The sequence below is a fragment of the Parambassis ranga genome, chromosome 6 (genome assembly GCF_900634625.1).
Source record: "Parambassis ranga chromosome 6, fParRan2.1, whole genome shotgun sequence".
Classification (NCBI taxonomy): Eukaryota; Metazoa; Chordata; class Actinopteri; family Ambassidae; genus Parambassis; species Parambassis ranga.
The window spans coordinates 12,890,674-13,032,576 of record NC_041027.1 but is presented as its reverse complement, the minus strand read 5'-3'; the positions used below and the strand labels follow the sequence as shown (position 1 = coordinate 13,032,576).

Here is a 141,903-nt window from a genome sequence, read left to right as displayed (position 1 = left end):
TGCTTGTTAAACCACAGAGTCTTGTTTTCTGTTTCCACACATGCTGATTACAAAGTATATCAGTGTGTGTGTGTGTGTGTGTGTGTGCATAGATGATAGTTTAAAAGTACACTCGACTGAGCTGGGCTGAGTAATCAAACATTTCTTTTGCACCTTAGTAATTAGCAATGTAATTACTTTTTCAATGTGTAATGAGTGACTTGCCTTACACTGATCTTTAAACACATTTATAATTAACTCTGACTGATTTGTACAGTTTGTAACACACCGGGGATTTGTCCATGTTGCAAAATGATTCAGTCAGGTCTAATAAAAGATCATGGTTCATCTTAAAACAGATTCTTTCATAAAATAGTGAACTTTCCGGGTTAAAATAGCATTATTGGCTACAGACAAGACAGAGGGTTTGTCATAAAATAAAATTAGGCGTAAATACCCACATGCACTTTGTTCCCTGAGTGCGAACAGTATTCTTGGGTTTGGTACCATGGGGTGTGTGTCTTTCACACAGTACACCGGGGTGTAAATTGCTGTTGACTACTCTCCCAGAGTATAAATAGCATTGTTGGATACGTGTAAATAGCCAAACTGACTGTCCTCCCGGGGTGAAAGTAACATTATTGCCTGAGGAGATTGTCTTAGTCACATAACATACTCCTTCTTCCCTCATATCATATGATGCAAGTAGCATCATAGGCTTCTGATGTCCTGGGCCTTCTGTCTGTCATACAGTATACCTGGGTGCAAATAGCATCGTTAGCTTAGGACTCATTGTGGCTTATCTGCATCATATAATGCATTGGATTGTTAAAGAAGCCACTCTGACTGTCCTCCCTGGGTGAAAGTAGCATTATTGCTTGAGGAAACTTTGAGATTGCCTTAGGCCTACAACATGGTGAGGTGAGAATAGTCTACCTGACTATTGTCCATGGGTGCAAATAGCATTGTTGGCTACTGATTCCTCATGATTTTTCTCTGTCATACTATACATCTGAGTGTAAATATATAAAGTTGACTATTCTCCCCAGGTAAAAATAGCATTGTTAGCTAAGGACAGCTTGTGATTTGTCTCTGTCACACAATACATCTGGGTGTAAGTAGTCATATTGTTCATCCTCCGTGGGTGACCTCAGTTACCCTTTTGTATGTGTAAATAGCATTGGCAATAGCAACGACAGCTTGGGGCTTGTTTCTGTCATACTCCAGTTTCACCACTGTTTTTCTCTTGGCTACCATGGCGACAAGCCCTGAACAGCATAGTTTACACTCTGCTAATCCCATTTCGCTCCACCTGCATTAAAAAAACTTGACCTTTTTTTGTTTTCCAGTGAGCATATGGGTGATTAAAATACCTTTTCCCCAGCAACATTTATATTTGACTAATTAGCATTAATGTGTTCAAAGAACCATAATGCCAAACAAACAAATCAATACTGGGAATCCAGGAAACACATTGTTTGTGTATTGTTGATATAAGAAAAGCTCTCTTTTTCTCTGACCCTTGTTTTTTTTGTCAGTGCTGCATTTTGGATTCAGTTGAGCAGTCTTACAATTTGTTTATCATTAAGTAGAGAGGCAAAATTCAAAGCTGTTATAAAGCCCCAGCTTTTCTGTTGTGTAGTCAGAAGTGCAAGTTAAAACTTCACAGCGAGCAGCCGAGCAGAATAAAGGCTTTTTAACTGATTTTCTGAGTGCCTTGAATCTCTCTCTCTCTCTCTCTCATTTTTTCTATAATTTTAAGCTTGCAATTATAACTAGCCATGCAGAATAAAGGCTTGGTTTTCCAAGTGCCTTGAATTTTTCTCCTTTTTTCCACATGATCACCAAAAGACCTTTTTTTTTAAAACATGCAGAGAAGCACTGAACTTTACAATTATTTGAGGAACACTTGAAGCTCCTTGTTTGTTTATCAAGCGACCCCCCGGATCAGCACGGCGCCCTCTCGCTGTCTCTGAGGTGATACCTGAATGTGGGAAACACGGAGAACAGGCCGCAGAATACCGTTTTTTCAGCGGACACGACTTTGCTGTTACAGCACTGACAGAGCAGTGAAGCGGCTCCGTCTGAGCGGCCCCACCATTGTTCTTGACTCCTCTTGCTCTCTCTCCGGGGGCCGGTCCTTTATACATGCCATGTTCTCCTGCCATTACCATGACCCAATTCCTTTTGAAAACTGTGTTTCCCAAATTGCAGAAAAGAGCCTGAGCTGGTACAAGAGCTTTTAAGAGAAGCTGTCCCCTTGAGTTTAACTATGCGTGCTGCTGAGTCCTACTCTAGAAAGTGCTTTGTCAAGAATTTCTGATAATGCTTCATTTTTCGCCCACAGGGCTACAAGTTTGAGCCATAGGCTTTGAGCTGCTCGGGCCGGGCAGCAAATTAAAACCCAGACAGCTCCTCTAACATGGAAACAGAGCACTTCCCCAGAAAGATGAAGGGCTGTTTCTTGTGTCATGTAGGGCTGCCTATAATCCTCATACAGTGTCAATAAAACGGAATAATCCGCCCATTGTCCGCTCTGCATGGTGTCCTCACGCCAAATAAAATCAACAGAACGCATGGCGTCACTTGTGGAGTGATGCAACATTTGAACCCATCTATATTTCTCTTCTCTCAGCTTTTAGCTGTTTGCCAGCTGCCTCATGAAGATGAATAGTATGTCAGGCCTGGAGTAATGATACTTGCCAGCGTGCTGTCATCACTTCCCATAACTGTCTTGTTAGTTGAAAATCCTGCCCCGGCTCCTGTCCCTGGCACCGGCACTGGCACGCTATAATGTCTGACTAATTTACAGCCAGACTTACAAGTGAATGAGCCCGTTTGATGTTCAGTGTCAGCTTTTGATCAGGGCCGTATATTCAGAACACTCAGTGGTTGGGGTTATAGATGATTATTGCTGAAGTGCTGCTTTGTAGATTATAATGAATGGGAGTGGATGGTGTAGTGGAAGTGCCTCAGGAACGGGACCCTCCTATAGGGACTGGAGGCTTTTTTCTTCCCAAAGTGTAACCAGTTACAGATTATGATAAACTGCTGCAGGGAATCTTGGGATCCATCCATCCATCCATCCATCTTCAACCGCTCATTCCGGGCCGGGTTGCAGGGGGCAACAGTCTAAGCAGGGACACCCAGACACTTCCTCCAGCTCTTCCAGGGGAATCGCGAGGCTATCCCAGACCAGCCAAGAGACATAGGCCCTGTTCACACTGGAGAAAGTCAATCCAGCTAGAGTAGGATTGAATCCAGATAGCCTTTAAGCTTGATATGTTTAGACTTATTTTCAAATCACACACGTGTGTCCACGCTCAATCCGGCTTAACCCAGCTTGTTTGTTGTGCGTCATGCATTTTTTGTGTCCCGTGTTGCTCGTTCTTTTGGTTTTTCAGTTCAAAAAGCAGTTTATTCCTTTGTAGACCTGTGGAAAATAAACTCGGGGCAAAGCTGTCGTAGTTCGACGGTTGTTTATATACAGCTTTTATACGCGACCCGGACACTGTCCCTGTGAATCGGAAGTATCACATCGGCAGATTCGTTAGCTGCATTTGCGTTCAGACCTGAGCCAGTTGTAAACCAATCCGGCTTGATTGAGATGAATCTGGATATATCCAGATTCACGTTGTTAAGACTCATAAATATTCAGATATATCCGAATGCGCCCGAGTCCCACTCTAGCCGAATTGATTTCCCAAGTTTGAACGGGGTCATAGTCTCTCCACCGCGTCCTGAGTCTCCTCCCGGTGGGACATGCCCGGAACACCTCACCAGGGAGGCGAATCCTGGGATTATTCCACATATATGCTGTAACACATTGGGAAGAATTGTTGGTGGTCATGTTTAATAAATAAAATAATGCAAGAGGACAATCTGTGCATCACAAACTAGGTGCAACATCCACACCAACAAAGACAAACTAAAAAACGATATAAGTTTTCCCATTCATTTTAACTGTTTCATGGTAACCTTCTGTGTTTACATTGGGTATGGCCACGTTGAGTGGCAGGTGGTCCCTGTTAGACATTGATCAGTTTATCATCCAATTTTAGATTCAGTTCAGTGGAATCAATAATTCATGTTTTCTGAAAAAGCATCTAGTGGTCAGAGGAGGTACTGCAGCCTGAGCCCTATAGAGCTAATAGCATACATAGCATACCTTTAATGAGAGTATTGTGGAAACTCTGGCTCCCACATGAAGGCATCAGTATTTTATATATATAATATTCCTATTACTGAATTTATCAAAAAGCGTCTTCACAGCATCTGTGATCTGTTTGCAGTGTTCAAATTATGTTGCCTTCTAAATGTAGAGCAGATTTTAACCCAATTTTGAGAAAAGCTGGCAGAAGAAGATGCAAATCAAAGCCCTGTGCTCCTCATAACTGTTATGCAAATATTAGGAGTTTGGTTTGACAAGATTGGCAGCTGCAGATTCAACACTGCAGAGGAAGAGGGAACAATGAGGCGACACACAGAGAAAGAGAATCTAGAAAAACACGCTGTTATTAATGTGGCTCTTATTATTAATGTGACACATCTGCTGCTCAGATCATCTCTGCAGTGGACACAAGTCACGTGCTTTATGGACATCATCATTTATTCACTAAGTTTTTTTCTTTTACAGCATTTTTTTGCTTCTTTTTGTCCTTTTTTTGTTTTCATTACATAAAAAGTGGATTGATTTCACAGGAAAAATCTTATATTCCCCTCCTCACAGGAGCTTTAAAGCAGAGAACAAACTACAAACTTGACTTTCTCTGTTTTTATACTTACATAAGAATAACCATAGCCTGCAGAATATGTCAGGAAATTGAAAAAAAAAAAAACAACTAAACAAGGCCATCACATCTAAGATAACGTTTGTCGATTCAGCTCCAGCTGAGCCTCGGGGACCTTAAATGCTCCCCCTCACTCCTGAGGAGACACTTAAACTACACTTAAACATTAATGTGCAATTACTTATACATTGTGTGGTCTCACATGCCTCTTTTACAGTTCGTTCCTCTGCTCCCTGCTAACGCGGATCAGCAGCTTGCTGGGACGTCACCTAGCGCATGCAGCGCCGCATGCACTCCCTGAAGTTACGGGAAGCACAGCGAGCCCCCGCAAATCATGTCGATGCCTCCCAGAGGACAACTTTTCCAGATGCCTCTGTTTTTCCTCTTCACTGATGCATGTGTGTGTGTGTGTGTGTGTATGATAGATTGTGCATGAATGGGTAAAAGTGGGTCACAGCTGCCAATATAAGACCATTTTGTCAGAGTATAGGGGCTTTCCTTGAGCAGAAGAGAAATGGAAAGGAGAGCATCGACCTCATATCGCTCCATTTCCACCCTATATGGAAGTGACAGGAACACAGAGGTAAAGCTGGAGCGTACATTCTCCAGATCGGCTGCCATGCTGATGAACATCCTTCCCTCAGCTATCCCTCTGTTTTTCTTTTTCATATCTGCTCTGTCTCCAAAACCAGAGCAAAAGCTTGTTTCCCCCAGGTTGGCCTTATCTTTGTTGTTGAAGAAAATCCATTTTAGAGTCTTGCATTTTCAATTTTTTTTGCATTAGACGGAGGATATTTTTGGAATATTCCACTTTCTTTTAACACACTTCAGCTAATAAAAAATCATCAGAAGAGGCAGACGTTCTTTAGGAGTGGATAGCAAACTGGGTAACTCCTCATTTTTGTGTGTTTTTTCACTTTATTACACAAGCGTCAAAACAGAACGCCAGTTAAATAACCCTGCTGCTTTATGTCGGTTCACTCCCTGCCCCCCTCTCTAGTTTACATAATTGAACACCCTTAGTGAGATATAGACCACTGGAAGGGTCAGAGATGGGAGTTTTGACTAAATTGAGACCACAACACACATATTATTCATCGAGCCTGACACAATCACATCAGTCTGGCACTGACGGTCAACATTATCAATGCAGTTTTCCAGCTCGTTACCCAGAGTTCCTCCTCTTCAGAGAGATGTTTTCATGAGCTGCTGCAGAGGAAGAACACGGATTTAGCAACATTGTGGACATTGATAATTGAACAAAAAGAAAACAAACAGCAGCTGATGCTGAAAGCAAAAAGCATTTACATGTTAGGATTTGTAAGGATGCTAATGAGCACTCCAGGCTCTCTATTTCTGCCTCATCCATATGTCCAGGGCGGCATACACACATGACGTAAACCACTGTATTTCCCATCAGCCCTTTCTGTCTCGCCGCTGTGGGGATTGAAAACTGCCCGAGGGCTGCCAGGAAAAAACACAAAGATGTGCTATGTGTCATCTGTTCTGAATGATACAACACAAACCACACTTTGAATTAGCTTTCTTGCTAACATTAGCTTTAATGCTGCCTGTACCTGTCCTGAGCCACCGCTGTGAGCCTTAACACACAGAGCATGTACATGCATCAAAGGCCGAACATGCAGCCAAGCAGTGTCTTCCTCTGATGTATGCTTAGGGCTTTATATATACGGTTAATTAGCTCATCGGCTAACTTGAACAGGTTTGGATTCAGCATCTTGAAGGCCACACTGACTTCATTATGGGGGGAAGAGAAGGGCAGACAGAGAGGCAGGGATCAGGGAGCACAGAGAGAGAGAGACACAGACAGAGAGATCAAAGGTTGTACCCATGAGTGCTGCTGGGAAACAGCCTCTTCTGCCTGGGTGACCATGCACACAGCAAACCAAGCCACAGCTGTGCTGAACTGGCTCTGTGTCGCTGGGACTGTGGATGTGTCTGCTGGCATGCACGAGTGTTTGTATGCAGATCATATGTGTTTGGGGAAATATGCATGTGTGTGTGTGTAGCTGCCCTGCTGAGCCCCCCCTAGGACGGAGGCCTCAGATTGACCTTCATCATGAGTCCATGTATAGAGGGTGTCAGCTGGCGGCTGCTGCCTCTTATGGGGAAACAAGGGAATGACAGAGGTCAGACAGTACAGACGCACACCAGGAGTCTCCACCCTGCACACCACACACACAACATTTAACTACATTAAATATGGTAATCTGCACATCAGCTCCAAATATCAAGTATCATAATGTTTTGTTTACCCGTGTCAGCATCAATCATCCAATCATTCCTGACAACCTAACAGACCCAGCAGACCCTCTTTAATCTCTGGTGGCCCTCTAAGCAGGACTTGGACCTCAGATTGGGAACCATAGGCTGATTGTATTGAATTGTATTGAGGAACGTCTTATTGTTATTATTACACAGCTGTATTAAATAATCAATTCTGATTGGTCAGTGGCAGCAAGCCGCTGCTATGCAGAACTGACCGTTGCTATGGACACAGCACCTGGAAGGACCACATCCATTTTCCCGAAGACATCCAGTAAATGTAAGTTTGTGTGAAATTATTGATTATGTTTAATAATTACACTTGTAATAAGCAGTGATTCAGCGAGGAATAAAACACACGTCATTTAATTAATAATCACTATTACATGTATTACTGTGAGGTCACCATGTCACACATTTATAATGGTTTTATTAAGCCTTGAGAGTAGCACAGCAGTTTTAAGTGCCTCTCTCTGATTGATCCCCACACTCATAACATGCATAAATGTTACCACGGTTAACAAAGGGTTTACAAACACCCAAACATCACTTGTTAGGTCGCATCCTGAACAGCTCTCAGTCAGCAGGTGGATTTCTGAGACGCCTGCTGAAAGCGCTGCTGTTGAAGAATGCAGTGCTCGGGCCATTTGCATGCATGCTGCAGAGGAACCCCACCGGAGCCTCTGGTTTTTAAAGAGATCTCAGTCTGGTGGCTTAGTTTGAAGCGGACGGGTGTCGCCCCAGAATAATCAATACTACAATTACAGCACCTATAAACTTAAGTGAAAAGCAGGTATACGAAAACACTTAAATAAATCAATTACATGTCATGTCAACGTGTGAAACATTAGAGAGAAGGCATTTATTTATTATTCTGGTGTTTTGTTGGACTTCCTGTTTTATTTTGAAAGTGTGTTTTACTTTCCCTCCATTGTGATTACCTACCCCGCCCTGATTGTTTGCACCTGTGTCTTGTTTCAGCACCTGGATCTACCTAATCCCAAGTATCCTCACCACGGCACATGTCTTGTCTGTGTTTGAAAACATCACATATATGAAGCTTTAAGGTGCGTATTCAATGACTTCCATTGATTTTTTTTATCAGACGGAGGGCCTTGAGGGCCCCTAATTATGCATAACTTTGATATATTGTTATATATATATGAAGAGTTTGGTTCCAAAACGCTATGAATCCAGAATTGTTAAATTGAGAAAAAAAGTGTTTTCTTTCCCAAAAAAGGGTTTTTATGAAAACTTCTAGTTTATGTTTCAAACTGTAATATATCATCATGAGTTTGTAATAACATATTTTGATTTTAAACATTTAAACAATCAAATATTTTTTCCACCCAAAATGCTATAAATCCATTTTATCAACAAAACTAATTTTATGTATTTATAATATTATTTCACCGGCTGTCATTTGATGACAAAAGTTTTTGTCTTTAGTATGCGAACAGGAAATCGCCGGTATTTTCCCTCATTGAAATTATCGGCAGAGATCAAAACAGTTTTTAATCCAGGCTGTAAACATCTTTATTTGGACTTTTTAACATAAATGTCTATGAGGACTGACTCCCTGACTCACCAGCCCTCAAGTGGTCACTTAATGAACTGCAGTTTTCTGCATACTTCTTAATTAGAGCTCACTCGTTCATGTGTGCGTGGTTGTTGCTGCAGTTTTTAAATTCTTAAAAATATTCATGGAGCAGTAGAACAGGCCTGCTGGTGATGCAGAGTGCGTGCATTGAATATTGCATCAGGTGGATACAGTAGTGTAAGTGATGAAATATTAACATCTGCTCATACACATGTGAACGGTGCGAGCAGATATTAGAATAAAGATTGTGCTATTCGCAGCCCCTGGGAAGACGATACAGCATCGCGCCCAGGGGTCCCTGCGGGAGTGCAGAGGGGTCCTGAGAGCAGAGGAGAAGGCTCCTTTTTTTTTTTTTGGATTAACACAATAAAGGGTCTTTTTTTTCCTCCCTCTGGTTCTCAGCCTGCTCTGCTGCTGTTTCAAAACTGAAGGACACAGAAATGGCTCACTCATCCCAAATACCGCCCAGCTCATCAAAAGCAGCCGGGAGACATCTTGATGTTGGAACATAGAGCACTTTTTGTACCGGAATTTAAAAGAAAAAAAAAATGTGCATGTGGCAGCATTCTTACAGGCCCTGCTCAGGGATCAATGTCATTGGTATGTATGGGCTGCAGTGACACCCCCCCCACCCCACCCACCCATCCCTGTGCTGTAAGCCTCCAGGCTCCATCTTCAGCAACTTTCAATGTCTGCGTCTTTTTATTTAATCATTGTGTTTCTGCATAATGACATCAGGGTGAAGACATTCTTAGCCCATCAGTGTCTTTTTTACTTCATGATTATTTTAAACAGCTTGGATTAATGCTGTTTGTGGAAATAATCACAGGCTTCCGTTTGTATTTATGATGGATAAGGCCCATGCACTCCTCCGAGCGGAGGACACCTTCAGCAGAGCCCTTGTCCTCAGATAAACTGTAGCTTCCTTCCAAAATTATCCTGCTAAAAGCTCCGGCGCAGGGCTTGAAGGAGGATGTTTGTGTGTGTGTGTTTGTGTGTAATTGCCTCGGCACAAGACACAAAATTGCCCGAGGTCTCTTGGCTACACATAAGCAGAATGAATGAGCTAAACTGGAAAGCAAATTCTTTGCAGGAAAGGATGTTTTTCTCAGTTTTTTTTTAAAGCAGACACACTTTCTCACATTTAAAGCATTTAAAGTGGTTGATGTTATTACATCTAAATGTGGCTACATGGACAGGAAGAAGTGATGGATCAAAGATTTATAAAGATCTAGTCGCTGCAGTTCCTCAAATGGCCACTTGAGGGCGGTGTATTGCTGTGCTGCCCCCTAGAGTCAGCTAGAATTCTAAGTTTGAGTTTTGAGATTGTCCTACAAGGCTTACCGTAGTAGCATAATGAGTGAAAGTCTCTGCACTTTAAGACATCCTGTTACATGCTTTTCAGTCGTCTGAGAATATCTGTCTGTAAGTATTACGTTAATAAGACGTTACCTTACGTCATGCACTCATAGGAGGCACTTTAAGTTGTTTTAAGTTTAAGAAAACGGGTTAAAAGTAAGACGCTAATAGCGCTAGCTATGGGTTTTTCAATGTAAATTAGCATTGTGCTAATCGATTCATCGTTTCCAGCCATTTGTGACAATTTTCTCTGGGTTACACACATAAAAACAATCCACTGAATTAGGCTATTTGCTAGCACGCTAAGCATAGCAACATGCTAGTCCTTGGATGTTTGATACAACCACTAGAGGGAGTTAAGATTCCCCACGTAGCAGCTTTAATTCTGTGTCATTGAAAATGTTTACAAAGTGACAAACAGTGTTTATGCACGGATTATTAGAAATACAAATTATTCTATTAATTCAGTCTCATTAACAACAAAGGCTTATAAATGAACACATTTGTTGTTGTTACTCTTTCAGTTGGTAATTCCTACGTCATTCATAATAAATCAAAATTACTTTAATTAGACTTATTAAATTAAACCGGCTCCATGAAACAATCCCTTCCTCTTGAATCCAATTATTTCATTTGTGGGAACAGCAGGACATTTATCCAGACAAACATTTTGCAGATTAATAGTTCCTCCAGTGATTTTATTTCACATCCATCCACACTTTACTGTCGATCGGTCCTCAGAGGTTCTGCCCCGTCCTTTTACCGCCACGGGAGGTGTTTGTGTGCCCCCCCTCTCCTCTTTCCGACTCTGGCACGTCGTAGCCGGGTTTGCTCAGAGGGCCACTCCAACATGAGTGATCTCACACTCAGGATGGGATGCAATCTGTCTTCTCCCAGGGCTCTTTGTCTAATACAGCTAATTAGAGAAAGAGAGAAAAGGGTCAATCCTCTCTGTGTGTTCTCTGCACACACCCTCTCTCTCCCCCTCTCTCACTCATTCTCTCTACCAATTACTGGATTAGAAGACACACTACCGGGAGCCACTTAGAAACCCGGGCGTAACATGCGCTGCCACTACCAATATAAAGGTAATGGTGACTGTAACACACTGCCTTGAGGCGTCCTGTGGTTTGTGTCCAAAGTTAGCCATTAGCTGATTACTGGAGTTAATGCACAGCAGCAGGCAAATAAAGATTTGTATTCTTCTGTACAGATTCACTCCAACAACTAAGACATCACCGCAGAGAAACACACTGCGGACTCTAAACTCAACACATAGACTGTATATATAAAGATGGATGACACAAGTCCACCTCTGCTGGTCACACAGAAGTGAGGCCAATACCTCGTAGTCTGGAGTCTGTGCAGTAGCGATTGTTAGGTGAAGACGCATCATCGGCAGTGGTGGAAAGTAACCTAAGTATTTGTACTTAAGTAAAAAAAATAATAGTGCATACTTTATACTTTTACTCCATTACATGTTGCAGCTGTTACCTGTACTTTCTCCTCCACTACATTTCTACAGTGTCTGTAGTTCCTTGTTCCATGTGATGAACACAGTGCTGGACTGATGTGAGGTCAGACTCTGCATGGAGGTGGTGTCACGCTGCCAGCTGTGTTTCTATAATGAGCCTCAGTCATGATGCCGGTGCTCTGGCTCAGTGAGCTAACTAGTTAGCTGCTGTCTGCTAACACAGGTCCATCCATGAATGTCTGATGAACATGAATCATAACATGAATCTACAGCAGGAACACTGACACAGTAAACATGCTGAATGCCTGTTTGTTATCAGCAGCCTCTCTGTTCACTTGATGCCCACAGCCTGCCTCATGACACACAGACCTGTCCACAGCTGCTTCTGGACTGAACATGGACATTAACTACACATGCTCCATTTTCATTTAAGATGATTTCTTTGATTATTTGAACCTGTTCAGATCCTTTGCAATGGAAATCAATAATATCAAATCGGTGTGTGAGTACTTTTACTTTTAATACTTTAAGTACATTTAAAAGTACTTAAGACTTTTACTTAAGTAGGATTGTTGTTGTAGCACTTCTACTTTTACTTGAGTAACAAGCTTTAGTACTTTCTCCACCACTGATCATCGCTAGTCCACCCAAACAAACACCCACTTCTACACTGAGTACACACTTCTCTCAGCGTTTTATTTAGCTGTACTGCTACGTTGAACATTGAATGATAAGTAATTACATACGTGACCCCACCAGGGTGCACTCCAGGTGTTTTGGCTTCACTTTTAGGAAGCTGTCCCATCATTCGTCTTTATACACAGTCTATGGACTGAACATTAAAACCTGATTGCACTCAGTCTGACTCTGAGCTTTCTTGGAAAAGCAGTGAAACCTGAGCAGCCAAATGAACCGTCCAGATGGTCTATAAGACATTGCATACATAGCAGGATATAATTTGGCTCTACTTCCCAGTGTTTGCTCTCTACACATAATTTTTTTAGACATGTAAGAGAATGGGCATCTCAATCAAAAAGGGGGGTGTTTTCCAGCCAACGAAATGCTGCCAAAACTCACCATCTGTTCCTACATCATGGGGGCGGAGGTAGCTGAACAGTGTGTTAAAGCTGCTCCAGCAACCTTTGTTTGGCTTGTGTCAGGAGAAGTTCAAATGTCCTTGAGACCTTAAAGTTTGCTATGTTTTTTTCTACAGGAAATGAGTGTTTGCTTAAGATTAGCACATTTTCTGCTACACCTACAGGCAACAGATGGATGAGAAACGTCATGGAGTACAGATGCATAAGTGCGAAATGCAAGCTGACTCTTCTTGTAGAGGGAGATTCTGCTTGATCTAATCATCTGCTGTTGAGATAATCAATCCTGAACCCTGCACTGTATCAAGATGATGGCGGCGTCTCCCTCTGCGACCGTCGGAACCACTGAGGAACCAGACTGGACAGAAGTTTTTGCTCAGAGATGCAGACGTTCCCCCCGGTGGCTGCAAGTGTAGTTATGCAAATTGGACACTCGTGGGTAAAGACATGATGAGATGAGTCATGAATGGGACAATTTCCACAAAGATGGCTCTATGCTCTGCACTTCTTTGGAGAGATGTGTCGATTTTCTGCCTCCCAGCTTTTCTTTTTTTTTTTAAGTTGTTTTCATTCTTGCTTTTTTTTTGTTGTTTTTCTTAAAAACACAACAAACCTCAGAATTTCCCACAGATCTGACAAAATGCAGCCTAACTTTAGCCTGAATAAGTTGTGAGCTTAAATCACAGCAAATCAAGCCTCTTTTGAAGAGGAAAGCCTTCCCTCCACCTCGCAGCCCTCCACCATCCGTTCCCCACCCTTTCTGCTTGTTATCCAGCCAGCGACTTGACAGTGTTTAATTGATTAAACTATGAATGCCTTCAGAGTCTCGGAGGCAGTGCACTGACACCGTATGGATGGCAGGCAACAGCAGAGAGCCCCAAACTCTCCAAAATGACTCATGAGTGCAAGAGAATATGCTGTTGATTATATAATTGTCTGCATGCCTTCTCCAGTCGGTCTTATTGACTCCGGCTTTTATGCAGCACTCCTGTCGTCAGAAGCACTTTTACGTTCCCACGACGAGTGTGTGTGAGTGTGTGTGCATGATTCCCATGTCTTACTAACAACCTCCTTCACATCAAACTTTTCTGTTTGTCTGCTTTCATTTGATCTGCCAACACACTGTTGTGTTTATTTGCGCTCCACGCTGCCAGAGGAGGCTTGTTAGCCGGGATTGTTTATTGCCCTTAGAGGCCCAGTTTTGTCGTTGCGTTTCTCGACAGCTCATCAGCCGCGGAGTGGCTTCACAATAAATTGAGCTAAATTATGCATGGCTTTCTTGAGCCGGTGCGAAGGGTCACGAACATCAAGAGGGTTCCCCTTTGAAAGCTCCAGTCCAGTTCTGAGCCTGCAAAAAAAAAAAAAAAAGGCATTTATCCTCAACTGAAGGATGTATGGCTTTACAGCATCGAATTAATGAAGGGAAATACATTTAATGTAACAGAAAACACATTCTGAGTTCATAAATGAACACGGGTATTCACCTTGAGTTGGGAACAGGGTGTTGGATGATGCCTCAGATTCCCCCTGTGACTGTGTTTGAGAGGTGTTGTAGAGCACAGGTCCAAGTTCAATATTTGGAACGTGTGTGTTTCCAATCACATCTGTATGTATGGTGAGTTCAGTGTAGGGCACCATACAGCGAACTCATTGTGAAAGCATTTTCGGACTCTACCTCCATCATTTTCTTTCACCGTTAATGACGTCTTTGCTGTCGCAAATTAAACGAGCCGATCTCTGCCGGCTAAACAAACTACGTTGTTAGGAATTATAGTTTGTAAAACACAACCGGTCAGGCTACATTCTTTAAACCATTATTATATTTATACGACAGGTGACGTAACTTCTTTTCACCGGTCTGCGCAATGCATGATGGGACATATCGCTAAAAGTAGTCACCATCGGATGGACACTACTTTTCATGATGCATTGTGGGATACACTGAGGGCCCTATATGGGGTCTATAATTTCTCACTAAGAATTCAGACAGCACTACAAAATGGCGGAGGCCCTATATAGGGCCATATACAATGATTAGGGAGTGATTTCGAACACAGCCCTTGTCTCTGAAGGAGAGTTTGACTTCCATCCACCTGTGCAAGTATGTTTCATGTCTGTCGAACTGTTTAAATGTGTTTGTTTAAAGGATTCCTGAGAGAGAATGCTGTTGCAAACATCAGCCAATCATGCTGGGGTCCACCCCTTACATACACATAAAACAGGATAAACATTAATTGCATCATGTAGTTGACTTTGATTCAATGTTGGAACAAAGAAAACTCTCCGAGGGGAGTTGTTTTTCACAGGTTGTGTAGCTGGTGTGTGTTTCTCTCTGTGGGGATCCTGTAGCTGGACTAAACTGGTACAGACATACGTACAGTAGAAGTGGAGTAAGACGAGCAGGATTTGATGAGGTGTACTGTACACGGAGAACATTTGCTTCCCTCCGGTGACAGGCTGACTGCAGGGGCGAGTGTTGGAGAGATGCCACTGCGGAGAATCTTTAGAGGGATTACAAAACAGAGCTTAATAAAGAATGTGGATAATTAGTTTCAACCGCGGCAGTTGCCAATTGTTATTTATATAAATTCCGACGAGCTTGATTAACAGATGCAAATTCCCCTATAATCCATATGTACGCATGCCAGACTGTTAGCGGGCTCATGTTGGCAGGTTGACTCCTGGTTTACGTTTCTAATCATAACAGCGGAGCTCATTTCTCAAATCGTAGAGGAGTCGAGCGGCTGACAAAGCTGTCATATGATTTTTCATAGCAGACGGGTAGCTGGCATGCATTCTGCCACCAATTAAACTGCCCATTTGATAATGAATAACCAGTGTTTACGCTGATCCGAAGGCACACATTCATCCACCGTGTGTTTATACCTCATTTATTTTCATTTTTTTTCCCTCCACAGTTTCAGCCTTCAAAGTTTATGATGCATGACTGAGAGATTTTCTATTACTCCACAATACGCCTGTAGATGTGTCCCGCTTGGGGTGGAGCAGTCTGTGTTTGTGTGAAAGAGAGACGAGCTATTTCCTGTCACAACAAGGTGCAAAGGAAAAGTGGACTGAGTGCAGGTTGGGGACCCGAAAGTGTATTCACACCTGCAATTTGTTCTGCCACACACAGAAGATGCTTCAGTTTCACTACCAACACAACAACATTCACACTCTCACTGCTACATTTACTGCTCATTAAATCTAATTAATGCTCCTGCAGCGTCCTCATGCATTATCCTTCTCGGGTTATGCAGAAAATATGAAGCTTTTTTTCCTCCTGCTGCATGAGCCTTGATTCTTTATGCTGGATATATTACACTGCTATCCTACTGAAGTGCCTGGAGGCCAAAACAAATAGGGGGTAGGCATCAAACTTCATAACACGTGCCCACTGTGTCTGTGGACATGCATAATGGATGGTCTGATGAAGGTATCAAGCCAAGAACTAGAGTTCATATTTAAGCACAAACATATTGTGAGGTATAATGTTTACGTGGCTCTAAAGTAACAGGCAGACTTTATATAAAGATGGATGACGTCCCTGCACCACCTCATTAATGGGTGCAGAATCTGTGAGCAGTAAAAGTCGAGAGGCGACGCCACACAGCCTCAGCTGTTTGTGTGGCCTGGCTGCTCCATTCCCTCCATTCGGATGGACTTCCTGTTTTATTTTGTTAAGTGTGTTCAGTTTCCTGTTTGGTTTGTGATCCCCTGTGCTCTATTGATCGCCCCTGTTCCCTTGACCTGTTCAACCTGTGCGTACATATAGGCCTTCCTCAGCCATGTGTCTTTGCCAGTCCTTTTGGAGTGTAATAAGCACACAGAAGAGCATAAGTGTTTAACCGCAGTCCTGAGCAGAGAGAAGAAAGCGCTTATATTAAGTAATCTGTTAGGAGAGGTATCTAAAAATGTAAGGAAAGGGTTAATGATATACTTAAAAAGCGCGGGATTATTTAATCGTATTTAATATATGTAAAGGATTCCCTTTAACTATTCTCGACGTCCACACTCCAGTCCCGTAGGTGGCGGTAAATGAACCTTAAATTGGATGCCAACCGCCAGCTAAATTCCTAAAAGAAGAAGAAGAAGAAGTGTCTTTGCCTGATTGACTGTGCTGCTTCGGCGGGCCGTACTATCCTGCGCTTCTTCTGGTGAGTTTTTTAGTGAACTGATCCTGTGTGTACTTTACTACTGATTCTTTGCTTTACCCGACTCGTATCATTGCCCTATCAAGTTAACCCTGTTATGTGTTACTATGAGTTGGAAGCCAGTGGGACATGGATGTGATGATCAGAGTGCTGATCTTGTTGTTTTGACTTAGCTTTTGTTTGTTTGTTTGTTCTTTATCTTGCCTAATGAATTCCAGTTATAGTCACCGTTTCCACCTCCTGACTCTTCCTCGGGCCTGGGAAACATTATTGGACTAACTAGGGAATGTAACTAACCCTGCCTGCTGTACTTGGATTTTGATTGTTGCCTGGTCCCTGCCTGGTTTTTAGACACCATCATGTCATTCATCCTAATTTACAGTCTATAAAACATTGTTTCTAGCTCGTCTGTGAAGGTGGAAGTAGTGTTAGACGTGTTTAAAGCAGTAAAAAACAAGCGGTTATGAGGATTTCATCATCGTTAAGGTAGTCTGGTGAACTGGTCCAAGGAAAGACCAACTGGTGAACCAGCATTCGTGCTTTTGCTGCTTCTGCACAAACTACAGACCTTTTGGGAGGTTCAGTTCTTGAGTTGATGTTGTTGAAGCATCATTTGCCATTTTAAAGTTTAACTGGTTTACCTTATTGATGTTGACGGCAATTATTTAAGAAGATGTCATTGAACTCGGTAAGCCTGAGCCGACGCTCATGATTTCTAATCTGCACTTCCAGGTTCCCCTGATAGGTGGTCAGGACCTCGCTCAGGTTTCCAGGCATCTTTAAGTGTTTGGTGGCATCTGAAATTGTCCAAAGGGCCGTCTGAAGTAAAGGAGGAACACACTTTGTGGTAAGCGACGTTGATTTCAGAGTGATGAAATGCAATCATAACAGTCCTGCCACGCTGAAAATGATCCACAGATAAATACAGCTGCTGTTCGATGATACACCGAAGACAGCGAGTCATTTCTTCTTTTTTTGTCTCTGTGTTTTTTTTTCCTGAGAGCAAGGCTGATTCAGTGGAGCAGATGAGAGTTGAGCTGGTAGAAAGAGGAGTTAGATTCCACTCAGAGCAAGGTAGCCCTGGAGATTTAGGGGCGAGAATTTGCTGCACGCATCGTTTGCTTCTTTAATTTAAGGATCCTAACAGGAAGAGTGGTGCTGTATGGCTGAGCGGTTCCATCCCTCATTATAAAATGGCTGCTTGTCTCAGTCCATAGGCTCGGTCCTATTACTTCCACTGTTCCAGCACAGGTTATTATAAAGCCCTGCAACTTATTCACAACAGGGGTGTTGTTGGGGGAGTGGCTCCTACTTTTATCATCAGAAAAGTTTGACAAAGACGAAGATTCTTTGTGTGTTTAAAAGTGTGTGTTGGTAAGAAATGTAGTTGATTAGAGATTCCAGTTATTCTGTAATGAACACATGATCAATGAGATGGACATCAGTCCTAGAATAGCTCCAAACTTTCACCCTGCGGTTGCTTTTTTGTCTTTTTCATTGCTCATGCAAGAGTTTGCAAGAAGCTTCTCTGCCATTTTCTTAGCTATCCAGCTTTGTATTTCCCAAAGGTATTAGAATGCATCATATGAATATTTCTTAGGTTCGTTCCCATGGTATCGCTGTGATTTTTAGTGCTTAATTGCTAATTAGGTTCCCACTGATTTGCAGCGTCACACCATTGTGCCCGTCGAAGTGCATGATTTCCATTAAAATGTGTTTTTTGTGATGAATGCATGTGTTTTTAGACAAACCTCAACCGTCACCTCTCCCTTTGTTTTATGTCGAACCCAAACCAGACCTCCCAGACCTTAGGGAGAAAGTCTGCGGTGCCTCCAGCCTGCCTTCTTATTGCAATCTTTGGATGTTTGAGGGACACATATTGTGGGTGCTGCTCCCTTCTTTAGAAACATCCACCTGTTAGCCCTCCCCTCTCTGCTACAGAACTCCAAGGACCTTTCTTTTCAACATGTTTCACCTGTTGTTTTGGTGCCTCAGTGTTCCCTGATGAGGACAGGCTGAGCAAAATATACAGCATGCAAACCAAATGAATGAAATCTAAGTAATGGATTTCAATAACAATCATTATTATTACATCTAATTACATAACACCACCAGCATCGCTGCTTGATGTTAGCATGACAGTGTAAAGCCTGATGTGCGAGGCACCACTGACTGTCAACTCCCCCCCCCCCAACACACAACTCCATCCATCCTCCTAAATCATTTCATGCTTGTCCTCTCAGTCCGTATGTCTGCACGCACTTATGAGGACTCTCTGCTAAGTGCAATGAAACTCTTGTATTTTATCATACATTACCGGTCGGGCTCGCTCGCCTCCTGCGTGATTCCTCTAGCTTTTCAATCACTTTGCCCCGGGATCCGATCCAAGCTGCGGCCTCGGCCAGAAGCAGATAATGCAACCAGATAATGCATCCAGACAGTCTATTACTGTGATGGCCGACACAATGATGCCTCTGAGATTTCGGACCAATTTCAGGCTTTTATAACTCTCCATTTGTACTGTAGGCTGCAAGAAACAGCCTGTAAGTGTGCAAAAAAAAAAGAGCGGGAGTGGGAACTACCTGTGTTTTGTTACCAGCTGTTTCTTACTGCTTATTTTCATCAGCCTCTGAACACAGTGATGAAACCAGCATCCAGCTCCTGTCCAGCTGACAGGCCATCCACACACACACACGCATGGCTTCCTGTCGCTCGCTGGATTCAGCCTCCCCTGACCTCCTTTTGTCCTCATTTTCATTCTTCTTGCTGTCACTCTCCATCAGCGCTCTGCGCTCCCCCTCCTGCGACATATTTAAGTCATAAGAAGAAAGTGCTTTTGACTGCAGGTGCTCCCACAGCAGGTCCCAGCGCTGCTAAAAGCTGTGTGATGGATCACCATCCTAATCGGTTAGCGTGATGATCGGAGTGAAATGGCTTTTTGTTTCACTTTATAATTCAGGCAGATGTAATGATGACATGCTGCTTGTTTTTATTTGGTTTTATTAATGAGCAATAAATTGCATGCATGTGTATTTGTCAGAAGAAGCTGCAGTAATACAAAGCAGAAAATACATTTTTGTGTCAGTGCCAGAGGAACGTAGCTGCCTATATATTTGTATTTATCTTTTGAATTTGAATTAAAATTTTATTTTTATTATTCTCTATAATATTTTTGTTTAATTGTATAATTTTTTTTTATTTACATGTAGAAGCCTATAGTTATATTTTGTGCTGTTATAGCTTTATGGCAAAACATGAAACACAGCCGGTCAGGCTACATTCTTTAAACCATCATTATATTTATAAGACAGGTGACGTAACTTCCGTTCCGTTCTTTTCGCCGTGTCCGCGCAATGCATGATGGGACATATCCCTAAAAGTAGTGACCATCGGATGGACACTACTTTTCATGATGCATTGTGGGATACATTGAGGACCCTATATGGGGTCTATAATTTCTCACTAAGAGTTAGGGCCATATATTTTTTAATTTAATTTATAATCCTTTATTAGTCCCACAGAAGGGAAATTTCTTGATGCTGCTGCCAAGTGATGTCATACAATGACCGCAAGGTGCACCATATAGTGTGGGTAATGTGGGTAAAGTGCCTTGCCCAAGGACACACAACAGTGACTAGGGAGGAGTTGGGATTGAACCACCAACCTTCCGGTTATTGGACAACCCTGCTCTACCCCTGAGCCACTGCTGCCCCTATATATATTGAGGACCTGGATGTCCTCAGGTAATAATGGTCATGAGTGAGAAAGTGAGTTTTATGATTTAGAGTGTATATATATATGTTGGTACACCTATTCAATTCGGTCTAACCTGTCAATTAAGCAGTTATAATAAGGGTTTCTACCTTAAAGACAACACAACACAGTGCTATCATGGTGCTTCAGGTGTGTGTGTGTGCAGTGCGATTGCTGATAGGATAAAGTCCTTCTTCTGTCGCTCCCGGCAGGATGGATGTCAGCTCATTGAAGGAGGGTCGCTGTGGGTGGAGTGGCACGTTTCTAATATCTGAGAGGGCGCCGCTTCTGTAAATGTCACCGTGAGCATCTTGCTGTGCACCACTTGTTTTTTGTTTATTTGGGGGTTTTTTGTCTATAATCACAGTTTTGAGCAAATTCTCTTTTTTTTGCCAAACATTGGTATCGCCATGACAACGGAGCATGCAGAATGTCATGACGAAGGCTAAGAATAAAGCATCAGGCTGCCAGTTGGAAAACTAAGTGATGTTTATATTATTGTAATTGTTGTTTACTTTTTTAAACAACTAAAAAATAACAACATATACGCTAAATAATGCAGAACTACACCTCGATGGCATTATTCAAACATTGTTGCCATTTTCTGAGCATGTTTAACCCTTTTTCAGTGGGATATTTTTAACGTTTCTGTCTTTCCGGTTGCCACCAGCAACCTGAGACATCTCCTCTTCTTTTCTCACATTCCTTCTAATAGACAGAGACCAGAGCAAGACTGACCTCTCTGAAATGTGGCTGCTGTTCTCCAGTCTGTTCTCTTGTCACTTCGTCTTCACTCTTGCTGCTTTTAACCTTTCTTTTCTTGTCATGAGGACTTAAGAGCAGCAGCGGCGGAGGGCAGGCAGAGTGTTGTGGCTGCTCTGAGAGTAAGCGGCTGGACATCAGCCGTCGTGCTGGGCAGTAATGCATGCGCACTGACAGTGATGAGAAGGTACCGTCACATAAAGCACACATTTCTACGCCTCGCCTTTTTTTCTTTTATCTCTGAAATCTTTCCTCTTCATGAGCACGTTTCCTTTAGACCCTGTTCACACTGGGGAAATCAATCCGGCCAGAGCAGGATTCGGGCCGTATCCGGATACATCTCGAGCCACCTCTCAGATTGGCTCAAATCTGGCTCGGGTCTGAACGCAAATCTGGCTAGCGAATCCTGCTAGTGACATGATACTTCCAGTTAACGGGGACAGTGTCCAGGTCATTTGCAAAAGCCGTATGTAAACAACCGACGAACTACGACAGCTTTGCCCCAAGTTTTATTTTTTGACAGGGCTACAAAGTATTAAACGGCTTTTTGAACCAAAAAAATAAATAAAGCGACACAGGACAAAAAAAAACACGATGCATGCGCACAGGCGCCATCTAGCAGTTTGGAGGACAACAAACAAGCCAGGTTAAGCCAAATTGAGTGCGAACACGTGTGTGTGAGCCAGATTTGAAAATAGGTCTGAATCTGGATTCAATCCTATTCTAGCTGGATTGACTTTCTCCAGTGTGAACGGGGCCTTAGTTACTTGTACACATGTGCATGTTCTGATGCAGACTTGGTCATTATTTTTGGACTAATTAAGTTTACTTGTGAATGGGCCAAAACAGACTTTCTAAATTGGGACCTTTTGACTTTGGACCTAAACCAGAGTTAACACAGCTACTTAAGAGTCAGGCGAGGATGACTCGGTCACATTGCTGGTGTCAGCACTCTGCCCACATAAGTGTTTTAAGGCATTTATGCAGTCCTTACTAATTGATATGTGTTAGAGAGCGGGATATGCTGATGTGCCAAAGTCATTAGCTGAAATGTGAGGAATAATCATTTTGTTTCAGGGCCATAGGCCAAAGTGAGAGAACGCAAAGAGAGAGCGGCCTCATTCAGATTCTCTGCAGCCCGAGCCACGGAGTGAAGTATAAGCTCATCTGGAGAAGAGCCAAAAAGCTGCTCTTGGAAGTAGAGCTCTCCTGAGTTTATCAGAGACAGGCATCAATATCCTGCAGGCTGATTTCAGTAGGTACACAGATCATTAAGCGAGGTCCCAGAAGGCAGTTCAAATGCATCTACAATCACTGTGATGAAATGCTTGAACACACATTGCTATCTGCCCATCTGTTTTCCTCTTTGCACGCTGCATTTGGATCGGTATGATATGGTATGGCTTCATATGGCTCCTCTGAGTTTGTGTCCAAATGGCGTTGCGTTTGTGGAGACGTTTTTTTTTGTTTTTTTTGACTTTGTAAACTTTGTCGTCTTCGCCGCCGGCTGGTATTTGCGCCTCACTTTTCTCGTTCAGCCTGAGTTAACGTGGCTGCACGTACAGTAGGCAACAATATACCTGAGAAATCCAGCCACCGTGGATTACTATAATCAGCTCTTACACGATTGTGTGATACAACCGAGCTTAATTCACATGGCACTGGTGATTACATTACAGCAATTTTGTGACCCTTTTCCATTTGCACAATTTGTCTCCTATGAAAAAAAGCTTTAAGCCCTGTGAAAAATTGCCTTTGTGCCTCATCTTTTTATGCTGCCTAAACCAGGGAAAATTGGGTCAGGGAAAAAAATATGAATGAAACAGAGAGTGGGAGCTGATTTGGTTGCCAAGGAGTCCCTGTGACGTGACGGCTCGGAGAAGAGAAAGCCAGTATGAAGAAGAGAGAGAGAGGAGGGGAAGAGGTTTTTAAAAGCACGATCTGAGCTTCATTATTGCAGACTGAACCCTCACTTGGATGTCAGGATGGGTCTCCTCTCTGGTTCAAGAACCCAGAATGATCTGATCCAAACTGCAAACTAATATTTTTATATGAATTAAAGTGATTTGGGGAAAACAAATGTGACGATGATGCTGCCAGATCATTCATCAGGGGTCATGCAGACGGCTGATCGTCCTCCTCATCCGCAGGCAGTGTCACAAGTGTCAATTACATGCAGGGATGCCGACATGGCGAGGCGCATTAACTCTGGTATAAATTTAATTTTGGAGAAGGCAAGCTAAATATCAGCTTTAGTGTGCAGCAGCTGGGGATCATCGTCTAAGCCTGAGTTGTGCATCAAGTTGCTGAGCCCTGCTAATTGTCAGTGTTGTTGCAAAGGAGATTTGTTTATTTAAACATCCTGCTGGTCGTCGTCATTACTAATTAACACGTCCTTTGATGGACGCATTCAAAAGCCTGATAAAGGCAGTCGCCACCTCAACGTCTCCTTCCAAAAGCATCCTTCGTTTCCATGGTAACGAAGGATGCAACAGGTGGAAGAATTCTTTACAGGCCAGCGGTGGGTGGACACAACAGATTGTGGAAACTGAATTAGAATAAACTTTGTTGTTGCTTTTTGTTAATGCTAATATCAACTAGGGGTTGCTAGGCAACAGGAGCAGCTCCATCATGTCAACAGGAAGTCTTCCACAGACCTGTTGGTCCAATCTGAAAACTAAAGGACACTTTACAGGTTACAACTCGTATCGGTGCATGTTATATCATATATTTTTATTCCTACAGCCTTTAGCATTCACTAATATTACTAGCTATACTTTTGGTTCCTACCTGTCGTTTCTGGTGGGACAGGTTTGAGTGACGGGCAGGGGAAGGTGTGTTGCTCATTTAAAATCTTGACTAGAAAAACTAACTTTACTTTGCTGTACAGTGGAAAAAGTAAAGGATGATGTGTGACTTCCACTGATGTTCCGTGAAGAGTTATCAGACCACTGCAACCTTTCCTGCATTGATGCATAAAATAAATCCCACATTTCCATCATGTTTACTCTTCCTGTCGCAGTGTGAAAGTCTGAATTGAAAGCTATCACAGTTTTCAGGGAGCCCAAAGTGAAGCAGAGTCTGCTTACACATGTGGACACCACTAAACTCCAGTATTTCATCAGTAATCCTCTTCCCACTTTAATTAAATCTATAGTTACGGTTGTAGAGCCCCAATACAGCTCACACACACACACACACACACACACACTCTGAGGTAGTGGACAGCAGACTGGTGGGAGGGTGTAGTCGTCCTCTTTGAATGGGCTTGCTATCACTTAGCAGAGATTGTCTGCAGTGGCTTGATAACTGGATGAATCCCTTTAATCTATTTTCACGTCCCCCTGATCCTCTCACTGTGCGTTTCCAGTTTGCTGCCAGCCGCACTCACACACACACAGACACACACAAACACACTTTCATTCACCGGTATAAGTCGCAAAACTAGGTGTAATTCTGGGATTGTAATGTAGCTGTCCAGGAGTTAAGCCTCTGGGGATAAATTCTCTTTACTACATGTTGTCTTTGATCCATTTTTTTTTTAAAGATAAGGACCAGAGTGTTACTGACAAAAGAGAACACACAGCTGGCTGCGCATCTGAAAGAATGCAGCTCTCTGTAACACAGTGTGGCGCTAACAAGCTCACGGTGTGCTAACCGTTCCCCGTGTGATCCTCAGAGACCGGCAACACCTTGAAGCACTCCATCCATCCTCAGTCTGGAATGAGTGACGCACAAAAAAAACACTGATTGATCTCAAAATTGTAGCGATGACAACGTCCAAAACATGGCTGCCAAAATGTTCCAAAATGTGATGGTAAAATCACCAAAGAGCTCCCACTCCTCCTGGGAATGTTTACACTACTTTTCCCAGACCTGGATAAAAATGTGGGGGGAAAAAAGAAAAATATTTTTGACAGTCTTCAAAATATCAGTTTCCATTTAAATAATGTACATCACTGCATGTGATGGGAGATTCACAGCAATCTGCTAGTCATGTGACCTCCATCTGTGACCTTATCTCACTGAAAAAACTTCTGGAAAGTGAATGAGAGGAACGTTCAGATTTTCATTGCCGGTGTCTGGTGGTCCGGATTCTTTCGTTTGTTTTTGTTTGTTTAGGTCCAGCTGATTCCTTCGTTAGCCATGTGGAATAAATAAAATAATAAACTCCCGGCAGAACTTTCGTAGTTTGAAGGATGCTTACACGCAGATTTTTTTTTTTTTTCCCTCCTGTGAACCCGGAAGAATGATGTCGTTAGCCGGATCCGCTAGCCGCATGTGCAGATTTCAGTCATTCAAATAAATCGGGCTTTAACCAGATTTGCAGTGTTCAGATTGAGGAAAAAAAATCAATCCTGGATTGATTACACAGGTCTGAATACGGTCGTTTTGTCTCTTGTCCTGGAGGTTGGTGCTAATTTAATCTTGGATCCAAAATGTGAATAAATTTCAAGAAGTTTTTTTTAAAAAACAGTCCAGATGTGAGCTCACGGTGACCTTTGACATCAGAATCTAAGGTAATCAGGTCATTTTTGACCCGGTGTGTATGTGGTGTCAGCTCTTCACCCAGGATTTAAGCACAAAGGCAAGAGCTTCACTTACTGATATAATTATGAATCGTCCCCGACAAGGACTGATCAGGATTTAACGGCAGGTGAGCTGTCACACACACACACACAGACACAGTTTACTGGCTTCATCACAGCTGTCAGTCCTTTATTATTTTCCTGTTGTTTGATCTCTTTTCTACAAAGAGATTATTCAGGTGTTCAGCGGGATGCTGTGCAGTAGTAACATTAATGATGTCCCAGATGATGCAGCCCACGGCTGTGTTTGCATATAAAGTGGGTGAACTGAGATCCGATCACAAGCGGCCACTCGGGACGCGGGTGTGGAGACGCATTCTAATGCCAGGTGTGAATTCACCATGTATGTGAGCGCCGTCAGATCCCGTCCATCTGACGGATGGATGTACGTCACCTCTGGGGAGACATTTTATCGTTTTCTGACATTTTGTCCTGATTTTTTTTTTTTGCACATGCCTGTTTTTCTCAATGCAAGAATGAGGCACAGGTTACATCATGTGAGGAGCTAAAGGGCCACAGCTTGACCTGCTGTGCTGCTCGGGGTCCACTCGGAGACAAAATAAGGTTAGACAGCAGCCTACTGCTTTCCTCCAGCAGAACAAAACATACACACAAAAAAAAATATTTCTCACATATCCTCCTCCTGTCCGGGCTGAGGAACGACTCGGCTGCAGCAGCAAGACAGTGATAAATAGAAGTGTTCAGGTGACTCATAGGGAAGCCTCTAACAGCTCAGAGCAGGGTGGAAGTGCAGCACAACCCCTTTAAAGAGCCTCTCTTTGTTGGTCTGAGTGTGCGCTGGTGTCTCTGGGGCCTTTCTGAGTCATTCCAAGCTGGAACAAAGCTTACAGATAAGTGCCTCCGTTAAAGTCCTGGTCTCAAAGAAATATACTTTTGTTCTGAGACAATGTCTTGTGAAGAAGGATAAGTACAAAACTCGGTTTGTTGAACAGTTTCCTGTCAGAAGAAGAAGCAGAAATTCCAAGAAGCTGCACCACAAACTTCATAAAGTTTTCAGAAGTTTACATTTTTAATTGGGTTGGTGTAAATTCTTGTAAATCGGAGCTTAACGGTGAACAGCCAGAGGAATGTAAAGTAGGTGCGTCTCATTAGAGGCTGTTTGGTGAACCTGGGGTGAGGTTTGTGAATGAGTAATCGTACAAATCTGATTCCAACAATGATGAGCCTGTCTGGGCTCTTTGCCTAAAACACCTTCAGCGGTGTTCAGATGGGCTCCTTCATGGCCAAAACCGACTAAACGCTCGCTGCAGAGGTTGAATCATCTGCTCCGGAGGTATCGCAGGCTTCACTTCACAAACATGCAACTCGCTCAACTTTGGTCTGTGTTTACATCAGCGCTATGAATGATTCCACAGTGGAGGGGGTTCTGAGAAGAAGCAGATTTAAGAGACAAATCTGCAGCTTTGATGCTAATATGCTGATATTCAGCACTTGGTTAAAACGCACTCCCTCAGACAGTTAGCTAGTATGTTTGCAAAATATCACAATAATGCGCTGCTGTTAATGTAAATTATTTAATTGATTGCGTGGCTTGTGTGAAATAGAGCCAGTGTTTAGTGGTTATTGGTGATTATGAGGTGACGTAATTACTTAAAATCCTTGAAACCAATAGGATCAGGACCCACTGCTAAACTGCTAAAGGGGCGGGGCTTTAAAAAGCTCATAAGGAAGCGACTGCTCAGAGCAGCCATCTATGGCCGTTTCCCAAATCAGGGTCTGCATCCTTTGGAGTGCGCATTTTAAGGCCGCTTACACAATGCTGCGCGAAGGCTGTCCCAATTCGCCAAAATTCAAAGGGTCCTCCAAATGCGTCCTCCTTTTGCCTGAATTCGGAGGGATGCATCACTACCATCCTTCATGGCCTCACATATCCCAAAATGCTTTGCGGGCTTATTTTTTTCAACAGTAAAATGACACAATCAGGAAGTGCTTTGAAGGCTAGACCGTCCCATTTACCAACGGTTGAGGATGCGGCCTCCCGAGACCGTGTAGGCTGCGTCCTCCGAAGGATGCAGACCCTGAATTGGAAAACAACCTATATCTACCATATAGTTAATGAATAAAGATGGATGTCATTTCAGACCCCCCCCCAAAAAAACAAAACAAAACAAAAACAAAAACAAACAAACAATTGGATCGCCCCCTGGTGGCTGGCTACAGTATAGGGTATAAACTCCATCTCCATGTGCGAATACAATGCTAAAAACTACAAAAAACAGACTTTTTAGTTATCATGCTGCTCTGAATTCAGTTTGTAGAAGTGGACGAGTGTTTGCGTGGAAAAGTGATGAATCGGGTTTAGTTACTGCATCTGGTTCCAAGATGGTGTCTTTCGCCGACATGGCAGCGCCTGTCATGTTTTGGCCTCACTTTAATACAATGGATAGAGGTGCAACACTATTGTCCATCCGTATATACAGTGAATTAATCACAACATCACCTCTGTCTATCCAATGAAGGCAGATCGACAGCTGCTTTACTTGTATACATCTTCTCCAGCTGCTCCTCCTCCTCCGTCTTCACTTTCTAAAGTTCAGCCTCTGCTCGTCTGTGGTTTAGTGATGATTCTCAGCGAGCAGTCTCCCTCCTTTGTGAGGAAAGGTCCTCTGGGAGGAGGTTCAGAAAACATTGTTTTAAATCCAAGTGGATTAGAGGAAGGACGTTCCCTGAGGCTGCTAAACAGCAACCTCTGACACTAGTACACAATTTAATGGGTTGTCCTTGAAACTGAGGTGGTTCCTGTATGTTCGGATAATTACTCCTGGAGACATCATTTTATTTTTAGGGTACCTTGCATTTTTAAAATGTTTTAATGATAGCGGGTTCATCATGATGTTGAATGGCTGCACCGTTACGACTCACTGGGGTCGGTTCACTTGCAGTCTGACCTTCGGTGGGTATCCCCTTTAGGATGCATGTGTATATTGTATGATGTGCAGCAGGACGTTTGGAAAAGAATTAAAGGCCCCACTTGCTGTGGACCTTCTGTATGAACGGAGACAGGTTGCTATAAGTTCACTCAAAGGACGCTCATACTGTACATGGTCGTGGGATGAATTATGCTCAGCTGACAGCAGACAGGCTGTCAGTGTGGATAAAACGTATAGAGCACATTACTCGCTGAACCCCTACAAGGCAAATGCATGCTCACTGAATGACCTGTCCCATATTTCACCACTTACCAGGTGGACACAAAGCAGCAACCTCCAGGGCTCAGAAATGAAGCCCATGTGTAGGAAAACTGCAGTTCCCCCCCATAACCTTTAGGGGGCTGGCTCCATCCCTACAGCTGGAGTCAGCCAGAGTCAGCTTCATCCAACATCCCAAGGACTGCATGTTAGATGATGTGGGGACTCTAAGTTGGCTGTAGGTGTGAGTCCTGGTTTTGCTAACAGTGATGCCACCCTCAGTGTGGTAGGACGAGCTACCATAGCAGTAGTCCGACGCCCCCCTCCCCCTTCCTAAGTGTGTCAGTATGTTGTTGTTCGTGTGTGTGTTCACTGTAAAAGCTGCAGGCTACAAAATCCACTAATGGATCCCAACAAAACCCTTTTTTTCCCGAGCAGACTGTTAAACAACAACGTCTGAGGAGGGAAAAGTGCTTTGTGGCCTTTTTTTTTTGCAGCACAAAAATGGACAGCAACTTTTCATTTCCTTATATCATGCAGGCAAACATATATAAAAAGGGCCCTCGGAACACAGAACAATTTATCAATTATTAAGGTAAACTACGACGGACAGGAGGAACAAAAGTCTGTATGATATGTGCTCGTCTGTCTGTGACTGTACGGGATGTAAAGGACGCCCACGCAGTTTGGCGCTGAGAGAACGTCTCATCACTGAAGGCTTGTCTTTCACAGCTCTTATGCACAACATGGGATAACATACGGTGAAACTGAGCATAGAATTGATAGATTTTCTACTTTGATTTCCGTTAAAGGAGCTCCTGAGGTGCTGCGTGGGCCTGTGTGCTTTCTTTGATTTTTTTTTTTTTGTTTCACTGCAGGGCCGTTTGCAGAAGCCAGGGCACACACACACACTCGAGTCTTCATTTGCATGGAACTCATCACGTATATATTTATTTACTTATTTTATATGAGGATCGGTGACGGCTGATGAATTATTTAGTCAGCTCTTTCCTCCCTTGCCTCCAGGGTCACGCTGAAGGTCCACTTCCCAAAAAAAAAAACAAAAAAAAAAAACTCCCCATTATCTCCAGCTGACTGCATAAGCACTGCCACAGTGGAGCCCTCACGCTGAGAACCACTGACCTTGCTGATGAAGGAGTTCTAATATGAAGAAGGAGGTGACATCATCTGATGAGGACAGAACTATGAGACCCACTGAAAACCCTCATCTCAGCAGCTTATCTCTATATATATATATATATATATATATTATAATATAATATAATATAATATATATATTTATATATATATATATATATATATATATACCCTCATATACACACACACAGTGTATCCTGCTGATGTACAGTCTATTGACATATTCATGCTCCATCGTTATCTCTGGGCAGGGATTACAGGGTTAAGTAGGATTGACAGATTGATCCACCAGTGATGGACATGCACAAAATATGGAAAACAGGAAGAAGTTAATTAACTCAAAACATGTGCAAGAAATATATATAGTTCTAAATATTTTTAACTATTTTACTGGTGTACATCAACCAGATGGAAAACTATTTATCCCATTGTTTTAAGCATTACCAGTTCATGTAGTTTTATAGAAAATCACCCATATTTGTTATATTTACTAGGTGCTAGCGCCTTTGGCTAAGGTGCTATTAAAGCTAACGTCCACTCTATGTGTCATATTGCAGATGCCTGATGTAGTTATTGGTAAAAAATATATCTGAATTTGTTAGAGACATTCAGTATTTGTCTGTTTATCTGATTGATTGAAGTTTGGTTATTTGGGTTAACAGCAGCATTTCTTTACAAAGTGAAGTTGAAAGATCACAAAAATCAACATCTGTGCTCCAAAAAAATGCAGCAGTTTATTTCTGAAAACCAACCAAAAATCCATCTGTATACTTTATCATGCCCTGATTCACACACACACACACACACAGAGCGGGGGGGGTGGGGTGTACTACTGCTTTTTGGCAACCTGTGTAGCTTTGTTGTAAAGTCAGCCTTGCTCTCAGCTGTGTGTTACGTCCCTTGCATGCTGCCATCAGAGCTGCTGCTCAGCCCTCAGCTCGTAGAAGGAGCTGGTCACAGGCCCAGCTCTGCATTAGAGCTGTGATTAATGGACTAAATGAAACACAGTTCGGACGTGAGGCTAAATGATTTCTCACACAGCCTGTCCTAAACACACCGCTGTCTCTCTCTCTCACTCTGTTAGCCTTATGTCTCTCTCTGTCTCTCTCTCTCTCTCTCCCTGTGTCTTTCTCTTTCTCTCTCTCACTCTCTCTCTCTCTCTCTCTCTCTCTCTGTAAGCCTCATGTCTCTCTCCCTCTCTCCCTGTGTCTTTCTCTGTCTCTCTGTCTCTCTCGCTCTCTCTCTCTCTCTCTGTGTCTTTCTCTGTCTCTCTCGCTCTCTCTTTCCCTCTGTAACCCTCATGTCTCTCTCTCTCCCTCTCTCCCTGTGTCTTTCTCTCTCTCTCTCTCTCTCTCCCTCTCTCCCTGGGTCTCGCTCTCTCTCTCCCTCTGTAACCCTCATGTCTCTCTCTCTCTCTCTCTCTCTCTGTCTCTCCCTGTGTCTCTCTCTCTCTCTCTCTCCCTGTGTCTTTCTCCATCTCTCTCTCTCCCTCTGTAACCCTCATGTCTCTCTCTCTCTCTCTCTCTGTGTCTCTCCCTGTGTCTTTCTCCATCTCTCTCTCTCTCTCTCTGTCTCTCCCTGTGTCTTTCTCCATCTCTCTCTCTCTCTCTCTGTCTCTCCCTGTGTCTTTCTCCGTCTCTCCCACTCTTTCATCATTCTCCTTTTTTCAGTCGGTTATGAACTCTCCTCTCAGCCTTGTTGTTCTTTTGATTTTCCTTTCAGCCATCAGTCCATATTTCACTGGCTGTCTGTTGTTTTTCTGTCTCAGTCTATATCAGTGTGTAGTCTCCATTTTCACCCTGTCTAAATCTATTTACTCCTCCTTATTCTTCACTCATCGCTCACCTCTGTCACTTTATTCCCCACTGCGGTAATACTGCCGTCATTTACATACTGTTATCCCCAGTGTTTAAACCTTGTCGTTTTCATTCAGCGTTTCTTCTGAAACTCTTCAGCCCCCTGGAATTTGCTGTTTCACCGCGCACGAATAAATAAATATGATAAAGTTTAAACCACCAGCCCTGCCAAATGCATGATGCAGCATTATCTGTAGTCAAAGACAACAGGACGTTCTACGGAGCTACAAGAACACTCAAAGTCTTTGTTTGACGAATCCAGCTCTGGCGTTGAGCAGACGACAGACATGTTATGTTCCTCCGTTATTACAGAGTCACACATTTTGTATCTGCATATTTTCGCACAGCAAATGAGCCCAGCACAACAGAATTCTCTTCATTAGGAAAGAGATTAACAGTATTTGGAGAAGAGAAGACTCTCAGGAGAGTCTGCAGCCTCAGCTGGCAGCAGCGGTGCACCTGAAGAAAAAAAACTGCAGAGTCTCATCACAAAGTTTCAACTGGCTGAGAACTTTTTTAAGATGATGCAACGTTTTAATGTGATAGAATGATGCTGTTGTCTTGGTTACACTTAAAAGCAAGTGAAAATCAGATATTGGTCAGAAGCATCACAAATCTTTCTTGGACACCTTAACATGTTTACTGTTGCCACATCTGTCACCATGGCTACGGTTGCTAATGATAAAATGGGGATATTTGGGCTAAAAGGTGCTAATATCTTTTTTGAGGTCAAGAGGAAGTGACATAACTCCACTTATATTTTAGTCGTTGATCATATCAGAACATTGCAAAGAGTTAAATTTAAAAAATGAATGAAGAATATCACAAAAACTAGCACTCAGTGAAGAGTGTTAACTGGTCTAAGATGAATACAGGGACGTGGTTTACACCTTAGTAAACATCTTGCTGCAGAAACGAGCCCTCTGTGGTCTCAGTGGACTCGGTGAAGCCCGTCCCCATCCCACAACCCCCCTGTACTCTCCTCGATGGACCACAACGACTTCTGTGGGAGTGTGGAGCAGAGCATGAAGGCAATGCATCAAAACGCCTTTGCTGTGCTGCTGATAACACTGCGCTGCCTCAGGAATAATAGACTTGATTGAATTAGGCGTCCATTTTTTTTCTTTTTTCTTTTTTTCTCTCTCAGCACTCGTACATCTCGCTGTGGCTTGATCCCACTGGCTTGTGATTGAAGAGTCAGTGGAGGGGATGGTGGTGGATGGTGAAAGAGAGAGGAAAGTCAAGAGGTGAGAGAACGAGGATGGAGGATGGAGGCGGAAAAAATGGGAGAAATGGAAGATGTGCTGGTGTGGAGTGGGGGGGGGGGGTCAGGATGGACACCTAAGCCTCTCTTTTGTCTCTCTCGTCCTTCAGATCTTGTCCTTCAGCCTCTGAAACGGCTGCATAATAGCACTTTTCCAGCTCAGCTATCGAACGGAGAGGGAAATGAGGTTCTCCCTGCTCTTGACAATTAAAGACCCAACAAGAAAAAAGTCCTTCACATGAATGATTAGAGCGTGCACCACATTAATCAGAAGGATTTGTGCTTCCATAAATATATCTGAGTATAAAAGAAACTTGCATGCTTTATAGTATCTTTGTGTCACACACACACACACACACACACACACACACACTGGGGGAGAATATGAAACACGAGATGGTGGCCCTGCTGCTGCACAAAGAGGGAAGGGGTGTCACTCTGGATCATGTAAGATCCTACAGGCCCAGACTTTGAACGCCACGGCTGCTTATTAATATTCCTGTCTCACTGCGTGCTTTCATGGAGGCTGAGATGGGATTGCAGCGATAACTGAAGTACATGGGGATGGATGCAATCCCCTGAATTACCTGGAACCTGACCGGCAAGCTAAGCCGCCCATAAGGCAGCACGGAAGTAAATCAATGCCTGTAATTGGTTTGTCGTCTACCCCTCCCCCCCCCTCCCTCTCTCATGCTCTCCCTCGCCCAACTTCTCACGGACGTAGCTGACAAAGTTACAATCTGTTGTCTTTATAGCTGTTTATGATGGGATGGGAAATAATAAGTGGGTGTAGAGGAGCCCATGATATTCCTTTTTTTCTCCTGATGTGTATTTCTTCTTTATTTCTCCTTTGTTGCACTTAATGTCTATAATATTAATAGCATAATATTAAGTTTGCTGCTTCACAGAAACAAGAAAAGTAAAAAAAAAATAAAAAAAAATCCCTCGATACTTCCAGGTCATTGAAATGACATGTGTGAGTGTGTGTGGCGCCCCCTTGTGGTCACATCCATAAACAATATGTCTAATGTGTTGTCTGAGGCTGGAGTCGTCACCATGGTAACCGAAAACAGTGCAAAAAAAAAATTTGAACATTTTGTCATGTAAAAATGGTCTACGACACGGTACCGTTTGTTGCGACTAATAATCACCCCACAGGTGGCTCAGTTGCCATGGAAACAACAAGAATCTTAAAGAAGAAGAATATGAAACCTTCTGCTTCATATATGTGATAAACAAGCATGTCTCTCTGATCTTATTTGTATTTTACGAAGCTACAAACTTTGAGGAAACATGGAAAAATTTCAACAACTGCAGTTCCCGTCATGGCCTCTGGGGGGCTTGCATTCAAAAGTCCAAATTTAAAGCCTAAATAAACGCGTTTACAGCCCGCAGTGTTTAGTGCTAAGGCATAAAAATGCTAAATAAATACGTCTTTAGCGTTAATCAAATGTAATAAAAGAAAAACAAGGTAAACACATGGAGTGTTCTCTTGTGAGAGCTCCTGAAAGCTGAAAATAGTCGGTCTTTAAAAAGCTGACGAGCTAAAAGCCAGCTTGACACCTTGTACGCTCATAAAATATTTATTGTTTTCAGTTTGTCACTTCTTATGTGTTTTGTGGGTAAAACCACCAAGTACAGCTGAAGGAGGGTTCCTCTCCTTTCTTAGCACTCGGAATATTTTTATCCAGTGCTTTTAATGACTGAGGGTTTCGGTCAGACGCTGCTGTCCTCTGTTCATCAGCTCTTCACTCTTAGTTTTATGATTTTCAGGGTTATGATTGGAAAAAAAAAACATGATTCAGCTACATTGTTTTCTGAAGCTTCGTGTCAGTGGATCATGTTTTCCAATCTCCCACCTCTGAACTCCGCCGCTCAGAGAGACAGCTGACCTCGGATCAGGGTTTACTGGTTTGCTCATCTGGCTCTGTGCACACATAAACGACTGGGTCTATTGTCTGCGGTCTGAGGTCCAAGAAAAGCTGCAGTCACGCTGAGATGAAGCGCAGGAGGCTGCTTCACCTCTCCACCACTTATTTCTCCGCATCACATCTGCCTCTTCTTCTTCCCTTCTTCCCCTTCTTTGCAGTGCCTCTTTGGATTTATCACTCCTGTACCCCTGTGCCTCCTGTTTAAGCTCTGGGGCCCCTGCCGTCTAGCAGAGGGGGGCAGCAATACGGCAGAGAGAGAGCGACGCCTCGTTTCTGAATGAGGTGACACCCACCTTGGCGGCGCTGACGTGAGGTCAGACGTGCTAAAATGAGAAGCCGAGCCCGTGTCGGTCTGCCAGTAACACATGGCAGAGGTGAAATGTGTGGCCACATCACTGTCTTCATAATAACCGTCCTCCCTGTGGAGGCGTGTGTCACCGCCTGTGTGTGTCTGACATACTCTATAGAGATAACACGTTTATTAGCCCATCAGTGAGGTCTTACTTTGTAGTATAGAATCTATTGTTCGTCACTCCACCTGGTAAACTACACCTTTGTCTGATGTCAGCCTGTTTCTGTGTGTTTTTGTGCACATTTCAGTCACTGTGGACTAGTTGACGGCAAAGTTCATCGACAACTAATTAAGTAGTCCACAGGTTGTTAGTGACGCCATCACATGGCATGCAAGTGTAACGCATTTGCAGCAGAATGATTCCCTAGCTCGTGGTGTAGCAGGAGGATTGGTGCTTTGGGTGCAAGAGGTCCCGGATTCGATACTCGGATGAGCTGTTTGTTAGTTCGGTGTGGAGTGGTAATGTGCTTCAGGCAGATATGGGAATGGATGGCGAACACACACACAGTTTTATAAAACCCTGAATCGAGGGGTTTGGCCCAAGATCTTTAGATCTTTAGACATCGAAGCAGTAGCAGCGATACCTGGGTGAATCTACAAGAAATTAGGGATCCAAAGTAGTCGACTAGTCAGACTAGCTTAATGACTACCTTATACCCCGTTCACACTGGGGAAAAAAATGTGGCTTAAGCAGGATTCGGTCGCATCCAGATCAATCCAGATGTGTTTTTTTCTGAGTGTGAACACCTTGAATCCTGCTGTATCCAGTTTGATTTCAATCTGGCTAGATCCACCCACGAGAGGTGGATCTAGCCGGATTGGCTCAAATGTGGCTCAGGTGTGAACGCAAATGTGGTGAGCAAATCCGGCTAGCGACATGCTACTTCCGGTTAGCGATGTGCTACTTCCGGTTTACGGGGCGCGACACGGGACAAAAAAAACGCATGACGCACACGCGGTCCTACCGCGGCGTGAACAGACTCTGTATATTACGAGGCGCCACCTAGTGGTTTGGAGGGCCGCAAACATGCTGAATGAAGCCGGATTGGTTGCGGACACAAGTGTGTGCTAGCCAGATTTGAAAATAGGTCTGAACGCATCCAGCTTAAAGGCTGTCTGGGCTCCATCCTACTCAAGCTGGAATGACTTTCTCCAGTGTGAACGGGGCCTTAGTAGACTACTTTGGACTATTGAAATGTGCCTTTTTGTGTTGTGTGTAGCATCTTTAGCATATTCAAAGCAAATCGCTCATCACCTGTAAAAACCCTGCAGATCTGATAAAACTTTACTTCCTCCTTCTGATCAGGTCAGTGTTTGTTTGCTCGCTCATTCTACATTCCACAAAAGTCTGATCTGATCTGAATGCAGTCACACATACAAATGTGATTAGAGGCAGGGCGAGGGCCTCAGACGGGGAGAGCGGCTGCTCATTCACGTCCCACAGAGGCCAGTTGAGGTGGCTCAGGCTGATTAGGATGCCTCCTGGGCGCCTTTCCTTGGAGTCTCACTGGGTACGCCCGGCTGGGACGAGACCCCGAGACACAGAATTTGCTGGAGGTTTACATATCTGATCTGACCTGGGAACACCTCAGAGGAATGTAACCAGGACGAAGGAGGGAGGTCTCTGCTTAGCCCTGCTGCTGCTGTGACTTTAGATAAGTGGATGTTGTGGTGTTGGTTTTTTTTCATTTATTCACTACTTTTGAACTGATAAAATCTACAGACTGCAAAACTTTATCCACAAGACGCAGAGCTCAATGTTACACACAATTAGTGTCAAAGGTCGAAGCTAGTTATTATTATTATTATTTTTTTTTGCATCTTTGTAGCACTGGTGTTGCACCCGGGGCTCGGCCTCACCCTCATGCAACCAATCAGGGACCCAGAGGAGAGGAGAGGCAGAAATCAGCTCTCACAGCTGGATACTGAGTGGCTGGTGCTCAGCACTGGACGTAATTATCAGCTTTGAATCCATCAGAACATCAACACTAATTCTTATTCTTTCTCATGTTGTGGTCGTTTGGTGTGTGAAGCTAATCTGCACTGTACTGTGGAAATGAAACGGATATTTACAAACGTCTCAAGAGCTTCTGCTCCACATGACACTGTTTACAGTCCAACTTGAGACACACTGAAGGTGTGTTAGCCTCCATGTTGGGAGGTAGTCTGGCTCTTGTGTTGAGCCTGGTTCATACCGGCTGCTGCCTGATCCGTCTGGTTGGTGTGCAGGTTGTTGACACAATCTGGCTGTAAGCAAAGCCGAGAATGGCCGTGCTGGACCACAACACTTCAGGTGGGACCACACACATTGACTAGAGTGGCCCAGGATCCAGACTTTGTGCTCTGGACCTGACAGCTATCATGAGGGGCTTGTGATGATACCTCTTTGGTGAATGATTGGTCAGATTAGTTGAGATTATGACTAACAGATAACAGATCGAATCAGTCGATTGCTTCCTGACTTCTGTTGTTGCAATCAAAGCCCACGCAAATGTGAACAGCCAATAATACTTGGACCTCAAACTGAACTCACTCCCAGCACCAACATCTTGTCAGTAAATAGTTTTATGTTAGCTTGTGTTTCTTGTCCCCTCCATGTTATCATAATGAATATAAATCGGGGTGAAGTTGTATTAAATAAAGCCGGAGTAGTCCTTCAGGATGTGGACGAGGCAGAGACAAATCTACCTTTTTGTCAGAAGCTGCTCTGTGCCAATTTCCAGGCTCGGGATAACATTTAGAGGTGGACAGGATGACAGATAACAGCTCCTCTCTATTGATGAGTTTATTCTCCAATCTCTCAGACGTGAACAGTCTCTCAAACTTCCTGTATATGTGTGTGTGTGTGTGCATGGACGGTATGTGACAGCACCGTCAAGGACACGGCTACCCCCCCCCCCCATCCCCTGCCTCAGAACGGTGACAGAGGTCTGGTGTAATGAGGTCTCCCCAGGCTCCACATCAACCTGCCTGTCATACACACATATCAGAATCACATTAAGTCTGGCCGCTGTGTTCCACTTGAAGTCGTTCCATTTGCTTTGATCGATACATGGAAAGTGATCCAGGACTGGTCCACTGGCTTCTACTGACAAACAAGGGGTTCAGTGGATGTCAATAGAAGGCCATGTATTGCATTTTGCCCTGCTTATCGGTTAAGAGCAGGGCTCCCTGTCTCTCTCTTTCTCTCTCTGGCCGATAATTAAACCCACACATTGCCTCTTTGACCCTTTCCATAACAGCCTCTCCCATGAGAAAACAGACACACATGGTTAAAACACACGTCCTGTCCAGGCTCCACTGCCTCCTGGGCATAAATTACAGTGCTGATAATTATCAGTGCATGCATGGCTGTATTTGTTCTGAAAGTTCCAACAAGCACAGCGATGCTGACAGCATAAACGCGCTCGGTAACACCTTAGTGATAGCAGGAACAGAGAGACTCTCATCACGAGTCCTGCAATCCAATTTTCACATTATGCCGGGCAAAGCACTGTTGCCAGGCAATAGTATATCGATGCTTCGCTTAACTTGGCAATGGCGAGCTCCGTCTGCACTCCTCCGTCGTTCTGATGGCGGCAGAAAGACTCTCCGTCTGGAAAGGCTCTGTTAGCAGTGCGTCCTCGGAGGGATAGAAACAGAGGAGTGCTGTGTGTGAGCAGAAGAGAAGCAATGCTGCTTTCATTCCATGAGAAACTCTACATGTTAGTGTTGTGTGTGTGTGTGTGTGGGCGCCTTATTGCATGTGAATGTCTGAACTGAAGACGTGTGAAAGAGAGAAACAAACATCGCCATCTAGTGTTGTTTATGGCCTGTGCTTGCAGATGAGCAATCAGTCAGCTACAGTATGTGGCAAAGGTCGGTGATAGAAACGCCTTCGGACTGCTCACTGTAAGCCGCACGCTGTCATCATCCTCATGCTCCGCTCGCTGCCTTCTTATCTGGTCCGCAGCCAGACAAACAGATGCACACATGCACTGCGGAGAATCCAGCATTCACGCCACAGAACATCGAGGATCAATAGCTTTCTGGGACTGCAGCCAGAAACACTTGTATCCTCACTGTGGTGTGGACTCGCTCCCTGTGACACATGTTCAACAGACAAGTTCCACACCAGATGAGGCGCTATGTTCTTAATAAACAAACATTTTCACCCAGCTTCCAGTGAATCCTCATCCCCATCTTCTCAACAAGATGGGGTGCATTCAGGGTAAGTCCCAGCCGGAGAGATGGCCGATAGAGCCAGCTGACAGAAGGCGGGAGGAGAAATTCCTCCAACACGGAGATTGCAGAGGCATTTTTGTTGCTTGTGAGGATAATGATATGGCCTGTGTCGCAAAGAGAGGGCAGCGAAGGTGGAGTTTGAGCTGTCTGTAGTTTATTACTGCCTGCAGGCGCAGCCAATCCGAGGGACCAGAGACAGAGCTCCACATTCTGCCTCCCGAAAAAAAGAGGAAACAACACCAGCTGATATGAGAGGATACATCTGAAGAGAGGATAGCATCTTTCCAGCCGGGATACATGAGCCATCGTATAATTAGATGGTGTTGTCCTCTACAAATGTCAAAAACAAGATGGCTCCATTTCTAAGGAAAGATAGTGATCTAAAAAATTACACCTTTAAGTAATAATTCCATGGTGTTGGTGTTCATTCCTGAGGTTTCTGCCACTGTGGTGGCCTGAAGTTTCAGGCATCCGTCCATAAAATTATACTCACACAGTTAGTTCAAAGTAGACTGGATTTCCGTACACTTAAAAGCCATGTCTAGCCCTTTGTTATTTATTTTGAAATGTGGATTTTCATGTGCCTGCTATGGACTGGTGACCTGTCCAGGGTGTACCCCGACTCTCACCCATAGTTAGCTGGGATAGGCTCCAGCCCCCCGTGACCCTGCACTGCAGGACAAAATGGGGAAATAGAAGATGGATGTGTTTGTTCCTACTTCCCGTGCACAAAAACTAGCTTACAAACAAGTTTAAGCTAAAGGGCACCTGAGCTTTTGTCCCCGATATATGGAAAAGAATGGAGCTGAATAGGTTAAATACTGGAGTGCCACAGGAATGAGTCCAAAAACCTGGAAGAATGTGTGCATATTAGCACTTCCTGTTGACGTCAATGGAATTTTTGAATGAATTGTTTGTTAAGATGTTGTTGAAATACACTGTTAAATACCCAAATTATGCTTTTTGTGTCTTGGAAGTGTTAAATTTCTGGGCTTTAGGACCTTCAGCACATCCTGACAGCTATAGATTTAGGAGGTGATCCAAGTGCCCATTGATAGACTCCAAAGTAGGCAGACGTTCTATGAGCAGTGTGACAGTGTGGCATACAGCAGCATGGTCCAGCTCCAAAAGACCTCTAAGGTGTCCCGTGTTATCTGGCAGCAAAGCTCGAACACACAATTGTGGCCTAGTCTTTCTTCCTCCTTGGAAAACTGGCTGCAGTCGGCACCGCTGGGAACACCACCTAATATGCCAAAACGCCTTCCATCCTCGCTCCAACGCTGGACATGCTCTTCCTCTTCTTCTTCTGTGCTTTCATGATAATCCAGTTCATCTGTGAGCGGTCACCACGCCGTGGCCCCTCTGTGTACGCTGTACAGATGATGCCATGTTGAAATTCAAGTTGCTCTCACACGAGAGAGAGAGGAGGCAGGAAGCTGTGCAGAGGCTCGCCTCCAAAATCCTCTGTCCATAACTGCTGTGTGCAGAGCCTGACTAATCATTTGCTCACATGTTTGAATTAGTTTTATGAATAAATCATGTGTATGCATATATCTAAATGCTGCATTCTGTACAGGCTGCTTGTTTGGAGCTCTGGCATTATTTTTATTTCAGTGCTAACAGTGATCCAGGAGCCACTGGGACACCGTTTCTGGAAGCCTGTCCTCCATTGTATATTGAGCTGTTGGATGTCTCTGGTATAAAAACAAAAATGTGTTTTTTTATTGAAGATTAGAGAAATAACGCAGCATTTATTCTGCATAATTTCTCTCTTACTGACTGTTGATGACCCTCTAATTTACAGTTAGACGGCTGTAATGATGAGCTTTTGTTCAGATATCACTTTGACCTGCTGGTGTTTGGAAAGCGTTTGTGCTGTTTTTTATGGATTCATTAGAAAAATGTCTCATTAATGAATTCTGAGAAAGGTTTTCATGAAAAAAACATGTTTTTGAATTAATGATGTGCCGCCGAAATCCTGCAAAAGCCTCAAATTTATTGTTCATGGAAAGTCTGTTTTGTTGAATCTAGTTTTATTTTGTTTGTGAGGAGGGATGTACTTTAAGCTGTTTACCGCTGTTGGAGTGTCAGGCTAATACATATTAAAAAAACAGAGAATACCCTGCATATAATAAGAAAAAAATACAATTTAAAAAGTATAAGTCTATGCAATACATAGACTTCATCACCATGGTAACGTGAGAATTTTCAGGTAGAATTTGCTGGTGATGCAGTATGTTTAAATTATGCAGAGAGAAAGAGCGTGAACCAAAGAGTTAAATTTTAAGTTTTTGTGGGCAGCAGTGGCTCAGTGGTAGAACAGGGTTGTCCAATAACCGGACGGTCGGCGGTTCGATCCCAGCTCTGCCCTAGTCATTGTTGTGTGTCCTTGGGCAAAGCACTTTACCCACATTGCCTCCAGTGCACTCACTGGGGTGTGAATGTGGTGTGAATAAATAATTCATCTATGCAATATAAGACCAATGCATTATTATTATTATTATTATTATTAAGTGTTTGTACGTTTGTTTTTTAAAGGTCACAAAGGTCAGAGGTCGAGGTCCAGCACAGGCTGATGCTTCTGTTGGTCGAGTGTCCTGCTGCCTGCAGCAGAGCTCATACCTGATGTGGGGAGTTTCATGCAGAGTGTACTATGAGCTGCAGACTGTAAGAAAAAGAGCGATTTAGACTGAGAGGGAGGGAGAGAGGGAGGGAGGGGGAGAAAAAAAATGGATGCCGGTGGCGGGTTTGTGAGAGAGAAGATGGGAAGGAGATAAGATTCCTCCTTATCTTTCACAGCAGTTACACTTGGTGGATTTTTATCTGAGCTGGCAGAGCGGCATGTGAGGCCGGCTTCATCTATCCTTTAACTGATTATCTATTTGTCAACATTTCTCACAATTCTCTCCTTCTTTTCAAAGCCCCGCGGGGAGGTCTGGGAATATTGACTTCCACTCCTACAGAATGTAAAGCTGGATTCCAAATCGAGTGCAGAAGCCTCCTCTCCTGCCGGCCCGGCGTCTGTACCTTCAAGTGCAGCCGCAGTATTTGAAAATCGACCTCGCTCACAACAATGGTGTGTCCGTTACCGGCCGTCTGATGTATAGAACACGCCTGCAATGGAGGAGAAATGCCGACAGCATTAGGCTGGAAGCTCGGGGGGCTTTCTGTTGATTATCCACTCATCAGTTATTAGCTATAGTGTCATTCCTCTGTCCTCCACGAGACCATGTTTCTGCCCGATTTGAAACAAACAATTGAACGAGATGAAAGGCTTAATATGATTAAAAAAAGATCAGCTACGTCTGTGGCGGGAGCCAGTGTGTGTAATTGGATTACTAATGGGGAACACAAATGAATAGTGGTCAGAGGGAGGGAGGAGAGTGGGGGAGAGTGGCGGAGCTATGGACAGACCTGGACGAAGTGTGATTTCTATGCAGATGTAGTGGGAAAATAAGTACTATAAATCATGTCACTATCCCAGATGTAAGGAGTCATTAAATTTCTCAAGCGACTGAATTTGAGATAACCTCACTGCATGTTCCGTCGCAACGAAGGCATGTCTCATTAATGTGATGAAAGGAATTAGCCTTCGCTGGCATGGCGACAATGTTAAAGGGTCAGTTTAACTACCGGGTTTGGTAAGGGATGTTCATTTGTCACTAAGTAACGCTATACTCAGCAGCATTTGGTCAATAATGCATCATGTGGTTTTACTGTGGTGGTATGGGTGCCATGATTGGATGACAGCAGGCAGTTGGATCCATTGACAGTAAAAACTATGGACAGAGCTTACGTGACGTCACCTGTTTGTTTCTGAAGAGCCGTTTTGAGGCTCGGTGGGAGGCTCCGGGACGCTCTGATGTCAAAGCACGAGCGGAGTTTAGGGGGGCGGGGCGATCGTGGTAGCAGGAAACTTGCGCTGTGATACATCAACCGTCTGCCGCTCAAGCGGCAACGCCCATAATTATGCGTAAATTTAAGTCCGAATATAATTAAAAGGAGTGAGTTGTGTGAGTGATTTGAGACCAGAATGGTTTTTTGTACCAGGCTGTAAACATGTTTATTTCTGCTGTGAAGTCGGCCATTTTAACATGGGAGTCTATGGGAAATGACTCGCTTTTGGAGCCAGCCCCTAGTGGTTGCGGCGTGAACTACAAGTTTTGACACTTCCGCATGTTTCTGCGTCCCTGCCTAAGCATTTCTAAAGTCTGATAAGGGGGGTGATGAGGCCTTGAGGTCAGGATAGGCACAACGTCTTTGTGCTGACAAACACACAAATTTCTCATCAAGCTTGTGAGCTTCAACAATCAGTCGGTAAATGGAAGCTGCAGATCTAAAGGTTCTAAACTACAAACAGACCAGCTAAACCTGGTGTCCACTTACTTTTGGTCACATAGCATATCATGGCTCACCTGAGTTCTTCTTCTTTTTCTCCTTCTTTCGACAACGCGATCCTCACTGGTGACCTTCTTATGAAGATCAATAGGTGCATCCATGTCTTAGATGCTGGATCACACAGGCTAATGAGAAGTGACAGCCATCTGTTACACACATATGGATGATGATGTTTCATGGAGTTCTGTCCGGCTGACGGGTTCGGCAGCTCTGAAATGCAGACAGATCAGCAAAAACTTATGCAACTCTGTGAAACTTGGTCATGTATATTTCACCAAAGGACTGTGTGGAAATATTCCTTTAATTGATAGAAGAGGGGATCCAGAATGAACAGTCTGGTCTGGAGGAAATGACACACACACACACACAGACTGAAGACTGGACGTGGTGCTTTCTCATTTCCCTGAGTCCCATCCTCCTCACGCCAACCCAATCACAGAGTCGACCTTGAAGAGGACGGTTTGGCCATCAGACCCACTTCTCTTTTTTCCATCTTCCCTCCCTCCTCGTCCCTCTTTTAATCCTCCTTGGCTCCGTGTGATTTATATGAGCGGCTGAGGACAATAGCCACTCAGAGTGGAGGGTGGGAGGAGAGATTTCATTCACGGTGACGCCGCCGTGTTTTGCGGACTGCGTTAAAGTGGGTACAGAAGACGCCAAGGCTGACGATTATAAAGAGCAGGACCGTCCTTGTGCAGCAGATTTCTCAGGACAACAACTGATGGGAGATGAACTCTGACCTCAGAGAGAGAGAGAGAGAGAGAGAGAGAGCTGCTGAGTGTTTGTGTGCATGTGAAGAAGAAGAGGATGATGATGAGGAGGCAGGGAATGCAGTTTGACTTATTTCTTCTCTGTACGTGCTGAGAAAAAAATATTCAAACAGCAGCTATTTCACACGGTAGCTGGGCTCCTACCACAGTTTTCATGCACAATTTTCAAGTATTGCATCAGAAAAGTGAGACGGCTACAACAACAATTTCTCAATTTCTCAAATAAAAGTGGGGAAAACAAGTTGATGCGAAAATGTGAGATGGATATTCACTATGAGTGAGCTCATAATGAGCAAAATATGGACCAAAGAAGAGACGAAAACATTCCTCTGTCTTGTCATCTTCATTCATTCATTCATTTTTTTGCAAACTTTCTTCAAAAGATTCGCTTCACGTGTGTGGATGCCAACGAAAGTGTTACTTCTCCACATCATCAAAAATGAGCTTCTTCTTCTTCTTCTTTTTCTTTTTTTGTCCATTATCTCATTCTATTTTAGTTTCATTTGTATTTATTTGTATTTGTTCTTTTTAATCTATTAATAATAATAACAACAACAATAATAAAGTGCCTTGCCCAAGGACACACAACAATGAGTAGGGCAGAGCTGGGATCGAACCGCCGACCTATTGGACAACCCTGCTATAAATACTGTGCACAAAACAGATTCAAAACTGTAGCGGCTTAATATTCTGGACATATTCAGCTTGTTTGACATCATTTCTGGTACTTCTGTCCCTCAAGTTTAGCGAATGTTTCGCATTTTTGTGGAGAGAACAGAGAAAATGAGACACACACCAAGGTCCTCATGTAACCAAACACGTGTGAGTATGTGTCTGTTTGTGTCTGCCCTTACTGTTTGTGTCTCTCCTTACTGATCCCTTGGGGGATAAACAGGTAGAAAAGTATCCGCTCCTCTGAAACACACGATCAGTTTTAATGCAGCCCTCCATTTTCCACCCCGGGTGGGCAGAAGATACCGTCAGATCTGAAACCCCTCACTTGTGGCCACGGCAGTGTAAACATTTAATGAAACGACTGCTGTATAATCCTTCAGCTTCCTCCAGGAGCCGACTGTGTCCCTGTTTCGCCAACAGGTGATGGAAGCTGAGACAAAGCGTGCTGCCTGATGAGGAGAAGCGTGGAGGAGGAGGAGGCTGTGATAGGGAAGATGGGTGCCGTTAGGGAGGCAGGATGAGTGGGTGGTGTAGGTTGGGAGGAAGGGGGGATTGACGCTTTAAACGCTCACAGACGCCCATGCGTGTCGAGACTGCCAATCCACTGGGAAATCAGTGCCCGGGAAGCCGTCAGCCTCCCTGGAAAGATCCCCATTTCTAAGCACAGAGATCTGACATTTTGAATGAGAATGTGAGGCGGCCAAACCACCTGCCACATCCAGAGGTTTGATATGAGGCTCCGATGAGACAGACAGGGAGAGGAAATGGGTCTCATTTGTTAAATTTTTAGATCTCATTGCTCCCTTTTCTCCTCCTCCTTCGTTTCCCTTTCTCTTTGCCTTTCCTTCCAGATTCATCATCATTGAGCTATAACTTTCGGAAGTGTCTCGGTATCTCTGTAATGAGAACAACCCCCCAGATATTATTGATCTATGTCCTCAATTACCTTCCAACTCTCAATTATTTAATACAGTTCCAGCTCCTTTACTCCCAGAAGTTGTTCAAAGGGAACAGAAGAAGGTTTGAGTCTCCAATCGGGCTTCTTTCTGGCACAGATAAAGTGTTTCTACGCTGCGTGTCTTGTCTGATGGATTCCACGCTGTAATGTAGTCTCCAGGGTGTTCGTCTGTGGAGCCTGACTTATCTGGTCAAGGTGACCACATGGCCGCAGCTCTGGCTCTGAAACTTGTGTTTTAGATCCTAATGTGTGGTTATAATGAAAGTCAAATATGAGCAGGAGTGTGTGTGTGTGTGTGTGTGTGTGTGTGTGTGTGTGTGAGGGCTGGGACAGTAATCAACCGAGATGAACGTGCCGCCATTGAAGCTCCATGCTATCTGAACTTTTGAGACGACCCCGCAGCGCCGACATCTCTTCCTCTTAGCAAGTCAATCAAAATGTTGCACAGCAAAGCAGAGTGGGCTCCTCACAGAGTGGAGAAAAACAAGTTCAGGCTGTTTTTTTACTGCATATGTCTCTTGGGCATCATTTTCTTTGGCTTATTTTTATCTCTTATGAATACTCTGATATCAAATAACGACTCAAAGCATGAAAAAAAAGCCACTGATTTTCAAAATTGTGCTGATTTTCATTGAGTTATAGCTACAAATGATTTCCTAATTAACCGCTGCCCCTGCGTTTGAGGTGGAAGACAGATGGAGCATGTGAGGAAGCGCTGCCTGCAGTCGGCGAGGCAGGCCCCGAGCTAATTTTTAAATGTTTATATTCATATTTTTAAAGCATTTTAAAAAATTCACATTTAAATTCACATTTTTTTGTTGGTGTCAGATCATTTATAGCCAGAGGTGGAGGAAGTACTGAAGCTTGGTACTCAAGTAAAAGTAGAAGTGCTACATCAACAATCCTACTTAAGTAAAAGTCTTAAGTACTTTTAAATGTACTTAAAGTATTAAAAGTAAAAGTACTCACACACTGAATATATATTGGTGATTTCAATTGCAAAGGATCTGAACAGGTTGAAATAATCAAAGAAATCATCTTAAATTAAAATGGACCATGTGTAGTTAATGTCCATGTTCAGTCCAGAAGCAGCTGTGGACAGGTCTGTGTGTCATGAGGCAGGCTGTGGGCATCAAGTGAACAGAGAGGCTGCTGATAACAAACAGGCATTCAGCATGTTTACTGTGTCAGTGTTCCTGCTGTAGATTCATGTTATGATTCATGTTCATCAGACATTAATGGATGGACCTGTGTTAGCAGACAGCAGCTAACTAGTTAGCTAACTGAGCCAGAGCACCGGCATCATGACTGAGGCTCATTATAGAAACACAGCTAGCAGCGTGACACCACCTCCATGCAGAGTCTGACCTCACATCAGTCCAGCACTGTGTTCATCACATGGAACAAGGAACTACAGACACTGTAGAAATGTAGTGGAGGAGAAAGTGGGACTAATAACGGTAATCTTAATCTTAATCTTAATAGCTGCAAAATGTAATCGAGTAAAAGTATAAAGTATGCACTATTATTTTTTACTTAAGTAAAGTATACATACATAAACTCTTACTTAAGTACAGTAACAAAGTACAAATACTTAGTTACATTCCACCACTGTTTATAGCATAATGGTGATGCACATTCATTTCAAATTTTTACCCAGAAATGTGTCTGCAAACCCTGTTGTACCAATTATATGTATCTGTCATTCACTCCACTGTGTTTTGTTGATACTGCCACATTGAAATTTAGATCATATTCAGAGACCGGCCTAATTTATTGTAGAGAAGAGAAAAGGAGTGCTGGGGCTACAAACAGGCAGATTTTAAGCCTTAATGTTATTAAAAATAAACTTGTGTGCACCTGTAATCCACTAAAAAATCCTGCCATGTTAACATGGAGGTCTATGGGGAATGACTCACTGTTGGAGCCAGCCCCCTAGAGGCCACAGCTGGGACTGCAGTTTTTGACATTTTCACATGGGCTTCATTTCTCAACCCCAGAGGTTGGCGATTGATCAAACCACCAATGGTACGATTAGTGGACCTCCATCTGAGCCTAAGCCCATACCACAGAGTACAGTGTGTGTGTGTGTGTGTGCTTGCTTCAGCTGTGAACTGCTGGCTGCTGCAGGAGGACATGAGTGGAATAAGAGAGGAGGCTGTTGGGCAGAAAATAACAAGCAACAAGAGGCTAAAATGATATTCCTCATGTAATAATTGATTACTCCAGATTAACATGCATTTGCTACAAACTTAATTAATGACAAATGGGAAAAAAATACAGGAAATAGAAATGTTACTATTCCATCACACAGGGGCTGTCCAGAAAATAACCTGTCACCATAAAAGCAGAGGTGGCTGCACTGCAGCGTGTCAATGCAGACTTACAACTTTAACCTCAGGGACACACACACACACACACACACACACACACACACACACACACACACATAGACGCAACAACAACCAAAAAGCTGCAACCACCAGCAGCTTTAATTCAGTCCTGCTTCATGCTACAAGCTGTGTGTGATGTAAATGCACGTGTGCACAAATCTGTGGCTGCAGTCTCAAATTAAACCATGTTTGCTTCTCTTTATAAGGTTAAAATATATATATATATTCTTGCAGGATAATTGATGCCCAGTGGTTCCAATGCGGCGCACCCTGCAGGTTCAGCTGTGTTCCAAAGAGGTCTGGCGCCCTCTAGCAGCCAAATTCATGCACACAGAAAATACAGTTTGCATTTTTCTCCTTCCTGTCAGTTAAACAGCTTCACCTGTTTTAGCAGGTAGCTGTTAAGATGCTCTCTCTCTCTCTCTCTCTCTGTCTCTCTCTCTCTCTGGCTGTAGGACACCATAGTCGCCCCCCTCCTCCATATTTCAGTCCTATTTTCTTGTCATCTTCTGCAGCAGATGCCTCGCATATGGCAAAGAAATCACTTTGAGCCATGAAGGACTTCACTGAAGGAAATCCATGTAATCTGCTGCGTCTTCCAGTTAATCAGGGAGCTTAATAAGTCATGAAATCATTCCTAGTGTGACGACTAGTGGTTGAGTCTGATGATCAGCTGAGGTGTTTGAGCTGAGAAAATGCTGCTACTTTCAAGTGCTGCTGGGAAAATGAGTATTATTAAACAGATTTACACAAACGGAGGTCGAATAATAATAACACAGAAACAGGAACAATAATTCTTGTGTTTGCTGGAGATGCCGACTTATTCCTGTTGTTTGAATCTGAAGGTCAGTTAACTGCATTGTTCAACTGTAAAGGATAAGACACACACAGACACACAAACAGGGTTTCTCCTCGCCTATTCAGCACAACAAATCAGGGGAATAAACCTCTTGACTAAGGTGCCTTTCAGCAAGACCCTCAACTGCACCCACCACCCCCACCCTGCTCCCGGAGTCAGTCTTTGAATGTCTTAAGCAGTTTCAGGGCGTTTCTTTAAGAGAAAAGTGAAACTACACTAATGGATTCAGCTTCACCTTTAAATGTAGGGTAGGAGATTTTGAAAACTCAGTGAGAGTCAGCCAGATTTCGAAAGCAAACACACGCCCCTTTCTCTCGGAGCTCACCCCGAAGCCACGCCTCCCAATCACATGGACGCGCATCACCTGAAGACGAGCCGCGGTCTGTCAACCAGCCAATACTCCGCGCAGGGTCCACCCGGAGGATTGGCTGATGTTTTTAGTGTTTTATAGCTTCCACAGATGATTCATATTCTTCGTTTTAATGTGAAACTGTCGAACTAATTGGTTGCTATCTGATTGTAAAGAGAAGTTACACTAATTTAACAAAAAGTGAATCAGAAGAAAATCTCCTACCCTACCTTTAAAGGTAAGGCTGAATCCATTAGTGTAGTTTCAGTTTTCTCTTAAAGAAACGCCCTGAAACTGCTTAAGCTTAATCCACCTAAACCCATACGCTAAAGGTCAGGTTTTATAGCACAGAAAGCTCATCTCTTGTGTCATCGAACGTATATTTTTATAAGATTTGTTTTTAAATGTGACTAAAAAAATCTTTTCTTTAAACTGACTTTTAGCTTGTCAAATAAATACAATGAGGTATTTCCAGTGGATGGAGATGCTGCTTGTGACGCTTTAAATCTGCCTCTTTCCTCTTGAGTGATGACATTTCCCGTCTGCACTGGAAGGCAGCATGCTCAGGCCTTTGGGAGCCCGCTTGAATAGAGTGACGTGGAGAGGGCGGGGCCTGCGCACAGGTGAACGCCGCACAGGTGTAACCTCGGAGAGAGGGGAGGAGGGGGGGGAAATGTGTGTCCTGAAAAACAAGCCGAGCTGTTCAGCGCCGTTATTCGGGCTTTCGTCCGCGCTCCGGTATGGCGCACAGCTGCGTGGGGAACTGTGCGCCGCTGTTCTTCCTCGCTCTGCTTTTTGATGCCGTCGGCCTGGTTGTGCTCCTGGTCGGGATTTTCGGCAACCTGACCCTAAACGGCTGCTTCTATGGGGATTTCCTGATCTACACGGGCGCGATTGTTATTTTCCTCAGCTTGGTGTTGTGGGTTCTGTGGTACACGGGGAACGTGCAGCTGTACGCGGATGATGAGAAGACGGGCTCTCTGGATATCAGTTTTACGCACTGGGCCAGGAAGCTGTCCGAGAGGCTCTCCATGAACAGCATGAAGCCCCTGGAAGCAGGAGAGGAGAAGAAGGAGAAGCAGCAGCAGCAGCAGAAGAAGAAGAAGAAGAAGAAGAGCATGGGGGACGAGAAGGAGATGAACGGGACTGTGCGTGCGTCTCGGATTACGTGGGAAGGCGGCGGCGGCAGCAGTGGAGGAACCCTGTCAGGTCAGGACAACAGAGGGTTTGATGGAGGGACTGAGTGCGCATCACCGGCTGACAGAAACGTGGAGCTGGGAGTGTTGAGGAGCTCAGACGTGGCTTTGCAGGCGGCGGGTGACAAAGCGGAGAGGCTTCTCTGACAGGAGATGGTGCGTATATGTTCTGGGGCCACCTCAACATCCTCTCTGCCTCTCTCTCTGTTCTCCTAATACTTTCAAAACCCACTCCCTCCTCACCTGCTTAATATGACGCTACAACCCTCGTAAAACCTCTGAAAAATGTATGATCCTGTAAAAGTTTGGGCCTGTATGTGGAACCAAAAACAATCATAATTGAAGGCCATTAATATTCAGTGCTTCTCCAGCTTTCACCCGGTCTGTCAGCCTGCTGCTGCTGCTGTTGTGCTTGTCATTATCTGCTCACCAACACAGCTGTAACACCTCTTTCATCATCAGTGCTGGCATCCTGTTGGCATGGCCGCCCTCCCTCTGCTCTCAGCCCGCTCATAATTATGAACACATTATTGTCAGACATCAGATGACACCCGGAGTGAAGCCCGGTAGGTTGAGGAATGGACCTCCTCATGCTATAAGTCTTAGCCTGACCCCCCCCCCCCTTCCTCCTCCTCCTCCTCCTCCTCCTTCTAACCCCTCCAGGACCCTTCCTGGCACTCTGCTCATGAATATCTAATCATAATTTTTTTCCTTCCCCGGCTGCTGTGAAAAGATCTTCAGTGGCCCGTGGCAGCTTTTAATTAATGAGCCTGACCGTTTCTGTTCACCTTCACAGTTCTGCATTATTTTAGCCGTCAGTTTGCTTGTAACCGAGTGCCAAGACAGACACCCGTTGGGCCAAAAGATGCAATTGCATTTTAATGGAACTCAGCAGCACTTATTGATCCAGTGGAATGTGGTATAGGTACAGCTCGGTTCCCCCCCCCTTACAAACGCTGGGATCATATATAAGCCTGCTTCATGCTCCCTCCTTCCATCCACTAGTTCCAGGTAGTTAACTGTAATGGACCCTGGCCTGATCCCCATATTATCTAAGCTGGCTAATGATCTTGAGATATGGAATTGTGTGAAATGGTGTGGTCACAAGAGCAAACACTGTGTGTACTCAACAAAGAGGTGGAGTTCTTTCCTGGAACTTTACAGACGAGACAGAGGCACTGGTCAGAGGTCAGAGCACCGGATTCAGACAAAGACGGCACTTCTTCTGACATCTCTGAATGACTAGAGACCGTATAGACCTCGAATATATACAGTTAAGCGTGAATAATATGGAAAAAATGTACCTGATATTGATCTTTATAGACGAACATACTTTTGTGCATGTAGAATTATAGCAGCGCTGCACAAAAATGACCCAGATTCAGCCCACCTTTGCTTTGCTTTGTCCCACTGCACACCACATACAGCAGCATAGATCCCTTACAGCTGGAGAATGGCTGTTGCTGTTTTCATCATATCTATTTTCACTAAGAATTCCCTTTTGTATTTATTTCTTCCTGTTTGGCCTTCACTGGGTGGCCTTGTGACTCCTCTGAAATTCAGCTATAAAAAAGTTCATGCAAAATTCATTTTTTTCCCCAATGTTGCCAAGAAAATGGCGGAGAAGCTTGTTGCAGGAGTCAGATATTGTCTTATAACGTGTGTTTTACGTCGAGATGGAGGCACGTGAGCTGAGATCTCTTTCAAAACCCCTCAGGGACTGAACAAGCCTGAACTTTACAAGCTGTGGTTTAGTAAAAACTATGGACAGAGCTTCCGTGATGTCACCCGTTTGTTTCTAAAGAACCGCTTTGAGGCTCGGTGGGAGGTTCCGGGACATGATGACCGCCGCCATGTTGGCAGCGTCATGTCCGCCAAAACTCCAAATATGGACAAAGAGGGGGAGCACGAGCGGGGTTTAGGGGGGCGGGTGATCGTGGAAGCAGGAAACTCACGCTGTGATACGGCAACTGTCTGTCACTCAAGCGGCAACGCCCATAATTAGGCGTAATTTTAAGTCCGAATGCAATTGAAACGAGTGAGTTGTAAAAAAATTCACCCCCCCCCCCCGTACAATCGACACTAGAAGAGAACCTATCATCTGAGACCAGAGTGGTTTTTTGTACCAGGCTGTAAACATGTTAATTTCTGCTGTGAAGTCGGCCATTTTAACATGGGAGTCTATGGGAAATGACTCGCTTTTGGAGCCAGCCCCCAGCAGTTGCGGCGTGAACTACAAGTTCTGACACTTCCGCATGGGCTTCAAGTCTGAGCCCCGAAGGTTGCTGCTTGTTTAATGCCTAACCCCAGCCATTAGTGGAAAATCAAATGGAATTGCCTATTAAAGCCTATATTCTGTCGGTTTAACTGTACTTTAAACACCACTGTAGAACCAGCTGGAGCTGAGACCTGGGCTAATGTTTCACAGGCTGTTTGATGTGTTGGGTTGCACGTCACAAATGAGCCCTGACTATCTCTACACTCCTGACCACAGCCCTAAAAAAAAAAAAACACAGAGCGCGTATTATATATTGCAACAGTAAACACAGGCCTCCGCCTAAAGACAACACTGCTATTGTAGCACCTGTCTGTGCATAATATCATGAGTCACAAAGTGAGATGTTTATCAGCCAGATTTGACAGTAGCTTGTGTGTTGAAACGCTAAAAAATTCTCAAGAGTGCGGCAAACAAGGGGCATTATTAAAAGCTGCTGTTTACAGTTGGGTAACATGGAGACAGGGTTAAGTGCAGGATTAGGAGATGAAGCCCTACGTCTGCAGTATGTTGTTGTGTAGCCTGGTAGCTGGATTACTTAACACTTTGGTGCCGTGCTGTGACACAATAGAGTCAGACAAGAAGCATGTTGCTAATAATTCCAGTATTTGGACCGTTCAGCTCCATATTTTTCTATGTTTGTTTTGGTTAGATCATCTAAAAATCATTGTTTTTCCATCTATTTTCTTCCTTCACAGGTGACGTCTGGCATCCTGGATGCATTGAAAGATGGACCCCCCCTCCCCTCCTTTGCTGCTTTTCCACAAAAATATCAATAGACTGAAAACATTAAGCTTGTGAACTTAAGTCACTTTTTATAAAATCGAAAGACTTTCTTAATCAGGGAAAAGCCCTGCGTCGACAGGAAGGGCTGTGCACAGAGGAAGAAAACGTCTTTTTAACATGTACATAGCAAATTTCTATTTTTATGTGCTTAAATTTGTTGTAAATTATTTTTCATTGGAATAAAGTTTAAATGCAAGAGTTTTAATCCTTGTCTGGTTGTTGTTTTTGTGCCACGCTCAGGAGGCCGAGCGTTCTCTCGTCACTTGATATTTTTTATTTTCAGTGTTTTTAAGAGTGTAAACACTACCCCAGGAGTTTCCCAAAAAAATATGTTTACGAGCCAAAATATGAAGCCAATATGTTTCCAAATCCACCTGTGGGCCTGAGATAAGGCTGCGGATCTGTCAGCGCCGGAGCTGAATATGTTCATGAAAAGAAGCCGCATACAGCAATACAGCTGGAAATCTCTCGTCATCATTAAGGAAACATTTTTCTCCACTGTCAGACGGTGTCATGAAAAAAAATGTGAGATGTAGATAGAGAGGAAAGGAATGTGACCGGAGCGTTTAAACTCTTCCTTCTCATCAGTCTCACTCAGACTCGCAGGCGGTGCAGAGAAGGGGTTTTCATATAAAGCTGGAACAAAGTTAAGTTCCACACTCCTCCTGTCATGGATTACGCTGCCTATCTCGGGCGCTGCCTGCTGTTTTTCTTCCTCGCCGTCCTCCTTGATGTTGTAGGCCTCATCCTCTTCTTCATCGGGATCGCGGCTCCCCTCAGCTACTGGGATTTCTTGATCTTCTCCGGGCCGCTCCTTATGTTCACCAGCCTGGTCTTATGGATTATCTGGTATCTGGGAAACCTAGAGGTGCCGATGGAGGAGCTGCTCCCCAGATGAGGTTCTTCATTTGCCTACAGCATGAAGCACTGTTTTACCTGTTGATGCTGGAAAATGGAAGCAAATCCACATCTTCACACATCACACTGAAGATGGATCATACAGAGAAGGATTTTCCTTTCATAAAGCTCAGGTGCTTTTTGGCTGTAGGGAGAAACTGCTCAGCTTCTAGCTGACGTGGATATTTGACTTCACATTGCAAACAACATGGGGCTTTTACTCTGAAAGGACAAACATGGACCCTTAATCTTAATACTGTATGGCTGTTGAAGGACTATAAGTCTACACTTTCTTATGTTCAGGGCCCGGGATGCAGACATGGCCCCTTTAAGCCTCTGAATCTTTATTGTTACTCTTTGTTGACTCAGGTCGAAGTTTAATCCATTTCTTTAAAGTTTTTTTTAATCTTTGACATCATTTTGCTTCCTTTTTGCAGCAGTCTTTTCTTGTTTTGGATTCCCCTTGCAGTATTCTGCATCTTTGTTTGGTTGTTCTGCTCATGTTCAAAGTTCATTTGACTCATATTTTGAGTTGTTTTGATTCTTTTCTTTTTGCTTCTCTTTCTCATTGTTTCCTGTTTCTTTGCTCAGTCGTGATGGCTTCTGTTTTTCTGATTATTTCAATAAATTATTTGAATATTTAAACATCTTTATTGTTTCCTTCCAGGAACCTACCCCTTGACCAGCAGGGTCTAAAGTTCATTACATAAATGTTTCCCTGTGGTTTCCACACTGACGCTGCTGTTCACTGGGCTTCCTTTTCACTGATTTCCTGCTAAAGTCTAAGTCTCTGTGGTGATTTCCTTGTTGTGAAATCTGAGTAATGGTGGCTGAACCTATTCACCAGAAACCAGTCAGACTGGGTCCTTTAGTTACTGGGGCAGAAGTTGATCTCATCTTAGGAAGAATGGCTTCGTGTGAGGGGAGAACATTTCACATCGTCAAAGATTTATTCTGAAATCACAGAGTTTTCACTGCGATGCGTGCTCGGCTATAATCTTTATCTGAACAATGTGGTACGACTTGTTTCTGTGTTACTGAAGCAGACACACCCTGTTTACAGTGCGGCTGATATCTGAACCCGCTGGCACAATAATCCTCAGATACAACGACGAGTTAAAGATTGAAGCGAGGACAAAAGAAACAAATCAGCTGATTCACCAGATATCAACACGCGTAACAAAATAATGGATCTCAGAATGTTTGATTCTCACTCCTCACAGCCTGCTGTCAGAAGCCGCCTCACACAAAGGGAGCAGGAGTGTTTGGAAATGTGTCAGCCGAGCATCACTAATTCATAACTGCTCAAACGGCTGCAGGAGGATTACTGTGAACTGACCAACATGTGCTTCTAAAGTGTCACAGTCCTGCTCTGTCTTGTCCGTCTGTGAGCAAGGCTTCAGGTTCCACCTCACACCTCAGGTGTCTCTCCATTACTTCCAGCCAGACAGGCAGCTGAACGGTTCACAGCCAACACGCACACCAGCCTACACCTGGCCTGGGTCAGCTGAACATGACACTGTTTGACTCAATGCAGCCGTGACAATGGGGACTAAGGGGATTAAGTTCTAAGCGGCCTGTCGTTGTAGCGTCATTGTCAGGGCTGCCAACGGTTCACACGAAGCTGTGTGCTGGTATTTGATGTAGTTTCACAGTAATCTATTACATTTGCACATGTTTAATACGATCTTTCCTCTTGATTTCTTCCTCATACTAAGAGTCCAAACATTCGGTGCTTTTCAGGCTTTAAAGGATGCATTAGGGGGGCTCCAAAGGGTAAAAAAAAGCGTTGGCAGACCTTTGGCTTTACTAGTTAAAATATTGTATAACCAGTTAATTTCACCCCGCCACATAAACAGAGGCAGACATGCCGTGGAGAGCAGTTTTCAGGCCCACTCAAACTTAATATCAGGTTCATTAATTCAGTCCATAAAACCTGATGTGGAAGTCTTACTTTCTTTGCACATTCAAACTTGTTTCCTGCAAATGAACTTCTTGCTTAAGGATCTAATTTATCCCAGACTTTTCTCTTTCTACTGAGTGGGTGTGTGGGGTTCTCAATACGCTAATGAGGTGCCACCTCACTGAAAAGCATTTCATTAAGTCTGGTTTCTGTGCAGAGTCGTTGCTGCTGGAGACGGCTCTCCCTGGTGAGAAACAGTGAATAGCAGCTGAGAGAGAGAGAGAGAGAAATGATTTGGTACAACCATTAATATATTACTTATTAAAACATTTAACTGAGATATGAACTCAGTAATATGGACTCATAAAGTAACTTTCAAGTTTGTGAGTGACAGGGTGATTTACCTTCATTTTCAATTTACACTGCATTATAAAGAATAAAATGTCTTTAGCTCAGTCTGATGAGCAGCGTTATTTAAAGTCATATTACTTTTAAAAAGCTGCTCATCAGCTTATCAACTAATTGATTTATTTAATAGTTAATGATGGAGAAAATGACCTCCTATCGGTACAATGAAAACTTAATTTTCCACAATTGAGGCAAAAAGTAATCCCTCAGTAGATGTTTTGGAGTTTAATAATAATATTTCAGTATACAGTTTATTCAGTTACATCCACACACTTATGATATGGAACTTGTATGAACGCACCTCCTCAGACACACACACATACTGTATATACAGCAGCAGCAGCAGCGATGATACACAGAGCCAGCAGGGGGCAGCACTGCAACACAGGCATCCAGTGGTGCTGTACATGAACAGAAACATATCTGTGGTCAGACAGAACACCAAACAATCATATAAAAGGCTAATCCAAGATAATCCTAAAGGTTTAAAGAGGTTTACACTGCAGTGAAGCCAGAAAACAGCCTCGCACAGTAATGATAACGGCATCAAAAATAGTAATAAATCAGAATCAGAATCAGAATCATGTTTATTGCCATGTAAGTGAAGGGGGTTCACATTACTAGGAATTTGCCTTAGTGATTGGTGCATACAAAGAACATATAACAATTAACATGCAATAAGATAAAAAGTAAGATAAAATTAAGTAAATAAACTAAAGTAAGGCTAAATTTACATGACAGACATGGCATAACAGACATACAATGAACAGAACATAAAATACTGTGCAGATGAAATGGTAAACATAGACCCTTATATGATCGAATGGAACAGTGTAATAATGTAATAATGTAACAGGTACCACATGGGTCGGTGAGGTGGTACTCGTGTGCAAGTAGTGCAAGATGGAGTAAACAGTGCAAATAGTCGTCATTGTGCAGTGACTATACTAAAGTGACCTTCTGAAGTGACAGTGCAGAGCAGTGCATTAATTACAGTTTAACAGTCCAACGGCAGAGGGGAAGAAGCTGTTCTTGTGGCGTGAGGTTCTGGTCCGAATGGACCGTAACCTCCTGCCTGAGGGGAGTGGCTCAAAGAGTCCGTGTCCAGGGTGAGAAGGGTCAGCTGTGATCCGACCTGCACGCCTCAGAGTCCTGGAGACGTACAGGTCCTCGATAGATGGCAGGCTGCAGCCGATCACCTTCTCAGCAGAGCGCACAACACGCTGCAGTCTGTGCCTGTCCCTGGCAGTGGCCCCAGCGTACCACACTGTGATGGAGGAGGTGAGGATGGACTCAATGATGGCCGTGTAGAACTGAACCATCATCCTGGCTGGCACCTTGAGTTTCCTCAGCTGCCGCAGGAAGTACATCCTCTGCTGGGCCTTTTTGATGAGGGAGCTGATGGTGAGCTCCCACTTGAGGTCCTGGGTGATGGTGGTACCCAGGAAGTGGAAAGAGTCCACTGTGGAGATGGGGGTGTCTGTCAGGGTGAGGGGGGGTGATGGAGCTGGCACTTTCCAAAAGTCTACTGTCATCTCCACTGTCTTCTGGGCATTCAGCTCCAGGTTGTTGTCAGCACACCAGGACACCAGACGGTCCACCTCCATCCTGTAGGCAGACTCATCCCCATCTGAGATGAGACCAATGAGGGTGGTGTCGTCAGCAAACTTAATCAGCTTGACAGACTGGTGGCTGGAGGTGCAGCAGTTGGTGTACAGGGAGAAGAGCAGAGGGGAAAGTACACAGCCTTGGGGGGTACCGGTGCTGATGGTCCTTGTTTCCGAGACATTCGTCCCCAGCCTCACATGCTGTCTCCTGTCTGTCAGGAAGTCAGTGATCCACCGGAGTCCAGATGCTGCAGGATGTAGTGAAGTAAAAACATAAGTAAATAAGTAAAACATTACACATGTTCTCCTAAATCAACTTTTCAAGGGCACACAAATTAAACTGGGCAATACATTTATTATTATTATGACCTTATATATTTTATTTGCCATTGTACACACATCAAAAACACCAATTAAGATCTAAAATATGGTTGAAACGTCTGTCAGTCACCATTATATAATAACACAGTATTTTTTTTAATGTATTTTGGGTATTTAATAACTATTTTGCTTTTTAAATGAAGTTTCTAAAGTGTCATTTCTTTTAGGTTTATTATTTGTTTTTCCTCTTTCGTCTCTCATCTAAACCGCAGATAGATAAATACATAAATTATAGATAAATGTACAGTTTAGGCCAAAAATAACAGAACGTTTACATGTTTCCTGAGCGTTTATGAACACGTCATCACTCCTGAACGCAGCTCAGGTTGCGCTGATTACGTCATCCCGGGAGAACACGTGTTACATGGCGCATGGGTCCTCTCGGTGGAGCACGTTTTTTGATGCCGGTGGGAGAGTGAACCCGCGCCGCGGCAGCAGAGCACTGAGGACCCGCGGCAGCTCAGCTGGGCTCCGTGGAAAAAGCAGTGAGCTTCAGTGTTAAGTGTCAACACACGGCCCGAGTGATTCTAAACACGTTATTTATTTAACACGATCCACGGACACGGCGTGGTGGCTGTTGTACTACAGTGAGTTGCATGAAAACCCTGGCGACGTGGAGGTCTGCACGGAACTGGACTCATAAATATTGTAAACAGGTTTATTTACAGCTCGCACAAGTGAACCATACGTCCAGTATTTATTATTATATACATCATGGTGGAACCTGTTTGAACTACAACTAATTATTTTAGACAGACAGTCTCTCATGGTCTTTATCAGCAGATTGAATTTCCATTGGAAGTAGCTCTGATATAAAGTGTCCTGTGTGACTAAATTACACGTGTTAGTGGAGACAGTTGGTTAAAAGTCAAATCGATAAAATAAATGTCTTTACAAAAAACTTAAAACAAACAAACAACTAACAACAATAAATGCACACTATGATTTTTTTTTAATACTCCTATGATTCCAAGGTAAATAAATAATTTAAACAATATCATCATCTGTCAAGAAAATGAAATGGTTAAAAAAAAATAAAAAGATTTTTAGGCACATTATGAAATATTTCACATAAAATAACTCATTTCAATTTAAAAAACTTTTATTTTAAGTGTTTAAATCGTGATTCTTTCAATAAGAGCCATATTTTGCATCTCTCCGTCTATCTGCGTGTCAGCCTGCGCTGCAACCGACCTTTATTCTGCACGGCTATTTTTTATTATTGTTGTCATTGGTAAACACCGCACATCTGTCTACACAGACCGGCTTCCCATTGGCTGGAGCCATTGTCTGTCACAGTGCTTCCGCCCGTTTGGCCGCTTTTGATTGGCTGACGCTTCTCTTTTTTTTTTTTTTTCCTCTTCTTCACGGCGGTGGGTCGGAGCCGCTGTGTCCCCGGTCTGGCACGTTCCTAGCTAAAGTCTCCACTGTGTAAAATTGGATCCCCCACCCCACTCAATTTCACAAAACCCAGAAAATATCCCCTCTTCAGTTTCCCGCAGCTGCTCATACGTTTGCGTTTAATACACACCTCCAAATTTCTACAAGATACCTTTGAAGATGGCGGTGGTAAGCGGGATGTCGGGGTCGGCGGCGGCGGTAGCCCGGCTGGAGGGCCGAGAATTCGAGTATCTGATGAAGAAAAGGTCGGTGACCATTGGCCGGAACTCTTCGCAGGGCTCGGTGGACGTCAGCATGGGACACTCCAGCTTCATCTCTCGGCGGCACCTCGAAATATTCACCGCGGGAGAGGACGGCACGGGCACCGGGGAATTCTACCTCCGATGCCTCGGAAAGAACGGGGTGTTTGTTGATGGGGTGTTCCAGAGAAGAGGGGCTCCACCTCTCCAGCTCCCACGAATGTAAGTTTGTTTTAACATATTTGTCTGAATTTGTAGTGGGTAAAAAAAATTTACAGATTTACGGGTCGGTGTGTTGTTATTGTTTTGTTATCCCGCTGCGGTGTTGCACGTGCTGTGTCAAGCAACAGCAGCCCCGTCACGTCACAGCAGACCTCCATGAGAGCGAGGAAACAAAACATAAAAACACTCAGGCCTTCATTCATTCATTATCTGGGTTTTATTCATTCCCTTCGCTGATTCGTTCGGCTTATATATGTATATATATATATATATATATAGATATATAGTCCACCCGGCAGACGTCAGCGTGACGTCACACTGTCATATTTGCGCACCTACAGCTAGCTAGCAGCATTAACGTGTTCTGTTTACTTTTGCACACTGTGTGTCAATAAACCACACACGCCGAATTCCAAAACGGTCACAAACAATTTAAAAATGTGTCTTAGCAAAGTATGAAACATTAAAAATTAAATATTCTTAAATTTAACCTAAATATGACTCCTTGTTTTGGTTCTGCATTATGCTAGCAATGGCTGAACTCATGTCTGCCATGTTTCTGACACTTCTTACTGCAGGGTATTTAGTTTTTAATGTGAGGTTACTACTTTTTTTTTTTTTAAAAAATATATAATTCCTGTAGTTTATTTAAAGTTGCTATGTCTTAGATTGAACTTCTGCTCAGCAGCATATTGATCAGTTCCTATAATCACCTTTAAACTGCATGAGGCAGGATGTGTCACCACGCCTAGTAGTAACTCATGTTATGTGTCAGCAAGTGATCCAAATATACTCCATTAATAATAAAATGGACATGTTAGACATGGTGTGTTACATAATGGAGAGACCATATTTAAACAGTGTGAAACTGACTCTCAGCGCTCCTCTCTGGGCTTCAGCTGGAGCCCCTTGTTGCCAGGCAGGAGTAACTCAGCTGGAAGTTTCTGGGTTTCATGTTTTTTTGTTTTTTTGTTTTTTGCCCTGCCTCCCCTCTCCTAGGTGTTGTTTCCGTTTCCCCAGCACAAGTATAAAGATCACGTTCACAGCCCTGTCCAATGACAAGAAGGAGCCAAGGAACGTGCCGGAATCACCGGTCAAGCCCGTCCAACCCCAAATATCCCCACTGACCATAAACATTCCTGACAACATCGCCCACCTCATGAGCCCGCTGCCTTCACCTACTGGCACGATCAGGTATTGTGTAGATGTGTGTTAAACAAACAAGGTGTGGTCTGTTTACATAAGTATACATTTTTTAGTGTCAAGAGTTAAAAAGATGCGTTTGAAACTTGTCTTACAGTGCGGCAAACTCCTGTCCATCAAGTCCACGGGGGGCGGGACTCTCCAGCTACAGGACTGGCCGTGTTCTGGCGTCAGACCTCATAGGAGACAACTCCCAATCAGAAAACGACAAGGAGGCGTCAGGTGAAGACAGCCCAAAGGTGAGAGCAGCTCAGTTGAGTGGGCTCATACCGCTGGCGGTGTCTGCAGCTTGATTTGTACATTTCTAACGAGACAGAGTGAGAAGAAGGCGTCAGACTTCAGAGAAGTCTTGATGGATCTGAGCGCTGGGAACATCAGTGGATTCTCACTAAAGTCTAAAAATCGCTCAGCACTCATGACAGCTTTACAGTGCAGACTTTGGAGTACAGGTCCTTGTAGACCTGTTTTTTTTTTGGTGTGTGAGTGCATGAAAAAAACTTTTTTTTTTTCTTTCATCTTCTACAGGATGACTCCAAACCGCCATATTCATATGCACAGCTAATAGTCCAAGCTATCACCATGGCTCCAGATAAACAGCTAACATTAAATGGAATCTACACCCACATTACCAAGAACTATCCCTACTACAGAACAGCAGATAAAGGCTGGCAGGTCAGTATCTCCGCTCTTTGGTACTAGCTGCTTGTGTTTGAGGCGATTCCCAATTTTTGTGCATAGTTACCATGGTTACAGATGTTATTCTTGTTCAGTTAATGTTATCATATATGGCTGTTTGAACAGAACCCCCGCTGTCTTTCCTATTGAATCAGCATTAGCTGTGTCTCTTATCAGCAGTCACATCATAAACATCTGTTTATTTGTTTCATTAGAACTCAATCCGACACAACCTGTCCCTGAACCGGTACTTCATCAAAGTGGCCCGCTCACAGGAGGAGCCGGGCAAAGGTTCCTTCTGGAGGATCGACCCCGCCTCGGAGGGCAAGCTGATAGAACAAGCTTTCAGGAAGCGCAGGCCCAGAGGAGTGCCCTGCTTCAGGACGCCTATGGGCCCACTTTCCTCCAGGTAAACCCAGCCTGGTTCTTCACGTAGACCCACCATCATGCTGTCACCAGTCTGGTTTTTGTCGGGCAACGATGAACCCTGCTTTTCTTTGACTGTAATAGGAGCGCTCCAGCTTCTCCCAACCACACAGGAGCTCTGTCTGCTCACTCCAGTGGTGTCCAGACCCCAGATAGCTTGTCTAGAGAGGGGTCCCCAGTCCCCATGGAGTCAGAGCCAACCCCACCACCAGCCCCCACCCAAACCACTACAGTCCAGCCCAAACTAGCTGTTATACAAGAGGCCCGATTTGCACAGAACTCCTCTGGTAACATAATAATTCAGACACTTGGTCACAGAAAGTAACAGTATTAGTCGTGGTAACCTTTACTTCCACCTTTCGACAGGCTCCCCCCTCAGCAACCAGCCAGTACTGATCGCTGTGCAGCGCCAAATGCCTCAAACGACCATGAAGCCTGTGACCTACCCGATGGCGACACCAGCCATCGTAACGACGACGGTTAGCCCCACCCCGGTCATGCAGACGGTGCACGTCGTCCACCAGATCCCAGCTGTCACCGTGGCGACTGTTGGCGGACAGTCCGCTGCTACAGTGAGCCCACAACCTCAGGAGAACGGAGGAGGAGAGCACCGTGAGATCAAAGGTAGTTCTCTCTTGCTAGTTCTTATAAATTCATTGTTGTGACTTGTAACTGATGATTTTTTTTTCCTCCCATCCTGTAGTAAAAGTGGAGCCGGTCCCATCCATTACAGCCTCCTCTATAGGTGGAGTCAGTCGCATCATTCAGACCGCTCAGGCTGCTCCCATGACAACTGTCACCATTGTGCAACAAGCCCCGCTTGGTCAACACCAGCTCCCAGTCAAGGCCATTACTCAGAACGGGACTCATCTGGTCCCCATCAGTACTGCTGCTAGCACAGGTGACACACACACACACAGGCATGCCATCACTTATTCCCACTTTCTGTTGAGATGCAGCTTAACCTTCAGACATTTGTTTTACTTTAAATAATTTAAACTTCTGCCATGAAGCTGTCATGTTGTCCATCTTTAAAGTCTCTTGTCTTCTTTCACCCCAGCTATTGCAAACCCCCTGCATCTCCTAGCAACTCACGCCTCGGCCTCCGCTTCCCTCCCCACCAAGAGGCAGAATGGAGAAATGAAAGATCAGCCTGAGTCAAAGAAGATCAAAACTGAGGAAGGAGAGGACGGTGAAGCAGCAGCAGACAACAATAACAATAACAACAACAACAACAACAACAATGGCACCATGGACAGAGCCGGAGAAGGAGGGGTCAGTGAGCAGGTCGGTGACAAGTAGCCCTGACCTCCCCCCCTCCCCCCCGTCCCAGTCCTGCCCCCAACCAACTCCGATCTGCATCCTGACCCCCTGCTCTGCTGTGCACATCGAGCCTCCACACCTTTCACACTCTTGCCCCCTCCATCATCTACTCCAAGGTGCCAAAAAAAAAGAGGACTACAGAATGTGCAAACCTTTCCACCCTTTCTTCCATATATTTAAGACCACGAAAAACGATGCAAAAACTAAAGACCAAACTGAAAATGTAATCAAAGAGTTGCTGATGACTGTGAATTCCCGAAGTTTGAGACCCTGGTGATGAGAAGAAGCACAGAAAGATTTTAAGATTAATAGGGGGGGGGGGAACCCTTAGTAGACGAGTGAGGAGTCAGAAACTCACCCCCCCCCCCCCAAAGATGAGAAGGGGTCTCATCCTGGTAGCATTACAGACAAGCGCTTAATTGTATGTGTCAGATAGAAAAGCGACATCACCAGTAGTGTAAAGGGAAGTGTGTGTATGTACGTGTGGACATTCCCATCTTCGGCAGCTAGCCTCCATGTTGACCTACCTAACCCCAGTTGTGAGTAGATATGCAGTATTCTGTTGTACAAGTGTATCTTTGGATCTTTTTTGAGTGTTTCCCAAGGCACAGATACTATCTAGTAATAATTAAGATAACTAAAAGCTATACGTGGGGTCTTTGAGAACATTTAAACATCACAATATGATATTTAGGGAATCCCTCTTTTTTTTGTTGTTTTTGTATGTGGACTCTTTGTTCAGTGAAATGAATGTAGTCTCCTTTTTTTTTTCTTTTAAAGAAAAACACTATATGGAGTGGATGTTCTTTTTCTGCTCATTCATGCAAAAGAAATTTCTTTATCACTGTACATGTACAGATTTTTTCATATTTTACAAATATCCTATGAGATAAAAAAAAGTATATTCCCATGTGTATTTGAGCATACGCTTCTTCGAGCTTGCATGTTACGGATCTAGAAACAATGTACCTGAGCAGATTACCTGAATATGGAACTGAAGCAACTTTAGACTGAATCTACGCTATATGATTCTGACCAGTGCTGCACTTAATTTTTTTTTTTGTCTAATTTGTTTTTTTTTTGTTTTTTTTTACTTTTCATTTGTCCAGATTTTTTCTTTCTTGTCATCATTGGCTGTGTTTGATACCATTTGTGTTGAAGTTGGCAGTCTCTTTGCTTGATTATTTTATTCTGTTCAGGCTACTAAAAAAAGTCTATTCAGATTGTATCCTATGTTACACAAGGAAAAACAAGTGATAGATGTTTGTTCTGCTTCAGTGGATAAATGCTTTTTTTATAAATTTATTTAAAACACATAACCTATTAGTTTGTATTTCTTCGAGTAAACGCCTTCTCTGCTGGGCAAATGCAAACTCAATATCTGTCTTATCATTTCTATTTTTTTTTTTTTTTTTGCTGGGACGAGCAAGCGACTAAATCCCAGATGTTTAAGAGTTGTAGGAGGGGTTTGACTGAACATTCCTCACGCTTTGGTCAGGCTGTTCCAGGAAGTCTGTGTGCTGCGAGGGCGGACATGCTTCCTTTGAACAGTGTCAGCGTCCTAATGGGACAAAAAAAAAAAACAGCCTGAGTCATTTATTTTCACATCCAAACTAAACAGAAGAATAGGTGGGCAGTTGGGTTCAAACTGTACTTGTAATTACTGTTTATAACCGATAGGTGGAGCCATAGGGACTTCATGGGCTCACCGGTCTGCGGGAACCCCCTGGACCCCCTCGGCAAATGATGCCAGGAGGGGCTTTTCTACACCGAAATAAGATGATTGATCTGTAAACAAGCATTAAAACTTTAAAGTGTGATTGAAAATTATTATTAAGAAAAAAAACATAAATTTCCTTTTACCTATTTATTTATTTTTTTAGTTTTTTTTCTTTCAGCATGTCTGTCTCATATTTTTACACTCGTTCGTTATTTCGTGTTGTGTGACGTTATAAAACTTAAATAGTTTGTAAATATGTTTTTTTTTTGTATTTAAAGAAAAAGTAACTTCCGGGGACTCATTTAGCGGTGACACAGGAAATGCAGACAACGCGGAAGTGAGTCTTTGTTGTCACAGTGGGCAGGGGCGCGCGTCTCGCTGTTCGATATAAATAAGCAGACAGTGGTTTCACAGGCCTAAGATGAAGAATAAATAACAGCTGCTTATCTTAAGTCCACCGCACCCTCCTCAGGTTTGTTTGTTTGTTTGTTGTGTTGGAACCGGAGACATGCCCCGGCGTGTTGGTTTACAATTGGTTAGCATTTCCTCCTCTATGACCATCCAATATTAACCACATCTCAGTGGCCACTCTGTCCCCTTTTACCGAAGGAGGCAGCCGCTGTCTGTCACAGCTTCCCCTGCTCAGAGTTGTGTTGTGTCCATTATGTGTCATCTACAGCTGAGGACACTGGTTTTTGTAGCGTGGGTGCTGGGCTACATCGCCTTCCTGCTCTCCGTCAGGAGGATGTGGACGGGGAAGTACGTCCGCAGTCCGCTCGTCCGTTCGCTCTTCACGAACATGGTGACCGAGAGCGAAGCGGCCGCGGCGGAGACGCAAGAGGTACGAATGCTGAGTTATCAGATGGAATCATGTCAATGCGTCTGAGAAGGCCAGACTCGAGAGGAGTGAGCTTTGTGGAAATGATGCTTGACAGACCAGACACTGACGCTTCTCTTGTCTTGTAGTGGTACCGGTGCTGCCCTGACATGCTGGGAGAATCGCTGCGCCCCCTGTTCATCCAGAGCCACTTGGACTCGGACACTAAGGCTTTTCTGAAGAGCAGCGTGGAGAAGTCTGGCTGGATGTTCACTCAGCTCTACCACTCTTTTGTATCAACCGTCCTCAGCCCTGTGGTCTCACGGACTTCCATCAATGGGTGGGTGGTACAGCCTGGCCTCTGTTTCACCTGTAGCCTGTTTTCCCTCTTAACTGTTTATCTTTCTTTCCTCTCAGGTTTTTAGGTCGGGGATCTATGTTTGTGTTTTCTGCAGACCAGTTCCAGCAGCTGCTCCAGATCGGCCCAGACTGGAGGGCCGAGAGGCTCCTGGACCTTGGAGCCGGGGACGGGGGTGTTACCGAGGTGATGGGAGCCCATTTCAGAGAGGTTTACGCAACAGAGGTGTCCGTTCCCATGAAGTGGCATCTCCAGAGGAGGAACTACAAGTGAGTAGGATTCTCTGTACAGGCCCCGTTCACACTGGGGAAATCAGTCCGGCTAGGGCTGGATTCGGGCCGTATCTGGATATATCCTTTTTTCTGAGTGTGCACACCGCGAATCCGGCTTTATCCAGATTGATTTCAATCCACCACTCAGAGGTGGATCTAGCCGGATTGGCTTACATCTGGCTGAGGTCTGAACGCAAATGCAGCTAGCGAAACTTCCGGTTCATGGGGACAGTGTCCGGGTCGCGTACAAAAGCCGTACGTAAACAACTGTCGAACTACGACAGCTTTGCCTCAAGTTTATTTTCCACAGGGCTACAAAGGAATAAACTGCTTTTTAAACCGAAAAAACGAAGGAAGAAGCAACACGGGACCAAAAAAACGACACATGTGCACACGTAGTCCTACCGCGGCCTGAGCGCACTCTGTATATTACGAGGCGCCACCTAGAGGTTTGGAGGACAACAAGCGCGCGGACACGCGTGTGTAATAGCCAGATTTGAAAATAGGTCTGAACGTATCCATCTTAAAGGCTATCCGGATTCAATCCTACTCTAGCTGGATTGACTTTCTCCAGTGTGAACGGGGCCCATGTTAGTCCACGTGTTCATCAACGTCTCTCTTCTCCTGCACGCTTAGACTGCTGGGTATAGATGAGTGGCAGCAGACAGGTTTGCAGTATGATGTGATCAGCTGTCTGAACCTGCTGGACCGTTGTGACGATCCGCTCCATCTTCTATGGGACATCAGACGCTCGCTCGTCCCCAAGACAGGAAGACTCATCCTGGCTGCGGTGCTTCCCTTTCAGCCATATGTGGAAATCGGTCAGTTGGATTTCAGTTCTTTAAATGCCAATAAAGCATTGACGTGTCATATTTGTGACCAGGTTTCTTTCTCGCAGGAGGGAAGTGGGAGCGTCCGAAAGAACACCTAATCATTAAAGGAACGACGTGGGAGGAGCAAGCGACCGCCCTGTCCAACGAGGTCTTCCGACGGGCAGGGTTTGAGGTGGAAGCTGTGACCCGATTGCCATACCTCTGTGAAGGCGACATGTACAACGACTACTACGTTCTAGACGATGCAGTTTTTGTTCTGAAGGCCTCAGAGGAGAGTGAGGAGTCTGCTCAGTGAACACTGAACGCACAGTGTGGATGTGGGAGGGCCTAATTTTACTTAATTCATCTCGGTAGGTTGAGCCTGGATGGATTTCTGTGCAATTTTCAAAAGCTTCATTCATAAAATATGCTGATTTTAAAAGAAAAAAAAACAAAAAACGGCGAGCCAGGTGTGAAGCTCAGGTACTGTAGTTCCTACGTTTACCAGCCATCTTGTGTGACAGTGTTACCTCTTACCTTTTAAACAAAACGACTGATCCTCAGTGCCAATGAGGATCAAATCTTCCAACACATATCATATCGTAGATGTTGTTGTAGTTTAAAGTCTGTTGTTTGTGTTAATCGGTCTGGGATGATTGTTGGGATTAATCCAGATTTTTCAGTGTCTGTAATGCAGATTATCATTGTATGCACACATCGACCAATGTGAGCTGGGCTCCTTGTAATTTACTAGTACTCATTTTGTCATTAGTGATGACAAAAGTTAAAAGAGGCCTTTGTTTTGAGTGAGCCTTTAAATAGCAACCACTGTGAATACAGGTTTAATGAACAATGTTTAAAGCTGCATTCATTGAGTTTAGCCACAAGGGGGCAGCACAGCAAAGCTACAAATGCAATATAATGCTCTAAACTGAGCCTGTTAGTTACACACAGTCAAAGGTGACATCAAATGCACACTGTTTTATACTTAAGTATGAAAATCTGGATAATCTTTATTATGTGTTTGTGTTATAGGATTTATGTGGCGAACAAGTCATCTGGCACACGACAAGACGTTTAATGCCAACATTATTATTCTTGGCGTCATGCCGGGTGTTTCGTGTTATTCCTTGGAGGGATAACACATGCTTAGCAAGTAAAAAATCTGGCTAAATAAAGCTTTGTAGTAATTTGACCCACTGTTAGAACAAAATAAACAAAAAGCAGCTTTAGAGCAACGATTTTGCTTTAACGTGTTTATAACTGTAGCACAAGATGAAAACTCTTAACTCAGTATCTAGTTTTCTTACTCAAGCTAAGATTAGCTGCCATAGTTTACTGATCCAAACCGGTCACATGACACTAAAGCAACAGAAATGATTAAGGGTGTTTTTTATTATGGGTTTTACTCCTTTTGTTTTTTAAAGTTACTGTAAACTAGTGTTATGAACGTGCACAGACATGTGTCACATTAAAACAACATGACAGTGTATACTGGATTCCAGAATTAAAATATATACATATACATTTGTGCATTTCTTGACTCTTTTTTTTTTAACATAAATATGGTGCGTAGTGGAGAAAAATCTTACTCCTGGTACTGATGTGATACAGATACTTGACCAGCTGTGAGTGAAATAAAGCAATGTAAGAATCCAGCACCACTAAAAATCAATAAGTGGCAGATGTGGATTAAGATTAAGAATACCTTTATTATTCCCACAGTGGGGAAATTACGTTTGTGCAACAGCAGATACAGACAGCAAAGGATAAGTTAGGAAAGATATATACATGATAAAATAAACTACCAATAAAATATAGAATCAAAAAAAACAGTTTACATATTAACAGTTATTGCACAGGTGAGTGGAGGTAGAAGTGGTCTGTAAGAAAACTACATAGTGCATCAAAAACTAAAGAAATAATTTATTGTACACTGTGGTGTGTGAATATTGCACCTATCAGAAGTGTTTATTATACAGCAGCAGGAAGGAAAGGCCTTCTGTATCTCTCCTTCACACACCGAGGGTGGAGCAGTCTGCCACTGAAGCTGCTCTGCAGGGCAGACAGGGCGTCCTGCAGGGGGTGGGACTCATTGTCCAGCATGGAGGTCAGTTTTGTCAGGACCCTCCTGTCCCCCACCTCCTGCACTGAGTCCAGAGTCATAGAAGGTCTTCAGGAGTGCATTATTGATGTGGATTTTTTTTCTGTCATTTTAAATATTAAAAATAAATTAAATTATCAAACAAATAATTAATGAAACATATATATGTCATATTGTTTTCCATGTTTAAGGTTAAATGATTAAATATAGGTTTGTATTATTTCTACAAAGCCTAGACTAGGTGAGACCTTCAGGGACCCGCCCTTGGAGACTCACAGGGAGCTTCTAGAAGTTTTTTTTATCTGGACTTCTTCTGTCTGTGTCTTAAAGAGGCGTCAAATACTTTCCTACTCTGATGAGGAACTTTATGATACATTTCCTTGTCATGGCAACTAGAAGTTTTAAAGCGAAAATCAGATTTACTATCTTTTCCGCAGAACATGAAAGCCGCGTTCAATTTGCATATATTATGCAAATCACTCCGTCCTCTCTTCTGATTGGCTGATTCCGTGGCCGCTTCCTTGTCCTGCATTGGATACCGTTGTCTTGGCCACGTCCCCAAGCCACGTCGCGCTTTACTCGCCATTTTCCCCCATCATCTGAAGCCAGAATCAGTCTGGTCTGGTGTCACGGTGTCATTCAGCACCTTCAGGTGTAAAATTATCCGTTACCTGAGGCAAACCGTGCTCCTCGTAGAGTCAGAAATAGGTTTGCGACTCCTGGCGCGCCTACAAACATGAACATTTTCAGGCTAACCGGCGATCTTTCCCACCTAGCAGCCATCATCATCCTGCTGTTAAAAATATGGAAAACCAGGTCTTGTGCAGGTGAGTAGACTAATTCATTCACTCAAGAGTTCGCACAGTCTTGTACAGAAACGTCCTGTGACATAAACAGACAACATAACATAACACTGGGCAGTTTCTTCTACACTTGGAGCTCATTAGCCGGTTTTTGCTAACGTTAGCTTTAACCAAGCATGCTAGTTGCTAGTCTCCACAGAATGAGCCCTGCCTTTACACAACGACAGTCATGTATGAAACTGTCAGTCCTATCGGTGCTATGTTAGGAACATGCCTAAATGGGACATGAAACTGGTTAAAGTGTTCTTGTGGTGAGGAAGTAGCCGGCTGTGCTAGCTAGTACTGACAGTGTTTGGGCCCCATACCAACGTCAGGCATGGCACCAGAGGGCCACAGCTGCTGTTAGTTTGAAATATACATGCTTTTAAATTGTCAGATGAGACGTTTCCTTGCTGCTCCGTGCTATTCCTACACTTTACTCCAGCTCGGGGTGTATATGACGTGTCTGACGTGGCAGGACTCCCAGCTAACAGATGCTAAGTCTGTGCATTTACTTTTGCATATATGCCTAGCATTGCTGCAAGGAAGTTGTTGCAACTTGCAAGTCGTGTTTTCCTGCTTTCCCAACGGTCAAAGGTCAGAGCACTATCACTATCACTGCAACGCAAGCAGTCACCTGACGCGTGCCAATACTGCTGTTTGTAGAAGATTAATACACACACACACACACACAGCACTGCATGCAAGTCAATGGCTACTTCAAGGCATTGCTAATCAGCAGCACTGGGCTATGCCTTCGGATCTGTGATCACAGCCTCCTAAAGGTGTAATGATGGGTGTGACTGTGCATACGTGTTTTCACTTGCCAACGTGCCAGGTAAACAGTGGCTGCAGGTGAAGTTAGAGACTGTGGAGCTCCTCTGAGGAGGCAACAGTCCCAGCTCCTAATCCAAGAGCACAGTAACAGTGCAGCTTTAAGCATCACATGTCAGTGAAACACAATAATAAGCCAAGATTCTTGTAATTTCTGCACTCTGGTTGTGGTGTTTTTACTTATACTCTTTATGCAAAGTGGCTACAGGAAGTAAGCATGCATAGAATAAAGGGGTGAGGCGTGTTACAGCCGGTGAACCTCCACATGCCAAATGTCAGACACGTCAGCCCCCCACCCTCCGCCGCTCGTTCTAATGTTTGCACATTCTCTGCTGTCTCCTCGCAGGTATTTCTGGAAAGAGTCAGGTCCTGTTTGCCTTTGTGTTTACCACTCGCTATCTGGATCTGCTCACATCCTTCATCTCCCTCTACAACACCACCATGAAGGTGAAACTCCGCCACCACACATACTCCTCCTCATCCTCACACACACTCAACGCTGAACTCATAGACACACCTGTGTTTGCTGAAAGATAAAGCTGCCCAGCCACACGATTGTGAACAATTGCAGCCAACACAGAAATTTCTTCCATGTGTTTCTCAGATTATCTACATCGGATGCGCATATGCCACTGTGTACCTGATCTACATGAAGTTCAAGGCGACCTATGACGGGAATCATGACACCTTCAGGGTGGAGTTCCTGGTCGTACCCGTTGGCGGTCTGGCTTTTCTGGTTAACCACGATTTCTCTCCCCTGGAGGTAGGAAAATTGGTTTTTATCAAGCACCCTGTTTCTAAATGAGAGACGATAAAAATGCAAATGTGTACCTACAATGTCACATTATGGCTGACACTAGTCTTTCTTTGCCTCAGATCCTGTGGACGTTCTCTATCTACTTGGAGTCTGTGGCCATTCTGCCGCAGCTCTTCATGATCAGCAAGACGGGAGAGGCCGAGACCATCACCACCCACTACCTGTTCTTCCTGGGACTCTACAGAGCCCTCTACCTCATCAACTGGATATGGAGGTACTACTTTGAGGGATTCTTCGACATGATCGCCATAGTCGCCGGAGTGGTGCAGACCATCCTCTACTGCGACTTCTTCTATTTGTATGTAACAAAAGGTGAGTACTGCTGCGTTTTTCATTTTATAATCGTGTGTGTGTGGCTCATCCGGGTTTCTGACCCAGGGCCTCTTGCACCCAAAACGCCAATCGTCCCGCTACACACACACACGAGCCAGAGAACCATTCACCGCTGCAAATGTGTTACACTTGCATGCCATGCGATGACGTCACTAACGAGTCATCGAATACTGAATTAGTTGTCGATGCATTTTGCCTCGAGTACTCGACTAATCGTTGCAGCGCTAGTCCGCTCATTTATTCCAGTCGCTGTGGGCAGGTGCACAGTTATCGCACGCTGACACTGATAAGAGGAACTAGTTTTAGTCCTTAGTCATCAGATCACACATGTTTGTGTACTGATCTCTGTCTTACCACTTTCCAGGAAGACATAAACTGTGCATGCAACTTTAAATGAAGACACAACCAAATGTGCGAACAAGCCACAACTGCTTGATTGTACTATTAGCTGTTTCTGTAATGTGCAGGTGAATTTACTGTATACATATAAGTGTACATCGTACAAGGGAAGGTTGCAGTCTTTGTGAAAACTATATGAATGTAATTTGTGCAGATTATTGCATGAATGCCGACATCGCCTCACTACGAAGACTGCGTATTCACAGTAAAGTGTGAAACACCTGCAGGTTGTCTTGCTGACTGTTTGTCCACCCGTCTCATTTCAGTGCTGAAAGGAAAGAAGCTGAGTCTGCCTGCCTAAGTGCGAACAAGGAGTGTGTTGGCAGACTCAAAGCTGGGGGGGGGATCGGAGAGGAGGAGGAGCAGCAGTAGTGGACACCTCTGATAAACCCCCCCACCACCACCACCACCACCACCACCACCACCCACTTTCAGCCTTCACCACTGCTTCCTCCTCCTCCTCCTCCCTCCAGTGTAAGATGCCTGAGACAGAGAGCGAGCAGGAGCCGCTGGCTGCACCTCCTCCTTCTGATCCTTCCGAGTCGATGGAATTGGAACACCTCGGATTTCTGTTTGACGCATCTTGCCTTAACTTTTTTATTACTCTGTAAAAACGGGGGGGGGAAGAAAAAAAAAAACAAGAAAAGTTTTATACATAAAAAATATGTACTCTGAAGATTCGACGCATTGGTGGGCTGAAGATGTAAAATTGCCTATGATTTGGCATTGTATGATATTGAAGCGGACTTCTTGTGGTGGGAAAATATTGAGCGTTTGTAATAGTATTTGCAATCGAAATATTAAATGTGCATTGTTTTTTGTTTTTTTTTCCTGAATTGATTTTGGGGAGGCATTTGTTGAATCCTCATAATCTCGGTGGACAAATTGTTTATGTTCTGCTCTTCTTTTTTTGACCAGTATGCATTCCCATGTGTAGAGACTCTCTTTCAGTTTCCCCTCCGGCCTTTAGTAGAATATTAATCCAATACAGATGCAGTAATTTCTTTTTTTTTTTTTTTAAAAAAAGCAGATTTAATGCTTAGGTTTTATTTTCCTTCGTATGCCATTAGAATGGGTTGCCTCTGTGTGTTTTACTTACTTCTAGAAATGAAGACAGGATCACTGTTAATGGTTTTCCTCTGTCACCTGTAATTACACATCACCCCACTCATCATCTCAGACGGCACCTTTTAAATGTCGGGGTGCTAACGTGCTGCAGACTACAGAACCTGTCCTGGGTACAGATGTATTTATTTACTATCTTGCTGGTCTCCGGTGAACAGAGTCTGTGGAAGTGTTTAACCAATCGTGCATACGTTTAACATTTAGTTAAGAAAAACAGCACAATCCTACAAACAACATATCGTCTTCTGTTTTCCTTTCCATGCAACTCATTTCAAGCTTTCTTTTCTTTTCATTTCTCACCAGAGCATTTGCATGATGTTGCCACCACAAATAAAAAAAATGATTTGTGTCAGTGCTGTGATGACAGTTCTTCAATACTTGCATTCTACTACTACTACTACTAATGTCACAAAAACATCAAAAAAAGAGTATAAAATTAATATTTGGTTTTGTTTTTTCTTGCCAAGGTAACTTTGCTAATGTCCCTGATTTTAACGTTTGTATTTTTCATTAATGCATTTTTTTCTTCTTTATTGAAAAAGTGTACATAACAATTTGTTATAGTAATATAGGCTATGATTAAGCCACAAGGTAGATTTCAACAATATATAAAATATCACAGTACAAAAAAAAACAATTTAACCCAAACAATAAGAGTAAAACTAAAACGATAAAAAAGGACATATATACATATAAATGAATTAAAAAAAAGCGACAACTTCCGGGGCTTCCAAAGCGGAAGTGTAATATAACCGTTGGCCGATAGGGGCTGTCACTCACCACAAATTCTGAAGTCTAAAGAGCTTTCCCGGCCACCGTACTACTCGACATAAAACCAAAGAAGAAGAAAGGAGGCGAGGAAGATTACTTTTTAGATTTAACCAATTCTCTGCTAAGATATTATAACGTGAACAATACAGCGGAAAAAAGGAATGGAAGAGGACACGGAGGGAAGTGTATCACGTAAGTCAAGCTATAAACAAGTTAAGCTAACCAACTACTAAACGCTGTTGAACAACACACCGTTACCTGACATTGTTTATAAGCTATTGATGAAACATATTTGACACTATTAAACATTTATTTCAGTCTGTGGTGTTTGGAATCACCCCGTAAAGTGCTCAGGTACCGTTTCATCCTCAATGCACAGACATTGAGTATGAATCGGCCTCTAGTATGTACATGATAACTGTGCTGTTTCATTTTGCAGGTGTCAGTGTTAATGGAGACAGAACATTAAAGTAACTGCACTGGTTTTGCATACAGGTGCATCCCTACCTCTCTCTGCATTGCGCCTTCTGGTCCCACCTGTTCGCCTGGTCTCAGCAGCAGTCTGGCAGACCATCCAGCAGAAGCTTGTGCTTGATTATGGGTTGCTTGAGGAGTTTGTGTCCCTGGTTACAGACATTGTACCAGGGCTACTCTCTGCCCGACACAGGGCCGAGCTTATCCTGGGCCTCAGAGCGAGGGTGAGGACGATCATTATCTGTGCACAGCGTCTGTTTTCTGTCTTCATTAATGTATTGATGCAAATACAGTTTGTCTGTTTTCAGCAAATCCTGGAGTTATGTCGACTTGAACATCTTGCAGACTTTGACAATGTGCAGCCACACCTGGACAGGATGCAAATGCTCATAGAAGCGTGGGTGACAGAGGTGATTTAAGCATATTTTTTTATATGCATAACTGCTGTAGTTTGCTTTAAAGTTCTGTGCTGTCGTGTGTTGCAGGCTGGTGATGCAAATACAGACGTGACACAATCAAACTTTGTGGACCTTGTTCAGAATTTGCTGAAAAGTCCCGAAGAGAGAGAACACTACTTTCAGGTTAGTCTTGTTGTTGTGCTTCTCATCAGTTTGTGCTAATAGAGAACCATGTAGAATAGAATTCTGTGTCAATGAAGTGGAATTCTTTAGTCTTCTGTGTGTAATATAATACAGTTTGTGCCTTCCAGAAAGTTTTCCCTGAAGAGTTCGGGCCTACATATGATGATGCGCTCCACACTTTGATGTGGCTTTTTTTGTCCAGACTTGAAACGTTTCTTCCTCCTTATACTTTCCAACAGGTACATTAAAGAAACTTTGTGTATTTTTGTTATTGCTTTCAGTTCGGTTTTTGTGTTTTATTTCCTCCTTTTCATTCATTTTCCCGTACTGCAGGTTGCATCCATGTTTGTTGAGGTGTCCTCTGTGCTGGAAGACTGCATGCAGTCGGTCAGTTCTCAGTTTGAGGGGCTCAGAATCCTTCTGCTGTATCAAAAAGGACTTAGCCAACTGGATGACAGCGGTGAGTCGGTTTCTGTTTTACTGTCATATGAGAAATAAATAAATAAAAATTGTGTGAACTGTTCCTTTTGTTACTTTTGCTTTGTTTTTTTTTTTACTGTTTTATTCTTTGTGTCTTTTTTCTTCTCAGAGAGTTCTTTTGATGGTGGCTGCATCATTTCAGCTCTCAAATTTCCAACTGTGGGACGAACTGAGTCATTTAAAGCACAAGACAACATCTCAAAGGCTGCAGCATCGGCCTCGGAGAAGGATTTGTTAAATTTGCCTCCTGCTGCACAGATACAAACTGACACAACCACGGAGCACCAGACGTTTAAGACAGAAACTAACTGGACCTGTGGGAGAAATGAAGATGCAACAAGACAGAAGACTAATGTAAACCTTACAAGTCAAGCAGAGGATGCGTCCAGCCGTCTAAAGGAGTGTCATGTTCAAATAAAAAGACTTGATGTGGCTGCGTCTTTGCATACTCGACCTGTGAGACAAAACAGAGGGCAGAGGATTAAAGAGTTCCTGCTGGAGGAGAAGAGAGGAATTTGTGAATCTGCATCTAGGAAATCCTTTAGGGCTCGTCCATCCAGCTGCATTGAAGACTGCTCATACATGGCACCCATCTCTGCATCCAGTGAGGATGACTCCTTGTCTGACTACTCAGATGAGGGCTCTCACCATTCACAGTCTGTCTGCTCAGGTGATGAGTCAGTTAATGGTCCCGCTGAAGGTGATTCATTTTCTAGCTGCTCAGGCAAGGACTCTTCTTTACAGGGTTCTAAAACTGTACCATCTGCTGGAACAGATGTCAAATGTCAAAAAAAGATCCGTGAAGTCCAGTGCTTTATGTGTAAAGAGTCTATAAACACAAGCCTGAGCAGTCACATGGAACTCCACTTTCCCACAGGTGATTACGCCTGCCCTCAGTGCGGCCGCAGGTTTAAACTCCTGAAATCATTTAAACAACACGTGATAAGGACCCGCTGCGACTACACTCAGCAGCACGTCATCCCAACTCTTTACAAATGTGACAAGTGTGAGGAGACGGTCGGTTCCAAAGTTTCACTGCAGAAACACAAGCTCACCCATAACGAACTCTACTGCAGCGTGTGTAGGAAGGTGCTACAGGATGCAGCGACTCTTGACAGGCACAAGGCCTCACACACCCCGTTCCAGTGCAACCGCTGTGATGAGTCCTTCACTCTTTTCAAGCCATTGCTTAGACATTGTGAAAACATCCATAAAATCAGTCCACCTTTCAAATGCAGCCACTGTCCCAGAACGCTACCTCAGCTGCGCCTTTTAGTCAAACATGAATGGCAACACACGGGGCACCTGCCCTTCCAGTGCGCTCAGTGCAGTGCGAGGTTCAGGTCGGACATCGATCTCCTCAGCCATCAACGGGTCCACACCAGAGAGAAACCCTACCCGTGTGCTGAGTGTGGCAGGACTTTCGCCCATAAGTGTAACCTGCTGCGGCACTTCAGGGTCATCCACAGCAAGGCTCGAAATGAAAGGAAGCACTCCTGCTCTCAGTGTGAGAAATCCTTTAAAGAGAAAGGAGCCCTGAAAATACATGTAAACAAGTGCCATGTTCAAATGAAAAGACACGATGTGGCAGCGTCTTTGCATACTCGTCCTGTAAGACAAAACAGAGGGAAGAGGATTAAAGAGTTCCTGCTGGAGGAGAAGAGAGGAATTTGTGAATCTGCATCTAGGAAATCCTTAAGGGCTCGTCCATCGCTGTCAGATAACAAGGATTCAGGCAGCTGCATTGAAGACTGCTCAGACACGGCACCCATCACTGCTTCCAATGAGGATGACTCCTTGTCTAACTACTCAGACGAGGACTCTTCTTTACAGGGTTCTAAAATTGTACCATCTGCTGGAACAGATGTCAAATGTCAAAAAAAGATCCGTGAAGTCCAGTGCTTTATCTGTAAGGAGCCTGTAAACACAAGCCTGAGCAGTCACATGGAACTCCACTTTCCCACAGGTGATTACGCCTGCCCTCAGTGCGGCCGCAGGTTTAAACTCCTGACATCTTTTAAGCAACACGTGATAAGGACCTGCTGTGACTACAGTCAGCAGCACGTCATCCCGGAGAAGCCTGACGAAAGGACAACTCTTTACAAATGTGACAAGTGTGAGGAGACGTTCAGGTATAAAGTTTTGGTGAAGAAACACAAGCTCACCCATAACGAACTCTACTGCAGCGTGTGTAGGAAGGTGCTACGGGATGCAGCGACTCTTGACAGGCACAAGGCCTCACACACCCCGTTCCAGTGCAACCGCTGTGATGAGTCCTTCACTCTTTTCAAGCCATTGCTTAGACATTGTGAAAACATCCATAAAATCAGTCCACCTTTCAAATGCAGCCACTGTCCCAGAACGCTACCTCAGCTGCGCCTTTTAGTCAAACATGAATGGCAACACACGGGGCACCTGCCCTTCCAGTGCGCTCAGTGCAGTGCGAGGTTCAGGTCGGACATCGATCTCCTCAGCCATCAACGGGTCCACACCAGAGAGAAACCCTACCTGTGTGCTGAGTGTGGCAAGATTTTCGCCCATAAGTGTAACCTGCTGCGACACTTCAACCTCATCCACGGCGAGGCTCGAAATGAGAAGAAGCACTCCTGCTCTCAGTGTGAGAAATCCTTTAAAGAGAAAGGAGCCCTGAAAATGCATCAGAGGAAGAACCACTTAAACGAGCTGTTCCGAAATCCGTGCCCGTACTGTGGGAAGATGGTCTCGTCGTCAACAATGGCTCGCCATAAATTAATGCACACAGGAGAAAGACCTTTCAAATGCACTGTGCCTGAGTGCGACAGGTACTTCAGATCAACCTCTGAAGTGAAGAGGCATGTCCTCTTACACCACACAACAGACAGACCGTATACATGTGATGTTTGCGGAAAGGGCTTTATTAATCTGTGGGCTCTCAATACACACGCTAAAATACACTCAGGAGAGAAACCATTTGCTTGCCATATCTGTGGCAAGGCTTTCCTCAAAGTCTACAGCATGCTGAGACACAAAAAACTGGTGCATACAAAGGTTACACAATAACTCCTGCTGCCTTTTTAAGTCATTGTGATGTTCAGACTGATACATGCATTGGGTGCAATACTGATCTATGCTTGATGAGAGGCTGCCATGTTGTAGATGTTTTGTAAAACTTCAGAGTATTCGTCAAGTTCTACAATACTTTATGTTGACTGTCTTACAATGTACAAGCTCCAACTGCTGCTGCTTGACTGGTGTTGTCATAAATGATAGTTATGTGTGTTATAATTGTATTTGTTTATTTTTTTATTTTCTGCCTTGATATTCAAAATGGGTTTCGTAAAAAACAAACGGAATAATAAAACTATAAACTATAAAAATAATAAACTGTTTGCGAATGTTTGCAAGTGTCCATGAGGAGAGAGAAAGAATCCTGTTTGATTTAATGTGCTGTCATTGAGTAGAAAGAGACTGACACTAAGCAGTTGGTAATAATCATATTGCTGAATACTGGTAAATAAATAAGGTTAATGTATGAGATGTGGGCGAGGAAGAAAATACAGGAGACAGAGGCAACAATGATGAAATAAACGCCACAGGAGGTCCTTCCTGCCAGTGGCCATCAGACTGTATAACTCCTCCCCTTTCTGTAGGGAGAAGCGCTAGATAATCATGTCAGGCATCACTGTCATTCCCTCCACTGGTTTATATTTATGTTTACTTAGCACCTTACATCTCCATATCTGTATCCATGTATCATATATTGTGCTCATACTGCGTACTGTACTCTTATTTTGGATTATAGTGACACTTATACTCTGTACTTAACTGCATTTAATGTAACTTGATACCTCTGGCACAAGAATTTCCTTCGGGATTAATAAAGTTTTATCTTATCTTATCTTATCTTAAAGTATAAGTATACTTAAGTATTATTTAAAAAAATAGAATCTGGGATCATAAGATTATAAGAAGCTCAGGCTGTGTGATTATAATGTGGAAAAGTAGTATACAGCTGAAGGATGATCAATATGACAGATATAATGCTTAAAGTCTGATAAAGACTACAAATATGGCTGCTTTGTATGCCTCTGTGTGTCAGCCTGTCACCATGGTAACAGCAGAGGAGAACCTCAAAAACCACTCACAAACTTTAAGAGCCTGGCGTGCGGAAACGATTCGAAATTAGAAAATTCTCAATACAAGATAGAGAATAGAGAGAATAGATATTTGATAGAGCAGCATCTAATTAAAGTTTTAAGACTAAATGGAGTCTGTAGCGTGAAATTTGTAGGAGGAGATACATTTGGCAGGGCTCTCTCATTTTGAACTTTTATTAATATTTTGAAACATATTTGAACAAATCCGAATACACGTTTAATAGCCCTCGAAGAGCTGACTCCCATGTTTAAAAATGATATATTATATGTATTATACGGCGCACAGACAGGAAGAGTGAAGCGGAACTATTGAAGCCCCCCCCACTGTTTGTGATCGGACTGTTATTGCGGACGGAACACGGCATAGTGGTTGACGCACAAAGATCGCTTGTGTGACTTCGGTCTCTTTGACCAAACTCCCTACTTATCTACTAATTATCTATTTTGACTTCGATCGAGTCGCGAACATTATTGTTCCTAACTGGAATGTAACTGCGGTGAACACACAGAATGGACGGAGGTAGTTCCGAGTTACCTGGTGAGTATAAACCGATGCAGGCTAATTTGTTTGGCTAGGCCGCAACGCAGCCCGCGCGCGGGAATAGCATCCTTAACTTTCTATCTTTTTTAAATTATATTCGACAAAGTATGTTTTACTTGTATGTATACAGTCACTAACATCGTTATGCTTATTATACTCTGGAAAGAAGAAGCTAGGTTATATATACTGCGTTTATCAAGCCCAAGTTTTTTCTAATGCTACGTTTAGCCTGTGCTAATTCAGCTAATGCTAGGTCGGCCATAGAATTGAGTCTGGATGTTTAGAGTGAGCCGCAACAACACGTAGACGTTGGTGTCAACAAGTGTGTGTACATTATGTGTTACGCAAGCACCTTTACGCAGCATGTGTGCTATTAACATTTTAATTTTGATGCGGGTTACTGCCTTAAACCACGGAAACAAAAGGAAGTATAGCATAAAAATAAGTCAGTGTTTTTGCTGCAAGGGTGCTTGTTGTTAGTCAATGTTTTTGTGATCTGGGCACTACAGAGATATGGACATAATTCTAGGGGATACAATGTGTTTTGGAGAAAATGTACTAGAACACTATAAATGTATGTGTTCATATAATATACAACTATTCTATTCAAAGACTGATACCACCTATTTCCTGGTATGGCTTTTAAAACCTTTTACCTCATTTGCACAACAGCTTCAGCTCAATAAGTTGTAAATATGTCAGGTTTTCAAACACTTTTTTGAAACTTGTTGTCCTTTTTGTCCTCCCTCAAGGTCCCTCTCTCCCCCTCTCCACCCTGCGCCTCCTGGTCCCACCGATTCGCCTGGTCTCAGCAGCCATCTGGCAGACTGTGGAGCAGAAAATTGTGTCTGATTATGGGCTGCTGGAAGAGTTTGTGTTTGTCGTTACGGAGATTGTCCCACAACTTCTCTCCACGAGGCAGCGGGCTGAACTCATTTTAGGCCTCAGAGCACGAGTAAGTAGAAAAATCTTTAAACACTATAAAATATATTTGAATGGTTGTGTATGACTGAAGGATACACATGTTGGAGATCTTTCCTTTTCTGGTGATAAGGCAGGTTGAGTAAACCTATTTTAGACCTCAGGGCTCTAGAGTGAGACCTAATTTCTCAATGGTGCAACCAAAAAATATGTGAGGTGGCACCGGTGCGACCAGCTGTTAGAGGGAGACACATTCTCCACGACTCTTAAAAGTCTCCCTGTGGTCCAACAACAGACACACATCAGGCTCATATCGTCGTCTACACCAATCAGAGACAGTGAAGGGCGGGTGTGTGTACATTTTCAGTCGGACCGAGACCGTGAAAATCCAGAAGAAGAAGAACACGAACATATGCTGCGTAGAGCTGATGCTGTGTGCTGAAGCTTGTCACATACTCCACGAGAACAGAGAGAATTTGCTGTTGACCTGAATGACGGATGATAACGAGCCGGTAATGTTCAGGGAGGTGCTCGTAGCATTATAACAGACTGAACAACAGGTCTGACGGACAGTGTTATTTGACCTGTGTGGTTCCATCCATGAAGGCAGATTCACTCTGACTGACAGCAGTAGATTTAAGGAGTTATAGAACATGGTTACATGATGAACGCCCATTTAAAAAGTATTGTTATTATCCTGCTATAGCGGACCATTGTCTGCCAGTATGATATCTGCATACAGCTAAATCTGTGACAGACAGAATGAAAAGGAGCTCAGCTTTAGAGAGAGAGGAGACACTGAGGTAGAGAGGTGAGGAAGATGAGAGAGGAGATACTGTAGCTACCTTAGAAACATGTTGAAGAAAACAAAATATATATCTCAATCACAACTATTAAATAAAGGTATATATGATTTTAATCTTTTTTTTAATTCACGAACAAACTGCGGTGTGATGCGGTGGTTTTGTGCCGGTGCACCTAAGAAAAAAAAGTTAGGTGCACCAGTGCAAAACGTTAGTCCAGAGCCCTGGACAGAAGGCACTTTTCCTTGAATCACTTTTTCATGATCAATTCTGTGATTGTAGCTGATCCTGGAGCTGTGTCGCTCTGATGAGACGGCTGACCTCCAAATTATCCAGCCTCACCTTGACCGGATGCAGAACCTCAGATCTCTGTGGAACATGGAGGTGGGTGGAAACATTTTTTACCGATCAAGATGTTATTGTTCGTTTTGTGCCTTTATCCTTTTTTTAAAAAGAAAAACATCCAACATTCTAAGGGAAACCTCTTTATTGCAGGCTGATGCTGATGCAGAGCAGGATGCACCTGACTCTCATTTCACGGGCCTGGTACAAAATCTGATGAGAGACCCTGAAGAGAGAAGAAACTTTTTCCAAGTGAGTTTGAATGGAATATGATTTTAAGACACACAATTTGAAAGTGCTTGTGGACCTTATTCAAGCTCGTATTTGGATTTCTTTGTGTTCCAGGATGTTTTTCCTAATGACTTCGGTCCTACATATGACAAAGCAATCCAGACTCTGATGTGGCTGTTTTTGTCCAGACTTGAAAAACTTCTTCCCTCCCGAACTCTTCAACAGGTATCCTTACAATATCACTTCATATTTAGGTATATGTTGATAGTTTTGACTGTTTGGATGTATGTCTGCTTCATCAAATAAATCCTAGAATTTTTATTAATGCTTTTGCCTCACATTGTTATTCTCTTGCCAGATTGCCTCGCTGCTCAGCGATGCTTCGTCTGTTCTTAATGAATGCATGGATACTTTTGGTCGGCCTCAAGAGCTCAAAGCTTTACTGGACTCTCAGAAGGATCCCAGCCAGTTAGAGGACATAGGTGAGCTGAATATTATATCACAGTAACACATTCAATGCCCACCGTTCTGGTGTATTTGTCTGTTCATGTTCATTGTGATCTTCTTTTTTTTTTCTAGAGTCTTGCATTGTAGACAGTGGCATTTTATCAGCCCTTTGTTTCCCTCCAATGGAAAGGGTTGTGATCGTCAATGAGCAAACTGAAACAGATAGCAGCCCTGTGTACACTGTCTGCACAGAGATGGAGGTTGAATCTGAGAACAAAGAGGTGTATGTGGCGGGAACGGCGAACTCTGAGTGTGTACAAACCCAGTGGATTGGTCTCAGCGGTGAGGTGAAAGCAGAAATGGATGCAGAGGTTGTGACAGACCCCACTGAAGGTGCAGAGGCCAGCGAGGGCGAAATGGCAGAAGACCATCATGAGGAAAAATCTGGAACGCTGATCATCGGAGAGGATGGCCAGGTGACGGTGCTGGACGGTGTGGAAAAGAAGCCGAACAGACGTGGACGGAAAAAGAAACGTCCGGCGGATGAAGACTTTGTAGTGGAAAGCAGCACAAGGAGCAAAAATGACGACCCAGAATTTGACGTTTTGTGGGAAAGGCCGGTGCGAAAGAACCGGGGACTCAAAATGAAACGCTATCTGTCACAATGGAGGAAATCTGGAAAGACACAGGGCACTAATGCCACCAACAGTGGCCCTAAAAAGTTTGCCAAGTCCAAAAGTTCTGCCACCGACTTAGATGAGAGAACGTGCAAAGTGTGTGGCAAGGTGGTGAGTCATGCCAAGTTTTTACCGCGGCACATGAGTCAGCACTCAGAGGAGCTGCCGATCTCATGTCCCGTGTGCAAAAAGTTTTATAAGAGCTTGCGATACTTACAGCAACATAAATGTACAAGTTTAGCTAAAGAAAAGTCTGATGGGAATGAACAGGAAAGTGAAGCAGACAAGGGTGAACAATCATCCAGCGGGGTTCCTGGTGAGGCACCCAGTGAAGATCAGCCCACCGACTCCAACCAGGACCCGGATTACTCCCCGTCTGCTTCTAAAGAACCGGGCCAAGAAGACAAGAGTGTGTTAGAAGGTCCGTTCTACTGTCCTCACTGCAGTGTGGAGTTCAAGTGCAAACAAACGTTTAGGTTCCATTTAAGAAACATCTGCTACAGTGAGCAGCAGGTGGATCCCGAGAGGCCCGAGGATATCAAGCATTGTTTCATGTGCAACGAATGTGACAAGGCCTTCAAATACAAGTCAACGTTGGATTCCCACAAACAGACTCACAACCCGCTCTACTGTGAGGTGTGCATGAAATTAGTGCGTGACTCAGAAGCATTGGCAATGCACAAAGAATCCCACACGCCATTTCAGTGCAACCGGTGTGAGGAGCACTTCCCTGTTTTCAAGGCCCTTCACAAGCACTACATCGATGTCCATAACCCCACAGAGCCTTACACCTGCTCTCACTGTCAGACCACGTTTGCCAGTTTGAAGCGTTTCATCAGACATGAGTGGAAACACACCGGTTACCAACCTTTTCAGTGCCCTCATTGCAGTAAAAGGTTCCGATCATACTCTGACCTGGTGGAGCACCAGAAGAAGCACACTAAAGCTTATCCGTTCCTCTGCTGGGAATGCGGAAAGAAGTTCAGACACGGCGTGACGCTGACGAGGCACGTGGAGCGCGTGCATCATTCCGGAGAACCTGTGACGGAGAAACCATCCCCAACCTTCACCTGTGCTCAGTGCGGGAAGACCTTCACGTCCAGGAGGTGCCTTCTGAAACATGACAATTTCCATCACAAGGGCCTGCGCTTTCCCTGCGAGCACTGTGGGAAGGGATTCTTCGGAAAGGACGCACTGGTGAGGCACACTCTGATTCACACAGGAGAGAGGCCTTTTAAGTGCGATGACTGCGAGAAGTCTTTCCGATCCGCAGCAGAGTTGAAGATACACAGGAGATACCACACTGGGGAAAGACCTTTTAAGTGCAACATCTGCGAAAAGGGTTTTGTCCAGTCCTGCTTCTTGACTTTACATATGAGAACCCATACTGGAGAGAGGCCATATGTTTGTACAGTGTGTAGCAAGGGCTTTTCAAGCTTACACGGGCTAAAAAGACACAGGAGACTTGTTCATGCATAGGTTAAATTAACGTGATACTAACCATTGCCTTGCCCTCTTCCAACAATCCCTAGTTAAAGGCTGGAGAACACTCAGCAGAATGGATGCTAATCAATATGTGGAAAGCTACGTTTTCCATTGGAGGGGCATTTTTCTTTCTTTAAAATCAGCGGCTTTACAACTATCTATGGCTGCCAGAAGTTGGATTGTTAGTGTAATTGTATAGCTCGTTATAAAAATGTAACTGTATTTTTTACAGGAATGTTTGCTGTAGTACTACCACCAGATTTGTATGTATAAATGATATAAACCATATTTCCATTGGGAAACAATTTCTTGAATAAAATGACATTTGAGTTCAAGGGTCACCAATTTTACTTACTTTTATTTGTTTGGAGGTAGGCTATGTTGATTTTTGGCTCACATTTTTAAGGCATAATCAAAAAATAGTGGCAGAATGCCACAAAAAAAACAAGAGGTAGATCAGTGTTGCAAATGGTGTGTACATATTCTCTTGGAAAATACCAGACGAAATATTTATGATAGGATTAGGTAAAAACAGGCGTAATTTGATATATTTTAATGCAGAATTCGTCATTGACTCAAAAAAAGAATTCACCCCAGATGGGACTCGAACCCACAATCCCTGGCTTAGGAGGCCAGTGCCTTATCCATTAGGCCACTGGGGCTAGGTAACTTGTAGTTAGAAGTAATTTGTATAAGTGATCAAGTATATCATGTATGTGTGCCTTGGGGCAACTCGACGAGAATGAAAGTACCACATGTGTATTTCATGTAGGATTGATAAATATATAATAATATAATGGATGCCTGTATGGTTACTTTTCTTTTGCATCTTCATGACTTCAAAAACTCCTCAAACTCAACTTTTCGGTAAAGACGGATATCATAATAACATGCTTGACGTCTGACTATGTGTTAATCGGTGAAACTATGATTAAGTCAAAAGTAATCAAATCATTGATTCCTGTTAGCGAAATCGGACTTCGTTATAATTCTTCTTTGATCACCACCTGACTGTTTTTTCTGGTTAAAACTATTAATGAGGATAATGGAGTTATTTCTGTGTTAAATGTGTTCCTAAGTACATTACTAAGGTCTCCTGAAAACTCCCTTTGATCTTGGCTGATGACAGCTATTCCCCAAGCAGGAACCAGGCTCGGTTGTTTTCCTACTCTTTGCCCAGCAGCAGACTCAGGAGGAATGGTAGCCGGTTAGCTCATCAAACAGGAGCTTGTGGATTAATTTAACATTCGGTTGTTCTGTAATAACAATGAATTTACTACCGTCTAACCCTCACGGGAACGGGCTTCTTTATGCTGGATTTAACCAGGATCATGGTAAGAAGCGTGATGTTTTTTTTTCTTCCCAACTGGAAATTGGCAGCGTCGAGGATGCTAAGCTATCATTGCTATGCCGACATCTTCCACGAGCATAAATTAAACATAACATTTCCTACCAACACCGAGTTTACACATTCTAACAATGGGTTTATATCGTCTACAATTACATTATCTAGTAATAACGCTGTCCAGGCGTTGCTGCTTCATAAACTTAAACTACGGAACGTTAACTTGATGTTAGCTTTAGCTAGCTTTCAAGGCTCGGCTAACCACAATACGTAGCTAGCTTTTTTGTTTAAGCCTATACGGCTAATAACCCAATAGGTCAACGAGACATAGGTTGTAGTGTTAGACTCAAAAACGTATTTTTTTTTTAAAAAAAAGATACATATATGTGTACCCAATAACGCCAGTGAACATAGGATATGTGCTAATGTTAGCTGAAATCCTGTTAGCCAACATGCTAGCTGTACCTGAGTGACCACAACGGCGTTAGCTAGCGTTAGCTAGGTAACATTTAGGTTCGTGAAGTTAATGTTACGGCTATTACCGCGTTATTGACTTAACCTTATGTTTTCAATAAAGTCGTAGACTTTTATTAAACTGTCATTTTCTTAGAAGTAACGTTCATCTGTTGTTACTGCGTTGGTTTTGTTACAGTCAGTGTAACATTGTCTTCGCTCCCCGCCCACACGCATATCCACAGGCCGTACATTTAAAGTGTATCTATCTTAAACCTAATTTTTTTTAACCTAATTATTTGTGTCACCCACATTTCTCTTAAAAGAACGTAGATCTAAAAAGTGACTTAAGGACCTCATGTGACCCCTTTGGCACCAAACGTCACTGTCATACATTCCACACACACCGTGGCAGGTTAATCATTTGTTCCACGCTCAGTATGAAAGGCTGCTGTTTTATCACGCATGTGTCTTTGTGTTGTGTGTTCTCATCCGTGCAAAAACTGAGTGGATTCCATAGTAGAGATCCATGCCAATAATTCTTGATATGTCAACAATTGAGCAACGCCATTGATCCCTGTCTGTGTGTGTCTGTGTGTCCCTCCAGGATGTTTTGCCTGTGGAATGGAGAATGGATTCCGTGTGTACAACACAGATCCCCTCAAAGAGAAGGAGAAACAAGGTAAGAAGACATTAAAGTGGCTGAGATATTCAGTGGTAGCATCATTTGTTAGTTGAGTCTGTGCTCTCAGACATGACTGTCTGCTGTAAGTAAATAAACCTAGTTTATCCAGTTGTTATGTAAATACGTGCATCACCTGTGAATCTGGTGTGCTGTGGGTTTTTCCATGGTGCTAAAGACTGAATTTACAAGGTAGTGCACATTGTACATAGTAACAACATGTGATGTGTTTCACAAGACTAGTTGAACTGTGATCATTTAATTAGGAACACTGTACTGGAATGGAGGAATATTCTGCTAAAGCTTTCCGTTTGTGACAAAAAAAAACGCTTACAGGAACCCACTGTGGCAGCACATGTGGAACTCCTTTCATTCTCCCCCCCAAAGAGCGCTAGAAAGTGTGACTTGGCACATGACCTGTGTGGCCACTTCTCTAAACTGCTCAGCGCTAACTGCTGTAGGTCAAGTATTGTTCAAAGGACAGCGTGTGGCTTTTGTTTTCTCTGTGCCGAGCTGTTCTTTCCTGCTGATGTTATGTACGCTGCAGAAGGAGAGAGGCCAGTCTCGCTGTGTGGAACTGAGCCATGAGAGATGAGAAAGCACTTAACGAGAGCTGTGCTTTCGGTTCTTGCTCGGTCAGTGGCAGTGAAATTATTCTCCATTACTTTCAGAGTTCCTGGAAGGCGGGGTTGGCCACGTGGAGATGCTGTTTAGGTGTAACTATCTAGCGCTAGTGGGAGGAGGGAAGAAACCCAAGTACCCAACTAATAAAGGTAAGTTTATCTACAGGAGGCAGCATTAGCAATACTGTGCAGGTGGACATAGAGACATAGAGACGCCCACAAGAAGGGCTGAAGCACCAATAAAATGTCTGCTGTCACACAGTTTAACATTCTTCCTGCTGCTGCACCATGTCTCCTGTCTCCCTGAAGACTCAGTGTCCGGAAACATATACAATCTACATGCATCCCTTCAGTCTGCTTCAGCTTATGTGTTTCTATATAGGATCAAACTAGCCAAGCTAAAATCAACACTAAACGCGTCATGTTTTCTATGGTTTTTGCTGCTTTTATCTTTGGTTGGATGCTCTCGGTGATGGCATCTTATCTTATTATATTAGGGCATGGAAATGGACATTAAACACACACTTTGACACACTTTCTGTGGGTGAATGTTTTCTTTCTTCTCCTGTTGTTGTAGTGATGATCTGGGATGACCTGAAGAAGAAAACAGTCATTGAGATAGAATTTTCCACAGAGGTCAAAGCAGTGAAGCTTCGGCGTGACAGGTACAAAAAAAATGTTTGTCTTCCATCATTTTCTTCCGAATTTGTTGCAACATCAGTGTTGTGTAATGTAATAATCAGTGGAAGGGGCGGGGCGGGGGGGGGTTCCTCTTTAGGCACAACCGTTGGATGATCTTGTGTCTCAGTTTTGTACATGCTGTTTAAAAAGGTTTTGACATTTTATTCTGTGCTCTCAGGATCGTGGTGGTCCTAGACTCAATGATCAAAGTCTTCACCTTTACCCACAATCCCCATCAGCTACATGTGTTCGAGACCTGCTACAACCCCAAAGGTCGGTCCGCTCTTTTTCAAACTGCTGACGTTTAATTTCCGGCTGTAAAACCACATGAGCTCCTGAACCATGCAGACCTTTTCTCTTCTTGTCCCTCCTCAGGTCTGTGTGTGCTGTGTCCCAACAGCAACAACTCCCTGTTGGCATTCCCGGGCACTCATTCAGGCCACGTACAGATAGTGGACCTTGCAAACACAGAAAAGCCCCCGGTGGACATCCCTGCCCATGAGGGGGCGCTGTGCTGCATTGCTCTCAACCTGCAGGGAACAAGAATAGCTACCGCATCAGAGAAAGTGTGTGAAGTGCTGTGGTGAAGTTTGTTGAGACTCTTGCTTCAGCTCTTGTGTCTGACTCCGCTGGTTGATCTGTGTTTCAGGGGACTCTTATTAGAATCTTTGACACATCTGCAGGCCAGCTCATACAGGAGCTAAGACGGGGCTCACAGGCCGCTAACATTTACTGGTGAGTATTCAGCATCTATACTATGGCTTAAGCTGGATCCATACTCCACGAGAACAGAGAGCTCGCTCCTCGCTGCCGACGTTACGCCCACAAAATGACGTCATTTCTCTCTCGGAGCGCCGGTTCTGCAGCTCTCTCGGACACATGGCCCGGGCAGAACTTGTTCTCTCAGTGCTGTGCGAGAACAATTCTGTGATTGGTCGGAATTTAGTGGGCGCGATGAATGTGGAGAAGCGCAAGAGCTTCTTCAGGTGCAGAACACACAGACAGAAGGAGGAAGTACAGCGACGATGGACAGTTTAGATGAGCAGCTGGCAAACAGCTCCTGGAAGGAGAAACACGGCGCACAGAGGAGAGCGTCTGTCCACAAGGTGGCGATATAAAAATTAATCCCAGTATTGATCACGGTGTTACAGTGGCTGGACGCGCACATTAAACACCAGGAGACGGGATGTATTATTGCAGACTGTCATCCACACGTTCACAGAGTTAAACTCACACAGACCAGAGGTCTGCTACAGTCAGCTACACTGATCTTCTATCTATTGTCATGCTGTACGCCCTCTTCCCTGAACATTATCAGCTTGTTAGGCCAGGTAACCACGACTGTGCTCACAATTTGGAATACAGTTGCACTGTCAACCTTGTGTGTGTGACGTGCGCTGCGTGGGAGGGCCGTATGCACACACACTTCTCGCGGAGTATGGTACTTTTTTGTTTTTTTTTTTACTCTTACCACCCGTGGAGCGAGGAGCCTGTTCTCTGTTCTCGTGGAGTATGGAACAAGCTTTAGACTGAAATGGTGCATGTGTTGCCTTATGTCTGTGTGATCATGTGTCCTTCTGAAAACTCCCATCTTCTCCAGCATTAATTTTAACCAGGATGCGTCCCTCATCTGCGTGTCCAGCGACCACGGCACAGTGCACATCTTCGCTGCAGAGGACCCCAAAAGGAACAAGCAGTCAAGGTCCGTTTATCTCTCTCAGCTGATGATGAAAAATTATAATATAAAGAGGAATAAAACAAATTTTTCCTCTCTCTGCAGTTTGGCATCTGCCAGCTTTCTTCCAAAATACTTCAGTTCCAAGTGGAGTTTCTCCAAGTTCCAGGTCCCCTCAGGCTCTCCATGTGCGTGTGCCTTTGGAACAGAGCCCAATGCCGTCATAGGTGACACCCAAACCGCACTTCGGTTCTTCTTATTAGTTCAGATATCGTTGTCATTGCAGCTGGAGGTGTGGTGTTCTGTTTTATTTGCTGACATATGTTTTGTACTCTACTTCGTAGCCATTTGTGCTGACGGCAGCTACTACAAGTTCCTGTTCAACCAGAAGGGGGAGTGTTCCAGAGACGTGTACGCCCAGTTCCTGGAGATGACCGATGAGAAAATATGACCTCCGACCCCTCTGCAGACTTCCTGTCTTTTTTTTTTTTCCCCCTTTCCTTTTTTTATTTTAAAGGAGCTACAAGCAGTCCTATGTGGCACTTGTCCTTTTCTTGACAGACTCTGCTAAAGAGCGTCAGACCAAGGGAAAATATAAAGAAAGAAAGAGAAGCGAAGGCCCTCAGTGCAAAGGTGGACATGGATGGAAGTATGAACAGTATGATGCAGATTTCATGTCTCAGGACAGAAGGGGGCAACGGATGCTGACTTTACATCCAAACCAAACACGAGAAAAAAAAGAGGGAAAGTATTTTTGTGAAAGGACAACTTGCCGCTTTTTAAGAAGTCTTCCGAGGAATTTACAGAGGACGGCTATTTTTAATCACATAGATGATTCTCGTAGTTCAGACAGATCAGAAATATTGAGATTTTTGTCAACTAACACCACCTAACCTAACTGTAGGGAGTGCCTCTGAGGACGGGAGAGAGACTCGGTATGTGTGCACATATTAATGTCGTCATATATACATACACACATGTGTTGGTGTATACAAAAAATGTACCGCGTCAGGCGTTTCCAAAGAAGGATCAGAAGGAGTCGGTCTGACAGGTCCACGCTAACATATGCAGCATCAAACCTCTCTGGTCCTGCATTGGGAAATGTCCCCCTTTTAGTATTACTAGATTTTCTTGTAGTTACTGTAAATACACACACACACAACGCGCCAGACTGAACTTCTAACCACGTAGAACTGTACAGAATAGTAGCAGAAAAATTAACATGTATTTTTGTTTAATTCCTCCTTTTTTTTCATACATTGTGCAATATGTTGTTTCTCGTTTTGTTTGTGTTTCTACCTGAAGAAAGTTTAAGGAAGTAGTTTGATATTTTGGGAAATGCAGTTGTTCACTTTCTTGACAAGGTATGAATGAATGTGGGGTTGTTGTCACTGTCTGTGTGGTAAAAATGAAGCTACAGCTAGGAAGGGCTAGTAGGTAACAAAATCTGTCTGTCTGTAGTTTGGATAGCTTCACACACACACACACAGCATGTAGATGGAAGCGAGGCTAGCTGGTTCTGATTTGAGTTTACAAGCTAGCCTTTGCTAGTACCCTAAAGAAAGCAGGATCAAACCTTAGCTGCTAGCCTTAGCGCTCCCTTAACTCCCAACAACGACCGTCGTTTCTCTGCAAAGTTTCCAAAGTGTTGAACTATTTCATGACTTCATGAAGGTCGAGCTTTTCTTTTTCTACCCGGACAGGTTAAGAGCCAAACATAACACACAGATATGTTGGATTTTCACTGAACAGCCTCGATCGGCTCTAAACGTGTTTTGAACTTCATGTTATTAGCCCAACATGATTAAATCAGATCTGAAAGATATCGGTCGCTCTATATGTCTTTGATTTGGCCGATGTGGGTCTCCACACCTTTCAGTTCAAACCCTGACCACACTTCGTACCTCCATACACTGCTTCACCCTGCTGTTTCAACTCATGCAAATCAGGGACTCAGAAGTGCTTTGTCGAACCCTCTGGCCATAAACGGGAGGCTCTGTTCACAGTGGAAGATATATATACAAAGCTGTGTGAATGGAATTTGTAAAAAAAAAAAAAAAAAAAGGAAATGTTTTGTCAATTTTACTTGACAGCTTTTCATGGATTTAATGCAAAAACACACCTCATTTGTGTCGCTTGGTTTCCCCTTTCTGTTTTCTTTTAAAGTCAAATTGTGCTTTTGCAGGCGAACACACACACACACGGCACTTACCGCTTAATGACCACAGGAGGGATGCTGCACAAACGGAGAAGCCGGCTTATTTCTGACACCCTCAAAACCTGTTTACACTTGGTTCTAAAATGGTTTATGTAGGATCGAATCAGAAGTCAAGATGCACCAGACTTCTAACCACACAGAGCGACAATAATAATAATGATAATAATGTTTGTTCCATCCTAAACAAGAAAGATTCAGTACAGTCATGTAACAGACATGGTGTTGTTTTGGCTGTCAACATGTGTTCCAGTTTTGATACCAAGTGTAAACAGGCTCTCAGAATGATTGTAAAATCTGCATTTAAATTTGTGAATAAAATTTAACATCTGCTTTTACAGTTAATCTCTACGAGCTCTCTGCATTGTTCAGTGTGTGTTTGTGTGAATTTAGCATCAGCCTTCACTTTACTAAATGGCTACTTTACTAGAATCAGCTGGTTTATCCTGTGTTCAGAGTGAAATGTTAAAAAAGGGAGGCTGTGTTTGAGTGTTATTTTAAAGCTATACCACTGATTCAGATATATCACGACGTCGGTTTCTGTTTTAATTCTTCAGCGACTTCCAGCGAAGCTTTCATCACACCCTCATTCACACGGTAACGCGATGCTTTATATTTAGTTTCAGCCTGGCTTATGTACATGCTATTTATGAGTGTAATGTGGGATTCGAGGTGTTTTATTTATACAAAGACAATGAGACAGAATGGAAAGGGTGGGAAATAGTCTCACCAGCAAATCTGGATAATCTTCATCCTGAATGTGGCATTTTATTTCATCTTCTTGATTTAATTATTGCATAACAGCAAAAAAAAAAGTAAAAGAGAAGGAGGCTGCTTTGAATGTTTGGACCTAATGTCAGTAGCTGTGTTTGGCCAGCAGATGGCGACACCATACAACCATTCCGGATTCCTCCGCCGTGTAGTTTTTTTTTTTAAGTTTTTTTTTTTTAGAAGTTTTAGAAACAATTTGACAATCATTCATTTTTTTGTACTATCATTCTGTGTGAAACTTCATTTCAGTCAAGCATAGCAAAACCTGTAGAACATGTTTGCACGAGTTAGATTTAAATAATAAAGTTTCTCACTGCAGGTTTATTAAAGTGTGTTTGATCATGACGTCAATTTTTGTATTGTTCTACTTTGTTAGCACTTTCTCTGGACAACGTGTTACTCCCGCGGTTATCCAGGAGCCACCGACGTTTCTCACCTACGTGAAGTTGAACGTGTTTACTACGGATGATACAATTGATGTAAGTTTGCCTTCAAAATAAAATCATAAATGAGGCTGTAAGCTGACACTGCGCCAGAAATTCACTATGAAATGCATGTATGTATATAAGTTAGACTCAGTCAGCGAAAAAATATAACCAACAGTTTTGCCGAAGTTTCAATACTAGTCAAATATTTACGTGTGGATACTCTTATTTTGAAAGGTAGCACCGGAACTTGTGCGTAATGATGTAATTCACTTGACGCACAGTCGTCGGGTCTCGTCTCCTGGCACTCGGCGGTCTTCGCTCAGTGACTCCGCGGCGGAGCAGCCTGTTACACCTCACGGTCCCCCGCCTACAACAGGTGAGAGCCTCCGCTGTCTGTTAACTTATATTTTCTGACTAAAAACGACCTTATATGTACAAAAAAATGTCGCTTTATTGTTCTAAAGAAGGTTTGAGAGTGTTTATGTTGTAGCATCGTGACACTCGAGACTGATAAGTTAGCAAACACGGAGACGCTGAACATAGGTCCGAGCAGTCCTGGCCAAATATATCAAATCATTTGTTTTAAGCTCACAAACAAACAGTAGAACATATATAGGCACTTAAAACATCATCTTTAATTTACAAATATCTACTTTTAGAGGCAGTTTTACATCTTTGGAAGCGACAGCACAGATACAGGTTGCAGCCAGACTGTGTGTTTATATTTTTGCATGTTTTTGTTTATTTATGTATTATTTGTGCCGAAATACTTCTCTTACGGATTTGTAATGTTTGCTGTGAAACGATGTGGGATTAAATCGGTAGATTTAAGAGTGAGGTTTGGTCTGAAGTGTTTGGATTATGACTAAAGTAAAGGGGTTCCATCTTAAATATTGAGCCCTGGAAACCTAAAAGTCCAACAGAAGTCATGGGAGATGTGTTCACTTGCTTCCAAAGTGCACAATCATTTCTACTTGTAGTAAATATTTTAAGGCTTTTGAACAGTGATAGATTGATTTGTCACCTGTCACTGCAGCTTTCATCCACTGCCACTCAAGTATACCACCCTCTACCCACTGACATTTGGGGCTAACAAGCCGGTTTTGGACTCCTTGTTTACATTCTGGCTTGTGTTGTAGTGTGTGTCTGTGCGGTTGTTTACTGCCTGGCAAGGTGCCCGGCTAGTTTTAGATCATGTGTCAGTGCAAAGACATGCATTGGCATCTGCTGCTGGGGTGCTGCACACACTGCTGCACGATCACCCAGCAGTCTGACAGAATAACTGGACGAGCAGCTCTAAATAGGCTGGCAGACACGATAAGATGCTCATGGTTTTGACACGTGAGTGTTGCCAGGCTCAACGTAGACTGAGAATTCTGAGTTGGAGCTTTTTTTTTAATGTTAAAACTTCTGCAGGCTGCTAAATTTCTCCCATGCTTGCATGTATACCCAGTGGTTCAGGACAGGTAGTGCTCTACCTGCACTATCCCTCACAGATTCCTTGAATTGATTCTGCATCGGGGACAGAAACAAACCTCGCTGCTGACTGGGATTTCAGGTGAATTGGTTGTGAAGTGGAAGCTGTGGCTCAACCTCACTGTTTTTATCAGAGAGGGAAACACAGAAACGATTCTTCCTGAATGTTTTCAATGGAGTGAGACTGTATTCCTGCATGGGAAGTGAAACAGATTAGCAGCACACTCCCAAGGGAGCAGCCTTCCTGGATCAGAGAAAACAAACAAAAGATGGGTTAAGTTAAAGTCACGTGGCTAATCCTGACAATATTTATCTAGTGGAAGGTGTTCTATTGATTGCTGATGAAGAATGACATCCAGCCATGCTGCTGAGCTGAGCACGGATTCATTGTTTCTTTTGGGCAGATCTGCAATAGTTATTTTTTTTGTAGAAATGTTATGAATGAATTTATGATTTCCTGCTTTCTTAGCTGCATATTTACAAAATTTTTTTTTCCATTTTGGGATTTGCATTAAGATTTATAGCCAGAGGCATATGGTAGCACTCTTTTTGTTGCTAACTGTGTGCTGTTTGTCTGTAATGGCAGGTTCCCTCCTGGTGGACAGAGACAGATTTTGAACACACACTCAGCTAAGACCTCCACTAGCCTAACTGTCCCTCCACATCACTAAACACCATGTACCTAAACTCCAACAACGAGCGAAGGACGACCTCCTGGACCACCTCACCAGACACTCCGTCCATCTGAATGTTGCTAAGCTCATGGCTGGGATTCAGCAGCTGCCTGTTAATGTGCTGACAAATGTTTGCTAAGGACTGCCTGAAGGAGCGCTGAGAAGACCAGAAGAAAGGACGACCATGGGGAAAGAGCAGGAGCTGCTGGTGGCAGTGAAGAGTGGAGATCTTCTGCTGGCTCACAAACTCCTCTCCAAAGTCAAGTGCAACAAAACCAGTGAGTGTGGTCCTACAGTGTTTGTTCTGTGTATAATTGTTTCCACTGTGCGGTTACTAAATTGTTACTAAATCGCTTTGCGATAGCCTCCGGATCAGGTTCAGCTGCCCCCCCCCCCTCCAGCAGTTTATTCAGGGACAATTTCAAACGAAGTGGATTCAAACTGCTGCTAAACACGAGCTAATCTCCTCAGAACAGACCCCTGTAGCTCCCGTGTCTTGCTGTGTGGGTTTTTTTAAGGGGGCTTTCTTCTTGTTTCAGAGTTTCTTATCTACATAGATTCCAAGTCAGGCAACAAGCGAGCTCTCGTTATGGGAGCATTGTTGACAGTGACAGGGTTCTCCCCCTTATCCAGGCCTGGGGAAAGTTAGGGCCAAGCAGGCTGTGAAGTTGAAGCAGCCTCTCTTTTGTGGCGTTATCTGCTCTGGGCTTTCATCAGGATGGCTGGCTGCTCGGTGACAAGCTCTGGGAACAAAGCTATGGCTGTCAGGAAAAAGCCTGTTACACACTTTCCACACAACAGAGACAGCGTGCGCTGCTTGGCAGAGAATATTAAATGATACAAAAAAAAGCAATGACTGCCAGACTGACTGAGGCAAAGTGGCAGGGGAGAGGGCGAATGAGTAGTGTTCCCTGCTGCTTTTAAAAAGGCACAGTATCTCTGATAGAGAAGCTCTTTAAGCTAAATACAAAACTATGATTAACATGTCCATGCCATTCTGACCGTTACACTCACAGGCTGCTTCCAAAGCTGCTGATCCTGGAGGACCCTTGCAGGGTTGGTGTCAATGATGGGGTCATTTGTCACCTCGTCAGACAGCAGCAGCGCAGCAGATGCCCTGGCTGTGGCAGCGAAGGCTCTGCAGATGACCTGCACTCTCTCCTATTTACAGAACCCTGTCGATAAGAGCTGATTGATTGGTTTGTTGTGACCTCCTTTGAAAACTGTCCGGACCCAAAATAAGTCTGTGGAATGCACAAGCACTTGTTTACAGTATTTATTTATCGTTTGACTTTTTTTAATGGACTTAACATCACATGAAGTACAACAGTGTGTGTTTAGGAGGCTCCCATGTTACTACAACAAAACTTATTCATAAGTGCAAAGCCTCCGGGGAGAGGTCAGGTGCTTTTTAAGTTGTTATGGTGGTGTCCGGGCGGTCAGCTGGTCTGGATGGAGGTATTAGCTAAAGGGGCTGCCTCTGTGTGTGTGTGTGTGTGTGTGTGTGTGCACGCTCGTGTGTTGTTCAGGAGGCTGACAGTTGAGTCAACAGGACCTGATAGTACAGAGCAGCATTGGGGCGAATGGATAAACTGTGTTTATTCAAAGCACAGGAAATGGTCTGACATCCAGTGTTTGCTTTGTTTGTGGCAGCGCTGGAGGCTGCTTGCTGTTTCTTTCTTTTGATTATTTGTGTGATATTTCAGATGGCTGATTTAAAAGAAAAAGGACGGTTGCATACATTTGACAAAAGTATTGTTAAGCACAGAAATGAGACGCAGACAGTAGCGTTTTGTGTGATTTTTATCAGCTGCTTTGTCACTTGGCATGCGGATAAAGCCTCCAAGATAGCAATCCTAGTTATCCGTGTGCTTTGTTGTTGTTTTGCTTCATCCTTGTGCAGGCCAGTTACTCGTGGCTGGTCACTAAAAGCTATAGGTGCAGGAACATGATGCTAAGCCTGGCTGGGAGCTGGCAGAGGAGACTTGCAGTGTCCTGAGGGGATTAGTTGTGGCTCTGAGGCTGGATTGATGGACAGGGAGCTGAGATGGGAGGTTTCTTCTCTGATCAGCCATCTGCTGACATCAGGTCGGGTGCTCAGTCAATTTAAGTGGAGTTACCACAGCCGCCTTCTTTCTGCTTAGCTGTTGCAAGCGTAGTGCATTTAAAGCTGCAGCCTCTGTCCAGATACTCACACTCCAGTGACAGCTTGCTCGTAAAGTTATCCCGCCTGAATTGTCACATGCTACTGACCGGGAGCGGAGTTTTGTGGGTGTTGTCGGCCCCACCCTGAATGGAGACCATTACAGACTAGAGGTTCTTCAAAGGCTCTCCTGATTACAATGTCTTTTGTTAGAACACTCGCTTGCTTTCATCTTGACACACGGCCCAGCCCTCTCTTCTGTCACGCTAAATACAAGGCCTTTGAGTCCTCCTCAATGCACAGATGGGCCACAACCCAAAGGTGGAAGATCATATTTGCCTGTTTGATCTGTATTTATTGTATCGATGACAGATGTTCACAAGCCTTTATCAGCTTTCACCAAACACACAGGTGCCAGCTATTTATTGTTATTTATTGATGAATTGTTAATGATCATTCTACAGTAATTTTTCTCATGTGAAGCTGCTGCGGTGTAATAATAATTATATATAACAACATAACATGTTCTCGGGGTACTTACACAGTGACAGCGTGATTTAAGAAGAACTTTAAGAAGTTCTTATCTGTGTTGTGTGCATGCGAACACCTTATTCTAGTTTCAGCAGCTTGGTTAAAAACGTGTTATTTGTGTAGAGATAGACAGGAAGAAAGTGGTGCATCTGACACACAGGTACTGTTTATGTGGGTTGAGCTCACTACACTGTTATAATTATGCATGATTTATCTCTTTAATTCACTCACACTTGTTATGTCTGGTTGTGTTGGGTAAGCCTAGCCTATAGCTTTAAGACAGATCATAGACAAATCTAAATTTGAAGCTTATTTAAATGCAGCCGGACAAAATAATTCACTGTTTTAAATGGATGACGATATTTTGATGAACAATCGTGTCTGGACATGATCATTAATGGGGTTTTAGAGGTGTTCTTTCTCACTGTAGACTGAGCTAGGCTAGCTGTTTTCCCATGTATACCTTTACAACGCTATGTTTCTAGTCTCTCCCTTTCCTTCAACCACCCCCCACCTCCACCGCCTTCATTACTGTACCTTGAATCAGGGATAACCCATCTGGCCTAATGTCAGATTAGAAGTCTGTTAGACTTAAGAAAACCTAAGAAGAGGTGTGTATGACTGTGTGTGTGTGTGTTCAGTTGGATAATCATCGTGTGTGCCATCTCCACACAACTATAGCATATAGTTAAAAACAGAATTTTCTGTCTGCTCTTTAACGTTTGTCTCATCTCATCTGTAGGGACAGTAGCAGCAGGGTGTTGTAGTTAGGGCCATTAGCTAACTGGCTAAATGGGCTAATCAGTCTTCCACGTTATTAGCCAGACAGTTGGGCAGCAGCCAAGTAGTGTGTGAACTCCTTTCAGGTTCATCTAGCGGCACTCTTGTACTGTATCAGACACACACATACGCAGTAATCCTGACCCCTTTCCTCGCCTGACAGATGGGGTAGCCTGTCTAGGATTGCTGAGAAATTTACCAAAGGAATTAAGTAGTACAAATGTGTGTGTGTGTGGGGTTGTGGTTGGCGTAGACAGTGTCATTTAATGTAGCATAACTAGCGTTTTATTACTAGCTCCAGGCTGCACATAGTTGTGTCTGGAACTCATTTTCATTTAGCTCTTCTTCTTTCTTTTTTTTTTATGTTGTTACTGAGAAACAAGCCGGCAGCAGGTGAATGCAGAGAGCTGCCTATGCACGCCCTGCAACTGTTTCCATATGTTTGGATTTGAACATATGATAAGATGAAACACAAGACAAAGAAACGATGTGTGTAGGCGGGGTGTTTCTGACTTTGTGGAATTGTTTGGTTGCTTGTACAGACAAGGATAATGTGATTGTCTGACAAGGAGGTCTCGCTGTGTTTGTGTTTTCCTGGAGGGGGTGAGAGGAGCATGTTTCCCTAATGGGAATGGGGCTGTATCAGTATCTTGTAGCGGTAATGAGAATCAGCAGGAGAGGTTGCTGTTGCAGCTTTGATCTTCTACGTTATCTAGTTTTTTTTGTTTTTTTACAGCTACATTTACATTTTCCCCCTTGATTCTTTGAATAGGAAGCAAATAGAAATCACACTCTGTGGTAGCTGTTCACATTTGCTGACTTTTACCCTGTTCACACTGGGGAAAAAAATGTGGCTTAAGCAGGATTCGGCCGCATCCAGATCAATCCAGATGTGTTTTTTCTGAGTGTGAACACCTCAAATCCGGCTGTATCCAGTTCGATTTCAATCCAGCTAGATCCACCCATGAGAGGTGGATCAAATGTGGCTCAGGTGTGAACGCAAATGTGGCGAGCGAATCCGGCTAGCGACATGCTACTTCCGGTTAGCGATGTGCTACTTCCAGTTCACGGGGCGCGACACGGGACAAAAAAAAACGCAAAAACGCATGCGCACACGCGGTCCTACCGTGGCGTGAACAGACTCTGTATATTACGAGGCGCCACCTAGTGGTTTGGAGGACAGCAAACATGCTGGATGAAGCCGGATTGAGTGCGGACACAAGTGTGTGCTAGCCAGATTTGAAAATAGGTCTGAACGCATCCAGCTTAAAGGCTGTCTGGGCTCAATCCTACTCTAGCTGGAATGACTTTCTCCAGTGTGAACGGGGCCTTTGTGGTTGTTCGATAAGACACTGTTCATCATCTTAATGAGAAGTGTCGGGATAACAGTTGGATAACATGTCAGTGTGTTAGGCAAATCTGTGATATGCTACACAGCTGAAAGTTTAAAGATGTAATACATTTTCATTTTGAAAACTTAAGTTTGAACTTTTCCCGGTGTGCTTTGTCAAACATGTATTCACAGCTCAGACGGTGATGTGAGTTGTATCTTTGGTGTGTTTGTGTTTATAGCAGAAGTCAAAACATAAGCACGTATGGAGGCTTAGTCTCTGAAGCTAAATGTAAAATGGAATGACTTTTCCAGCGATGTAGGGGTGTGTTACATTGTGTTGGTGTTTGGTGCAAGTCCAATAATCACATGACTGATGTGAAGAGGGTCAATGAGCAGAGTAGCCTATGACTGATCGACCTCAGCAGCATAATTCAAAAAGGCCTCAAGCGTTTGCTGCTGTCACAATTTCGACATGGAGATGAGAAAACAGGACTTTACTCATAGGACCTACTTATATTGTAGGAAACTTTAAATAGTGGCATATTAGCTTAGCAGTTATTCCCTCCCTGTGGTAGCGCCTCCTCTCTCTCCTGTAGTAATAATAGTATGTGTGTTTGCATCATGGAAAACAGCCCTGTAGCTATGTTAACAGTGCAGAATTGCAAGCCTGCTTGATCCCATGCACCTAAGAAGCAATCTGTTGGACGTTTATTAATATATCGTATCGCATCACCATGAATTTAAAGAGTTTTTTTTTTTTTTGTTTTAAGCCTCTTTAACCTTTGACCACCCAACTAAGAGCGCTGCTGAGTCTGGTTTTGATACCACACCCAACATGATGCACGTCACGGCATCTGATTGCATAACGATCAGATTTGTATAACTATCACATGTCATTTGCAGGACATTTATAGCCACTTTGCATAGCAGCCCTTTATAGTTTTTGTTCCTCCGCCTGTCGCAGATGCCGTGTCACACCTTACTACTACTACTACTACTACACATGCTGGTGTTACCTTATGTGCTGCTCAACAGATGACGAGCCCTGCACACTCATAACAAATTCATATAGCACGGCTATTGCATTCAACTGGTTTGTTTACCCACACTATGGTGGTCCAGATTGATCCGATTGATAGATTGATATTGATCTGGTTGTTTGGTATGTTTCACAATAAAAGCTCTGAGTTTCTGTGCAATTTGAAATGGGTGCAGAAATTTGTACTGTAATAGAGCAAATGAGGAAAAAGGCTTGGCACTGTGGTTTGATCAACTGGTTATCAGTCATAGAAACCTGTTTTAGATCCATGTCTGTCACTTCTTGGCCTAGATTACTTTGGTAGATACCTGATAAATACAAGTAGCCAACAAACGTATTCCTCCCAGGCCAATATTCTGTAAAGCCGTCTCACACAGAGCCTCAGGACTCATAGTTGTAGGAAGCCTGAGTGGAAAACTAGGAGGGGCTGTGCAGCGAGTTGGGTGAGCAGAGTAAACAGATGATTTGAATGGTATGTAAAGTGTTTTGTCCCCAAGGTGCAGGGTTGAGACATGTTATGTAATATGAGACCTACAGGTGTGTTTACACCTCTTGTTAATCTCTTGTTTTTTTATGTTGGGGGTGGGTGGGTGGGGGGTACAGATGTAGCAACGCTGGTGCATCTGTTTCATTTCCACACTGGCTCATTGTCAGCAAATATTGAGTGTGTCTGACCTAGTTGCCTGCAGCACCATGGGAGATTACTTTCTTCATTTTTTTTTTAACAATGGAGTGAATTTATTGGATAATACAACCCAGAGCTGTTTTGATCTTACGGGGTTTTTCCTCAAGACCCAGTTCCAGCATTTATTATTATTATATTAAACGATGAGGAGCTTGAGTAATTGATGAAGAATTGATGAAGCTAAAGTGTGTCACTTTGCAAGTTTGCTGTATGTGCAGGCCCTCGGGTGTACGCCCAAGCACCGAGTCCTGTCTGTAATTAAATAAGGAACCCATTGTCAGAATATAATATTCAAGCAAACCAGCAAAATTTGCATTCGCTGTATCCAAGTGGAGATGAGGTGAAAGATGTCTGTCAGGAAGCATCATTAAAAAAAACGGATCCCGATCTTTGCTGTAGGGCTTGTTTGTCCCCTGCAGGTAGATGTATAGACCTCAGTTCCCCAAGCTGCCATTAACATGCATTACATATCAGGCTGCGGGTCTGTGGCTTAGCGGGATTACACCTGATTACACCTGACAATCTGATGCCACTAAGTACTTCAAGATAGATGGACAGTGACATTTTGGTAAAGTCCAAATTCATTCAAATGTAAATATTGACTTTAAAATGACCTGGGGAAGGTTTGAGAAAGACCTAAAACTTTGACACACAAACCTGTAGCTGTGGACTGTTTGTTCTGGCGTGGGGGATCACTGTCAAACTCGGAGAGAGATTAAAGATGTTGATGAAAACATCTAAGTGGTCAGCTTGGTACTGGAGCCTTCTGAGCACCTACTTCACTTTACAGGGTGAAGAGATTTGTGCTCCTGTGTTTGTGTGTCACAGGATTTGGTGTCACAGCAGGACTGTCTGCTCAGTTCGTGGGATAAGAGCCAATTTAACCTTGTTTGGGTCTAAGACTGAGAAGAACACTGATGGTCCACTTGGTCCACTGAGGTACCACCCCTCACCTTAGGCTTTTTCAGCAGTGACGGCATCCGACAGCGACAAACACCCAATCCTGTGTGTGCTTCATAACTTCTCTAGAGTACTCGGAGGATGCTGATTGGTCCATCCCAGCTGTGGTTCAGCCACAAACACATTGCTTGAAGCTAGATAGATTTGTGATCTTACGGATCTTTAAAGAATGCAGCAAGTTAGAAAATGCCCCATGTGTGAAATTTCACTGTCCGGACTTGCATCTCTAGTGGCGTTTTTGGACGTAAGGAGTGATAGAGAACATGAGCAAATCCCTTTTCTACACTTAATGGCAATTGATGCACTAATGATTAATCATTAACATCCCTCTGTGCCATAGATCTTGTTATAAGAGCCAGTGCTGTTGCAAGCACAAACAAGCCATGTCACAAAATAGTGTTTGTTGGAGCATTTATCAGGAATTGAGTGGGACAGCTGGAATGCAGCCAAATCCCTGCTCTGCCTTGGTGGTTTGGTTTGAGGGACTTTGTTTACGCTCTCAGTAATCAGAGCAGTTAGATGGATGTGTTCCTGGGATAAGAGTTTCCCTTGATGAGGTCCTTACCTGACCACAAACCATTTATCGCCACAGACGGGATGATGACCTTAAATTACCCCCCTTTTTCTCACTCCCCTGTATTTTGGTCTCGCCCCAGGCAGCTGTGGTCTCGCTGTTTGTACGCTTTTTTTTTTAACTTCGGTGTGGGGGTTTGTCCCAACCCACAACTCCGGAATCAAGTGTCCTGCTCTTCTTTTGTTAAAGAGAAGGCGGCATGGGTGGAAGAGAGGTTGCATTCCCTGTGGTAGAAGTCCAAGGAATATTTAGACAGAAAGCTTTAACACAATTCTAAAGAGCATAACCTGCGAGCAACCTCAGTGATTTCTGGTGTCAAAATATAGATTCCAATGTGTGTGTGTGTATGTGTTTTTTAGAATAGCCCTATTTTAAAGTGGAAGAAAACGATGCTGTGAGACAAGGCCTCTCAGAAATGCTCAAATAGTTTAAGAAAAGGCCAAATGTCCAAAAGCTGCACTCACCAAAAAGTCAGAGCCAGATTTACATTAGTGCAACATGTGACGCAGCATTTAAGAGGCGACCAGGCCAGGCTAACCTTTAAGCTACATTTATACTTTTTGTTTTGATGCTCTTGCAGAATAGTTTAGCTTGGTAGAATCGTTGCTGTCGTCAGTCCACATTGTTCCCTATGCTTGATTTAATCATAGCAAAATATTTGTCTACATGCAGCTTTACCTTTTGAAGAGCCAGCAGCTTGTATGTTGGAACAGGGTATAGTCTTCTTCTTGCTGTGACTTGTCTGAGAGTAGTGGTCTACACATTGGAGTCTGATCTGTCGTACTATAGCTTGCGTTTTTTCTTATAAAGGTTGTTATAGGTTCATATCCCTGCATTAATTCACTTTGTAGTGTTGAAGTGCTTTATTTTTCAAAACTCTTGCCAGCATGTTGCGTTCCATTTTTCTTACACATGTGTAGACGTTGATCAAAGACATTTCGAAGCAACTTTTTCAGGCATTGCAGACCAAAGCGCGACACATATGCCAGCTGCAGACTGGTTGACATAACAAACAAGACACAAAGTTTTTTTTGTTGTCTTTTATTTTTTTTATTCATGTTGTTTTTCCATCTTGAGTTCCCACTCTGATCTTTTCCATGTTTTCTTGTTTATGCACCTGACACAAGACAAAATCTTCACCTGAATGAAGGCACACAGATGCATGTCTCCTCCTCCTCCTCCTCCTCCTGTCTTTTACTTCCCTCCCGTTTTGATCGTTCCTCTGCTCCTCGCTGAACAATGTTCTCCACATCAAAGCACCAGGATCTCTTTCTTCTGTCCGGGATGCTTGAGCTGTTCTGAGAGAGGTGCAGAAAGCAGCATAACAACAGGAGCGTTGCTTATGCATCTGAAGAGGCAATCAAAACACAACATCACGTGGTCGCCTCGCTTTGTTTGTTGTAACCACAGAAAACAATGGAGGGCTTCCACACTGACAACTCTTCAGTGACAAACCCTGTAATTTCTCTCTCAGCACTTGAGATTTACTCTGCATCGATCTAATTTAATTGATCCTGATGTGAAGAAGGAGCCCCCCTCCCACTACTTTTGTGAATAGACAGAACGAGGGGAGAGGGGCTGACAGTTGGATGGTGGATGACATCGAGACTCAGCAAACATGTAGGATCGCATGGTGGGTGTGCTATGTGAGGAATGCCGGCTCGTGTTGTAACTAGAACTCCTGAAAGGCCCTGTTCTTTCCATACTGCTGGGACAGCTTAGACCCCGCTTTGGCAAAGAGCCCAACGCCCAGCCCCTCTATCTGTCTCATTAACAATGTGGCTTTTTGTGCCTTCAGGCTCTTGTTTTAAAGCATGTCAGCCTTCAGGCCTGCACTAAAATTTCACTGCTATAAAATCAAGGCATTATAATGTAAAGCATGATCGTACCCGGTGGTTTTGGGGTGCTGCAGGGTGCAGCAGTGGCTCCGTTGAGAATTGATCTGCTAACCGTGGAGGTGAGAATTCTTCCTTTATCCACAGACATCCAGCAGAATCCCGTGGAAATCGAATAGAATTGTATCCACATAGAAATGCAGGAGTTGATGGTTTCATTAGTTTTTATGCAACTGCAATACTTTGAGCTGGAAGATAACAACAATAAACCCGAAGGAAAGACATGGGATCCCAGTTATGTGCTGTAATTTTACAAATTGCCTCATATCTGTTGTTTTTATGTGAAGTAATCTATAAGCCTCCATGCAGCATTTCATAGCAAGTCTTTCTGGTTATGTAATCCACTTTTCATTTCTGTTTATTATGGACTTGGTGTGGCTGTTATTCCCATAGACAGTAGCAGCTTTGCTCCGCTAAGAGAATGTCTGCTAAGGGATCAGCAATATCGTAAAAAAATCAGACCAAGATACAAGCAATCAGATGATCACTGATCATCCACCCACCATATTCACGAGACACCTGACGCACACAAAGCGTTGACTCGCCCATGATACTGTGAGTGCCGTGATGTAAAATACAGGGCGATCCATATAAAAGATGATCAACGACTACTTAAACTGAGTTCAATAGCTGAACTGTTTCTACTGTACTGCTTATTTTGTCCACCTCTTTCTCTTCCTGTCTCCCTTTCTGCCCCCTCCACACACACACTTCCACAATGTGAGCACATTGACCATTCATCCATTCCATCTGAACACTACACTTATCCCTAACCCTAAAAACTAAATCATAACTGTAGACCTGTGGGGACCACAGTGATTGGATTCCCCACCGGGATGTAAACACAGAAACACACACATGTGATTTTCCACACCTGTGTGGGAGAACACAGTGATGGAGCTTGACTGCGATGAATGGTGCTGTATTTAGAGGGTTTTGGCTTCTTGTTCCTGTGTGGGTCTTGCTGGACAGTAGGGGCCTTTACAGCCCAGATCCCTGCCGTAGGACGTCAAAAGGATATTTAGCTGAGTGAGGAGAGTTTCCAGTCTTCTTCAGAGGCTGGAGATGGAGGTGCAAGATGGCGGAAAATGCATGATAGCTAAAGGCTGAGGGTGAATAGAGAAGTGGGATACTTAGAGGAAGGAGGGTTATGCAGGTAGAAAACGAAGTTAGTGTTGTCACAATAAAAAATATGGTTTTAAAAACCTTTGCTCAAGATTCTGCTACTGCTGGAACCAGTTTGTAAACCAGTTTGGAAGTAGATTTTTTTATTTATAGAGTTGTCAGTACATTTTTTTAGTAAATAGATGACTACTGTGTGCTCCCTCGTTGAGGACATTGGACAAGCAGCAGTGTGTCTCATCCGAGGTGAGTAGTGGAAAAAAAACTTGTTCAGTCTTGCTAAACTGACTTTTTTTGCTACTGTGGAAAAATAAATATATGCATGTTTTGATTCTGGTGTGCTCTGGCTTTATGGTTGTCACTCTAAAATCCAAAGAGCCGTGACAAGATAGCAGCATAAATGACGTGGCATTGTGGCATTTCTGCGAGGCAGCATCATTTGTTTATGAATCATTTGGCTGGCATGAGGGTGTCAGCGGGAGAGAAGGGTGAGGCAGCAGGAGGTGAGGAAATCTCTCCACCCTGTCGCGGCTGTCAGGTTTGAAGGAAGGAGTGATGATGGCAAAAAAAAAACACACACGCAGGAAGAAAAAAAACAAAAGATGTCACAAAATACTAATTGTACTCCCTCCTCTCTTCTTTTGTGTCTTTTTCCAGAGTTGCTGGGCTCCACCAAGAGACTCAACATCAACTACCAAGACACTGACGGGTAAGACAGGCGCATGTGTGTACGTGCTCGCGTTTGTCTCACCCTGTGATTCAAGAGAATGCAATGGAAGAGTCACCTTGTCTTGATTGACATGCAAAAAAAAACACCTTAACCTGTGCCTCCTGTTTGTGTTCAGTCTTCACATTGTGACTCACGTTATGAGATTGTGTTCTGTAGTCAAATGCAAGAATTGAAATATAGGTGTGCACAGTCCTTGCTGGAGATCGACCGGCTTTGGCTACGTGCCGTGTGTTGACTTAAGCGTGCTGCATGTGTCTACATGCAGGGTCAGTGCAGTGTGTGGGAGGTGATACACAATAGGGTTGTTGACATCAAACATGTCCATATGTGATGGAGTGGGGGGGGGGGGGGGGGGGGGGTGATGATACATGAGAAGGGTTTAGAGGGGGACGGTAAGCAAACAGCTGCTTTTCACTGAGTCAACACCATCTGACCAGGGCAGATTTGTGTAGAAACACAGGTGACTGTAGATGTGGAGGAAGTACGGTCTGCTGGAAAATAGGTAGATGGAAAGATAATGAATGTGTGATTGTGTTGCTCATGAAGATAGAAACCTAAACAATGTGATATGTGATAAGATGCAGTACGTCACTGTCTGCAGATCCTTCAGATCCATGTCTAAAGTTCATACACCTCACAGCCCTTTTTTCACACCGACGGGTATGCTGCACCTTTATTCTGGCTCCAAAGATAATGCAAACTTTGGTCTCCTATATGTAAATCTGGAAGTAAGTTAAGCAGCAAAGACATATTCATTACATACTGTGGGTGACAAGGAAACAGCAATGTGTAGAAGCCCTGCAGACAGAGCTACTAGTGCTTACAGGCAGTTTGTTGTGGCCGAAGCCCAAAATCCCAGGGCTGCCTGAGGCTATGAAATCACCTGAATGCCCCGTGTGGTGCTGCTGATTGTGCCCCATCTCTCCTCAGAGGGTGACCTCGCTGTGTCTGTGTGCACAAAAACACAAAAATGTCTTCGAATTTCTCCGCATTTCATGTGTGTGAGTTTTTGATATGTACACACGCACACACACACACCTGGGGGTTCAGCCAAAATGTCCTCACATTAAAAGCTAAAAATCAAACGTGTCCACACAAGTATAGAGACACAACTGAACACAGATCAGGCACTTTGATGGGAGCACACACTCACACACATGTCATCTCAGTCTGGAGTTTTGAAAAGGACTCACCTGCTGTAAAGTCATCAGTATGATTTATAACCCCTCTCATCTCCTTGTCTCTCTCCCCCCCCCCCTCTTTTTTTCTCGCCCACAGCTTCTCGGCGCTGCACCATGCCGCTCTGACGGGCACCACGGAGCTGCTGTCTCTGCTGCTGGAGGCCCAGGCTACAGTGGATATCAAGGACATCAATGGTATCACAGTGACAGAACAGCCTGACCAGATGTTCCACTCTCACCACAGAAGCCAAAAAAAAGTTCACACTCTAGAAGTCAGTTAGGGTTAAATGGAGCCTGAAACTTCCTCAACACTCCAAAATGAAAAAATATGACTCACTTTGAAGTTTGTCTGCCATGCAGTGACAGCAGGGCTGCAGCAAATAAGTTCAGACTCCAACCGGAACAGATACAGCAGAATTTGGAAAAAGGAGCTCAGCTGCTGAGACCAGAGGGGTGCGGTGCTCAGAGAGCAGCTATACACTGTAGAAAGAATGGATTTAACTTTGCTCTCCCACTTCTTGCCAGTCTGGCAGTCACCAGGCTTCACACCTGTAGCACACAGTAGACCCCCCAACAACATGAACAGCAGACATCAGCTCAGTTAAGAGAGATTCTTGGTTCAGCTGGGGGTTAATTGGTTTAATTGATCATAGGTGTGATAAGCTTGTACCCTGCTTCTTGCCCATTGACGGGTTTAAGAAAAGGTTGCTGAGGTGGTACAGTGTTATTGATAATTCTTCCTTAAATCCACCTGATCCTAAAGTAAATAATGTCTTTTTTCTTCCCGTGAGCCTGTTTTTGAGGAAAAAAATAAAAAAATAGGGTCATAGGCAAAATATTCTGCAAAGTATTGTGAGTAGTAAATTGATTTCGACAACCCATCTCACACGTTTCTGTCCCAAGGCATGCGTCCCCTCCACTACGCAGCATGGCAGGGTAAAGCCGACTCCGTGTTATTGTTGCTGAGAGCCGGAGCTTCAGTCAACTCCACTTCCCATGATGGGCAGATACCGTTACACCTAGCTGCTCAGTATGGACACTATGAGGTGGTGAGTACACACACACACACACACACACGCAGGTAGACAACAGACAGCCGCCAAAGGCAAAGTTCCCAAGCACTACCAGTCCTCCCATTTCACTGTAATGTACCCCCTTTGTGTCACAGCTGGTATTGTCCACCAACAATACCAGTAGTTCCATTAAGGTAGTGACACAACAAGTCTACAGGCAGTGACCGCACACATTCCTTTCCTTCAGCTTCACTCGTTTGGTTGTTTTTAAAGGACGTATACACACCTGAACATGTCATACAACCCACACTGAGGCCTGACCTCGCTCGTAGAACAAGATTTAGCACCATGCCGACAGACCTAAACAGAGCTATCATGTGTTCAAAGACAAACATCAACACTCACACGTAGTGAATGTGTCACATGTGCATAATACATGAGGTGATTTCACTTATGTTACACTCTCCCTCTCAGTCGGAGATGCTGCTGCAGCACCAGTCTAATCCCTGCCTCTCGAACAAGGCGAAGAAGACGCCTCTTGATTTGGCCTGTGAGTTTGGCAGACTGAAGGTATGGAGACATGAGGCTGATGAGCACGCAATTTAATACTGAGCGAAAAGAGTTACAACATGTCAAACACGGCGTCAGCGAAGCTAAATATAAACCTGAAAACAGACTTCTGTGGCTCCTTTTTGGACACTGTAAAGTTAAAGAGATTGCCCATTTCACTGCGTTTTACTGGTTCTCTGCCACATCGGCGGATAAGCCTGGCTGTGGGATGTATAGCTGGCCCCGTAATTCAGAATTAGACACACACACACTCACTCCCTACGCTTGTTAAATGTTCCCTCTTCTGGTCTGAGTTTGCAGTTTAGCTGCGAAAGAATAGACGGCTTTGGGCTGTTTTTTTGTCACAGACTGTGTGTGTGTGTGTGGAAGCTGTGGTATCTCTGGACAGCTGCTGAGTAGTGGATAAGCTTCTGTGTGCTACTTGAACCCTGCATATAAGTCATCACTAACTGTATATCATATAAGTATATATTTTTGTAGCTTTGCATACATACATTATTTATGTATTACTAATGCTGTAATTCCTGTCCTGATTCTGCCAGCGAACACTTTATCTTCAGTTTGATTCCTTCTTAGGTGGCTCAGTTGCTGCTGAGCAGTAATATGGTGGCAGCTCTGTTAGAAGGAGAGGGAGGGAGCGACAGTCCAGACTCACCCTCCACCACCCCACTCCACCTGGCAGCCAGGAACGGACACAAAGACATCATCAAGTAAGATAACAAGAAAGAAAACAAATCATATCTGTCGCAAATTTGTTCTTAAAGGAACCCTCGTTGTATCATAGCTACTACTTGTTGTTGTTACAGACACAAGCTATTGTTATTGCCATGTTTTGGCATGGTGACATAGTAAACTAAGATGAACTAGTATTTTCATTGCAGTAGTACCAGCTGCTAGTGATGCTGCAGCTAATATTTAGTTTGATTGCCGTTGCTAGGCAACAATTAAACGTCACCCTCTTTCTTCTTCTTCTTCTTCTTCTGTACGTTTTTTTGGCGCAGCGTATCTTCAGCATACATTGACCGATTTCAGCCATTCAACTATCAAAATGTTCATCTCACAAAGGACATTCCGGGTTTTAAAAAAATTATAATTTTTCAAATATTAAGCAATTTCGGTGTCATCTTTAACATGGGAGTCTATGAGAGAGCCCTTCAACGAGGGTCGTCTGCCAAATGTATCTCCTCCTACAAATTTCAAGCTACAGACTCCATTTCAGTCTTAAAACGCTCATTAGATGCTGCTCTATCAAACCTGTATTCAGAATTTTCTAATTCGGAATCGTTTCCGCGCGCCAGGCTCTCAAAGTTGGAGTGGTTTTTGAGGTCTCCTCTGCTGTTACCATGGTGACAGGCTGACACACAGAGGCACACAAAGCTCTGAATTGCTCAGATTCTCCAGCAATTCAGAGCAATCCTTCACATCAGCGTTCAAAGCAATGCTTCAGCTGCAGCAATCAAACCTGCATTTTCTTCAGGAAACATGTTTTACTATTGTTTTTAATTTCTCTAAATGTTAGCATGCTAGCTAATGTAAGATGTGAACATCTTACCTGCTCAGCATCATGTTAGCATGTTGATATTAGCATTGACTAACTACAGTTACTGCCAGTGGTGCAGCTGTTACTGTAGTTGCCACTGTTAGCACTGCTACTACGCCTCATATTAAACGGTTAGCTCCAGCAAGGTAACCAACCGTTTACTTGCACAATCTCTACATCTCCAAGATGTAAACACAGACAGCACTACTAGTGGCATTTAATCCCATTGGCTTTCACATGGCTCAGGGAGTTCTACGTCGGCATATCTGTGTAAATATGTATGTATCTTGCCAAGTACCCACACCCTGCCTCTTGACATGCTGCTAATGATTCCCATCCTCCTCATATTATCAACATATCTCCTGCCCCACCTTCTCCATCCTCCTCTCTCCTTCTTAACGGTGAAGTGATAACAGTTAGACGTGCAGCAGAGAAGCTGGGAGTCTAACACAAACACTCTGCATTAGCACACAAGTTTATTCAGAGTTTATTCAGCAGAATTTGGCTGTGATCTCCTGCTTAGGGATTTATGTCTCTTCAAAGACTGCCACACTTATGCAGCAGATGTCTTTATAGTATAGTAATATATGGGAAGGCTTTCTAGGTCTGGTTAGAACTGGAACTGCAAACTTCTGCACCAAGGAGGAATAAAACTTTTTTATTTAATTTACATATGATTAAAAATGTATTTTATATGTAAAAAAAAATGAAACTTGAGCATTTGAGAAACCTTTTTCTAGCCAAATTAGGTATTTGAAAGTAAGTCAACTGCTGCTATGCTATGATGCTATGCTATGATGATAGGTCAACATTCAGTCTCTGCTGAGTTTTGTCATATATAAAAATATGTAACCCTTAATTAAAAGTGGATTTGAAATACTCTGCATGAACAAGGAAAGCAGAAGCAGAAATGTTCCATGCAGATGTATCCAGCTAATATCCTACAGCAACACTTTGAGGGTTGTTTACATCTTTAAAACCTGACTCAACCTTCCCAATCTGAGCCAGGGATCACCTCCTCCTCATCCTCCTCAGCAGCCTGCACCTCTGTCTGGGTATGATGCCATCAGCATTCCTACATCTGGGCCTCTGACAGATCCACAGTCACATGTGTTAGCTTGTGTGTGGGTGGATGAGTGGGGAGTTTATCATTTAATGAGATGTTGCAGATGTCTGTAACAGTTGAATAGATGAATCTGTTTCTGAGCCTCGCCCGCAGGCTCACGTGTGTGTGTGTGTGTTTCTGATTTGATTTTCTTAGGTTGCTGCTCAAAGCCGGCATTGACATCAACAGAGCTACCAAAGCGGGGACGGCTCTGCATGAGGCTGCCCTCTACGGCAAGACGGAAGTGGTGCGGCTGCTGCTTGATGTAAGCCAAAGCGACAACAACATCATTTTCAATGTGTGATTCTGAGGGCTGATGTTTTTGTACGAAGACTTTGTGTGAAGCAGACAAAACTTCACACAGCACGCTCTGTTATTCTTTAATGAAAGAGGGGAGGATTTATTTTGAATTGCACGTCATCCATGTGTGTCTGTGTGTTTTTAGGCGGGCATCAACGTCAACATACGCAACACGTACAACCAGACAGCTTTGGACATCGTCAACCAGTTCACCACCTCCACCGCCAGCAGAGAGATCAAACAGCTTCTGAGAGGTTGAAAGCTTTTCAGATGTGTTTTGGTGTAGAAGAAGAAGAAGAATAAGAAGAAGGTATTTGTGACTTCTGATGATGTGACTGTTTTTTTTTTTTTTATGTGCAGAGGCCTCAAGTTCTCTCCAAGTTAGAGCAGTGAAGGACTACTGGAATCTACACGACCCGACCGCTCTCAACCTCAGAGCTGGAGACCTCATTATGGTACATGGTTTTATATGCATGTCTATTGCAGAGAGAGCATTACATGTGTTGATATTATACTTTATTTATATATATATATATATGTATATATATATATATATGTGTATATATATGTGTGTGTGTATATATATATATATGTATATGTATATATATATGTGTATATATATATATATGTCTAATAAAGAAAAGTTAGCAAGTAGAGAAGGTGCAGTAAAAAGGACTCACCTTTTTCTAACCTTCATCATGCCATGGATTTAAAAGGAAGTGTGATGATTAATGATTGCCCTTTTATCCATGAAATTAAACTCAACGGCCTGCTTGTCTTTTTAAGCAACGCAGCTGTCTGTGGAGCCTCGAAATTGATTGTAAAACCCCGGACCAAACACTGCTGTGTACACACGGACCCTTTTTATCTCATTATCATAAACTGCAGGAGGAAAGCTGGCACACCTTTCACCTTTCTCATCAACATTTGTTCTAAAATGCATTTTGTACCCTCCTCTTCATCATCAGGGGAATCACAGGCAGGATTATATGAGACGGGCTTCAGTCTTGTTAAGATTTGTGTGGGGTGTTGTGAGGTAATTTGGTGTACTGTGAGCAGGAACAGGCACAAACTTGATGCTGTCACTCTTTCATTACCAGCCACACACACACACACACATAGAGTGTTTGCACTAATACCTATGTGCATGCATTTGCGTGTGTTTATGTGCTTAGTGCTGTGAATTTTGATATCTTTATAAGAGTCTCTGTGACATCTTACACTCCTGTCTGAACTCGTGTGATGTTGTGAGAGAGCCGAGGTGTTTGTTTTTGTCCTCTCAAGGCATTTTGTTAACACTCACACTGAATAGACGGTGTATTTCCAGCTCATTGGCTCGCTCATTATGGTCTTAAATACACGCCTGGAAGGAGTCAAACACATAACATGCATACTTAGAGCTGACGTTTTGTTGACAAGGCGTAGGATTTGGGTGCTTTAATCAAACTTCTCGTGTCAGTGGACGCCAAATTCCAGCTGAAATGTGCTCATGATATGTTGTTGTCAGGTCCTGGAGCAGCACTCAGACGGCCGGTGGAAAGGTCACATTCACGACACGCAGCGGGGGACCGACCGGGTGGGCTTCTTCCCTCCTTCAGTGGTGGAGGTCCTCAGCAGAAGAGCAGGTAAACAAACAAGTAGCTCATCTACGCCAACAGCTGAAATCATATTCACTCAAGCTTGAAGTCTAGGCTACTACTTTGGTTTAGCGCTGGGTATGCACTCCACAGCCTGTTCAGTAACAACATGTTGGTAGTTCAAACAATGTTGATGAGAGAAGGGAATACATTTTATTTTTTGTTTGGCACTGAAACCAAAACAACAAGCTGAAAGGTGCTAAAATGCCACCTTAAGCTGGGTGATAATTACCTGTGGTCTGCACCTCTCGTGTTACTTTTATACATGTAATTTGATCTGTTAAGTATTTCAGTGTCTAATTATGGGTTGGCTGAGTACATATGTATTCTATACATACACTCACATTTGATTTGTTTTAGAAAATAGAAGCATAGCTGTTATATTTGATGCACTGCAGGAGCAGACACTGGAGGGCCTGAGCTTAAAAGAGTGATGTTAAAATGGCTAACTTGACCCATGGCAGCAGTTAAATCTGGGAATAAACAGTGTCTGGAGGCTTGCACACAAGCAGGATCTGTCATGCTGGTATGCATGATCACTGGAGGGTTCAGCATGCGTGTAAATCATCTGATTTAATCCCTGTGAATGAAAGGAAATATGAGCCCTTCGCTTGTTTTGCAGCTGTAAAGCCACTGACATTCAAACAGTGGGATGAACACAGAGAGGAGTCCGATAACGGCAACAGACATGGACGCACAACACACACACACACGAGCAGAAACGCTCCATTTCTAGGTCCTCATCAAGCCAGACGACACACACACACACACACGTTCAGATATGCACATTAATAGGATTACTATGGCCAGATTGCAAAGTGTCAGCTCAGTGCTAAAGCCCTCACAGTCTTCGCCGGGATATTGTGCACTCTCAGTGTGTGTGTGTGTGTGTGGCATATATATATATATATATATATATATGTGTGTGTGTGTGTTCATGCTCGAGGGTAAAGAGACAAGAGACTCAAAGTCTGTGACAGGCAAACTCAGCAGTGTGTGTGTGTGCATGTGTGTGTGTGTGAGTGAGTGAGCTCTGTGATAATGTCAATGGTGTCAGCAGTCGTAGACCAACAACACACAAAGGAGCAGTAAGCCCTCTCAGTGTCGCTAGTGATCTTACACTCCCCATTCAGCAGCCTCTTATGTAACTCCAGAGGGGATTTACAGTGAAATTGCCCTTTTTTTTTTAGCTCTTGTTCCATATACCCAATGAACAAGATAACGTTTCTTTATTATGTGTATGCGCAGACAACACACACATTGCATGAACATGCTCTTCTTTCCCTCACACATGCATGCCCACCTCAACCCAAACCTGTCTCCCTGACCCTAGGGGGCACTCTCTCCCGCCAAGCCTCAATGCCCTGCCAACGACAACACTTTGCATCCAGAGCTCCTCCCTCAAGCCACGGCCTCGCCCCTCAGACTGATGACTCTTACATCCTTGGCTATGACCCTGCAGGTACAGACACACATCTTTTCCCCACCTGTGCGATGCATTCATGTACACACTACCATGCAAGGGCTTCTGAACAGGCCACCACAGGGGTTGGAGGTCTTGAGCCTTGAACCTGAGCCTCTCGTTGAATCCCACCCTGATCCCCATCTCTTCCCTTCGACGAGTCCTCGATAGGTCCTCTCCCACCACACCACAGTGAGTGCGTGTCTAAAGTGTGTGTGTTTGTTAGGTGTTCCACCGGCCACTCAGCTCTCATCTCCAGCTAGTCCTGCTAGCCCCTCTCAGGACATTTGGGTCCTCAGGAGCTCTCCCACTGGTAAGAGTGTGTGGCACCCCCCCCCCCACCAACCCTGTGTGAACCTGTAGGCCAGCTGCCATCTGATAAACCGGGCCTCTTTAAGGAAGATTATTCCTGTCTTTATCCCTTTATATCCCACTGTCTTGACCTTACCATGCCACCCTGCAAATCCCAACCCCCACCGCTACCTGCACCCCAAATAATCCAGTAACCATGAATACAATTGTTTTGCAGCCGGACGTAAAGGTAAGTGAGCTGCATGGCTTTAAAGCATTTTCTTTGACTCCAGTGTTGCCTACTACTCTGCTTGCATCTCGGGTTTTTTTTGCAGCGTGCTGGGGCGTTCGCAAAGAAAATATGGAAAACTTCATCCACTTATGAACCTAGCTTAGCATTATAGCTCCACTAATTAGCACCCACCCATATAGAAGCAAGTGTGTGAAATAAGTTGTTGATAAACAAGGAGCACCAACACTCAAACCACACTGTTACAAGTTACTTCATCTTAAATGCTAAGCTAAGCCTATCATTTCCAGCTCTACACAAATATAAATTAAAATACATTTCCTAAAAATACCAAACTTCAAGAGTTGCTCACTGATGATTTGTTGTTTTGTTTTGATTGCAGAGCACATGCTTGAACCTACAAATTACAGCCCACAGTTTCTCTTCCTCCCTCCCATGAGTTTCCCAACTCTCATATTCTCTGCAGGTCTCGTTTTACAACGTAATGTTTTGTTTCCCTTTCTCTCCTCTCCTCTCCTCTCTTCTCCTCTCAGGTGACAGGAACAGCGTTGGCAGCGCTGGCAGTGTGGGCAGCAGTCGTAGCGCCGGCAGCGGCCAGAGCTCAGAGAGCGGACACAAGCAGAACGGGATTCGCAACAATGCTGATACTGGCAAGGTCAGAAAGTAACAACTGAGAGAAAACATGATTTCATCCACCAACAATCTACACATGTCACCCCCTGTGCTTTCTGATTTAAATTGATTATTTTGCTTAGTAAATGTAGTGGCACTCATTGAGCCTTTATTGTGTTTTCTGTGTGCAGCTGGCTCCCTCTGCTGGTGAATCAGGAGACCACATCCACATTATGGGGACTGACCACAAACAGGTTGAGGGATCCACAGGTTAGTCAGAGTTCTGCTGCTAATCCTCTTAATTCTACTTTTACAGTTTCTGTGTGGGCCACCACATTTTTTAAATTACTGACTTCTGTGTTATAATTAAATGACTGATGATAGATGTGTTACTGCTTTATTCTTTATTTTACTTTTATACTGTTTTAGCGTAGTGTTTTATCTTTTTTCTGTCAATACCTGACATAATTATTTTAAAAAGTTTCCAAGTTTCTCATAATATACTGACTTTTATTTTAAAACATTGCAGTAACACATCATTTCCTCATAAACTACATAAAACAGATGAAAAATGGATTCATATACCCCACATAACGTAAACAGTGACTGTTAAAGGCTCCACTTTATCTTCCTATCCTCACTTCTAAATAGATTAGAAGATAAAATAATTTTTCTCAGACTCGAGGTAAACAACGGCGCTGCACCTGTTCTCATACATGAATAACAGGACTTGTTGTTGGTGTCAGACTGAGAGGAAATGTAAAAGAATAAAGGCCCTAATTTTAAATTAGGGTTAGGGTTATTTTTTTCAACTTGAACCTAAGTTCAGGTTTGCTTTTATCCCAGGAAGTGAGAGCTCATGGCTTGTGTTGCTACTCTCACTGCCAGAGGGGGGAGACACACACACTTTTGAACAGTAGTAAAACATAGTTTTTCTGTGTCTTTTTTTGTGATCTACACACATCTCACCAGAGAGTGTTTCGTCTGCAGGAGTCTGTGTGTTGGTGATTTCAAAGTGCAGTTAATTAGAAGGTCGGTGCCTGTCAGGAGAGATAACTCAAAGAGCAGAAAGAAAGCAATTAAAAAGATGGGCTAATGCTAAAGGGCTAAAAGACTGCGGAGAAGAGACTGGGGAGAAGTGAGGAGAGGTGCATTCCTCAGTGGTTATGTGTCATGACTGTAAAGAGGTGAGTCAGGAGTGTGTGTGTTCAGATCAGGTAGATAACACACCTTCACCTACCTGGAGAGCTCACTCACTCAGACAGCTGTGGGGAGAGACTGACGGGCCGGTGTTCCGGGTGTGTCTTGTTTTTCTTCCTAACAGTGTGCTCTTGTTTCCTCCACAGTAAAACATAACAGCTTGTCGTCCTGTATAACTTATGGTGTGTGTGTGTGTGTTGTTTTCAGGTGGTTCTCGCCGTCAAGTCAACGGCACTCCTCAGAAAGGCTTCATGAGGCCAGATCAGCTTCTGGAGGGGAAGGTGAGTTTGTTATTGTGAAAGTTTGTGTTGCACGTTTAACAAAGAAACTTTTAAGAATCCGTTCTGTCTGTTATTAGGACTCTGAAGCCATCTACCAGTGGTTGTGTGAGTTCCAGTTGGAGCAGTACACGTCTAACTTCATCAAAGCAGGGTATGATGTTCCCACCATCAGCAGGATGACCCCCGAGGTGTGACAAAATACAATACTTGTACTAAGTTAAATTATGTTTAGCTTGTTATTGTGTGTTCACTGGCTCTTCTCTGTGCGTTCTGTTCCTCAGGATCTCACAGCTATAGGCGTGACCAAACCAGGCCACCGAAAGAAGATCTCCATGGAGATCAGCAAGCTGAGCATCCCTGAGTGGCTGCCAGATTACATTCCAGTGAGAAATCGTTGCTGACATCATTTTGCTGCTGTTTTCCTTCTGGATTTGTAGAACATTGACTTTCCCTTTTCCCTCAGGCGGACCTGGGCGAGTGGCTGAGTGTGATTGGATTGCCTCAGTACCAGAAGAGATTATGTGACAATGGCTACGACTCCATCAGTATTGTAAAGGACATCACCTGGGAGGACCTGCAGGAGATTGGCATCACCAAACTGGGTGAGGATATGGATCCAGTTTCTTGGTAAGGATCCCTGACAGCTTGTTGCGTTGAGGTGTAAAAGACGTGTGTTTCTGTGTGTGTGTTCCAGGCCATCAGAAGAAGCTGATGTTGGCAGTGAAAAGACTGTGTGACCTGCATCGCTCTCGTAACCATGGCGACAGTGCCAGAGGCGGGACTCTCAGACGAAAGCCCCCCGCTGCTCTGGAGCTGGTGACCATCGAACACGCGCCCAGCCACAACACGCACTCTCACCCCCGCACTGATGGTCCGTCCATCGACTGCTGCCCCTCCCCTCGCACGCCCAGGGCCCTCCTCTCCTTCCAAGACAGCGAGCTGAGTGCTGAGCTGCAGAGCGCCATGATGGGCAAGGCGGGAGGAGGAGGAGCCGCCGAGGCGTTCGGCATCCGGGGTTTGTCCTCTGGTGCCGTCTTAACAGCCATGTCAGTCAGTCAGGAGAGCATCGGCATGCGTTCACGAGGTTCAGGGAATTCGGGGAATTCTAATTCAGGATATTCTCAGGACCAGCAAGCGTCGATGTCGTCAGCCAGCCGCTCTGAGGAGAATCTGGGGAGTGGTGCAGGCGAGGAGGTGAAGCGTGGACAAAGCAGTCCTGAAGGAAAAATTAGACAGAGACCCACCGAGATGTGGGAGCACCAAAGTCGGTCTGCAACCCCAAACAAAGTCCCCTTTTCCCCCCTCACACCGCCGCTGACTCCCAGCAAGATGCCCCGTTTTGCCTACCCAGCAGTCCCACCTAAAGCAAAACACTTCCAGTCCCCTAACCGCCTTTATCAGCCCCAGCACCACCCTCCCTCTTCTCCATCCTCTCCATCCCCGCTGCCCTCCCCAACACAGAAGGCCTTCTGCTACATCCAGGCTCAGGCAGGAGGCATCAATGGGGCTCCACGAGTGCTCTCCAAACCTCTGCCCGGAGCTGTCCCTCTTCTGGGACCCCCACCTGTACAGACCCCAGCTGATAAAACCCAGAGGGGCCCTCATAAGAAGCGTGCTCAAAGCCTGACTCGTTACGCTCTGTCTGATGGCGAGCCGGATGAAGAGGAGGACCTCACTTCCCCCTGTGCGTCTCTTTCCACCGCAGCCATGCCATCGTACGCCACCCTGTCACGCAGGCCCGGGCGCGGGCACAACAGCGCCACAGGGGCCCAACGTCACATCAACCGCAGCCACTCCTTCGCAGTGCGCTCCCGACGCAAAGGCCCGCCGCCGCCGCCACCTAAGAGGATGAGCTCCGTTAGCGGCAGCCCCGTACACCGAGCCATGGAGCCAGAGGTGAAGGGAGGGGTGGAGACTGAGAGTGTAGGCAGCGTGAGGAGCATCGCAGCCAGGCTTGAGAGCAGCAGCAGCAGTAGTCCCTCCAGGAGGATAGACATACCACCAACACCGGTCCCCGCTTCACCTGTTTTCAGCCCTGTTTCCTCCCCGTTTACACATGGATTCTCATCTCACATCATCCTCCAGCAAGCCAAACCTGTCCCTGCCTTAGGGGTAGGAGGGCTAAGGAGGCTAGGTAGTGAGAGGACGGAAGGAGACCCAGGCAGGCAAAGAGGTGGAGGTACAGAGGGAACGTTTGAGGAGAAAGCAAAGAAAACTGAACGAACGTCAAAAACTGCTGCTGCTTCTCCGAAGCACAGCTCCAGGGACCACCTGCCTTTTGCTGAAGAAGGCAACCTCACCATCAAACAGCGGCCGAGGATGGCAGTAGCTACCCGGGCGGACTCCGACTTAAAGACTCCTTCGATAGGTCCACCAGTCCAGACCCCAAACAGCCTGGAGCTTCCAGAGTTCAATCTGAAAGAGTCTGACACGGTGAAAAGACGCCATAAACCCAAAGACAAAGACGCATCCACACCAGAGGAGGGCGCCACCCCCAACCGGGACGACAACATGCAGAGTGATATAGGCACAGTAAGCGACGAGGATGCTCAAAGACCAGGGAATGTGTTCCAAAGAGTGGGCTCTGTGGGAAAAGGCCCGAAGCCTCCAGTGTCCTCAAAACCTTCGAGTCCTCTCAAACAGCCCCCCATCAACAGACCTACAACCCCTCAGAAGACGGTTTCATCCACACAAGTTAGTGCACTTCCAAAACTCACCAGTGTGCAGATTCACACAGTTTCTCCAAAGCTCGGCGGCAGCATACACACACAGACATGCAGCCCTAAACCTCTGAACCACCTGCAGACACTCATGTCCAAGCCTGAGAGTCCACAGAAAGCTCCAAGACTCCCTCAGCCCAGCACAGCCTCCGCCGCAGGTGAGTCTGATCAGCATTCTCCTTATATATACACTAAATGATCATGATGCCACGGTAACACTTTCTGTTCCTCAGGACTCAATCTCAGCCTGGTTCAGAGTGCTCCCCTGTCCTCCCCTTCCTCCACAGCACCGGGTCAGGCAGCGTGTGCTGCCCTGGCACCTGGTGTGGCCGGTCTGGAGGTGCTGGCTCAGAAGCGACTGGAGCAAACCAGCACATCACTGGAAGCTGCTCTGAAAGTGGTGGAGAACAAACTGGCACAGGGCAGCAGCGTGGACGGGTAGGGGTTAACATATTAGTGTTCATCACTGATTCATTTACTAACATCACTAAACATCATGCCGTCTGTTTCTTAGCGGCAGCAGCACAGTGAAGGCAGCAGGGAACATTCTGGATGACATCGGCAACATGTTCGACGACCTGGCTGACCAGCTGGACGCCATGTTGGAGTGAGAACCTGAGAAGAACCTTGGATGCCCGGTAAGAACACAAGAGACCTCCTCCTCCTCCACGGGGACACTGGGTGCACATTTTCAAGGATTTCCTGCTAACTTTTTCAACGCGAGCACTTCGCCGTAGGACACACACCTGGGAAGATGTTATTGGAGCGACAGCTGCAAGATCAGTTTCCAGATGTCTGTTCAAACAGTATCACTGAAGGGAATGAGGGTCCATTTTACATGTACATGTATAGAAGAGTCTACAGTTTGTGTGTAGTCAGATACCTTTATACTTATGAATATATTTATACTTCTGTATGTTTTTTTTAACAAAAACAAGCTCCTATCGACTGATTCACTGATTCACTGTACATTGGAGTTATTGTATTATATATATATATATATAAACAGTACTGTATTGCTGCTTTTTTGTCTATAACATGACAAAAATACGGTTTAATTTGTTAACAGCAGCATATTCCATACAGATTTTTTTTTTTTTTTTTACCAAAATCTTTCTTCCTCCTGCAGTGGTGCATGTTTTTTTTGTTTTTTTACTGCTTTGACACGTTTATCAGGCGACTGCAGGTGAGCATACTGTACAAACCCGGGGGGGAAAAAAAACATTTCAACAGAGGCCAAAGCATTTCAAGTGAGGTCAGCCAGAGGGACTCAACATTATAAGGGATTGTTATGTATGGAGTCTGGAGTGTGCCAAAAATATATAAAACACTAATTACTGTAAATCTGTCACTATAATTTGATAAATAATAGAATATTTTACAATTTTAATTACAAAAACATTTTTACATTATCCACTGATGTCATTTTGTCATTGTGTAAAATTAAAAAAATATATATATTATATATTTTTTTTGATTGTATAGACAGATTGTTTAATTGATTCATTTTTTTATTTAAATAATTGATGCGTGTATGTGTGTATAACTACACACACATAGAAGCATGTGTTTTGCTTTTACATTTAATAACGATTTAATAATTTTGGCACACTTCTGACTCTGTAGCTTAGCAGGGACCTTTTTACAATGGCAAATTTGCAAGCTAATTTAACATGAATGTTTTTTATTATTTAAAAATAAATAAATAAGAATACCGTTATTTTGTACTGTAGCATGAACTACTTCCAGGACCATCAGGTTTGTTGTTACTTCCTTACTTTGTTCCTCTTTCCTTCACGCACTTTATAAAGGGTTCACGGTGCAAACACATCTACTGTCTGTGAGCCATACCTCTTTTAAAAGCCGCCATCTTTTAACTTTTGCGCTCACTGTTTTTTGCACTGTTGGTTACTCTCTTCTGTTTTAAAGGGTGTCTGTTACTTTTAATAAAAACTTCCAGCTGAATTCTGTGTTGTCTGTTTCAGATGCATGTACAGCAGGTAAGAAAGGTTTGGTTTTTTTTAATCCATTTGTGGTGAAAAGATTCTACTTTTGTACACATTAGTCTTAAAGATGCTTTTTTTTTTGATTCACAAATGTACATTACAAACAGTTCCATTTGATCCATATTCTATATTTGTCGATGCTTATCAATACATTCTAGAGCACAGTGCCATCAATAGATCCTGTGTATTTGACGACTAAAAGGTGCAGCTTTAAAATTCAAACAGCAGAATCAATAGAACGTCACTTTCCTCAGAAAAAAAAATAACATCTGAAATTATGTATATGTACAAACGTATGAAGTAAAAATGTGTTGAATCAGAGTCTGGAGGAGAGACGGACAGCGTCACCTCCGCACGGACCTGCTGCTGGTTTTACAGAAAGTTTTTCATTCTAACTTTAAAATTCTGACAGAATCTGTCAATAATTTATCTTCCCTCTGCCCCACAGATTTTTTTCGAAACTGTACATTACTAGCTCATCTTAATATATTAACATTCATTCCTGTGTGTGATGCTGACATCATTAAAACATGAAAGAAAGAAAAGTGGCAAAACCCTAAATTAAAACAATAAAATTATCACATAATACTGTTTAAAATGAGCCGTGTGTCTTTCAGAGGTGGAGTGAGACCCAGAGACAAGAGGCTGATTACCTCTCTGGACTTTCCACTGGAGGGCAGCACAGAGCAGTATGATCTGAGACGTCACCATGATCTTTTATAAGTTGCTGAAGAGTTCGTTCCTCTTGCTCCAGTCCATGGTCGGGGCTTTCTTGGCGGCCCGCTTCTGATGGGCCCGTTCCCTGGCCTGAGCCAGTGACATGCTCGGAGCCAGGCCGTCGGCTGCCGGCTCGGGCGCTATACACCTTTCAACCTGGGAAGAGACACACAGGTTTATTATTGTGTCTGTGATGCGGAGCTTCAGGAGTGTTCGGTGATGTCGACACACTTACCTGTGGAGCGGCGGTGGTCGCTGGCAGGGAGGCGTTGGAGGAGGAGCTGGAGGACGAGGAGCTCACAGAGCTTTTAGGCTTCATCTCTGCTGGTGCCTGTCAAACACACATAACAGTCCATGGGCCAGATGAGATGTCGGTACCACCCAAGGTGGCAAAGGTTGCTTATACTTTTTGAAGACACAGGTATGTAGGTAACATTTTGGTATGATAACCCCATTGAAGTCGCAGTTAAATGATTGCTAACAGCTGTTGAAGTTACCCTCCCCTGACGAAAAAAATTTTTGACACTGGTGCATTGGTATTTGCCCTGTTAAAGACATATTTAGGAAATGGAATTGTATAAAACTATATTATTGTTACAGGAGGTCTCCTCTATCATCACAGTGAGTTTTATTAAGAAATACTGCAGACGTATGATGAAATGGAGGTTGAATTGGCACTAAAATCCGAATTTTTGAGAAAGTTTGCATTTTTTAAAAATTGACTATAAATAATTCATAAAAGCTGCAGTATATATTTCACGGTATCATTGTTACAGGAGGTCTCCTCTATCACCACAGTGAGTTTCATGGAGAAATACTGCAGACGTATAGAGAAGTGGAAGGTTGAATTGGCACTAAAATCAAAATTTTTGAGAAATTTTGCATTTTTTTAAAAATTCACTTTAAGTAATCTATAAAAGCTGCAGCAGATATTTCACTGTATTATTATTACAGGAGGTCTCCTCTGTCACCACAGTGAGTTTTATTAGAAATACTGCAGACGTATGTTGAAATGGAGGTTGAATTGGCACTAAAATCTGAATTTTTGAGAAAGTTTGCATTTTTTAGAAATTGACTATAAATAATTCATAAAAGCTGCAGTATATATTTCACTGTATTACAGGAGGTCTCCTCTATCATCACAGTGAGTCTTGTTAAGAAATACTGCAGAATTATGGAGAAATGGAAGGTTGAAATGGCACTAAAATCCAAATTTTTTAGAAAGTTTGCATTTTTTTTAAAATTGACTATAAATAATCTATAAAAGCTGCAGCAGGTATTTCACTGTATTATTGCTACAGGAGTCCTCCTCTATCACCACAGTGAGTTTCATGAAGAAATACTTTTTTCTTTTCAAATCTTCAAACATGCATAATATAATGTGTGATGGATGTGTTTGGCCAGTAGGGGGCAGCAGCTTAAATCACATTCTCTCACATTATTAAAGCTGTTGTCAGTGTGTGCAATTCCCTTCATGTATGAAAAACTGGCGTCCAGCAGCTGCTGCTGCTCTAAAAATAACCTGCAGCCTCATTAAACAAGCTAAAAAAAAAGCTATTTGACAAGGACCCCCCCACACACACACACCACACACATTAGAGGTCAGAGGTCGTGCTGTGTTATGTAATAACTGGTGAATGAGTGATTGTTTTGCTGCAGGAGAGCAGAATCTGCCTGCCTGCATGTGAGAGTGTGTGAACTGCACTCGTTAGTCATCTCATTAGCATAATCCTCAAGTTAAAGCCAGTGCAATCCCATGATCCTCCAGGACACAGAGAGAGAGGGGGGGGATCACCGAGTGGTGTGCTACTCTGGTTGCCATGGTGAAGGGTCAGCCACAATGTCACCAGAGGGGCCAATCCACTTTTCCCATGGTGTGTGTGTGTATGTGTGTGTGTGTGTGTGTGTGTGTGTGGTTCTGCTGCTGTTCCTTCTTACAGGAGTGTTTACTTTAGACAAACTGGCTGTAGTACCTGTGTTGTGCTAATTAAAGGAGCATTTCACATATTTCTATGGCTGTATGGTGGAAAAACACACATCTACTGTACAACACAACATTTTTACTGAACACACAGACACACACACTCATTATCTGTGTTTTAGAGATTTAAAGTGACAGGACGCCAGAAAGCATCACACAACGCTGGTCAGAGCACGTAATCTACAACCAGGAATGTGTGTGTGTGTGTGTGTGTGTGTCAGTGGTCCTCACCTCCTCCTCCTCTGATGCTCTCTCTGATACAGGCTCAGGAAGAGGTCCTACAGAGAACAAACAACAGTCTTACTTTACATGCATCATACATTGTTCCAAACATCAGAGCGGGCCGTGACGTACCACTGACGTGCTCCTCGCTTGGCAGGACGTTGCATCTCTTGAAGTATTCCTCGGCCTCTGTATCGACCACCAACAGTCGGGTCTCATCTCCTCCGGCTTTAATGGCTGCCACCACCTCCGAGTGCTGCTTACCAATCACAGAAACGCCGTTTACCTGAGGAGACGATGGGAGGATGATATGGTCAGAGACGCAAACATCCATCTGGGATTGATCCTTTTTTTGGCATTTTTGCCACTAGCACTTATTTTACAGTTAATCTGCCTGTTGATTAGTGGTTCAGTTCAGTTTCATGGGGTTGGCTGCTGCTGTCCTCACTCATTCATGCATACAATTACAGCGATTACCAGAGAAAGAAACTGTAAAAATGAAGGCAGAATCATCAGGCATGAAAAAAAAAAAAAAATAAAAATCAAGTATTTCTGCTAAAAACATTCGGTAAAAAACAAAAAATTCTGCAGTTCTCACCGGAACCAGCAAGCTATGAATGACCCAGTTGTGACAAACAGTCAAATTACAAAAATTAAGTAAGTTTTTAGCAAAAATAACAGCTGAAACAAACCTATCTATATATATATAGATAGGTTAGATATATATATATATATATCTAAAGCATTAATACAATAGTGATAACTGTATGTGTACGTGTATTCACTTTATGTTATTTTTGTAAAATGAATGAGCAAAGAAAGATATATACTGTGTGTACTAAGACATATATGTACACAAACTGTGGGCCTTAACATGAAAACGTGGATTTATGGCTGTAGACAAAGGTCCTGAAGGAAGCCTGATATCAGAGTAATGGTGCCAGGCCGCGGCGTACAAACACACTCCCAGAGTTTCAACTTATCAAGCACCCGAGGAGATAAGTCACTGAGGAATTCCAGTGGGAGGAAGACTGGGTTTGGAAATACCAACTGAGTTTCACCAGCTCCCACGCCGACTGTCAGCAGGTGGTACCGAGCACACACACACACACACACACACTGCATTCCCGACCGTCCACCTCCACGCCGTCCTGTCTGTGTCTCTGCGTGGACTCTCTCCTGGCTGTGAGGCCCTGCAGACTGTTTGAGCAGCCTGTAATTCAGCCCACAGACACACTAAGTGGATTAACTCGGACCCCACCGTGTTCACAGAGACCAGAAGGCCTCTGCTTGTCACAAACACACTTCTCCTCCATCACATGCACACACACCCAGTTAACAGTAACAAACACACACACTCACTCATTTCTGGCACTTCTGGGAATTCAAGCGTCCTATTTGCCCACTGATGTAATCGGATTACAGCCGCTACAAACACAAACAGTCACACACAGCATCGCACAGATCAGCATGTGTTACCTGGATGATCTTGTCCTGCGGTCTGAGGCCGGCTCTCTGTGCCGGAGAGTCCTGATCCACGGCTCTGATGAACTGGCCCGGTTTGGACTTCTCGCTGTGCAGGTTGAAGCCGTAGCCGCTGGGACCCTTCTTCAGGTGGCAGAGCCGAGGCCGCGGCCCGTCCCGCTCCTCCTGCACACAGAAACATTTCATGAATAAGACAGCCGTGACGCACAGCATGCAGGCACAGCGCGGGACAATTAAAGGCTCCTACTTCCTGTGTTTGATCATCACTAACATTCACATCAATGTGCTGCACAGAACCACAGGAACTAAAAGCACATTTCAACTGGTGACGAATGAACAGAGGACGTATTGTTACCGACTGTCCTTCTTAGGGGACCGTGACATTTGATATGAGGTCCATGCTCATGATGTGAACTATGGAGCCCCATTACTGGCAAAAAAATGTTTAAAGAATTTTAAAAAATACTCTTTATACTATAAATTGTTACAATAACTTTGTATATTTTTTTTTAATTTCAACTGAAAACTAGGACATATTACCTGCTCACTTAATGGAGTGTCATCACAACGCTGCCAACGGATTTTTGCAGTTTGTGATTTCTTACACCTCCTGGGCATTTCTCCCGTTGACAATGACTTGTTCAAATAATTAAATATTGATCTCAGTGGATTATCTGGAATATTTATCTCAGTGGAATATCTGCCTGGGATGGCAACCTGAATGTTTATCAGCTGCTCCTAACAAACATTCAGGTTGCCATGCATGGCAACCTGAATGTCTTTAATCCCCTGCCATTTGAAGACGGAGCTGAATTTCCAAATTCTGTCTACAAGTTTTGAAGACCAAGATGTTGGAAGTATTTTAAGCTTCGAATGGTTTCAAACTTGCATTTCCTGAAGAAAATGCAAGTTTGGTTGCCACAGCTGAAGCATTGCTTTGAACGCCACATTCCACGCAATACACACTAATGTTAAACTCAGAGGAGACCTCAAAAACCACTTCATCTTTAATCCCCGGCCAGTTGAAGACGGAGCTGAATTTCCAAATTCTGTATACAAGTTTTGAAGACCAAGATGTTGGAAGTATTTTAAGCTTCGAATGGTTTCTCTATCTTGTAATTTGTAGGAGGAGTAGCATTTTGCAGAAGACATGGAAAATGTTTAATATTTTTATTTTTAATATTATAATATTTGTAATTATTATTGACGGTTTCCGGGAATGTCCTGAATGAGCTGAATCTTTTGATGTTTGAATGGTTTGAATCGGCCCATGCATTCTGAAGATATGCTGAGCCAAAAAACGTACGGAATATTAATAATAAAGATGTAGAAGAACAACAGTTTGGTTGCTGGGCAACCAAACTAATAAATGAATTATACATATTGTTATTAATTTGTAAATGAATAAAATGATTATTATGAGTTTTATTACTTTATTTATCCCAGAGGGGAAATTCTTTATATATATATATATATATATATATATATATATATATATATATATATATATATATATATAAACCAGATTCCATATCCATGTGACATGACCTCTAAACAGGTTTACGGCCTCCTCTGTGTGCACACAGAACACCTGAGGGTCCCCACCCTCCAACTTCCACCCTCCGCCTGATAAACCCGCTGCTATCTGTAAAACATCCTCAGCTATCAGCGGCTATCTGTCAATAATTCGCTGCCAGGTGACCATTTTTAAGATGAAGCACTGCAGCCTCAGCACTGACTCAAGACAAACGCGGCGCTCTCAGCCGTCACACGGCGGATCAGGCATGGATCCAGAGGTTTATATGAACTCAGGCTGGCTGATGATTGCTGGAATGAATAGTCAGGATGAACCTTTGGATGGAATCACACATTTATGGAGATGATATAACAGGGCAGGTGGAAAGTGCACCTCTGGAATGCTGCACAAGACGACCCATCACGCACACACACAGGGACACTTCTTCAGGGCATGAGCTGACATAATGAGCCTACTGACAGACAATTAGTGATGTATTTATAATAAAGGGCTTTATATATTGTCCTTATTATTAAGAAAGCTGCCAGGACAAAACTAATAATGGTGACAAAAACAGTTTCAAAGACTTCTGATCATTCAAAGCAGGTTGGAGTAACTCAAATCTCACTGCAAGATGCACTAATCCATATTTTACGATCTTTTCAGCCTGTGGTTCTGAATTTACTCGCCCTAATGTTGCCGTTGTGGTTCACTCAGTCACACGTCAGCCTCGCTTCCACCAGCAAGAAGCTGTTTACACTAAAAAAAAAGCTCTGAAGAAAGGGCAGGTGGAAACCCACTGAAAGCACCCCACTCAGGTCAGATGGAAAGCAAAAAAAATGCACTATTTTATCTACATGCCTTCATTAGAAATTCACCAAAAATAAAGTATTTGCACTAAAAAAATTCTGCAAAAACAAAAAAATTCTGCATGCCTCACCACAACCAGGACGCCATAATTGACTGCGTTCTGACCTGTGGTCATGTGACAAAAAAATTCAGCAAGTTTTAGGCTGATCTGGAGGCTTTCTTGTTGATTTAAAAAGAAACAAAATGGTTAATTTGTAGGGTTAATTATGTCACCTATGGGCTCATAAACACAAACACAAAGCAAGCATGAGCCTTTGTTGCCCCTGATGTATGTGTACGTGCCACGCCAGGTGAACCAGCACACTCTAATCCAGTTATGTGGTTACTGCACCACAGGGGAGCAGAACAGCAGGTGGCCAGAAATAAACAGCAACCTCTAACGCTACATGTGATGGGAACCAACAGTGGAAACACTCATATCTGCAGCATCACTAACACACACACACACCAGTCAACTGTGGGTCGTTGGTGGTCTGATCCCTCTCTCTCTTTCTCCATCTGGGGTCATGTCTGTTGTTTCTGGGCTCCACATTAAAAAGGGCTAAGGCTAAAGTCTGGGCACGGTGACAGCACCCAGCAGGAGGAGGCGAGCTATTCATCACCTTCAACAACAGGTGTTGACGCAAGAGAGGCTTTTATTTTGAAAAGCTTTGCCAGTCAGTGGATCATTTGCAGCGCTGCTTTCTGATAATTAGGGTTTTTTTGTGCACACACAGGAAAACCACAGTCACACACACACACACACACACACACTGCAGTGACAGCTAGAGCTGTATAACAATAACAGCACGGGGTAAAGTCCAGCACACAGTCCCTTTAACACACACAGCAATCAGTTATAAGATTTTCATTATCAATTAACACAGCAGTTATCTGTTCACTTTATGGGTGGATCATTTTGTTGTCGTGATTCACACGGATACTTCATTATGATATTTAGAGCAGCCTGTTCCAACGCGAGTGGACGACACCTGGAAACATCTGGTTTGCGATCGTCCGCAGCGTGAACGCAGGATTAGCCTAGTTTTCCATGCAGTGGTACAAGAGAGGCAGCAGGCAGCCACTGTAAACATTCCCTAAGCTTGTTCAATATCAAAGGTTAATGGATTTACAGCTCGCTGTAGTTAAACATCAGATCCTGTGCTTCAGCCCGCGCGCTCATCCTGAGGGCTGGAAGGGACTCTGGACGGGTGGGTGGGGCGGGTTAAAAAAAAAAAGTTTACGACCGACCTCTGGGCGCAAAGATTAAAAAGCTCCAGCTCTTTAACAGATGAGGAGATGATGGACTCAAGTGTCACCGCAGCACTGCTCCTGACAGGCCTCACCAACAAGCACCTGCTGAGTTCAGCGGTTGTTTTGCAATCTCTAATATTATTGCCCGTTTAAGTTATTAAGTCAATGACACACACACACAGAACACACAGATCTTTGACATAAACAAACCAGCTTCAGCACTTTAGCGACAAGCAGCAAGGAAGTGGTTTCTTCACCGTTTCCACCCTAACACCTCACACAACTCTGCTGACAGAGGAACCCGCTGTGTGTGTGTGTGTGCATTTTCTGTGAGTCACTGCTCTAACAAAAGGAGGAGGAAGGAGAGTTACTTACGAAACATTATAAAATGGCTGAAGCTCTTTGCTAGCAGGATGACAGCGAGCATGGTTTGCATTTAGCCTAGCATGCACCTGGATGTTAGCGAGGCTTTATCACAATTCATACTTTTAACTTTTACACATATTTTGCCCTATGTGCATAAAGAGTCATGCTAAGTTCTTAGCATCTGCTAACTGATTGGAGCTGAAACAAGCACAAAGTATCGATGCAATCAGACGTTTAAGAGAAGGGATTTCAAAGACACGTTACTAATTATAAACCCTGTCAAGCCCTGATTAAATCTTCATGCATCTGCAGACTGCACAGCTTAGCTGCACGGTTCAGTAGGAGCCGGAGGGGACGAAAAAGATGAGACGGCTCTCTGCTGTCATCCCAGCGTGGGAAGCAGGTCCCTGATCGGCCTCCAGAGGAAAAAAAAACATATAAAATCTATAATGGGGTATGAGAGAAGCTCTGATGACCAACTGGTTATGATGTATCTGTGTTTACATTGACTGTGTGACTGAGGAAACAGAGAGGAGCTCAGTCAGATGACGCCAGCAGCACTTTTATGGAGTTTGTTTTGGAGGGGAGCCCATAATAGGAATCACCTGATGGAAAGTCGGTCCCCCAGGCAATGTCATCAACACTGTAACACACCAGGCTCAGGCTAAACCTGAGCCGATGATCAAATAACACATGTAATAACAATGTAATAACAATGCATTGACTGACTTTCTATCTGCATTTCAGCTCATCTATGGTCATAATGGTGGTCATGAAATAAAACCTGCCATGCTAAAAGGAAAAAAATGGATCAGTATCACATGTAATAACACAGTATTATCGTGTTATTACAACATAATAATAAACTTGTCTTGTTATATACTATTCATGGAGTTATAACATAAAATGCTTCAGGTTATAATGTGACAAATAGTAATTAACAACTTTTATGTTGTAATAAGGTGAAAATATGTTTGTTATAACAAGAGTTTTTACATAATGTCGATCCATGTTTTTTTCTTCTTCTGTAGTTTTTAAGCTAATGAGGAGGAAGTTGGATAAAATTCAGATCAACAATGATACTTTGCTAACTAATAACATAGCAGCACAAACATGGATGCTGCTCCTCGGTTTCAAACCAACATGGCGGCTAAACCACCGAGCCCTGAAGTTTATGGAAATTATGGCTGGTCTGGAATGATCAACATGTAATTATAGTTTTCCAGGCCTGTCGTTAACCCATCTCATCCATTGATAATTAAAGATGTTGAGTAACGTCATCATAATCCAGATTTATAGTGTCCTCTTCCCCCAGATCAATAAAGCACCAGATTAATTGTCCTAGGTTTATATCAGCAGGGCGATAAGAGACGTTGTGAAACACTAAACAAGAAAAAAAATGAACGCCTGGAAAAATGAGAGCAGCTTCAAGGTCTTCAGCCCGAGCACAAGGATCAAAGTTTGAAGCAAAGCTAATGTGGACCAACGACGGCATATTTCTTTATGTATTTTCCTCCACCTTCTCTCTCCTCTTCCTCCTCTGCCCATCAGGCCGACCTATGATCCGTTATTTTATGTCCCATCTACCTCTTCTTCTCCTCCTCCTCATCTACCCGGCTGACTATCAGCAGGAAGGTTCCCCCCCTGTGAGCCTGGTCCAGCTCGAGGTTTTTCTTGCCTTGCCTTGTCTGTGAAGCACCTAGAGACCACCTTGATTGTAAAATGTGCTGTATGAATAAAACTGAGCTGAACTGAATGTGTTTAATAGCAGAAACACAGACAGGTAGCCGAGAGAGTCTGTGAGTTAAACCTCTGAGGCTGCAGGTCGTTGGTATGCACCGCTTGTTTGACATTTTCACATCTACAAACACAGAACAAATTGCTGTTTAATCCTCGGGCCAGCCCCTTCTAACCCACAAACACAGTCTCACTCCACTCCACAGTGTGTAAAGTGAGGCTGTATGTATTTCAGGGTCAGCATGGCCTCTCTGTCGAGGCGTGAGAGCGCTCTCTTCTTTCCTCTCTGGCCCGGCAGTCTTTCTCCACAGGCAAACACTGCGGACAAAGCCTCTTTCTGCTGCCAGGGATCTCTATGGTGACCAATACATGGCCCTCGGTGTTGGAGGTGAGGACTGTGGAGGCCAGGATTTTACCAAAAAACACGATGACATGCTCACTTAGCTTCTATCCCCTGAGCTGTGCAGATACAAACATTTCACTGCCTGAGAAACAGAGCGCAGAGTCCGTCGACCCAACGACAGTCACGTGAAAGGGTTCTTTTGTTTGAGCTGGTTTCACGTCATCATCAGCCAGCCCACTCAAGAGGATCCCACTGGGAGGTTTGTATCAGAGGCCAGTATCACACCATCAGCCAGGCTCTGCCAACTTTCCCCATCAGGCAGGAATGTTAGCTGGAGGTCTGCAGCATCGCAGCCAGCTAAGGCAGGCCGTACACTGAGGAATCAGAGCATCAGTGAAGGGGTCTGGGTCTGGACATTAAAGGCGTGAGGCCAACGTGAAGATGAGATCAAGCTCATCAATTTACAGCAGGGGTGGGCTTTTTTTTTTTGCGAGGGCCACATAGGCCCGTTCACACTGGGGAAAAAAATGTGGCTTAAGCAGGATTTGGCCGCATCCAGATCAATCCAGATGTGTTTTTTTCCGAGTGTGAACACCTCCAATCCGGCTGAATCCAGTTTGATTTCAAGCCGGCTAGATCCACCCTCGGATTGGCTCAAATGTGGCTCAGGTGTGAACGCAAATGTGGCGAGCGAATCCGGCTAGTAGGGCTGAACGATCTATCGTTTTAGACCAAAAATCGCGATCTCAGATGACAGAGGCAGCAGCTAATGACGTCACCAAACAATAACGCAGGCATTTGATGAAGAGGCTCCATATGAGGACTCTAGTAAACGGTGGACAGAGCTGACAGCAGCAGCTCTGTTTGTACTTAGATATGATTCCCATTAAAGTTTGATCATTTGTTCTAAATCATAAGAGTTACTTAAGTCTCAATACTGTATTTATTGTTTAACCTTAGGAGGCACACTTTAATCTGTTTAAATGACTGTTGAATAATACTTTACAGAACTACATTAGTCTGCTTTTAACCTATTTGAAATAAAACCTTATTTTGTTCTGTAATTGTTATTTAAATTTTCATGTTTATTAAAACTAATACTGAGTGCACGTTATCAGAGTTTACTTTTAGATCTACTGATAGTTTTTGAGAAGTGACAGAGTAGCTACCTGAAGTCATTTACACAGAAACATGTTTGACATGACACGCAATTCAATTTATTCTTAAAATCGTTCAGCCCTACCGGCTAGCCACATTATTAGCCATATTACGAGGCGGCACCTAGTGGTTTGGAGAACAGCAAACACACTGGATGAAGCCGGATTGAGTGCGGACACAACTGTGTGCTAGCCAGATTTGAAAATAGGTCTGAACGCATCCAGCTTAAAGGCCGTCTGGGCTCAATCCTACTCTAGACTTTCTCCAGTGTGAACGGGGCCATAGACTTCCATAAGAAAAGCAAAGGGCCACATTTTTTCATAAATAATAATATAAATTGGAGACCACTGGCACAGTATCTACCTTTATAAATATGCTCCTGTTACATTTTCATCACTGGAAGAATCTTGTGCTGTCATTTACTGGTCCCTCCTCTGTCCTCTCTGTGTGTGTCCATGTCTGCTCTGAGTGTGTGCTGGTTGTATGTTGAAACACACACACAGTGCAGAGCAGCACAGATGATGTGAAGATATGTTTACAGAAGAAAACCATTAGAGTTAAAGGAAAAGTTAAAGTAGCAAATCCCAGAGTTCTGAAAGTCGGGCAAGATCTGAGCTTTTTAAGAGCAGATGACGATGACATATGTCGGCTGCAGCACTGCGGTAACATCTGAATGCACCGTAGAGTTTCTGTGTGCTTTACTGTACATTTCAGCATAGTCACAGCATTTTTAAAGTGTACACAGCCCGACCGTGTCTCTCCAGAGAGTAGATGGGATTACGCACTACAGCAGCGTGGAAGAGACACGGAGGGTTAAGAAGATGTTACCGGTGATGCCGTGCTCAACAGCTGACTTTTGCTGCCTTGGTTGAATATTGCATGCACGGTCCGCAGGCCGCATTGTAGACGCCAGCCGGCCGGGTGTGGCCCGCGGGCCGTACTTTGCCCAGGTCTCTAGAAAACATGTGATTTATATGATGATTTTTTTGATCGATTAATCAACGGTGCATTCTCATAATTAGCTGTGATAGCAGAAAAAGAGGCTAAAAAGATGAATACTTTAATCAAAACTAGGTCATTTATTCACACATGTCACCGTCACAGCCTTCCTCAAGAAGAGTGAGGTTAGGTTTAGTCATTGAAAGCACTCGGTTAGGTTTAGGGAAACAGAAGAACAGAAGGAATAAAGAAGGAAAAGTCACGTACAGAACTGTGAGCTTCACTGATATGATAACATGTGTGATGGTGTCACGCCTTCTTTTATCAATGGCATGGTAATCATTAATCTTCCATGTCATGGTCCCACAATCCAACACAGTCACACACATGCAGTCTATTTTAGAACCGTTACAATCAATCAGCTCACAAAGAAAGAAAAGCCTTCTCAGGTCGGGAGAAACACAACTACTGAATTATGAGCAGATTCTTCAGGCTCCTACACACTGAGGAGGGGCGGGGGCTAAAAATAACCAGGCATCCTATTATTTTTCTAAGCCCTAATTAAAACGAGCACCTCCACAATGAGGCCATGTTTATCGGCGCTATTACACAACACGTCAGGGTCCAGGCGTTACATAGCCCGCAAAAATCTGCATGAGCCTCTCGAAAAAGTGTTTTATAACTGACGACACAAGCAGAAAACTCCTCAGAGGCGCTCAGCCATTCTGGTCCGACAAGCCAAACCTGACGGGGAGCTCCAGACAGGAAGGGCAGAGACTGACTGACAGTTCTGTGACAAAAGGCGCTGTTGAACAGGACTGGAGGCCTGGCTCTGTGTCACCCTGCTGAGCTGCTTAACAGGTGGATCCATTTCCAAAACAGCAGCCCTGAATCTCACGTCTGTGATAAAGCTCTGCACCAACATGGTTTTACCATCATAAACAATAGCTCTCTGAATGATTGGGACCGATGCTGATCGTTAGGAAATTAAATGTATCCACCAAGAGGACACTGCTTTGAGGACAGGTGGTTGGAAAGAGGAGTCAAGCTGGAAAAGCTGGAAACACCGTCCCTTGACAGAGGTGGTGGACTCAGTTTCTAACATCCATCCCCAGGAAGTGTCACTCCAAGCCAGTCTCACTTGTCAGCCAGTCGTGAGACACACTGAAAATGACCTGGAGACAGACTTTAGAGTGAGACTGTCAGGAGGAATGCTTTTATGCAGAGCACAGCTGATATGTCAGCATAATGCTGAACACAGTATGTGTCCATAACACAGTAAACTCCATGGGAGCAGCAGCAGGTGGGGGTGGTGGTGCAGTAAGTGAGCAGGGCCACAGATATATAACAATAACAGCCAGTTGATGGAGTTAAAGTTTAAACTGTAAAAATATCTCACAACCATCCACCAACATGTACACAGACACCGGTGTGTGTGTGTATAAAATGAGCACAATGGGTTAAAAATAAACATTATATATATTATATATTGTCAATAAACTGTGTTCGATTTAGTTACATATACTGGAAACTAATAAACTAATAATATTATAATATATATATATTATATATATATATATTTATATATATTATATATATACGTATATATATATATATATATATATATATATATATATATATATATATATATATACTATATAGTATATATATATATATATATATATATATATATATATATATATATATATATATATATATATATATATATATATATATATATATATATACGTATATATATATATATATATATATTCTAACTTTATTTAAAGGTTTTCTTCCGCCGGGTCCTACCTTGGTGCTGGAGCTGATACTCAGCCTCCCCGACGTCTCCGAGGACGTGTCCCCGTTCTCATGCGGGACAGGGGTGGACTCCCTCGGGGTGCCGTTGCTCTGTGAGTCCCCTCGGTCTGAGTCGCTGTCTCCGCCGGGCAGGGGAATCCCCTCCGTGACGAACTCTTTTCGGCACTGCAGGCTGTGTTTCTTCAGAAGCTCCGCCGTCTCCTCGTCCACCACGATGAGCTCCAGCGCCCCGGTGGTTGCCCGGATCTTGGACACTACTTGCTGGTGGCTCTCGCCCTCCACGCTTTCCCCGTTCACGAACACCACCCGGTCCCCGGCGAGCAGCCCGGCCGCTGAGGCGGGAGTGTCGGCCTCCACCAGCCTGATGAACTGCCCGGTCTTGCCCTTCTCTCCGTGCAGGTGGAAGCCGTAGCCGCTGGGGCTTTTCTCCATCACACAGAGCCTGGGTCGAAGTGTTGACATGTTGGAGCCTTTTTTTTTTTTTTGTTCAAACTTTTTTATCCTCAGTCCAGACCTCCTCGCAGCGTAAGGACCATACAAAGACCAACCAGCACCTGTTGCGCACGCTGACTTGGCTTTCAGCTCCACTTCCGCTCAACTGAGTCGCTGCAAACTTTTCCGCGGCTGATGTCGCCTTCGCTCTGCTGCCTTCGGGTCCTCCCCTGCGCGCTCTGACTGCCGCGATCCCGGGCTGCACCTCCAATCCGGTGCTGCGCCGTCCTCCTGCGCGCCGCGGAGGGATCGCAGTTAATGTGACGCAACTAGGGCCAACACCTGCCGGCAGAGTTTCAAAATAAAAGCTCCATACCGCTCACACTGATTTATATATATATATTTTAGTGAAGCCATATTTTCTTTTGTTATTATTATTATTATGATTAGTAGTATTATTATAAAACATTGAACATGTTGAAATTTGGTAAACTTATAAGTGAACTTATGATTATTTTTATTTTTAAGTGCATAAATATTAAACTTTTTGGATCGATAAGGCTGGAATTAAAACAATAAATCATAACAATAATTATTATAGCTGTGGATGCTCTCATTCATCCAGGTCAAGGATTGTTTTTTTAACAAAGGGGCTTCTTC

At 43.7% G+C, this 141,903-nt stretch overlaps 8 protein-coding genes and 1 non-coding gene across 13 annotated transcripts; 7 read left to right on the top strand and 2 right to left on the bottom strand.

The window, feature by feature from the left end:
• The first annotated feature begins 50,868 nt into the window (after nt 1–50,868).
• On the top strand, nt 50,869–54,638 carry LOC114437488 (transmembrane protein 238-like). The gene is made up of 2 exons (XM_028408231.1): nt 50,869–51,528; nt 54,346–54,638. Exon 1 carries the CDS (start codon nt 50,917–50,919, stop codon nt 51,517–51,519), a length of 603 nt encoding a protein of 200 aa, XP_028264032.1. The 5' UTR covers nt 50,869–50,916; the 3' UTR covers nt 51,520–51,528; nt 54,346–54,638.
• Nucleotides 54,639–60,987: 6,349 nt separating this feature from the next.
• On the top strand, nt 60,988–65,431 carry foxk2a (forkhead box K2a). The gene is made up of 9 exons (XM_028408204.1): nt 60,988–61,491; nt 62,491–62,685; nt 62,792–62,933; nt 63,220–63,366; nt 63,585–63,778; nt 63,880–64,082; nt 64,162–64,419; nt 64,499–64,696; nt 64,856–65,431. The coding sequence occupies exons 1-9, from the start codon at nt 61,190–61,192 to the stop codon at nt 65,095–65,097; spliced, it is 1,881 nt and encodes a 626-aa protein (XP_028264005.1). The 5' UTR covers nt 60,988–61,189; the 3' UTR covers nt 65,098–65,431.
• Nucleotides 65,432–67,171: 1,740 nt separating this feature from the next.
• Nucleotides 67,172–70,624, top strand: mettl9 (methyltransferase 9, His-X-His N1-histidine). Of its 2 annotated transcripts, XM_028408219.1 has the most exons (6): nt 67,172–67,310; nt 67,518–67,679; nt 67,805–67,995; nt 68,073–68,282; nt 68,922–69,106; nt 69,184–70,624. In XM_028408219.1, exons 2-6 carry the CDS (start codon nt 67,584–67,586, stop codon nt 69,411–69,413), a joined length of 912 nt encoding a protein of 303 aa, XP_028264020.1. In that variant the 5' UTR covers nt 67,172–67,310; nt 67,518–67,583; the 3' UTR covers nt 69,414–70,624. The 2 variants fall into 2 exon arrangements, with proteins under 2 accessions (XP_028264020.1, XP_028264019.1); XM_028408218.1 differs by lacking the exon at nt 67,172–67,310 and having other exon boundaries at nt 67,488–67,679.
• A 1,136-nt stretch (nt 70,625–71,760) lies between these two features.
• On the top strand, nt 71,761–75,440 carry LOC114437487 (ER lumen protein-retaining receptor 2). The gene is made up of 5 exons (XM_028408230.1): nt 71,761–72,028; nt 73,224–73,324; nt 73,482–73,640; nt 73,754–74,006; nt 74,693–75,440. Exons 1-5 carry the CDS (start codon nt 71,938–71,940, stop codon nt 74,725–74,727), a joined length of 639 nt encoding a protein of 212 aa, XP_028264031.1. The 5' UTR covers nt 71,761–71,937; the 3' UTR covers nt 74,728–75,440.
• A 944-nt stretch (nt 75,441–76,384) lies between these two features.
• On the top strand, nt 76,385–87,781 carry LOC114437847 (uncharacterized). Its single transcript, XM_028408780.1, has 12 exons — nt 76,385–76,514; nt 76,818–77,206; nt 77,282–77,377; nt 77,506–77,616; nt 77,711–77,837; nt 77,967–80,894; nt 83,287–83,489; nt 84,541–84,642; nt 84,754–84,852; nt 84,946–85,056; nt 85,190–85,313; nt 85,411–87,781. Exons 1-12 carry the CDS (start codon nt 76,484–76,486, stop codon nt 87,432–87,434), a joined length of 6,345 nt encoding a protein of 2,114 aa, XP_028264581.1. The 5' UTR covers nt 76,385–76,483; the 3' UTR covers nt 87,435–87,781.
• A 248-nt stretch (nt 87,782–88,029) lies between these two features.
• Nucleotides 88,030–88,102, bottom strand: trnar-ccu (transfer RNA arginine (anticodon CCU)). Its single transcript has one exon. It is a non-coding gene; the product is annotated as a tRNA-Arg (tRNA).
• A 511-nt stretch (nt 88,103–88,613) lies between these two features.
• On the top strand, nt 88,614–95,459 carry wdr45b (WD repeat domain 45B). The gene is made up of 10 exons (XM_028408217.1): nt 88,614–88,774; nt 89,846–89,920; nt 90,592–90,693; nt 91,121–91,208; nt 91,403–91,497; nt 91,600–91,790; nt 91,874–91,959; nt 92,825–92,926; nt 93,005–93,126; nt 93,244–95,459. The coding sequence occupies exons 1-10, from the start codon at nt 88,708–88,710 to the stop codon at nt 93,348–93,350; spliced, it is 1,035 nt and encodes a 344-aa protein (XP_028264018.1). The 5' UTR covers nt 88,614–88,707; the 3' UTR covers nt 93,351–95,459.
• Nucleotides 95,460–96,591: 1,132 nt separating this feature from the next.
• On the top strand, nt 96,592–126,004 carry LOC114437466 (CASK interacting protein 2). 4 transcript variants are annotated; one of them, XM_028408173.1, is made up of 22 exons: nt 96,592–96,689; nt 98,376–98,741; nt 110,183–110,234; nt 111,534–111,631; nt 112,340–112,485; nt 112,924–113,019; nt 113,596–113,729; nt 115,821–115,929; nt 116,110–116,218; nt 116,325–116,419; nt 117,472–117,589; nt 118,935–119,063; nt 119,290–119,376; nt 120,138–120,259; nt 120,408–120,486; nt 121,624–121,697; nt 121,775–121,885; nt 121,979–122,080; nt 122,161–122,299; nt 122,392–124,575; nt 124,651–124,855; nt 124,932–126,004. In XM_028408173.1, the coding sequence occupies exons 2-22, from the start codon at nt 98,648–98,650 to the stop codon at nt 125,026–125,028; spliced, it is 4,380 nt and encodes a 1,459-aa protein (XP_028263974.1). In that variant the 5' UTR covers nt 96,592–96,689; nt 98,376–98,647; the 3' UTR covers nt 125,029–126,004. The 4 variants fall into 4 exon arrangements, with proteins under 4 accessions (XP_028263974.1, XP_028263975.1, XP_028263976.1 ...); XM_028408174.1 differs by lacking the exon at nt 119,290–119,376; XM_028408175.1 differs by lacking the exons at nt 118,935–119,063; nt 119,290–119,376.
• Nucleotides 126,005–126,409: 405 nt separating this feature from the next.
• nherf1a (NHERF family PDZ scaffold protein 1a) lies at nt 126,410–141,497 on the bottom strand. Its single transcript, XM_028408216.1, has 6 exons — nt 140,803–141,497; nt 130,823–130,993; nt 129,476–129,629; nt 129,353–129,399; nt 127,376–127,471; nt 126,410–127,296 (listed from the first exon to the last, which is right to left on the bottom strand). The coding sequence occupies exons 1-6, from the start codon at nt 141,271–141,273 to the stop codon at nt 127,141–127,143; spliced, it is 1,095 nt and encodes a 364-aa protein (XP_028264017.1). The 5' UTR covers nt 141,274–141,497; the 3' UTR covers nt 126,410–127,140.
• Nucleotides 141,498–141,903: the final 406 nt, after the last annotated feature.

What these genes read in the sequence shown, in the direction of transcription:
- LOC114437487 (XM_028408230.1), top strand. Translation starts at nt 71,938, where the DNA reads ATGAACATTTTCAGGCTAACCGGCGATCTTTCCCACCTAGCAGCCATC. An exon ending in GAAAACCAGGTCTTGTGCAG is followed by an intron (nt 72,029 to 73,223) that starts GTGAGTAGACTA and finishes GTCTCCTCGCAG; the next exon opens with GTATTTCTGGAAAGAGTCAG. An exon ending in TCTACAACACCACCATGAAG is followed by an intron (nt 73,325 to 73,481) that starts GTGAAACTCCGC and finishes TGTGTTTCTCAG; the next exon opens with ATTATCTACATCGGATGCGC.
- nherf1a (XM_028408216.1), bottom strand. Translation starts at nt 141,273, where the DNA reads ATGTCAACACTTCGACCCAGGCTCTGTGTGATGGAGAAAAGCCCCAGC. An exon ending in CGCAGGACAAGATCATCCAG is followed by an intron (nt 129,630 to 130,822) that starts GTAACACATGCT and finishes TCGTCTCCTCAG; the next exon opens with GTAAACGGCGTTTCTGTGAT. An exon ending in CGACCACCGCCGCTCCACAG is followed by an intron (nt 127,297 to 127,375) that starts GTAAGTGTGTCG and finishes GTCTCTTCCCAG; the next exon opens with GTTGAAAGGTGTATAGCGCC.
- mettl9 (XM_028408218.1), top strand. Translation starts at nt 67,503, where the DNA reads ATGTGTCATCTACAGCTGAGGACACTGGTTTTTGTAGCGTGGGTGCTG. An exon ending in CCGCGGCGGAGACGCAAGAG is followed by an intron (nt 67,680 to 67,804) that starts GTACGAATGCTG and finishes CTTGTCTTGTAG; the next exon opens with TGGTACCGGTGCTGCCCTGA. An exon ending in TCAGCCATATGTGGAAATCG is followed by an intron (nt 69,107 to 69,183) that starts GTCAGTTGGATT and finishes TCTTTCTCGCAG; the next exon opens with GAGGGAAGTGGGAGCGTCCG.
- LOC114437466 (XM_028408173.1), top strand. Translation starts at nt 98,648, where the DNA reads ATGGGGAAAGAGCAGGAGCTGCTGGTGGCAGTGAAGAGTGGAGATCTT. An exon ending in TGGTGCGGCTGCTGCTTGAT is followed by an intron (nt 115,930 to 116,109) that starts GTAAGCCAAAGC and finishes GTGTGTTTTTAG; the next exon opens with GCGGGCATCAACGTCAACAT. An exon ending in CCTCAGGAGCTCTCCCACTG is followed by an intron (nt 119,377 to 120,137) that starts GTAAGAGTGTGT and finishes TTCTCCTCTCAG; the next exon opens with GTGACAGGAACAGCGTTGGC.
- wdr45b (XM_028408217.1), top strand. Translation starts at nt 88,708, where the DNA reads ATGAATTTACTACCGTCTAACCCTCACGGGAACGGGCTTCTTTATGCT. An exon ending in TAGCTACCGCATCAGAGAAA is followed by an intron (nt 91,791 to 91,873) that starts GTGTGTGAAGTG and finishes TCTGTGTTTCAG; the next exon opens with GGGACTCTTATTAGAATCTT. An exon ending in AGAGCCCAATGCCGTCATAG is followed by an intron (nt 93,127 to 93,243) that starts GTGACACCCAAA and finishes TCTACTTCGTAG; the next exon opens with CCATTTGTGCTGACGGCAGC.
- LOC114437488 (XM_028408231.1), top strand. Translation starts at nt 50,917, where the DNA reads ATGGCGCACAGCTGCGTGGGGAACTGTGCGCCGCTGTTCTTCCTCGCT.
- foxk2a (XM_028408204.1), top strand. Translation starts at nt 61,190, where the DNA reads ATGGCGGTGGTAAGCGGGATGTCGGGGTCGGCGGCGGCGGTAGCCCGG. An exon ending in CAGGTGAAGACAGCCCAAAG is followed by an intron (nt 62,934 to 63,219) that starts GTGAGAGCAGCT and finishes CATCTTCTACAG; the next exon opens with GATGACTCCAAACCGCCATA. An exon ending in CAGTACTGCTGCTAGCACAG is followed by an intron (nt 64,697 to 64,855) that starts GTGACACACACA and finishes CTTTCACCCCAG; the next exon opens with CTATTGCAAACCCCCTGCAT.
- LOC114437847 (XM_028408780.1), top strand. Translation starts at nt 76,484, where the DNA reads ATGGAAGAGGACACGGAGGGAAGTGTATCAC. An exon ending in TAGAAGCGTGGGTGACAGAG is followed by an intron (nt 77,207 to 77,281) that starts GTGATTTAAGCA and finishes CGTGTGTTGCAG; the next exon opens with GCTGGTGATGCAAATACAGA. An exon ending in AGAGAAGAAACTTTTTCCAA is followed by an intron (nt 84,853 to 84,945) that starts GTGAGTTTGAAT and finishes TTTGTGTTCCAG; the next exon opens with GATGTTTTTCCTAATGACTT.